Source organism: Eumetopias jubatus, unplaced genomic scaffold (genome assembly GCF_037043125.1).
Source record: "Eumetopias jubatus isolate StellerSeaLion01/CBP00866 unplaced genomic scaffold, mEumJub1_p1.0 scaffold_4, whole genome shotgun sequence".
Lineage (NCBI taxonomy): Eukaryota > Metazoa > Chordata > Mammalia > Carnivora > Otariidae > Eumetopias > Eumetopias jubatus.
The window spans coordinates 107,471,480-107,612,604 of NW_028274810.1; the positions used below are offsets into that span (position 1 = coordinate 107,471,480).

General features: G+C 45.9%; 6 protein-coding genes across 15 annotated transcripts in view; 4 read left to right on the forward strand and 2 right to left on the reverse strand.

The window, feature by feature from the left end:
* Positions 1–19,354: 19,354 nt before the first annotated feature.
* On the forward strand, positions 19,355–30,386 carry LOC114201095 (uncharacterized). The gene is made up of 5 exons (XM_088022681.1): positions 19,355–19,500; positions 21,473–21,547; positions 21,902–22,028; positions 22,708–22,821; positions 26,073–30,386. The coding sequence occupies exons 2-5, from the start codon at positions 21,509–21,511 to the stop codon at positions 28,430–28,432; spliced, it is 2,640 nt and encodes an 879-aa protein (XP_087878807.1). The 5' UTR covers positions 19,355–19,500; positions 21,473–21,508; the 3' UTR covers positions 28,433–30,386.
* Positions 30,387–48,552: 18,166 nt separating this feature from the next.
* On the forward strand, positions 48,553–66,391 carry ZNF16 (zinc finger protein 16). Its single transcript, XM_028093602.2, has 3 exons — positions 48,553–48,879; positions 51,663–51,867; positions 64,229–66,391. The coding sequence occupies exons 2-3, from the start codon at positions 51,672–51,674 to the stop codon at positions 66,073–66,075; spliced, it is 2,043 nt and encodes a 680-aa protein (XP_027949403.1). The 5' UTR covers positions 48,553–48,879; positions 51,663–51,671; the 3' UTR covers positions 66,076–66,391.
* Positions 66,392–79,725: 13,334 nt separating this feature from the next.
* On the forward strand, positions 79,726–103,058 carry ZNF250 (zinc finger protein 250). 5 transcript variants are annotated; one of them, XR_003607581.2, is made up of 7 exons: positions 80,247–84,294; positions 87,159–87,253; positions 87,491–87,632; positions 87,836–87,949; positions 88,136–88,198; positions 99,276–100,833; positions 101,657–103,058. XR_003607581.2 is itself a non-coding variant. In XM_028093605.1 (6 exons), the coding sequence occupies exons 2-6, from the start codon at positions 87,212–87,214 to the stop codon at positions 100,598–100,600; spliced, it is 1,686 nt and encodes a 561-aa protein (XP_027949406.1). In that variant the 5' UTR covers positions 79,726–79,792; positions 87,159–87,211; the 3' UTR covers positions 100,601–100,904. The 5 variants fall into 5 exon arrangements, 4 of the variants coding, with proteins under 4 accessions (XP_027949406.1, XP_027949408.1, XP_027949404.1 ...); XM_028093605.1 differs by lacking the exons at positions 80,247–84,294; positions 101,657–103,058 and adding an exon at positions 79,726–79,792 and having other exon boundaries at positions 99,276–100,904; XM_028093607.1 differs by lacking the exons at positions 80,247–84,294; positions 101,657–103,058 and adding an exon at positions 79,728–79,803 and having other exon boundaries at positions 99,276–100,904.
* An 11,059-nt stretch (positions 103,059–114,117) lies between these two features.
* ZNF34 (zinc finger protein 34) lies at positions 114,118–124,983 on the reverse strand. 6 transcript variants are annotated; one of them, XM_028093608.1, is made up of 8 exons: positions 124,912–124,983; positions 124,375–124,554; positions 120,541–120,580; positions 118,939–118,990; positions 118,421–118,507; positions 117,987–118,113; positions 117,439–117,558; positions 114,118–115,628 (listed from the first exon to the last, which is right to left on the reverse strand). In XM_028093608.1, exons 5-8 carry the CDS (start codon positions 118,451–118,453, stop codon positions 114,265–114,267), a joined length of 1,644 nt encoding a protein of 547 aa, XP_027949409.1. In that variant the 5' UTR covers positions 118,454–118,507; positions 118,939–118,990; positions 120,541–120,580; positions 124,375–124,554; positions 124,912–124,983; the 3' UTR covers positions 114,118–114,264. The 6 variants fall into 6 exon arrangements, with proteins under 6 accessions (XP_027949409.1, XP_027949410.1, XP_027949412.1 ...); XM_028093609.2 differs by lacking the exon at positions 124,375–124,554 and having other exon boundaries at positions 124,912–124,961; XM_028093611.1 differs by lacking the exon at positions 124,912–124,983 and having other exon boundaries at positions 117,987–118,162; positions 124,375–124,899.
* A 1,543-nt stretch (positions 124,984–126,526) lies between these two features.
* Positions 126,527–129,511, reverse strand: RPL8 (ribosomal protein L8). The gene is made up of 6 exons (XM_028093617.1): positions 129,430–129,511; positions 129,055–129,198; positions 128,830–128,971; positions 128,399–128,617; positions 126,946–127,061; positions 126,527–126,721 (listed from the first exon to the last, which is right to left on the reverse strand). Exons 2-6 carry the CDS (start codon positions 129,190–129,192, stop codon positions 126,563–126,565), a joined length of 774 nt encoding a protein of 257 aa, XP_027949418.1. The 5' UTR covers positions 129,193–129,198; positions 129,430–129,511; the 3' UTR covers positions 126,527–126,562.
* A 9,566-nt stretch (positions 129,512–139,077) lies between these two features.
* ZNF517 (zinc finger protein 517) overlaps positions 139,078–141,125 on the forward strand; it is a 4,247-nt gene continuing 2,199 nt past the window's right edge. Inside the window, exons 1-4 of the mRNA XM_028093614.2 lie at positions 139,078–139,166; positions 139,514–139,577; positions 140,274–140,400; positions 140,682–140,795. Of these exons, the coding sequence (XP_027949415.1) occupies positions 139,545–139,577; positions 140,274–140,400; positions 140,682–140,795 (274 nt within the window). The 5' untranslated portion in view covers positions 139,078–139,166; positions 139,514–139,544. The remainder of the gene's footprint in view (positions 139,167–139,513; positions 139,578–140,273; positions 140,401–140,681; positions 140,796–141,125) is intronic.

The following is a 141,125-nucleotide window of genomic DNA, read 5'->3' on the forward strand; positions in this document are numbered from 1 at the left end:
GTAGTTCTATAAAGTAACTGAGAACACTGAATTTGTGAATACTGAACCATCACTCCTAGGGGAAGTACAGTTGGGTTCCTGGGAGCCTCCAGTCACATTTTCATCAACCGATTGATACATCACCTTCTTATATATTTCTATTTAATATATATTAACATATAGATCTAATATATGTTGTTGATTTATTAACATTGACGTCATGGCCAACAGCATGATGACTAGTGCCTGAATGAAGTTTATATAGCACATGTATTTTCTTGTTTTTTTTAAAGATTTTATTTATTTGAGAGAGAGAAAATGAGAGATAGAGAGCACGAGAGGGAAGAGGGTCAGAGGGAGAAGCAGACTCCCCACTGAGCAGGAAGCCCGATGCGGGACTCGATCCCAGGACTCCAGGATCATGACCTGAGCTGAAGGCAGTCGCTTAACCAACTGAGCCACGCAGGTGCCCGCACATGTATTTTCTCCGTAAGGCACAGCATACCTTAGGAACACTATACAACCCCCCAGCACTATGCTCGAGGGCCATTTTAAACAGCAAAATCACCACCAAAAAGCACAAGAATGCAAAAAAGTGTAACATTGAATATACTATGAAAAGGACACTGGTTTACAGTATGAGAGCAGGGTTGCCTGTTCATCCTCAGCTGGGAACATGTAAGTATAGTGACCCAGAATTTTCATTACTCTGTGCATGTCTGTGAATGACTGTGAAAGCACGAGGGGAGGTTTTGGGGGTTACAAGTAAATTTTAGCAACCAGGTGAATTTGCAAATACGGAATCCATAATAATGAAGATTAACTGTATAAATAAATGTATTTGAAGATAAAAATAAAAAATGCATGTAACTACCACCCAGTTGAAGAAACAGAGCATTATCAATGTCTTTCAGGACTTATGTGTGCGTACATAACATAAATATTGGGATGCCTGGGTGACTCAGTTAAGCAGCTGCCTTCATCTCAGGTCATGGTCCCAGGGTGCTGGGATCAAGTCCTGTATCAGGCTCCTTGCTCAGCGGGGAGCCTGTTTCTCCCTCTGCCTGCCACTACCCCTGCTTGTGCTCTCTCTCACTCACTCTCTGACAAATAAATAAAATCTTTTTTAAAAATAACAAATATGTATCTCTAAATAATACTGTTTAGTTTTGCATGTTTTGAACTTTACATACATTAAATCATCCTATATGTGTTCTTAAGCTTGTTTTTCTCAATAAGTTTGTGAGGGTTACACATGTTGCTGTGTACCGTTGTAGTTCACTGTCTTCACTGGTGATAATATTCTACTGTATAAGGAAACCCAACAATAAACATTCGTTTCTTCCACTTTTTTGTTTTTGTTTTTGCTGTTATAAACGTACTAGGCATATTCTTGGATGTCACCGATGTTCAGGTATTTCTCTAAGATCTATCTAGGAGTGGAAAAGCGAAGTTGTAGGGTTCTTTCATTTTCATTATAGTATACTTTGATGAAAAGAGATTCTTATTTTGTTTTTGTTTTTGTTTTTTAAAGATTTTATTTATTTGAGAGAGAGAATGGTAGACAGCACGAGAGGGAAGAGGGTCAGAGGGAGAAGCAGACTCCCCCCCGAGATGCAGGACTCAATCCTGGGACTCCAGGATCATGACCTGAGCCGAAGGCAGTCGCTTAACCAACTGAGCCACCCAGGCGCCCAAGAGATTCTTATTTTGAACATTGTTGAATGTATCAATCTTTTTATCTTCCCCTTTTGTGTCTTAAGAACCTTTTGTTAAGCTGGGATCATTCAAATTTTTTGTCTGGAAGTGATTTTTGTGTCTTTTGTAAAATAGGAGTTTGTTTTATTTTTTAAAATATGGATAATCAACTTTTCTAACTCCATTTGTGGAATTCAAGTCTGCAATGCGCCTCTGTTTGAAGTTCATTTCCACATATGCATGGATGTATTTCAGAGCTCTACACTGTCTTCCATTAGGCCTTTTGTATAGCCTCACAGTAATGCCACTCTGCTTAACTGCCAATCTTTACAATAAGTCTGATATACAGGGATGTCCATTATCACCACTGCTGTTCAACAGAGTACTGGAAGTTCTAGCCTCAGCAATCAGACAACAAAAAGAAATAAAAGGCATTCAAATCAGCAAAGAAATCAAACTCTCACTCTTCACAGATGACATGATTCTCTATGTAGAAAACCCAAAGACTCCACAAAAAAATTACTAGGACTGATACAGGAATTCAGCAAAGTCACAGGATATAAAATCAATGCACAGAAGTCAGTCATATTTCTATACATTAACAATGAGGCAGAAGAAAGAGAAATCCAACAATCAATCCCATTTACAACTGCACCAAAAACCATAAGAGAGCTAGGAATAAACCTAACCAAAGAGGGAAAGGATCTGTACTCTGAAAACTATAGAACACTTATGAAAGAAATCGAGGAAGACACAAAGAAATGGAAAAACATTCCATGCTCATGGATTGGAAGAACAAATATTGTTAAAATGTCTATGCTACCTAGAGCAATCTACACATTCAATGCAATCCCTATCAAAATACCATCAACATTTTTCACAGATCTGGAACAAACAACACTAAAATTTGTATGGAACCAGAAAAGACCCCAAATAGCCAAAGGAATGTTGAAAAAGAAAAACCAAAGTGGGAAGCATCACAATTCTGGACTTCAAACTGTATTACAAAGCTGTAATCATCAAGACAGTATGGTAATGGCACAAAAACAGACACATAGATCAATGGAACAGAATAGAGAACCCAGAAATGGACCCTCAACTCTATGGTCAACTAATCTTCAACAAAGCAGGAAAGAATATCCACTGGAAAAAAGACGGTCTCTTCAACAAATGGAGTTGGGAAAATTGGACAGCCACATGCAGAAGAATGAAACTGGACCACTTTCTTACACCATACTCCAAAATAAATTCAAAATGGATGAAAAACCTCAATGTGAGACAGGAATCCATCAAAATCCTAGAGGAGAACACAGGCAGAACCTTTCTGACCTCAGCTGCGGCAACTTCTTGCTAGACATGTCTCTAAAGGCGAGGGAAACAAAAGCAAAAATGAATTTTTGGGACTTCATCAAGAGAAAAAGCTTTTGCACAGCAAAAAAAACAGCAAAACCAAAAGACAACTGACAGAATGGGAGAAGATATTTGCAAATGACATATCAGATAAAGGGCTAGTATCCAAAATCTATAAAACACTTATCAAACTCAACACCTAAGCAAACAATCCAGTCGAGAAATGGGCAGAAGACATGAAAAGACATTTCTCCAAAGAAGACATACAAATGACAAACAGACACATGAAAAAATGCTCAGTATCACTTGGCCTCAGGGAAATACAAGTCAGAATCACAATAAGATACCACCTCACACGGGTCAGAATGGCTAAAATTAACAACTCAGGAAACAACAGATGTTGGCGAGGATGTGGAGAAAGGGGAACCCTCTTAACACTGATGGGAAAGCAAATTGGTGCAGCCACCCTGGAAGACAGTATGGAGGCTCCTCAAAAAGTTAAAACTAGAGCACCCTACAACCCAGAAATTGCACTGTTAAGTATTTATCCAAAGGATACAAACAGTGATTCGTAGGGCACATGCACCCTAGTGTTTATAGCAACAATGTCCACAATAGCCAAACTATGTAAAGAACCTAAATGTCCATCAACAGAGGAATGGATAAAGAAGATGTGGTCTATATATACAATGGGATACTACTCAGCCATCAAAAAGAATGAAATCTTGACATTTACAATGATGTGGATGGAACTAGAGGGTATGCTGCTAAGCAAAATAAGACAGAGAAAGACAAATATATGATTTCACGCATATGTGGAATTTAAGAAACAAAATAGATGAACATAGGGGAAGGGAAGGAAAAATAAGACGAAAACGGAGACAAACCATAAGAGACTCAACTATAGGAAATAGGTTGGTTGGAGGGGAGATGCGTGGGGGGATGGGGTGACTGGGTGAGGGCATGAAGGAGGGCGCTTGATGGAATGAGCTCTGTGTGTTATATGCAAATGATGAATCACTGAAGTCTACCTCTGAAACTAATAATACACTATATGTTAATTAAATTGAATTTAAATTTTAAAATTAAAAAATATACAATAAGTCTAATACAGATAAAGTAAATCCCCCCACCCTGTTCTTTTACTTCAAGGGCACCTCAACTATGCTTGGACCTTTGTTTTTCCATACACATTTTCAAATTGGCTTGTCAGTTTCCATTAAAAACTGCTTTGGGATTTTGTTGGAATTAATTCTATAAAGGATTTTGTGAGAATTGACTCTCCATATTAAATAATCGTGAATCTAACATGAACCTGGAATACCTCTCATTTATTTACATCTTTTCTATATTTTTCAATAAAGTTTCAAAACTTTGTCCCTAAAGACCTTTCACATTTTTTGTAATTAATCCTGCATATGTTATTGTTTAATTGCTATTAGGATTCAAAGTGGAACACAACTCATCTAAAAAATATGATATAAGAAAAATATTTTATTTTTGTCCCTGGTTCACGGCACAGAGTTCCTAAAACCCTTGGAATTTCCTAAGTGATAAGGATGATAGGAGCATTGTGGCCACATAGATAGCTTCAAGATGAGGGCTGGTCAATAGAAATTCTAAGCCTTGATTAGAAGTTTACACCTTTCAGGGCACCTGAGTGGCTCAGTCGTTAAGCGTCTGCCTTTGGCTTAGGTCATGATCCCATGGTCCTGGGATCGAGCCCTGCATCAGGCTCCCTGTTCCGTGGGAAGCCTGTTTCTCCCTCTCCCACTCCCCCTGCTTGTGTTCCCTCTCTTGCTGTGTCTCTCTCTGTCAAATAAATAAATAAATAAAATCTTAAAAAAAAAAAAAAAGTTTATACCTTTCAGCCCCATCTCCCAACCTCCAGGGAGGGGTTAGGGGCTAGAGATTGAGCTAATCATCAATGAACACAACCATGCCTACATATTGAAACCTCCATGAAAACCCCTAAAGGAGGGGGTTTGGGTAGCTTTGAAGTTAATGAACACATCTATGTGCTGGGAGGTGATGCACCCCAAATCCATAGAGACAGGAGCTTCTGTACTTGGGACCCTATCAGGCTTACCCTACTTACCTCCTCATCTAGCTCTTGATTTGTATCTTTTGTAATAAATTGCAATCATAAGTTAGTATTTTCCTGGGTTCTGTAAAGTCCTTCTAGCAAATTGTTGAGCTTGGGGGCAGGGGTTGTGGGAACCCCTGATTTGATATCTCAGTCACACAAAAGTGAGTATCCTTGGCACTTGATGCTTGCGACCAGTGTCTGAAGTGTGGGCAGTCTTGTGGGTGAGCCCTTAACCTGTGTGGTCTGCTCTACCTCTGGTAGTTAGTGTCAAAATTAAGTTGAATTATAGGACTCTAGCTGGTGTTGGAGAAGACACCACATAGTTGGTGTCAGCTGGGAAAAAGACTCAATCCTTAGATTTTTTTTTTTTTTTTTTTGGTCTGGTCTATCAATTATTGAAAGAGGCATATAACACCCTTCTATAATGGTGAATATGTGTATTACTTTTTTTTAAAAGATTTTATTTATTTATTTGAGAGAGAATGAGAGACAGAGAGCACGAGAGGGAACAGGGTCAAAGGGAGAAGCAGACCCCGCCGCCCCTCCCCACTGAGCAGGGAGCCCAATGTGGGACTCGATCCCGGGACTCCAGGACCATGACATGAGCCGAAGGCAATCGCCCAACCAACCGAGCCACCCAGGCACCCGATGTATATTGCTCTTTATGATTCTATAATTTTGAAGTATTTTGAAACTGTAAATTTGATATATTTTTTTTCTTGGGCGCCTGGGTGGCTCAGTTGGTTAAGCGACTGCCTTCAGCTCGGGTCATGATCCTGGAGTCCCAGGATTGAGTCCGGCATCGGGCTCCCTGCTCAGCAGGGAGTCTGCTTCTCCCTCTGACACACTTCCCTCTCGTGCTCTCTATCTCTCATTCTCTCTCTCTCAAATAAATAAAATCTTTAAATAAATAAAATATTTTTTTCTTCCTGGTTAAATAAACGTTACAGAATTATGTAATGGCATTCTGTTATCTATAGTAATGACCTTGATCTTAAAGTTTATACTTCATCATAGTTATACAGCTTCAATAACTTTCTTTTTTCCATCTTCTTACTTTAAACTTTGTGTCCTCAGGTTTTACATAGGTCTCCATATAGCCTGATTAAAAACAAATCCAGTCTGGCAATCTTTGCCTTATAACAGGAAAACTTAACCTACCGATACTTTTATGACTTGTATCCTGCTTTTTTATCACTTTTTCTCATTTCTCACCTTACTTTGAATTGATTAGGGTTTTTTCTTTCTTTCAGTGTTTCTCTGTCTACAAGCTTGGAAACTACACTATTTCTATGCTCTTATGGTTAATCTTGAAATTTTAACATGCCTTCTTAGTATATATAAGTCTTAGGTTTGTCAATATTTTTACCTTCCTTCTGAATGACATAAAGAACTTTGAATACTCCAGTTCTATTCACCCCTTCCTGACTCATCTGCTATTCCTATCTTGACTTTATTTCTCTTTGGTTTTTAAACCTCCCAAATTAGACATAATTTTTATTTACAGTCAGTGTTTTTGCTAGTAAGCTGAGATGACCAGGTCAGAACATGGGATTCCTTCTCTTGGGAAAGTAAATGATGTATCTTGGGCACACAGAACATACCTGCACCAGTGCCAGTCTCTAGGTTTACAAAGGCATGTTGTTAGAGACAGGGACTTCTAGAGAAGCCATAATTTTAACAGTCCAGGGTACAGGCTCACATAGTGGGTTAAAAGTAATATTTAGGTATAGAGAAATAACAAACTTGTGTCTCCTTTCCTCAGTGGGAAAGCAGAAAAGGAGTATGGTGCAGTGGTCAAGGGCACTACTGTGAAGGTGGGAATGTCTGCATTCAAATCTCAGCTCCAATATTTACTGTGTAACTTTAAAGAAGGTACTTAACCTCTCTGATCATCCAGTTCTTCATCGGTAAAGTGGGGGGAGTAGTTGTACCCACCTTCTTTGGTTTGTTGCAAGAATTAAGTGAGATTATGTGAAGAGCTTGGCACAGTACTTGGATAAAGGTGCCTCACATGGTTGGCATTTGCTGGTTTTTAGCTCTCCAACACCTGCCTCCTTCTTAGTGGCACCCAGGTTCTTTTGGGGGAACTGCCTCAGCCCCACTGTGTGTAATCTTGGAGGAACATTAATTCAAGGTTTCCTCTTGGGCAGCTGAGTCGTAAGCTTCCTCACCCTGTCACAGTCCAGTCAGGGAGAACATATGTGACCTATGTGTGTGAATCAGAGAAAGGCAGAGGGGACATTGGTAGAAATTTCACTTAGCAGAGCAGACAGTTCCAGCTATGTGGAGCCTGCTGCCCCTGTTCTTCCAAAGCATCCTTGTTTCCTACACCATCTCCCTTGATTCTGCAAGTTTCCCAATATTTCCACACAATCAAGAATCCCAGATAAAACAATGGTGATGCTACAAATCAGCTGATACTGGGTGTGGGTTTCATGCTGGACCTTTGAAGGAGTCCTGGAATTGGAGTGTTTAGGCTGGTTATCAGAGGAGCTCAAAGAGGAAGAAAGTGTAAAATCAGGGATCCCAAAAGAAGACAGCCCATTTCAAACTCTCCTTAACAATGGAGAAAAGGAAACAACTTTTTTTTTTTTAATTCACTACAAGGTACTAGGTATTCAACTAGGAACTTAATATACTTGTCTCATTTAATTTAAACAACTCTATAAGGAATTATTCTCTTCTTAATAGAAACAAAGGCTCAGGGGCCCCTGGGTGGCTCAGTCAGTTAGGCGGCTACCTTCGGCTCAGGTCATGATCCCAGGGTCCTGGGATCGAGCCCCACATCAGGCTCCCTGCTCAGCAGGGAAGTCTGCCTCTCCTTCTCCATCTGCCTCTCCCCCTACTCATGCTCTCTCGCTCGCTCACTCTCTCTCAAATAAATAAAATCTTAAAAAAAAAAAAAAAAAAGAAGCCAAGGCTCAGAGAATTTAAATGTCTTGAACAAGATTCTAAGTACAGAACTGACCCCATCCCAGGTCTGACTTCAAATCCATGGTCTTCCCAGTGTGCTAAACTGTCTGAGAGATGAGGCCCTCTCTTGTCTTAAGCCTTGATGGATCCTGAGTCCAAACATCACTCAGCTTCAGAACCCACAGTTATGCTTAGAGAGAATGAAGCTAAGACGCATTTAAGATTTGCAGGGCAGTTTTTACCCTGCAAGACTAGCTTCCTGCAGGTCTCCTGCATTATGTCCCTGTAGAAGCCCCACTGAGCAGGACCTAGAAGGCACCACTCCATCAAGGAGAGGGACACAGTCTTTGAAGTTCATCTCAGCCTGGAGCACAGAGCAAGAGGAAGCAGGTCTGCATCCTTGGAGGGTAAATCAGAGCCAGGTGAGGCAGCACAGAGGCGAGGCACCTGCACTTCCCTCCTCCCACTTCCCTTTCCTACCATTCAGCCTCCTGGTCCCTCTCATCTCGCCTGTCCTCACATGGTCCTGGGCAAAATACTCACCAATACCAACCTCCTTCCAAACTATTCTGAACACTCCCTTTAATTCACTAACTTGCCTAGTTGTTGGAGTCATCTAAGGGCCGCCAGAGAAGAGCCTGGTCCACATGCCAGAAGCCCCTGGGCTTTTCCCAGAGCCTCAGGGACGTTCTGGTTTGTCCCTCCCATCCAGTTAGCAAATTCATGACATAACTGGTGTAGCTGCCCAAAGGTTAGGGTTAGTAATCCACTTTCTTTTGCCCTTTTGTCACACACCACGATATGTACATTGTTAAATGTTTCAGGCTATCCTTAGTTGTTCCTGATCACGGCACTAAAAATGCAGTTCGCACAGAGGGGCAATATAAAGAGACCCTAGACCTTGCAAGTATGACTGCCTCTAAGACTGAAACCAGTTGGAATCAACACCGTGGAGTTTCGTCACCTGTAGATGTAATTCTGAGATTACAACGTGCAGCTGGGGAGGCTGGGAACAATCAAACCAATCGCAATGACTTCGTTAAAACCTGCGGAGATGATCTTTACTGGTGTTAGTTCGACTTTTCTGTCTCCCACCAAAAGCACGAACTAGAAAGCTGACCCAGCAGCCGTCGCGCCAGACTTCCGGCGGAAGGTATTTTGGGCCATGTTTGTTGGGGGCACGGGACGGACAAGGACACACCGCCATGTTTATTGGGGGCAGAGGATGAGAAGGGACGGCGGACAACAGGCCCCTATCTCGGGGCCTTTCTTCTAGCGGGCACGGGACGGAGAGAAACTCCCGGGGCTTTGTTTATCCGGGACTCAGGACGGGCAGGATCCGTGGCTGCTACCTTTGAGGGGACGGTGGAGGATAAACATCCATGGCCGCCCTGTTTACTGGGGGCAATTAAAGAACCAGAGACACAGGAACATAGGAGACTCGGAGGAGACCTGGAGGTGGACAGCGGGCCGAGAAGAGGACCAGTAGCCGAGTTCCCCTCGCCGCCAGAGCGGGTTCAGGCTAGGGTTAGTGTTACCTAGGGGCGGTGCAGGAATCGGGGTGCGGCCAAGTCCCCAGATCGACGCGGGTAGGGCAGGCCCAGGTCTGTTATGGGGCTCCGTAGCTTTGGCCAGAATGGGGCGGGCTTCCAGGGTGGAGACGCGGAGGGCCAGGTCACCTCCGACAGGTCCCGCGAGTCCCAGCCCCAGTACACCGGAGAGAAGGTGGAGGTAAAGCGTGGGGCTGGGGAGCCCGGCCAGGCTCAGGAGCCAGGGAGCCGGGCTGAGTCGGGGAGCCGCGGTAATCTACTTAAGCCCTACCTCGGGGTCTGCCCAGCAAATCTCCCACCATCCAGCAGGTGGGCTAAGTGAAATGAGGAAGGGAAGTGAGAAAGAGCTGCATATTTTCGGATTTCCATGAATGTGTTTCCCCTACAAGTAAAAGTCAACAAGTCAAAAAGAAAGGGCAGTAGTTTCCAAGGGCAGGAATCAGACATTACCCGAATGACCATTTTGGTCAGTTGGTCAGTTCTATGGCAATCATCTTACCTAACCACTCACTCCATTGGACAACTCCCCCCTACTCCCACCCCACTTCTAGAAACCCTCCTGGTAGTTGCTGGAACAGGTGGACTGGACGGAGCAGAGATGGGTTTCAGTGCCCCAACAAGGGACTGGTCTCAGGCAGGGAGGCAGTCAGGGCTGCAGCGGTGGAGGGAGCCTGTGATGCCTTCTGTGTTCGTTGGGAAATAATAATCAGAGTAATTCTGGCTGGGTGAAGAGAATCTTGAAAGGAGCAGAAGAGAAGTGACTCATTGTGTACAAGAGATCCTCAGTAAGATTACCAGCAGATTTCTCATCAGAAACTTTGGAGCCCAGAGGGCAGTGGGCCAATATATTCAAGGTGCTAAAAGAAAAAAAAAATGTCATCTAAGAACCCTATATCTGGCAAACAGTCCAAAAGTGAAGTAAAATTAAAACATTCCCAGATACACAAAAGCTTGAGGGGGTTTGTTACTACTAGACCTGCTCTACAAGAAATGCTGAAGGGAGTCCTGCAGGGTGAAATGAAGGGGCACTAGACAGTAACTTGAAGTCACGAAGAAATAAATATTTCAGTAAAGATAAATACATGGGCAATTATAAAAGCTAGTATTGTAACAATGGTTTGTAACTCTACTTTTTGCTTTCCACGTGATTCAAGAACCTAATTTTTTTTTTTTTTACAAACTCAGGTATTAGTCTCAAAGCTAGTATTGTTCCTTTGGTTTTAAACTCTAAATTTTGTTTTCTGTGTAATTTAAGAGTTCAGTGCATTTAAAATAATTATTAGTTCATGTTTTGAGGCACACAGTGTATGAAGATGTAACTTTGTGATACTGACAACCAAAAGGGATGGGATAGAGCTGTAAAAGAGCAGAGCTTTTCTTTTATTGAGGTTTAACTGGTGTAAATTCAAATTAGAGTGTTATAACTTCAAGATATTAAATGTAATTCCGATGGTAACAACAAATAGCTATAAAATATATGCAATAGGAAGTGAGAAAGGGATTTTACTACAAAAGATAAACACACAAAAGAAGAAGTAATACAGAAAATGAGGGACAAAAAAGCTATAAGGCATAGAAAATAATTAGCAAAATGACAGAAGTCCTTCTTTATCAATAGTTACTTAAATCTGAATGGATTACATTCTCCAATCAAAGGACAAAGATTGGCAGAATGGATAAAAATACATGATCAAACTATATGCTACTTACAAGGGTTCATTTTAGATCCAAAGATACAAATAGATGGAAGTGAAAGGATGGAAAAAGATACTCCATGCAAATAGTAATCAAAAGATAGCAGATGACTATACTAATATCAGACAAAACAGACTAAGTCAAAAAAAGTTTACAAGAGGCATAGAAGGACATTATTAATATATTAACATTAATAAAAGGTTAAATACAGAAACAAGTTATAAGAGTTATAAACATTTATGCACCTAACAACAGACCCATCAAATATATGAAGCAAAAGCTGACAGAATTAAAGGGAGAAATAGACAGTGGTACAATAATAGTTGGAGACTTCAATACCCTACTTTCAATAATGGATAGAACAGAAAGAAGATAAGTAAAGTAGAGGATTTAAAAACAAAAATACCAGCTAGATCTAACAGACATATATAGAACGCTCTACCCAACAAAACTACATGTTCTCAAGTGTACATGGGACATTTTCCAAGATAGACTATATGTTAGAACACAAATTAAATCTCAATAGATTTTAGGGGCGCCTGGGTGGCTCAGTCGTTAAGCGTCTGCCTTCGGCTCAGGTCATGATCCCACGGTCCTGGGATCGAGTCCCGCATCAGGCTCTCTGCTCGGCGGGAAATCTGCTTCTCCCTCTCCCACTCCTCCTGCTTGTGTTCCCTCTCTTGCTGTGTCTCTCTCTGTCAAATAAATAAAATCTTTTAAAAAAATTAAAATCTCAATCGATTTTAAAAGGTAGATATTCAAAGTTATCTTCTCTGACCTCAATAGAATAAAGTTAGAAATCAGTAACAGAAGTAAAACTGGAAAATTAATTAATTTGTGGAAATTAAACAACATACTGTTAAATAACCAATGGATAAAAGAAGAAATCACAAGAGAAATTGGCAAATACTTAAAGATGAATGAATGTAAAAGAATACCAAAACTTATGGGACATAATGAAGGCAGTGTTAAGGGAGAGATTTATAGCTATAAATGCTTACATTAGAAAACAAAGTCTCCAAATTACAAACCAGAAAGAATAAGACAAGAACCAAAACTAAACCCAAAACTAGCTCTGGAGAAGGAAATAATAAAAATTAGAGCAGACAAATGAAACACAGAGTAGAAAAACAATAGAGAAAATTAAACATGTTTCTTTGAAAGATTAACAAGAGAGACAAACCTTTAGGTAGATGGACTAAGGAAAAAGGAGAGAAGACTCAAATTACTAAAATCAGAAATGAAAATTGGGGCATTACTACCAATTCTACATAAAAAATATAGGAGAATACTATGAAAAATTATATACCAACAAATTGGATAACCTAGATGAAATGAAATTTCTGGAAACTCGGAACCTACCAAGGCTAAATAAAAATTTTCTGATCTGAATAGATCTATAACTAATAGGGGCGCCTGGGTGGCTCAGTCGTTAAGCGTCTGCCTTCGGCTCAGGTCATGATCCCAGGGTCCTGGGATCGAGCCCCGCATCGGGCTCCCTGCTCGGCGGGAAGCCTGCTTCTCCCTCTCCCACTCCCCCTGCTTGTGTTCCCTCTCTCGCTGTGTCTCTCTCTGTCAAATAAATAAATAAAATCTTTAAAAAAAAATCTATAACTAATAAATACTGAATCAGAAACAAATATTTTTTTAAAATGAAATATAAAATAAAAATCTCCTGACAAAGAAAGCCCTGGACCTCATGGTGTCACTGGTGAATTCTACCAAACATTTAAAGAAAAACTAATATCAATCCTCCCTCAAGGATCAACTTTTATAAAAAACTGAGGAGGGTACACTTTATAACTCATTCTGAGGCCAGTGTTACCCTGATACCAAAGCCAGAAAAAATACAAGAAAATAAAACTATAGGCCAATATCCTTTATGAACATTCATGCAAAAATCCTCAACAAAATTTTAGCAAACTGAATTCAAAAGCATAATAAAAGGATTATACACAATGATCAATGGGATTTACTCCTGGAATGCAAGTGTGGTTCCACATATGAAAATTGTTCAATGTAAAACACCACATACACAAAATTAAGGGGAAAACCACATAATCATCACAAGGCAGATAAAGCATCTGACAAAATTTAACACATTTTCATGATGAAAACACTCAACAAACTAGGAATAGAAGATAACTACCTCAGATGTCAGTGAATAAGATCTGCCCTCATAATTTGTAGAACGTGTCATGTTACCTGTAAGAGAAAGTTAAATTCTCAACAACTGATAAATTTTTATAATGTTTTCCTGAAAAAAATTATTCCCCTGGACGCCTGGGTGCCGCAGTCGGTTAAGCATCCGACTCTTGGTTTTAGCTCCGGTCATGATCTCAGGGTCGTGAGATCAAGCCCCGCATCAGGCTCCACACTCAGTGTGGAGTCTGCTTAAGACTCTCTCTCCCTACACTTTGCACAGTTTGGCCATGTATGAAAGTGCACTGTACCTTTTGACAAAGAGACTGGATTTCACAGAGGTATGGGTTGGATTCAGTTTTCTTCAGAAGAACTTCAGAATGCACTACAACAAAAAAATCATATTCTTGATGGAGTAAAGCTCCACGTTCAAGCTCAAAGGCCAAAAGTTTTGGAAGGGAATCAAACATCTGAAGAGAAAGATTTTTGAGACTATTACTACCTATTAAAGTAAACAAAATTAAAAAAAAAGACTCTCCCTCTTCCTCTGCCCCTTCCCACCTCAAATAAATAAATACAATCTTAAAAAATATACTCTCCCCTTTTATTTTTTTTTAAGATTTTATTTATTTGAGAGAGAGAGAATGACAGAAAGCACGAGAGGGAAGAGGGTCAGAGGGAGAAGCAGACTCCCCGCTGAGCAGGGAGCCCGATGCGGGACTCGATCCCGGGACTCCAGGATCATGACCTGAGCCGAAGGCAGTCGCTCAACCAACTGAGCCACCCAGGCGCCCTACTCTCCCCTTTTAAAGATACAATATCAGGTCCCCTTTCAAACAGTCTTTTTGAAGCGTGTTAATTTATGTCTACCAAGACGGCTTCCCCCCAACCCCACCCCCGGCCCTGCAAGTCATGTAAGTTCTCCTATTCCTGATCTTACTGTCAGGAAGCCCGCTCCCCTGTTACTTGAGTGATTCCTTTCTCCTTACAAATGTCACAAGACATTACCTCTACTGACCATAAGGCATTCTTCGGAAAGGGGGTTTGTCTTAGATTGTAGCTGTGTGTAAAAGGAACATCATTTTGATGAACAAAGAAACTGAGGTGTGGTGACCTCCCAATGTCTGACTGGGAGCCCATTTCCTTTCTACATGTATACTTTTGGTTAGAAGCACAGTCTAATTCTAAATTCTGAGTCCATGATCTTACTTTCATACCACAGAAGTAAACAAAAAGTATATGGCACTGGAGGGCAAAAGTAAGGGCTGTGAGAACTATCTTGGGAGAGGAAAGGTTTGGAGAGAACTGAAACCCTGGGGTAGTGAGCCCTGGTGGAAGGGGGATGGAGGGAAACTCCCCCATCTCACTGCCTTTGGGAAGATCGCTACCTGTGCCCTCACTACTGTGAAAATATATATTGGCCACCTGGGGCTGCCATAGCAGAGTATCACAAACCATGTGGCTTAAAGCAATAGGTATATATTTTTTTCACAACTCTGGAAGGTAAAAGTACAGATTCAAGCTGTTAACACGGCCATGCTCTCTCTCAAACCTATAAGGAAATCCTTTCTTGCCTCTTCCTAATTTCTGGTGGTTTCTGGCAGTCTTTGGCATTCCTTGGCTTGTATAACTCCAATATCAGCCTTGATCTTCCATGATCTTCTCCCTGTGTCTGTCTTCAGATGGCTATCTTCTTACAAGGACATCAAATTGGAGTCCACCCTACTTCAGTGTGACCTCATCTTAACTATCTGCAATGATCTTATTTCCAAATTAGGTCATATTCTGATGTACTGGGACTAGGACTTCTGGGGTTGGCGAGGGGAGATACAATTCAGCCCAGAGCAGGCTGATACACGCAAACACAATCCTAGCAGCATGCAGTCCAGTGGAGTTATGTTAGGAGTCACCAGAACCTAGTTAACCCTGAGTATTCTATACCACCTTCTTGATGGCCACAGCCCTAACATCAGGTGATTCCAACTATAGGAAATAAGTTCTTTCAAAAGACTAGTGCCGGGGCACCTGGGTGGCTCAGCCAGTTAAGTGTACAACTCTTGATCTCAGCTCAGGTCTTGACCTCAGCATCGTGAGTTCAAGCCCTGTGTTGGGCTCCATGTTGGGTGTGGAGCCTACTTAAAAAAGAAAAAAAATTGAGTGATACAAAGGATGAAAACAAGTATGAAAATGACATGTAAAGGAAAAAAATAAATGGAAGATGGGAATATTTTTAAAGTGACTTGGAATAAAGGATCAGCAACCTCAGACTAAAACAGCTCCTTGAGTGTTAAACATGAAAGAAAGAAAAAACACATGCACTAGACACACTGTAGTGAAATTTAAGAATATAAAAAGAAAAAATGATATCTCAAAAGCTTTTAGGCGGAGATTCTTACAAAAGAAAAATATTTTAATTAACATCAGACTTGTCAATAATGATACTGGAAACAAGAAAACAATAAAATAATATAATCATAATGTTGAAAGAAAATAATTTTGCACCTAGATTTTTATATTTCGGATAAACTTGGGCTATCGTTTTAAGTGATGGTACAGGGATGCCTGGGTGGCTCAGATAGTTGAGTGTACTTGACTTTGGCTCAGGTCATGATCTCAGGTGGTGAGATCCAGCCCTACATTGGGCTTGTGCTGAGTGTGGAGCCTGGTTAAGATTCCCTTTCTCCCTCTCTCTCTCTGCCTCTCCCCCCACCCCATTCACATGCTCTCTCTTCCCCCCTCTCTAAAAAATAGAAAATAAATAAATGTAAAAATTAAAAAATAAAGTGATAGTACAAGATGAATAGTTGAAGCACAGAGGATCTTTTAGGGCAGTGAAACTATTCTGTACTACATTCTAATGGTAGATACATATCATTATACAGTTTCCAAAACCCATAGAATGTACAACAGCACGAGTGAACCCTAATGTAAACTATGGACTTTTGCATGAGAATGATGTGTCAATGTATGTTCATAGATTGTACAAATGTTTGACTCTAGGGGTGCCTGGCTGGCTCTGTTGGTGGAGCATGTGACTCGATCTCGCGGTTGTGAGTTCAAGCCCCACGTTGGGCATGGAGCCTACTTAATCTAAAAATAAATAAATAGGGGCACCTGGGTGACTCAGTCAGTTAAGCAGCTGCCTTTGGCTCAGGTCATGATCCCAGGGTCCTGGGATCAAGCCCCGCATCTGGCTCCCTGATCAGCGGGGAGTCCGCTTCTCCCTCTCCCTCTGCTGCTCCCCATGTTTGTGATCTCTCACTCGCACTCTCTCAAATAAATAAGTAAAATCTTTAAAAAATAATAAAAATAAAAAATAAATGAAAATATTCGACTCTAGTGTGGGAATTTGATAGTAGTAGGGAAGGCTGTTCATATGTGGGAGCAGGGGGTACATGGGAAATCTCCCTACCTTTTGCTTAATTTTGCTGTAAACTTAAAACTAAACAGCGGCGGGGGGTTGTTTGTTTTATTTATTTATTTGGGAGACAGGAGGGGAGAGAGAGAGTGAGAGAATGAGCAGGGGAGGGGAACAGAGGAAGAGGGAGAAGCAGACTCCCCACTGAGCAGAGAGCCCTATTCTGGGCTCAATCCCAGGACCCTGGGATCATGACCTGAGCTGAAGGCAGCCACTTAACCAACTGAGCCACCCAGGTGCCCCTAAAAAGTCTATTTAAAAGAAAGTGATGGGGGGCCCCCTGGGTGGTTCAATTGGTTAAGCATCTGACTCTTGATCTCAGCTCAGGTCTTGATCTCAGGGTCGTGAGTTCAAGCCTGTATTTAAAAAAAAAAAAAGTGATGGTGCAATAAACAAATTCTCAGGCACAGTGAGCCTTTTCTGAAATCATTTATTCTCTTGCAGGAGGAAGTACTATAGTAAGAAAAGATAGAAATCCAGAAAAAACAGATTAGATACATAAAAAGTGAGAGTCCACTGTACATATATCCTGGAATTGAACAATTAAATGGGTGACAGAAGATTAAGAGCCAGATTTCTTACTGTTGAAGTGGGAGATCACAGACAAGCAAGGGAGAAAGACTAGAACGATCCATGCAGCAATGGATTAGAGTTGGAAATGTCAGGTTTAGCTTAATATAAATACAGATATGTATAGAAATATTTATATGTGTGTATATAGATTAGTATACACATATGTAATTCCTTGCTGTGTCAGCTGAGATGACCTAGAAGCAATGACAATTCATTGTCAATGAGCATACTTGGCAAGCAGATCTTGATTTCTAATACCATTCTCCAATAAAAGAAACCAGAGTTCCATGGAAAGATGACTGATGCTATGCCAGAACAAGGAACATACCAGAGCAGCCTGGAGAAGATACTAAATTACAATCTTGTCTCAGCCAGCCCCTCTGATTTTTATTTCAAGGTCACCTTGATTAGAACTTTGAGTCTTCCTAGGTGTTATTAAAAACAAACTAAAGACCTAGTTAGCTCTAAGATCCATTCTGAATTAGTTTTTGTGGAAAGTGTAACGTCTGTCTAAAAATTTTCTTTGATGTGGATGTCCAATTGTTCCAGTACAATATATTGAAAAAGATTATCCTGTCTCCATTAACAGCCTTTTCTCCTTTATCAAAGATCAACTGACCATATTTGTAGGAGTCTATTTCTGGGCTCTCTATTTTGTTCCATTAATCTATTTGTCTCTTCTTTCACCAATACCACACTGTCTTGATTACTGTAGCTTTATAGAGTGTTTTAAAGTTGGGTAGAATCAGTGCTTAGATTTTGCTGTTCTTCAGTATTGTGTTGGCTATTCTGGGTCTTTTGACTTTCCTTACAAACTTTAGAATCTGTTTGTTGATATCCACAAATTTTGATAATTTGGATCTTAACCTCTAAAATATTTTTAAAATTTTCTTGAGACTTTTTTTGACCATGTGTTTTTTACATGTGTATTGTTTAGTCTACAAATATTTTGGGATTATCTAGCTATCTTTCTGTTATTGATGTCTAGCTTAATTTCATTGTGGTTTGAGACCATATTTTGTATGATTTCTATCGTTTTAAATTTGCTAAGATGTGTTCTATGCCTCAGAATGTGGTTTATCTTGGTGACTGTTCCATGTGAGCTTGAGAAGAGTGTGGATTAATATATACCATGTTTGTAACTGTTTTTTATTCATTGCATTTGTTTCTTTAAAAAAAAAAATATTTCCCAGGGTGCCTGGCTGGTTCATTCGGGAGAGCATGTTGACTCTTGATCTCAGGGTGGTGAGTTCAAGCCCACATTGGGCATGAAGTCTACTTAATAAATAAATAAATAAATAAATAAATAAATAAATAAATAAATAAAATCTTTCCCTCTGTTTCTGCCTTCTCTGGTTTAACTGAGCATTTTATTTAATTCCAATTTTTCTCCTATTTAGCATATTATTTATACTTCTTTGATATTTTCATGGTTGCAATATATACTTACAATTAATCTGAGTCCGCTTTCAAGTAACACTATACTGCTTCATAGGTAGCATAGGTACTTATAGCCAAGTATTCCCAGTTCCTCCCTCCCATCCCTTATGACACTGCTGTCATTCATTTTACTCATCCATGTGCTATAATTACCCAATATACTATTGCTGTTATTACTTTGTAAAACAATAATCTTTTAATTAGGAGTAAGAAAAATAAAGTATTTTGTTTCACCTTCATTTATTCCTTCTCTGCCCCTTTTCCTCTCTTTAGGAGTTTCCGACTGATAATAGTTACCACTCTCTCAAGAACTTCTAACATTTCTCACCAGGCACCAGAGTGAGGACCAGGACCCAGGAACTTGCCAGTAGCACAGAATCTTCTGAGCGGCTAGAGCGGCCGCCAGAAACGGGCATCTGATGGGTGGCGAGCTGGAGGGAGCGGCGGAAGTTCAGGGCGGGCACTTCCTGTCCGGGCGCTCGGGCTCCGGCGGTCTGGCGCAGGAGAGCTGCACCTCCGCCCGAGCCCGCGGCGAGTGAGTCGCAACTGTTGTGGTGGGCGCGGAGGCGTCGGAACGGCCCCGGGGAGCGCGGGCAGGGGCCCCGAGAGCGCGCGGAGGCGGCGTGGAGTGTGGAGCGCGGGCGCGTGGGGTGAGAGGCGGGCGGGGGAGCGGCGGAGGCCCCCCGCGCAAAGCTCGCGGGGTGGGGGTCCGGGCGCCCCAGGCCGCGGAGGCGGGGCGGCAGCGCGGATGGGGAAGGTATCAGGCGAGGGGGCGCAGTTGGGGCCTGGTCAGGGGATGAATCAGATCGTGTTTTCCTCGGAAAGGAAAGTGCCCTGCACGCAGCGGGCGCAGAGGAGGGGAAAGGATGGAGTTGTGAACGCTGTCTGGGAAGGGGCCTCGGTTGCTGGGGCTGAAAGCGGACGGGCGGGAGATCACTTTCATTCATTCGGTGGGTGCTCAGGAAGCATTGCCTCAATGGTAGTAATTAAGGTTTACTTAGAGTCTCCTGTTTGTGGTTTGCCAACACTATACAAAGTACCTTATACGTTTTCTTCATTAAATTCTCAAAATAGTCACTTAGGATAAGTCTCATTTTAAGTCCGTGTAGAGACTCAAGTCACTTCCCTGAGGCGTTTGCACCAGCAGGTGGTGTGTTCAAGATTGGGATTCAGCCCACGCTTCCAGCAGCAGTGGTACATGCCTCCCGGTCAGTCTGGAAGCAAAGGCAGAATGCAGGTCCACTTGTGATCCACGTTTCGTTTGCCTGGGGTCGGGGGCTGTGGAGGTGGGAGTTGCCTTTGTATCAGAGGCTGTTTGGGAAGGTTTTCCTGGGAGGGATAGCCCTCATGTCAGTTATCAGCCTAAAGTAAAACCGGATGGGTGGTTCTGAATGTCATAAGTACACTGCTAGTTCCCAATACACCCAGCCAGCTTCTGCCTTTCTCTTGAATTTTGGACCCATATATCCAAAAGCTCTGATTCTCCACTTGTAAATCTAATGGGCATCCTTAATACAGCATGTACAAAAACAGCTTTTAATTTTTACCCTTCAGATGTAAGTCTTATCCTTCAGAGTGAATGGAAGTTTCATCATCTCAGTAGCTTGGCACAAAAATCTTGGTGTCTCATCCCAGACCTAATTCCTTAGCAAATCCTGTTGACTATACCTTTGAAGTGCATCTAGAATCTGATCACTTATCACCTGCTCCCACCACCCTGGTCCAAGATACTGTCATCTCTAGTGGATTATTGCTAGAGCCTTCCAACTGGTTTTCCTGTTGAATCCTGACACTCCCCACTCCCACCCCCAGTCTGTTCTCAAAGCAGCAGCTGGAGAGGCCACATGGCAGGTCATATCACTGCCCAGATCTTTCAGATGCTTCCCAACTCAGAGTAAAAGCCCAAGTCCTATAGCCTATGAGGCACCCCACCCTCCTCTCTCTTGCCCTCCCCTACTCCACCCTCTGACCTCCTTGCCCTTAACTTGAACACACCAAGTGGGCCATCACTTCACAACCTTTGCACTTTTGCATGCCCCTTCCTAGGATGTATCTCCCCTAATATCCACACAGCGTCTGCCCTTACTCCATCTAGACCTCTGCTTTGGTGTTGCTTTATCATAGTTGCCTTCTCTGGACAGCCTGTGTAGAATACCTCCTACCACCAGCTGCTGCCCTCATGCTGTTTGTTCTTCCTGTCCCTTAGCATCACCTGACACAGGCAGTTTGTCTGTCAACGTCCCTACTTGTTTGTGCACCATCTTAGAGTAGGAGCCTGGATTGCTTGTCCTCAGCTGTGTGCCCATTCTCCAGGACCTCCAAGGTGGACCTGAGATGCAGCCTATTGTCTACCCCGGCCAGGTGCACTGCTGGGGCCATCATGTGGTGGCCTTAGGATGCTGTTTGTACCAGGGGCTGCTGGGGAAGCCTCATGGTGGATAAGGGGATATAGTCTCAGAGACCACTGGGTGTTTAGTCCATCTGCCCTTCCCAGGGCTTCCTGGCAGCCCAAAACTTGGTCTCTGTTGCCATAGACCTCTTGAAATCCAGGCACAGAAGTCTCAGTGTTGCTGTGAAAAGCAGGCTGGTCACACTCCATTACAGTCTTCCCTCTCCCTGCAGTTTCGCCCACCTCCTTGGGGCAAGCTAAGAGATCCAATGATGGCTGTCAAGCAGCTCCTTCCTGCTGGGCCCCAGGTGAGTGGTCCTCATGGAGATATCTCTGTAGACTTAGCCTTTTCTTGGCTAGAGGCTCTCCACGGTTCTGTCTATGAGGGGCTGGTCCCAGAGGATAGATGGCTCCCTGTCTTCACCAACGTCCTCTGTCCCTGAGTTCAAGTCCCTGAAATATGCTGCACAATGTCTTCCCAATCCCTGCACTAGGCATAGTAGAGGGCAGGGGTTGGGCAGAGACAAGTCAAAATGGTGCTGGTCTCAAAGAGCCCACTCTTGTGAGGACAACAGGCTGGTACATGCATTCAAAAGGGTTTTGCCCATCATGAGCCACCCTGGGCCTGACCTTGGGGTTGCAACAAGATATTGTCGTTCCAGGTCTTAGTCTCCTTTGAGGACGTGGCTGTGTTCCTCTCCCAGGAGGAGTGGGGCTGTCTGGGCCCTGCTCAGAGGGGCCTCTACAGTAATGTGATGCTGGAGACCTACAGAAACCTGATCTCACTGGGTAAGACTCTTTCTGAAGTTCAGCTCTGGTTTCCTTGCTCATGAACAGGACTAGAGTTAGGCTCAAGGCTCAGAGGCATGTCACCCTCTGGGCCCAAACACAAAGCATTTCTGACCCAGGTCCCAGGAAAGCCTGGTCTGCACAGAGGAGAGGACAGGCAGCACCACAGACTCCCCCAATTTCCTTGTAGGAAATATGGAAGAAGAATATCATTCATTGAACCCTAAGTATATTCACATCCCAAATTAATTGTAATGCATCTTCAAGGTTGGTGTTGGGTTAAATGGTTTATAGTTGAATCTGAGGCTGATAGATACCACTACTTTCTTAAGTTCACACAGGTAGTCAGGAGCAGATCTAAGATTTGAATCCATTTGGTTTCAAGCCCTGCCTTACACCAGAATATGCTGCTTCCCTTTAGTCCTTGTGGACGTCAACACCAAGACTCTGTTATAAGTCTTCTAGTGTGATGTTCAGGCACCAACTCTGTCCCTTATCCTTGGCCCCCAGAAGAGCTGGGTTTAACTTTTCTTCAGCTAGGGAAGAGGCCTGCATCTGTCTCCTTGGTTTACAGACAGGTGGCAGGGGAGGTCATGAACGGGACACAGGTGCTGCCCATGGGGCCATTCTGCCCTGGACTTGGATGAATTGTCAACCTTGCTTCCTTTCTCTGGAGCAGGACTTCAAGATTCCAAACCTGATGTCATCTCCAGGCTGGAGAAGGGGGAAGAGCCATGGGCCCCATACTCATCAAGAATTGAGGAGGGCTGGATCCGGAGTCACAGGAGTGAAAGTGAGTCTCCAGGAATGCTGTTGTGCTCTCCTGCCCATGCTGGCAGGTGCTGCCACTTTACCAGGCCCTTCTCTATGAGTTCTGGACCACATCTCTTATCACTCCAGAGCTTTGCTCTCCCTCTTCTCCATTTCTACCTCTCTTTTCTTTCTGTTAACACCACTATTCTATACCCATAAATGAGTTCATGTTTCCCTTACCCTATAAAATGCTCTTTCAATCCCAGAAAAGAGCTCAGGTATCTCTCTAGGGCAGCTGGCTCCCTGCCCTGGCTGCCTCCCAGTTGCTTCTGTGTCACCCATCCTTCTCAGGCCTTGCTGGCCAGCTCTGCCTTGGCTGCTTAGGAAGACCATCCAGAGACATGCCCTCTGCCCAGACTCACTCCTGCTATTGCTCACTCAGAGTTCCCAGGCTGATTCAGGGCCTTGGGAAAAAACATGAGCTGGGGTTTCTTCCTGTGTAGCAAAGGATATGGGCGTGTAAATAGGAAACAGTAAGTGGAGCAGAGTCCTCAGCTGCCACTGCAGCTAACGATGCCTGGACATTTGTGCTCATTGCATGCCTAGCACTTTGCTGACACGATGAACTTATGCAGTCCTCTAATATCCTCGCAGAGTCGGTACCCAAGAAGCTGTGAGGCACAAAGAGATTCAGTTGCTGGCCTGAGATCACACAACCGGTCAGGAACAGAGCTGGGTTGGACTCTGGCATGCCGGCTCCACACCCCATGTGTTCTTTTTCCCCTCTTAGAAACAGCTTTATTAAGGTATATTAAGTGTATAATATGCCATGCGTATTTAACATATGCAATTTGGTAACATTTCTGCATTATGTATGTATGTGTGAAACTATTCACTACAGTCAAGATAGCAAACATATCCATTACCCCCAAAAGTTTTCTGCTGTCTCTTTGTAATTCCTCCCTCTTACCCCTTCCCATTTCTACCATGAAGCAGTTACTGATCTACCTGCTGTCGATACGAATTACATTTTCTAGAATTTTATATTAATGGAATCATAGAGCATGTACCCTTTTTTTTTTGTCTGATGTCTTTTGACTGCACATAATTCTTTTGATATTCATCTACTTTATCAACTCGTTTTTTCATTTTGGTTAGTATTCTGTTTGTATGGATTTGCCACAATTTGTTTTTCAATTCTGTTGACAGACATTTGGGTTGTTTCCAGTTTGGGTTTAATACAAATAAAGCTGCTATGAACACTTGTGTGTGGATCCTTGTATGACCATGCATTCCTTTTCTCTTGGATAAATACCTAGTAATAGCATGACCGGATTACATGGTAGGTGTATATTTAACTTTTAGGAAACTGCCAGAATGTTTTCCAAACTGGTTGCACAATTTGACATTCCCACCAGCAGTGGGTGAGAGTTCCGTTTTCTCCACATCCTCAACACTTGGTGTGCTCAGTCTTTTTCACTTTAGCTGTTCTGATAAATGTGTAGTGGTGTCTCATTGTGGTTTTACTTTTACTTTTAATTTCTCTAATAGTTAAACATTTTGAGCATGTTGTTTTCCTTCTGTATATTTTCAGTGGTGAAGTGTCTGTTCATATCTTTGCTTATTTTTTAACTCAGTTTTTGTTCTCTTAAGTTTTAAAGAGTTGTTTTCTGAACATAGGAGTGTTCTAGATACAGGCCCTTTATCATATATGCTTTGCATAGATTTTCTCTCACTGTGCCTTGTCATTTTATTTTCTTACCAGTGTCTTTTGAAGAGTAGAAGTTTTATTAAATTTTGATGAAGTCCAGTTCATCAGTTTGTTCTTTTATGGATTGTGCTTTTGGTGTCATATCTAAGAAAACTTTGCTTAATCCAAAAGATTTTCTTCTTACAGAGGAAAATTTTGTAACTTAGAAATTTTAGGTACTTGGTCTGTGATCATATTGAGTTAATTTTTGTGTCTGGTATGAGTTATGGAACCGCGTTAAAATTTTTACAAGTGGATGTCCAGTTGTTCCAGCACCATTTGTTGAAAAAAAATCCTTTCTCCACTTGTATTGCCTTTGTGCCTTTGTCAAAAATAGTAAAAAATAGTAAAGTAAATCCCTTTGAAGTACTGTGAGTAGGTCACTGAAGTCTGTTAAAATGACTTAGCCCAATTTTAGATCTCATCTAAACATTTTCAGCCGTTTCCTTGTCTGGCTAAACAGTCTGAAAATAACAGCCTGTTACAGCTCTAATAGTAAGCAGTTTACAAAAAAGAGGTTCCATTGTGCTTCTATGGCGTCTCACAACAGGGCTCCCCTCTCACTGTTCTGACCTGGTTGTCCTTCCAATAGTCCTTGTGTCCACGTGACTCAGTGGTTTTGTTTGGGGTTTTGTTTCGTTTTGTTTTTGGTAAATTTCCTTTCATTGGATTTCAGAATTCATCTGTATCACAGTTTTTACCAATAGTCAGGTATTTTTATTCATTGGGAATGTGTGGTGTGGATTATTGCACACATTTAGCTTTTCTGTCTTGTGCTGCACCTGCTATTTGGATGAGTAGGTTGCTTCTTTGTATCTATTCTCTATTCATCCTGATTTACTTCTGTGAAGCCAAGTTGTCCAGATCAAATCATTTGTTCCAGTATCCATTAATCTGTATACCCTTTATTCATTATAAGTCATTTACCATTCATTTATTTTTTTTTAAGATTTATTCATTTATTTCAGGGAGTTGGGGCAGAGGCAGAGACAGACTCCCTGCTGAGCATAGAGCTCAATGCAGGGCTTGATCTCATAATCCCAAGATCATGACCTGAGTCGAAATCAAGAGTCAGACATTTAACCGACTGAGCCACCCAAGCGTCCCTCATTCGTTTTTAAACAAATATTTGAATACCTATTATAAGTAAGCTAGAAGAAGATAACCTTGTTTACAAAGTATGAGCAGTGACATGATCAGCAGTCTTCATCATCACCCTCGTCACCTTTCTGAGAGCTCTTTTTCCCTCAAGTCATGCCTCAGTGTTCCTGCCCTGACCGTGCCTAGTTAGCCCAGATATAAGCCTATACCTTGGGCTTCTCTCCTTACTTATGTCCTTCCCACACCAGCCTTCCTTGCTCTGATAGCTTCTCTTCCCCTCTTTCCTCTTCTCATCCTAGTGAGGTTGTTTTTTGGTTTTACATTCTGAAAATTCACTGTTCTCCTAGGAGATAGTTGTTTCATATAAATGTTCCTATTTATTCTCTAATTCTTTCTCCCACAGTAAAATACGAGTAACTAATTTTTCTTCATTCTTTCAGGTTTTGAGTCTCAGACGGGAAAGAAGGGATTGACTCCAAAACAGGAAATTTCCAAAGCAGTGGGATCCCAGAGAGCAAAATCAGAAGAACATGTAAGGAATATTTCCAAAGAACCTGATTTTCAAGAGATAAGTAAAACTGAGGGAAAGTTAAAGAATTGCTGGAGAAAATCTGCGGAGGAAAGACTTAAGAAATCCTTCTCCCAGAAGAACAATTCCAGGCCAGTTACATTGACATGTAGGAAAACCCCTATTGGAGGGGAAGGCCAGAAATCCAGTTCTGTGGAGGTAAACTGCACTGCAGACCCAAACTCTTTTGGATTTCATAGAGCATCTAGAGGGGAGAGTCTCCACCAGAATGTGCCATGTATGGATGACTTTCAACAAAGTCAGGACCTCATTAATCTCCAGTGTTTCCATCTAGGAGAAATAGCCTGTCAGACAGATGTGTTTGTGAAAGTGCCCAGGCAGAGTTCAGTTCTTAGTGAGAATCAGAGGGTTAACAATCCAGAGAAATCCTTTGAGTGTACTGAGTGTGGAATACCTTTCAGCCTGAGTACAGCACTTTCTCAGCATCAGAGAAGTCACGCTGGAGAGAAGCCCTGTGAGTGTAGTAGATGTGGAAAAATTTCCCGCCACTCTGTCCTCAGCCAACATCGGAGGGTTCACTGTGGAGAGAAGCCCCACACTTGTGCTGAGTGTGGCAAATCTTTCAGGGCTCATTCCTATTTCATTCAGCTCCATAACACTTACACTGGAGAAAGACCTTATGAATGCAGTGAATGTGGGAAAGCTTTCAGTGCACGTTCATCTTACAGTCAACATCTTAAAATTCATATGGGGCAGAAATGTCATGAGTGTAATCAGTGTGGGAAAGCCTTTAGTAATAGCTCTAACCTGATTCATCATCAGAGAATTCATATTGGAGAGAAACCATACAAGTGTAAGGAATGTGGGAAGGCTTTCAGTAGACACTCACACCTCTTTCAGCATGAGAGAACTCATTCTGGAGAGAAACCTTATAACTGTACTGAGTGCGGCAAAGCCTTCAGTGCAGGATTATCTCTCATTCAACATCAGAGAACTCACACAGGAGAAAAACCCTATGAATGCAATGAATGTGGGAAATCCTTTAGCCTGAACCGAACACTTACTGTTCATCAGAGAATTCACACTGGAGAGAAACCTTATAGGTGTAATGAATGTGGAAAATCCTTCAGTCAGCACTCCCAAGTCATTCAGCACAAGAGAATTCATACTGGAGAGAAGCCTTACATTTGCAATGAGTGTGGAAAATCATTCAGTGCTCGCCTGTCCCTCATCCAGCATCAGAGAATTCACACCGGAGAAAAACCTTATGGATGCAGTGAGTGTGGGAAAACCTTCAGCCAAAAGGGACATCTGATTCAGCATCAGCGAATTCACACTGGAGAGAAACCCTATGAGTGTAATGAGTGTGGAAAAGCCTTCAGCCAGAGTTTTAATCTTATTCATCATCAAAGGACACACAGTGGTGAGAAGCCCTATGAATGTAATGAGTGTGATAAAGCCTTCAGTGTGCTCTCTTCCCTTGTTCAACATCAGAGAGTCCATAATGGTGAGAAGCCCTATGAGTGTCACAAATGTGGGAAGGCCTTTAGCCAGGGCTCACACCTCATTCAGCATCAGAGGAGCCACACTGGAGAGAAACCCTATGAGTGTAACAAGTGTGGGAAAACCTTTGGGCAGATATCCACCCTAATTAAGCATGAGAGAACACACAATGGAGAGAAACCCTATGAGTGTGGTGACTGTGGGAAAGCCTTCAGCCAGAGCGCACACCTCGTCCGCCATCGAAGGATTCACACTGGAGAGAATCCCTACGAGTGCAGTGACTGTGGGAAGGCCTTCAACGTCCGCTCCTCTCTCGTCCAGCATCACAGAATTCATACGGGGGAGAAGCCTTATGAATGTGAGGAGTGTGGCAAGGCCTTCAGTCAGCATTCACAATTTATTCAGCATCAGAGGATTCACACTGGAGAGAAACCCTACATATGCAATGAATGTGAGAAAGCCTTCAGTGCACGTTTATCCCTTATCCAACACAAGAGAATTCACACAGGAGAGAAACCTTACAAATGCACTGAATGTGGAAAGTCCTTCAGACAAAGCTCTCACCTTATTCGACATCAGAGAGTTCACAGTGGAGAGCGACCTTACGTGTGTAATGAATGTGGGAAAACTTTTAGTCAGAGAATAACTCTTACCAGTCATGAGAAAATTCACACTGGAGAGCAAGCCTATAAGTGTATTAAATGTGGGTCCCTCTTTAGTGCACAGGCAGCATTTATTCAGCACCATAAAGTTCACAGTGGAGAATAACTGCTTTATTCGATAAAGTCTTCACCGTTTTACATCAGGAGCAGTATACTGATGGGAAAGCCGTCGCTTTTACAGCTTTCATTTTGGAGATTCATCTCTAGTGATTTAATAATCTCCCAGTGCACTATTAACTGAGGGCAGGCTGCCAAATTATGTGGTAAAAATTCCAAGGTCACATGCCTTTCCTGATTCAGAGGGTGGCCCTGTACTTAAGTACTTGAACACAATTTAATTACACTTAAGATTGTGTTTTCATAGCCCCAGACCTTAAGGTGCAGTGAGGTATTTCATGCGGCCATTTGCTTTTCCTTCCTCATCATCATCTATTTCAGGTTCAGGGAAAGTAACTGGAACCCTTGCACTTTAAAGCCAAAAAGAGCCAGGTTGAAATTTCCTTGTTGGTTTGTTTGGGCCTCTTCAAAAGGGTTTATTGTGAGGGATGTGGCCCCTTCAACTTCAAAACTGTTCTCCCTTTTCAGCATCAGATAATCCAAACAGGAGCAAAATTTGTTAAGGAATGAGGTGAGGTGTGTGTGTAGATTCAGACTTGAGATCCTGCTAAGTCAGATGACACATGTAAAATGAGTTTTTCTACAAGGTAATTTGGAAAGTCAAACCCCTGTGAATTGGGAGGAAAATAAGCATAAAATCGACACACTGTGGCATGGGATATGACTTACAGGTTTTGCTCTCAAAACCAAGATTGGTGTATTCCCCGTGTTTTTCAGGGAGAGAAGGGGAGCAGTCATAGCTGTTCCCTTTCACTGGGCAGCTGGCACTGAACAGACTGGTGAGGAGTGGCAGGTCCTTCTGCTGCCAGAGGACAGGACTCCAGGTGAGGACTCCTGGTGAGGCAGGGCCATTGAGCAGCTTTTAGTGGATAATCGTGTGGGTTGTTTGTCAACCCATGCACTCTTGTCTTCGTGCTTTAAAGGTGCCTTTTGTCCCCTGGAGTGATGTTGGTCAGCAGTGTCTCGGTGTCCTTTGGTTCATGATGTTTGAGATGAAATATATCCTGGGAGCTCTTTTCCCAAACCCAGTTTTCAGAGTTGCCACCCTTGTCTGTGGTGCTTCCACCCCTGATTCAGTCATGAGTGGCTCACTTCAGTATTCTCTGAACACCATTCTCCAGAAACTTCTTTAGCACTTTCTCCTAATTCTTTGGAGGAAAGATTAGCATCAAAATGAGCTGAAATAGGTTGTACATATGAGAAATTCAGCAACAGCAGTCTGTGAGAGTTCTAGATGCTGAAATCTGACAACTGAAAGTAGTTTAGGTCTTTGATGAACAAGCTGGATATGATATGTACAATCATTTCAGAAGAGATTGGCCAGTTAGTATTTGGGATAAACTATAATGGAGTGATGCTTTGTATATATGAATCAGGGTAAGAAAGAAGAAAAGGTAAGAGTAATGAATTACTTAATAATTGGCCATTTTATTCCTTTATAGTGCCCTTTTCATTAATAAAATTATTCCAGTTTTCCTGTTTATCAAAGGGACTTTCTTAGAATTTGACTGATTTTTTCTCCTTATGTTGACTTGACCTACACTTCAGGTCTTATTTTCCAGGCTGTTGTCCATATAGTAGTGGTAGTGGTCTTGGCTTATCTTAGAATGCTGAAAAGCTGATTGGAAAATCTGCCTCTTCATGATAATCCTCCTAAGCACATTTCACCACAAATAGCTTTGACTTAAAATAATAAAATAAAAACTGGAGTGAATTTACTGTGATAATAATGGTTATATGCTGAACAAAAATTCTGATTAAGTCAATAAACCTTCACTTTTTTTACCTTAGCATATACCAGGCATTGTGATAAAGGCTTTGCCTGGGTTTTCTCATTTAACCTTCACGGCATTTCAGTGAAGTAGGTACTTTTACTTACCCTGTTTCACAGTGGGACTGAGACACAGAGAAGCTGCTCAGTGGCAGTGCTGGCTCTGTGTGGCTCTACTGCCCAGGTTCTTGGTACCTCCTGAGTCCTGCTGCACCCCAGCACCCCAAGAATGAAGGCAGTGCTGGCAGGGAGCTTGCATCCCCTAGGCTGGACCATCTGACTGATTCCAAATCGGAAATGGTACACTTTTCTTTCTTTTCTTTTTTTTTTTTTTTAAAGATTTTACAGGCGCCTGGGTGGTTCAGTTGGTTAAGCAACTGCCTTCGGCTCAGGTCATGATCCTGGAGTCCCGGGATCGAGTCCCGCATCGGGCTCCCTGCTCAGCGAGGAGCCTGCTTCTCCCTCTGACCCTCTTCCCTCTCGTGCTCTCTATCTCTCATTCTCTCTCTCGCAAAAATAAAGATTTTACTCATTTATTTGAGAGAGAGAGCACATGAGAGGGGGGAGGGTCAGAGGGAGAAGCAGACTCCCTGTCGAGCAGGGAGCCCGATGCGGGACTCGATCCCGGGACTCCAGGATCATGACCTGAGCTGAAGGCAGTCGCTTAACCAACTGGGCCACCCAGATGCCCTTGGTACACTTTTCTTAAATGTGGTTTGGTACATGGGTCTTTTAGGTGTTTTACCAATGAAGGAAAATGAGAAAACAGTCCAAAGGTAGGAGTCTCTGGCTTATGACTTCACTAATCATTGCCCAACAGTATGTTCCACATAAAAGAGAGGGAATGTCTGTCTTTTCCTGAGGTGACTAGAAACTTGTTTCCTGGAGTTGTGTGAGAAGCTCCTTACCTGGCTCACCTGGCTTCTCAGGGCGTTGGAGCTTTTTATCCAGTTACAACTTCTGCTAGAGAAGGGACCTTTAAGAAGGAAGGAAAGGAAATTAACTGTTTTTGCTCCAAGGATCTCTGGCGTTCTTTTAGGAGACAGAAGGACTAGGAAGCCATGGCAGTGTCTTCCTCAAGACCACATGCAATCTTAGAATGCCAAATTAGGAAAAAATATTTGGGTTTTTTCCTTTTTAATTCCATCTTTACATACAGGGAAGGTGTTTTTACTTAACTAAGAATCCCAACCTTTATCCTAATCCTCTATTTCAGCTTATGTGGCTAAAACATCCTTCTAATTCCTGTGATGAGTTTTTCATTGTTTTAGTTTTCAATTAAGTACTTCATCCAAATTGTATTCAATTTTATTTCCATAGTTGTTAATGTTCTCCTCGATTCCAGTCATAAGTTTCTCTGTTACCCAATTTCTTCCTTAGCTTGGAGATGACATTAATACTAGTTGGGAGCCAGACTCTCCCCTAATGGTGCAGACCCTCTCTGTGCTACACTTACTGATTAGCACAGAGCAGTCATCCACTTAGCACCCCTAGCTTCTAAACCAAGTAAACTAGTTACAGTTGAGAAGAGAAAGACGTTTCCGTTTCTTCAGTAGATGGAAGGAAGCTTTATGGAAGAGAGATTCATTCTGTAGTGACTGGCAGTGCTGACCGATGCCCTGTTCACCTGCCCCAGCCTACTTTCCCCCACCCGAGGAGGGTCACCCAGGCTTGAGAAGTGCATTGGCAAGGGTGCACCAACCTCCGTGGGAGATGCTCCAGTGGCTACTTTCTATAGGCTAGGAATGGCATTGGGAGGGCTGTCATGCAGATGGGTTCAATAACTCACTGGGGTTGGTTGAATACCAGACAATACTCATAACCCTTTCAAAGACCTGGAAGTGTGTCACCTTAACAGGCCCAGGGCCAGAGCAGTAATCAGCAGAGTTACCCTGGATAACGGTGATGGTGTCTCTGAGACTGAAATAGATAGCCTACTGAAGTCTCTATCAGTGTAAGTGAAAAAAACGTTAAATTTGGTGAAAAGACCTGAATCTCATGAAAGGAGAAAAGGCCAGATTTCCTTGAGGAAAGATGGTGATGCTCTCCCCCAATTTTATACTATATCTTATTTCCTTCCCCAAAGGGAATGTGGCCAATTATGGGGTAACCACGTTGAAAGAAAGGAAATACCCACACCTATAGAGATAAGAAAGTAAAACTTGGCTTGGACTGGGAAAGGAAAAAAATCTATTAAACTATTCACTGGGCTGGAATCACAGACAGGGATAAAACCAGCTTCAAAGTTAATAGGAGACAGTACTTTCCCAAAAAAGATGTGCAGCTGTAAAATGTCATGACATTTTACCTCTGCTTTCTAACTGAGAAACTTTGTTCTCCAGTATCACAGACTGACAGGAATGTGTTATAAATTATCAAGAATGAAATACCCACTCTTCCCTGGCGGATATGTCACTTTGATACAGAGAAGCAGCCTTGATTTACAACTAGAAACATAAGGAGTTTTGGACACCACATTCCACATCTAAATTTTGCAGTTTCCAAGGAAATAGGAACCTGGGTCCACTTCTCAGTCCAGACCTCAGGTTGATCCACTACTCACAGCCCAGCTTTGCTGCCCACCCATCCAAGCACTGCTCCATATAGATTTCACCTAAAATCCACCCTTCCCGGAAGTCTTGTAATAACTCTGCTTTCTTTTGTTTAGTGGGACACCCCACAGATCTCATGGTTGTCACTCTCGTGGTAATGGGTCCATGACCCTGATTGGAGTACAGGCTTGTTCCTGGTAGTCTGAGGCTGATCAGCCTAGGGCAGGAGTTACTGGGCTCTGACTCTGAATTGACGCTGGTTCAAGATACTGCTGTTGTTTACCAGTCAGAGTAGGAGCCTATGGAGTCAAGTGGCAAATGGATTTTTAACTCAGGATCATGTCACAGTAAGATCACTGGGACCCAGAACCCACCCCGTGGATTTACCCAGATTGAGAATGTATACACAAAGTGGACATACTACACTTGGCAGAATCTCCATGTGAGTTCCCAGGGTGTTATAATAGGAATCTTTGGACTAAAGAGGCCTGGAGGTGAGCCCAGCTCCCCACCTGTAGGCTAGATTACTCTGGTCAAACTAACCTCTATGAGTGAGTTTGCTATTATGCATGCCAAATGGGAAAAGAAATACCAATCCATGTGGGGTTATTTGGGGATTAGGTAGAACCAAGTATGCAGAGTGACCAATGCGCTGCCCAGAACACAGTGGGCACACAGCAGGGCCACTCTGGTCAGGGTAGCAAGAACAGAAAGAGCACATTGCCTTTGGAGAGGGATAGCTTGAGTTACAATCTTGGTTTCATCTCACTGGCTTGTTTTTCCTCATAAAAGTGGGCATAGTAGAACTCTTATTGTGGAGAGATTTATGTGTAATAACCCGTATAATGTTGTGATGTAATGTTTTCCCAAATAGCACTCTTCCTTTCTTAAAAGAGATCTAGTGTGTAGTTGATACATGGATTCATTTAATCAACGAATGTATTAGGTAAGTACCTATTCTGGGTATGGTTCTAGATGCTAGGGATAGAGACGTGAATAAAACAAAATCCCTGCCCTCATGGAGCATACACTCCAGCACAGAGAGAAAGATGATAAGCCGAGAAATTATCTGTTGCTGATGAATGCTCTGAAGAAAAACGGAATAAAGTACTTGTTGTGGAACAGAAGTGGGGTATCCTTTCCATCCTGTGGCCAAAGAAAAATATCTAGAAGCTCTTATCTCAGAAGAATTTGGCAAGTAACTGCAGGGCCTGGGTCCCCAAGCCCTGTAGGCTGGGGTGCCTATATGGGAACAATTGTTTTCCCCTCAAAGCTATGGGGCCTGCTTGAGGGTGGGGACTGGTCTTTATCTGCTTCTGTATCCCAAACATTCCAGGTAGAACAGTGGTCATTGCATGTTTCAGACACTGGCTAACCATGGAAACATCTCAAGTCACTCATTTCTCAACCCTTACACCCACCCCATGCCCTTGGGAAGAGGTTAGGGATCAGGTTTCAGGCCACAGCACCAGACTCCAAGGACTGACAACTCATCTGGGTCCCAGCAGCTGAAAGAGGAGAGAGCAGCGGGAGGAAGTGCACGCTGCTCAGAGCCCACCTGCCCTGACTTCCTCACCAACACAGCAGGCTGGCTGGTCCTCATTATGGGCATCCATTATGAGTCAAACTAGAGAGAACTTGACTACAGTAGCCCCAAGACCCAGCCTCGTGGAGTTCCCATTCTCACACTTTCAGATGCTCATGCTATTCCGTTTGCTCCTCCTGAGTCCACTTCCTCTTTTCACCTGCCTGGGCTTCAGGGTCGTCGTTCTAACTGCAGAATGAGAGGAATGAGATCGAGAGAGCTCTCTGTATTATTCACAGTCCCGTTTTTCCAGAAACCTAGAACTAAAGAGGCCTTAAGAAGCCCCCAGCTGTGCTGAGAAACCCTTTTTCTGGGGATGGTGCTTCCCTGCCACATTAAAACATCTATGATGCTGCCCAATTCCCCAATAGTAAGGTCTGTACTGCACCCAAAAACCCTCCCTGCATTTTCAGGGCAGTTTCTCTGATCTTTTTTTCTTTCATGTTTATTGGGGTAAATTAACAAAAATAGTATATATTTAAGGTATACAATGTGATGATTTAATATAACTATACATTGTTAAATGATCACCACAATCAAGCTAATTAACACGTCCATCACCTCACACAGTTTTTCCACACCTTTCTTTGTGTGATAAGAACATTTAAGATCTATTCTCAGAAAATTTCAAGTACAACATGCAGTATTATTAAGTATAATTACCATGCTGTACATTAGATCCCCAGAACTGACTCATCTTGTAACTATAAGGTTATACCCTTTGACCAAGATCTCTCCATTTCCCCCAGCAGTTTCTCTGGTCCTGATCATCTGTTCCAAATTTCTTCATCAGAACACACACACAGGGGCGTCTGGGTGGCTCAGTCGGTTAAGCACCTGCCTTCGGCTCAGGTCATGATCTCAGGGTCCTGGGATCGAGTCCCACGTCGGGCTCCTTGCTCAGTGGAGAGCCTGCTCATGTGCATGCTCTCTCTCTCTGACAAATAAATAAAATCTTTTTTAAAAAATTTAAAGAACACATACACAAAGACTTCCTGCAAACCACCAAAATGAAGGAAACACCACTCAAGTAGACAAACTATGTAGCTAAAAACAACCTCCCACTCCTCTGAGAACCCAGCCCTCCCTCTGCACCCACATGGGAATTTACAGCTCCCCTTCCCTTATTTTTCAAAGTAAATACCATCTGTGGCTGTTGGAGCAGTAATGTCACCTCCCCTCTCCTCCATCCCTAAGTAAAGAGTAAGAGAGGGAGGGAGGACCAAGTCTCAGTGGGCCTGGGGCATTGGCCAGCAGTGAGGAGTAAGGGAGAGAAAGGGGCCAGGACAGTCATGACCACAGGTGAGTGTAGGCACAGGGACAGTTCTCGTGCTGGGTGCAGAGTCCCAGGCAAGCAGAGGCTGAGGCTGAGGCTCCCAACCATGCAGGACCCTGTGGACCAGGGTTGGGCACCAGTTATTAAAAAAGGGGGGGCGCTGAAAGCTTTGAGAGTATTTAATCCTAAAAAAAAAAAAAAAAAAAAAAAGGAGGGTGCAGAGGGAAGTGAGCCGAGAAAAGTCCATGGGAATGCATGAGCTCACAAAGCTCAGGCTCTGCGGTCTGATAGGTCAAGTGCATACATCTGCAGTATCATGTCAGGGTGTTGGACAGATAACTAATTTTATGGAATTGTTTTAATCAGCCAAGATTAGAAGCAGGGAAGTGGCTGTTGCAGCCTAGTGGTGGGGAAAAGAATGAGGAGGTTGTAGGGATGATCCACATAAGGTATATGGGATTTAACTGGTGGAAGGGAAATGGAAAAAGAGAATGTGTCAATTCGGGTGAAGGTGATACAGAACTGAACCTATGGTAGAGAAATGGATAAGCAAGGTGAAAGGATAATGCCAGATAGATTTGCTTAAGACTGAAAGGAATTATCCAGGACAAAGGTGATAAGGAACTGAATTCGTGATAAGCATGAAAGAGAAGGAACAAATACCAGAAATGTTTAAGAGGTAAAATTGGAAGGACTAGGTGCTCACAGATTTAGACAGGAAGAAATAAGATGAAAGATGACCCCTCATTTCTTATTTAAGTGTCCGAGTACATCAACCAAGGTAAAGTTGGTGTTTTCTTGTATGGGGATAGATGTGAAAGAAGGTGAGGAAGTGATGGTGCTCTGGGCCATGTTGGGGTCTCTAGATTGGCAGAAATTTGGGGTGAAAAGGTAGGGGCTGGGGCCTGGGCAAAAGCATCATTGAGGGCAGAGAGAGGAAATGGAGTCCATCAATGAGAAATGGAACTCATTAGTGGAATCAAACTAAAATTAGGATCCTGGTAACATTGAAGCAAAACAGAAATTTGAAGGCTGGGGTGATAACTGTACCAAATACTACAGAAATCCTTTATAATAAAGACTAAAAGTGTCCCAGGATTTGACACCTAGGATATCCATTGGAACTGCATGCAAAGCCCTGTGGGGAGTGGGATAGGGGCAGGAGCCGGGCTGCGCTGGGCAGGATCACATATGGGGGCAGACAGGCTTCTATGAACACCCTGAGCTGAAAGGGTTAGGGCCAATTTCGAAGAAAGGTTATGTAAGGGTCAAGAGGAAGAGTGCAGGAGCACCTGGGTGGCTCAGTCAGTTAAGGGTCTGCCTTCGACTCAGGTCATGATCTCAGGGTCCTGGAATGGAGCCCCGCATCGGGCTCCTGCTCAGCAGGGAGTCTGCTTCTCGCTCTCCCTCTGCCCCTCCCCGCCCCCCCCCCCGCTCATGAATGCTTGCTTGCTCTCTCAAATAAATAAATAAAATCCTAAAAAAAAAAAAAAAAAAAAAAAAAGAGGGAGGGTGCAGAAGGAAGTGAGCTGAGAAAAGTCCATGGGAAGGCATGAGCTCACAAAGCTCAGGCTCTGCGGTCTGATAGGTACAGTGCATACACCTGCAGTGAAGTTTTGGAGGCACAGTGGGGACATTGGGGTGATGGAGTCTAATCCTCAAAAGGAGGAACTGCTTGAGGAGAGCATGATGTTGCAACTAGGAACACTGAAGGCCCCACACCAAGAATGGGGTGCTCTTGAGAGGGGCTGTGGTGATACAACTGGCACTATGAGGGAGCCAAACTCTGGTGCCAAAAGGCAAGGGGCTCCCCAAAATGGAGCCATGAGGAGTGCGCAGTGACCCCACCCAATAGACCTTCCTTTAAAAAAAAAAAGAATTTATTTGTCAGAGAGAGAGAGGGAGAGGGAACACAAGCAGGGGGAGTGGGAGAGAGAAGCAGGCTCCCCACCGAGCACGGAGCCCAATGCGGGGCTCGATCCCAGGACCCTGGGATCATAACCTGAGCCAAAGGCAGACGCTTAACTGACTGAGCCACCCAGGCGCCCCCCCAACAGACCTTCCCACCTTCTGACCCTCAAAGTGGCACATGCACAGTTGCCCGTAAGAGACAAGAGACGAGAAGAGCATCCTGGAGAGTAGGGGGCAGACAGGCCCGACAGCGCTGGCAAGTATCCCATTTCCCCACATCCCTGATTTCTGATAGTCCTTCTATCCCTCACCTCGTGGCTCCTGGCACCTCCCTTTCCCTGTGCTTCTCTCTCCCAGGTCAACCACATGCTGCACAGGCCCTGGAAATCCATGGGGAAGCTAGGGAGAGGAGCCCCAGAATAACAGAGGGCACAAATGACTCTTCTGAGGTGGAAGCCTGTCCGCTGCCACTTTAGGACCTCTCAGGTGAGCCTTACAGCTGGGAAATAAAAGAACAGTTTGTAGTGTTGAAGGGAGGAGCAACAGGACCCTGTGGGAGCCTGAGCAGAATGTCTTCTTTACTTGAAAATTCAACCCTGAGTGCCCCTGGGAATTAGTGTTCAAGGTCAAAGGGTCAATGGCCACAACAGTAAGGCTTAGTCTGTGACTGCTGGGTCATGGGACAGGTCCTTCCACACACATATCCCAAGTGGTCATGTGGGGCTAAGTGCCCTCTCAAAGGAGGAGTCTGAAAAATTAGGGACCTGAACAACTTGTCCAAAGCCAGGACCCCCAAATTTTGCTTCTGAAACATCCAAGAATTCTTCCACTATGTGTCACTGTCCCTAGAGGGTAAGACCCCTTCCCAGCTCCATCACTGTGTTATTCCCACAGAGGGCAGGGCAGAGCAAGCTGAGTGCCAAGTCTCTCTTTCCCTGATGAGCTCCTCAGGGAGCTCTGATTTCTGAGAAGGACTGGCTCTAGGAACTAGCATCCTCCATTTTGAGGGACCTGGGCCTGGTGGAGAGGGAGATGAAGGTCAGACCTGGGGGAGCCCAGGGTTGGCCAGCAGAGTCTCAACTTTAAAAGCCCCCACTCATTTCTTCCTGCCTCGGTGTTCCTGCTGAAAGACCAAAAAAAAAAAAAAGACAAAAAGAGGGTTTGGAGCCTGTTTCTTGCTGTCCTTATTCTAATCAAGCAGCAATCATAAGATTGTCTACATTAACTTAGTTGAGATCTCTGTTGTTTCCATGTTACTCATTTTAAAGGTGATGAAAACTCTTTCTACTGATCCTTTCCTGTCCAACCCAGGTAAGGGAGCATTTTTTTGCATTGGTCCTCACTTGACGTTTCCATGTCCCCTACTGAAAAGGGGCCCAGATGTCAGATCTGGGGCAACATACGAGCTGCATTCTATGGATTCTGCTCCCTGGGGACAGATGGAGTCATTTGTGGCCAGTCTTTCAGGTTCAGTGCTGGCCTCCAGGTAGCCCTGACCCCAGGAGAAGGTTGGCCCACAGACACCTGAAATAGCAAGGTGAACCAGTGTGAAGCCTGTCCACTAGGTGTCCTGAACTCTCTTAAGGAGTCCATCCACAGTTCAGATTTTACCCTGGACCTCTCCATCACACTAAGAATATGGGCTCTGAGTTTTGGATAGAAGCCCTAGGCTACATCTGACCCTGTGCCCTGACCAACCCTTTCTCATATGTTGATAATGTTCCCATTTCATCAGAGAATCCCTGATGGGAATGGTCCTCTGCACCAGCAATTGCTTTAGAAAAGTGGGAATGGAGGGTGCATGGGTGGCTCAGTTAGTTAAGCACCTGACTCTTGATCTCAGCTCAGACAGCTTGATCTTGGAGTTGTGAGTTCAAGCCCTATGAGGGGCTCCATGCTGGGTGTGGAGGCTGCTTAAAGAAGGAAAGGGAAGGGAAGAGAAGGGAAGGGAAGGGAGGGGAAGAAGGAGGGAAGGAAGGAAAGGAAGGAAAGGAAGGAAGGAAGAAGGAAGGAAGGAAGGAAGGAAGGAAAAGAGAAAGAAAGGGACAAAGACAAGAGTCTATCTCAAACTAAGGTTGGGCCTTAGTTTCCATTCCCTGAGTGATGTTTGTGTTTTTTTAGCTCAGTTTTAGGTTCACTGAAAAATTGAGGTGAAGGTACAGAGAGTTCCCATATATCCTCAAACTCCCACACATCACAGCCTCACCCAGTACCAACATCCCCCACAGACTGGAACATTTGTTACAATTGATGGACCTATAAGAACACATCATACTCACTCAAAGGCCATAGTTTACATTTCAATTCACTCTTGCTGTTGTACATTCTTTGGATATGGACAACTGTATAATGACATATATCCATCATTATGGTATCATATAGAGAATTTAACTGCCCTAAAAATCTGTGCTCCACCTATTTACCCCTCCCCCTTCTATCCCTGGAAACCACTGATCTTTTTACTGTTTACATAGTTTTGCCTTTTTCAAAATGTCCTATAGTTGGAATCATGCTATATGTAGTCTTTCCAGATTGGCTAGGTTGGTATCATGGAATAAGTTAAGATGTGGTTCCTCCTCTTCAGTGTACTGGGAGGTTTAAGAAGAATTGGTGTCAATGCTTCTTTGAATGTTTGGCAGCATTCACCAGTAAAGCCATCAAGTCCAGAGCTTTTTTTTTTTTTTTTTTTGTTAGTGTTTCCATCTCCTATTTTATGTCTATTCACATTTTCTATTTCTTTGTGATTCAGCCTTAGTAGATTGTGTGTTTCTAGGAATTTTTCCATTTCATCTAGGTTATCCAGTTTGTTGACATAAAATTGTTCACAGCACTCTCTCATAATCCTTTTTGTTTCTGTCAAATTGGAAGTAATATCCCCATTTCTGTTTCTAATTTTAATCGTTTGAGTCTTTTCTTTTTTTTCTGTGTCAGTATAGCTAAAGGTTTATCAATTTTGATGTTCATTTCCATACATATTCATCATTTTATTGGCTCTCCCAACTCAAGAAGGCTGACTTATCTTTTATATGGAAAATTCAGGACTGATGAACTCAGGTGTGGTGACTCCTCTGCCATATGAAATTCTCTAGTCTGTGAAAGATAGTTAAATGTGGCAAACCTATAAGACCCAGATTTGAAGCAAATTTGACTAGTGTCTTAGTCAGGTTGGGTGACTTACAATAGACACTTATTTCTCACAGTTTTAGAGGCTGGAAAGTCCAAGATCAGGGTGCCATCACGATCAGGTTCTTGATGAGGGCCCTTTTCCTGACTTGAAGATGGCTAACTTGTCACCATGTCCTCACATGACAGAGAGAGAGAGAAGGGATGGAGAGACAGAGTGAGAGAGGGAGCAGAGCATACTCTTCTTCTTCCTATAAGAATACTAGTCCTATCGTGGGAATCCCATTCTCATGACCTCATGTAACCAAATCATCTTCCAAAGTTCTCACTTCCAGATACTATCACATAAGGGGTCAGAGCTTCAACATATGAATTTGGGGCACACAAACATTCAGTCCTTAGCATTCCCTCCATGGCCCTCCATGGCCCACAAAAATTCTTGTCCTTTTTGCATACAAAATACATTCATTCCATCCCTACAGTCCCTAAAGTCTTAATTCATTCAAGCATCAACTCTGAAGACTAATTCCAAAATCTCATCTAAATATCTGTGTCAGGTATAGGTGAGAACTGAGGTATGACTTATTCTGAGGCAAAATTCCTCTCCAGCTGAGAACATATGTAACCAGATAAGCTATGTGCTTCCAAAAGACAATGGTGGGACAGGCATAGAATAGGCATTCCCATTCCAAAAGGGGGAATTGGAAGGAAGAAAGGGATGATGAGTTCCAAGCAAACTGAAAACCTAGCAGGAAAAATATCATTAGATCTAAGGCACAAGAATAATCCTTATGGGTTCAGGCCTCTGCCCTCTAGATCCACCAGGACAGCAGTCTCCCCTCTGTGGCTCTGCCAGGCAGAGTGGCATCCTGAAGGCTCCAGAAAGCTCTGCAGAGGGCTCCCCAAGGCTCCGGGCAGCCAGTTAGGCCTGCTGAAACCGAGGCAATGGGCGTTCCCTTTGAAACTGAGAAGGCAGCCATAATGACCTCCGTATCACCTTTAGGGTCATTCTTCCCTTGTCTTGCAGAATGGTGCACATTTGTAACCTAGTAGCTCTGTGGTTCAGTCCTGTAGGATCTTAGAAGTCTGACAGCCTTCCTTCATTTTGTCCAATCTCTGTCCCATTCAATGCAAATTGGCAGTGTTTTTGCTCATGTCCCATAATCTCTTTATCAAGTAATAATCCAGCCACATTCCTGGTGTTCTCTTCTGAACACACTTTCTCATTTTTTGCAGTATGGACAGGCTGGGAATTTTCCAATTTTTTAATGTTCTGGTTCTTTTTTGCTTAACAATGCCTCCTTCAATTCATCTCTCTCTTTTTGCATTTTATTATAAGAAGTCGGGAGAACCAAGCCACTCTTTCAACACTTTGCTTAGAAATCTCCTCAGCTAAATATCCAATTTAATTCCTCACAAATCCATCTTCCACAAAAGACTAGAACATGAACACAATTCAACCAAGTTCTTTGCCACTTTATAACCAGAATCACCCTTCTTCCAGTTTCCAATAACATGTCCCTTGTTTCCATATGAGGCCTCATCAGGATGGCCTCTACTATTCATATTGCTACCATCATTCTACTCATGATTATTTATGTATTCTCCAAGAAGATGGAAGCTTTCTCTACATCTCTCCCATTTTCTTCCTGAGTTCTCACCAGAATCCCCCTCAACATCCACATCTCTAGCCAACTCTTCCCACTGCCAAGTGCCAAATCCAATTCCACATTTTTAGGTATTTGTTATTCATCACTCCACTCTTTGGTACCAAAATCTTTTTTAGTCAGCTTGGGTTGCCATAACTTGACACCATTGACTGACTGGCTTAAAAGACAGAATTTATTTCTCACAGTTCTGGATGCTAGGAAGTTCAAGGTCAAGGTGCTGGCCAATTTGGTTCCCCAGTGAGGGCTTTCTTCCTGGCTTTCAGTCTGACAGCTTTTCATTGTCTTCACCTGGGTGGCAGGAAGGGAGGGGGAGAGGGGAGAAGTGGGGGAAAGAGAGGGGAAGAGGGAGAGAGAAAGAGAAAGAGAGAGAGAACACGCTCTGGTCTCTCTTCCTCTTCTTACAAGGGCACTAATCCCATCATAGGGGCCCATCCTCATGACCTCATCTAACCCTAATCACCTTCCAAAGGTCCCACCTCCAAATACTATCACATTGGAGTTTAGGGCTTCAACATATGAATCTAGGGGGCGGGGACACAAACATTCAGTCCATAACAAGTTTTTGCTATACTCTCCTCAATTTCTTCCTCATTTTTTGCTTTTATCTGGTTTTATGGCTTTTTGTTTTTGTTGTCACAATCAACCACTAACAGAAATTTTCAGGCTTCAGGGGTGCCTGGGTGGCTCAATTCGTTAAGCATCTGCCTTCGGCTCAGGTCATGGTCCCAGGGTCCTGGGATCGAGCCCCGCATCAGGCTCCTTGCTCAGTGGGGAGTCTGCTTCTCCCTCTCCCCTGCCAATCCCCTGCCTGTGCTTTCTCTCACTATCTCTCTGTCTCTCTCTCAAATAAATAAATAAAATCTTTAAAAAAAGAAAAAGAAAGGGTGCCTGGGTGGCTCAGTTGGTTAAGCGACTGCCTTTGGCTCAGGTCATGATCCTGGAGTCCCGGGATTGAGTGCCGCATTGGGCTCCCTGCTCAGTGGGGAGTCTGCTTCTCCCTCTGACCCTCCCCCCTCTCATGCTCTCTCTATCTCATTCTTTCTCTCTCAAATAAATAAATAAAATCTTTAAAAAAAAAGAAAAAGAAAATTTCAGGCTTCAGTATGTAGTTTGTCATGTGAAATGCACTTCACAGCAGTTGTTATGGTCCATTCTCAGTTTCAGTTTTTTCCCCTTTCTTTTCTTTCTAAATTTATTAGATAACTTATTCTCAATAAATTTATTAGAGGTCTGCCTATTATGTATTATAGTAAATGACACTGTCTCATGAATTGGTCTAGAATGAAATAGTTTTATTGCAAGTTTGATGAAAAACATAATTTTTCAATCTGAACTGTCACACACACACAAAAAAACCCACAAAGATAAATGTGTTGTCACTATAAAAGATGGTCAGCTGCTGAACTGAGAAACTCCCAATGACCATGAGATAGTGACTTCCTAACCACCAACCTATACCTCCAACTCCCAACAAGAACTTGAGGCCCATTCGAGAAGAAAACTGGGCAGAGCATGGGACCAGTGATCTCTCATATTCTATACAAATGTTCTTTCCCCTGGACACATTATGGTGGGTTTTTACTGTGTTTTCATAAGACCTTGTGTTGGGCATCTTTATCAGTTTTTCCCTCTAGTGTTTTCTGATGTTGCTTCCTGGTTTAGTATTTACTGTGTTATTTTCTCTCATAGTAGATGCACAGAGCCTGCTGGTTTTCCCTTAGTGTCCCTTCTCTCTGTCCCTTATAGAGATGGAAATTTAGCTGAGCACTTGCCCATCCAAGCAAAAAATGATGTTTCTGAGCTGTGCTGCAGTGAGGTGTGACATGTGGGCCATATGCAGAAGGAATGTGCACATCTTCTTGGTGTGTCCTCAAAAACACCTTTTCCCACTGGCTGAAATGAGACATGGTAATGCATCATTTTTAGCCATGAAGATGCCTTGAGGAGGGTAGAATCCTCAGGTAGAAGGGGCCTGTGCCCTTCCAGCTTTAGGAGGACAGCCACCACACCCACATGGACTATCACAGGAGACAGAAACAGCCCTGTGCCTGCTGAAGCCAATGTTGGTTTTGAGCCTCTTTACATCAACTAAGCTTTGTTCTAACTAATTCAGAACTTGATACCTGGGAGCAGGCTGGTACCAAAATAGAACCTAATACATGTGGAGTTGGCTTAATGATCAGCCAGTCAGGACAGAGATTTTACAGGTGGAAAGCTGGTGACCCTTGCTATGCATGAAAAAGCGTTTGGTATGACTCTTGCTTGTGGTGTATGAGGAGTAGATTGCATGTGACTAAAACTATAGCCCTAGAGGAAATGGTTAAAAATAGTTCAGAATGTTGGCGAGTGTTGGTTACTTCTTGCCACTTTCAGCAAAGCTCACCTAGAGAGACTTAGGCTAGAGGAAGGCAGATGGAGGAGAGGACAGCTGGACAAGGGGGTTTCCCTCTGCCTGTGGCCTGCGATCTGTGAGTCTGTTAAGAAGGCCCCACAAGGCTGAAAATGCCGTCCTCTTCTGAACCCCACATGAAGCTTTGAGAAAGCAAGGCTCTTAAGAGGCAGCCAAGTCTGTGCCCCACATTCCTCTCAAATACTCTTAGCCATATGACAGGGGTCAGTCCAGCATTAAACCAAGTGCTAGCCCTTCTAAGCACAGAACCCTTGTGACCTCACAGATCCAAAGGACATGAAGACAGCCCAGCCCATAGAGAGTAGGCCTGTGTCTCATTTGTGGAAGGTCATTCTATAAATATTTGAGGGATATATGGCGGTGCAAGTGGACTCAAGGTAGTCACCTTGAGCTGGAGAGAGAGAAAGGAGAATGGTGAGCACATAGAGGCCAACCAATAAAAAAGCATCCTCAGACTTAAACCCATGACTAGATGGGGCCTTTCCATATGGAGCTGAATGGAAGTGTGTATGTAAGAAACTGACCCAGGGACACAGCTATCAATCAGGAAGCCCCTGCAAAGCCAGGCAGCTGCAGCTAGGGTAGCCTCTCACATTCCTTTGCAGTTGGGCATGCATATTATGGACAAGGACACACACACACACACACACACACACACACACACACACACACACACACACACACCACCGCCTCAGAGAGCCAAGTCAGACCTGATGTGGCCCAGGGCCAAGGGAGCTCCTGCCAGATCTGTGTCTGGGTACCAGGTTGCTATCCCAGAGCTCCCTTCCCCGGAAGGGACAGGGTCTCCAGCATTCATGCAGAGATGCCCATGGGAGGATTCTGCAGACCCTGCACAGAGATGACTGCAAAGCTTGCTTACAAGTGTGTGAAAACTTTTCATTCAAATACCACACCGTTTTATTTAAATAACCACATGTCAGACTTACCTTTGGGCCCTGCCAAGCAGAGTTTGAATGCTGCTGTATGTTTCCCATTCTCCTTCTCCAACCTCTAGGTTGGGTGTGTGTGGGCACATGACCTGCCCTCCAGTGACAGGACCTGATGGAGAGTCTGCACCTTGTCCAGAGGGACTCGACTGAGCTGCATTCAGGACTGGACAGGACTTTGGCTTGTTCCTCCTGACCAGGGGCTGCATCCTGGTGCAGCAGGTGACCATATAGAAAGACTGGGCAAACAGAGCTCATTATTCCTATTACTTATTCTCTTCTTCTCCTTCAAGGCAGCTGATGGACATCCTCAGTTGGGGAGGATTTGGGTCCCCAGTCACTGCCTAGGGAACCTGCCATACAAATTTGTGATTTTACATGAGAGAAAAATATTTGAATCTCAAGTGCTAATACTAGTGATATCCAGGCTTCTAACTTCTCCGGCCCAGTAGTGTGAAGTATTAGCTCACTGACATTTAATTTGCCTTTCTCTGATCGTTAATCAGCAGAGCATCTCTTTCACCCCAGGGTCTCAACAATATTTCCTGTGTATTTTTCCTGCTAACCTCATTTCTGTTCCTATCAGGTCTTTGGTTCATTTAGAGACTACCATTGTGTGTGTTAAGTAGAGATCTGGTTCTGTTTTTCTCTTTGAGTGAGCTCACTTTCTCAATACTTCTACCAAAGAATCTACTCTTTTGCCATTGGTTGTTGTGCCACGTTTATCATCTGTTGAATTTCTGCCTCCACAAAAGTCTGACACTGATCTCTCTGCTGTCCCGCTTCGCTGTCAGTCGATTCTTCTGTCAAGAGTAATAGCATACCCTCCCTTTCCCTTTTTAGGTTGGTTTGGCTATTCAACGACTTTTCTTTTTCCACACACATTTTGAGTTTCCTCCTAACCAAGTAGAACTTTGACTAGATTGCAGTGAATTTATAGGTTATATTGGGGGGAAATTTACATCTTTGATATATTAAGTTGCCTAATCCAAAAGCAAGAGATATCTCTCCATTTACTAAGATCATCTTCTGCGTCCTTTACTAGAGCTTCAGAGTGCTCCACAGAGGTCTTGAGTGCTCTTTCTTAATTACCCAGCATTTTGTAGTTTTTGTTGCTATCATGGAGTACATTTCATTTTTTGTTACATTATCTTGTTGGTTATTGCTTGTGCAGAGAAATGTATTTTTTTTCCTGACTTCTGAATATACACCCTTTTGTCTTCTTTAATAATGAAAAAGTATTTAAGGCAATATATTTATACTGTTGATGCAATATTAACAAAACTGATAGAGTCTCTTAAAGAGAGTTTATTTGAGCCCAAGTTAGGACAGCTTCCCCCATACAGAATATCCATAAAGAAGAGAATGCTTTGTCCCACATCTGGTGGAAACTACTTAAAGCAACAACAGAAACAACAAAGAAGAGAGTGGGGAGGAGGAGGAACATTGGTTGCAGGGTTATATACTTTTCTTTACGTAAGAAGTTACTAATCACTAGAAGACATTTCAGAAAGTTACAGCGGTTTCCTTGAGTTTTGAGTACATGCAGAGCTGTAGGACCTTAATCTCATGGGAACCAGGGAGGTTTTTGTTTTTGTTTTACTCTTCTCTTTATGTATGGAATGCTCCCTTTTAGGTTATTTATAAATGAAGCAGGTGTTACAGGGTTGCAGAATTCTTGTCTCAAGGAGTTGAAGAATGAATCTTGCACAAAAGGGTGAAGTCATAGCTTTTTAGTGAAGGTGAGAACAGAAAGAAAGCTCTCTAGAGAGGTCCCCAACGGGTTGCCACTGAGGGCTTTTATGGTCTTTTATAGAAAACTGACCAAGGAACTTGAATCTTCTTGATGTCACCACTGATAGCACCATGATTACTTCTCCTTTGAGTATCTCCTCTCTGGTGTTTAAGACAAACCAGATGGTCTAGTCACGTTCCCTTACCTCTGGTTTCTTTATGCCTCAGCATTTCTGGAATTTTTGGTAAGCCTGATCACAGAGCCCCCTACCTATCTCTCCCTACCTAGCCCCGCCTGTCCCTTACTGACAGATATGTAGTGTGCTCCGAGTAGAAACTGAACCCATGCTCTTACGTTTTGATGACTCTGATAAATGTTACAGTATAGCTTCCCCGAGAGCCCATGCAGGGCCCACAAACATTAGAAGTTGAAATTTTCCTTTATTTTATGAATACATTATATATTTTTCTCTGAAAAACATTCAGTGAATTTTATATATTTTACTTTATTCTGGGTTCCATAGGTGTGAGAATGCTTTCGATTGCTTTATAGTCTGTAATTTTCCACCTACTATCATGTTGATTAAAAGGTTATGTAGACAGTGTTTCGTAAATTCCAATACTTAAGGGGTTTTTGTCAACTTTTTATTATATATTTCTAATTTGGATAATCTTCCTGTCAAATGCATCTTAAAACATTCGCATTCTTTATATCTAAGTGTATAATCAGTTTCGGTAAATGTTCCATGAGCAATCCCACGAAATGTGTATTTCCTATTTAAGGAATTTGAGTTTTTCCATCCGTCTGCCGAATCATTCACTGATGGAGGGATTCAGTTCTCCCACGTGAGCCCTCACGTTTCCATCAAGCTGCAGTCCGTTCCGATTCCAGGAACTGTGTACACAAGTCCCACTACAGCGGCATTTCTCGTTCTCCTGCATTTCTAACCCCGGCCTTTTCACATCTAGTCACCAGCGCGCTCCGGCCTCGCTTAGGTCCGCGGAGCTCCGGCTCCGCGCCCCCAGGAGCGGGGAACCCCAAGTCGCCGGGCCTCCGCCGCCTAGAGCGGCGACGCTGGCCCGGAAGTCGGGGGAGGGTCGGGGGAGGGATTTCCGGGGCCCGTCTCTGGGCAGAGCCGCGGGAGTCCTGCGGCGTCGCGCGGCGGCCGGAGCGACCCCCGGCAGGGAAGGAGAACGCGCAGGTGAAGCCTCCGCGTTGTGGAGCGCGCTCCCGCGTGACTCCGAAGACCCCGCGGTGGGTGCCGGCCTCCAGGGGTCTAGGCAGGGCGTCGTGGTCAGAGGCGCTGGGGCTGCTCGGCCTGGGCGGGGTTGGGGGCCTCGGAGGGCGCCTCCGGGAGCGGGCGCAGGGGCATCACCCGGAGAGCGCCCGGGCCGGCGGATCCTGACTCGCCCTGGAGCCTGGCCGCGGGACCGCGTGGCGACGGGGCAGGTGTGCGGTGAGTGGTGTCTGGCGCGTGGGGGTCGGCGTGGAGGAGGGGCCTCAGGACTTGGGTGCGAACCTCAGAGCTGTACTGAGCTGTGTGAGAAGTGAGGTGGTCGTTCCGCGCCGGGTGTCCTGCCTGGACGCCCCGGCTGGTGCAGCCACCCTCCAGGTGGCGAAGAGGCTCTGGGGACAGGGAGGAGTTTATTCTCCCCCGTGTGAGTGGAGCTGAGGGGTGAGCCATGCCCACCCCGTGGATGCCTGCGGTGGGCTGGTGTCTCTGCTTAGCACCCTGTTGAGCTCCTAGCCAAGAGAATCTGCTTCCAGGCTCGTTGGCAGAATCGAATTCCTTGAGGTTATTGTACTGAAGTGTGTTTCTTTGCTGACTGTCCTTAGTTCCTGAGGCCCCAATCCTTGCACAGGGACCTTGCACCCCAGAGCCAGCAAGGGTTCATGTAATTAGATTGGGTCCACCAAGGTAATCCCCTCTGCACGGCCACCTTTGCCGTGTAGTATACCATATCCACGGGTTCCAGGGTTTGGGATGTGCACATGGGTGCTGAGGGGCATTCTGTTTATCACAGATTCGGTCTGTGTCCTCCAGGGCAAGATCCCACATACACTGAGGTGAGAAAAACAAGATGTAAAACGAGCATGGAATATTCTGGAAGGGTACATTAGCAACTGGGAAGGGGAGCAGAGTAGCTGGCTGGCTGGGAGTGTTTCACCGTAAGTCCTTTTTTGCCTTTGAATTTTGAGCCATGTGACGGTGCCCCCATTCAGTGACAGTGATAATTAAAGAATTTTAAAATAAAGTGAATGAATATTGCAAATGACTGTCCCTTTGGGAGAGGGAAAGTGACGGACATCCCCCCCCCGACCATGGAAGCAACATGTGCTTTGTTCTGCTGACAGACACCTTAAGTCAGTGCTCTCCCTGCTTTGAATCTTCTCTGCACCGTTCCTCTGAGCATCCGTGTCAGGTTAGTTCTGTCTGTCCTAATATAGAAACGTGGCCGGTGCCTCACTGTCAGGAAGCCATGGCCTCTGATAGTCTGTACCCCAGTGACCCTGTCTCTGAGCTCTCTCCACACCTTTGCCCCTTGTTCTACCTTTCTAACCAGGCATTGCCTAAGCCCCCTTCCCTGGGCCTGGTTTAAATGCCTGCCTGCCCCAGGGCTCTGCTCCTTTCTTGCTGCCTCTGTTTCGTGCTGGTCTCAGCCTGTCAAAAACCAATGATTTGGTTGGACCAACCCATGTGGTTCTTACTATGATTGCAAATTGCCCTTCAGCAACAAGGAAATTTTCAAAAAATGAAGATTTATTACTTACAGGCCCTGCAAATTAGCACACCTGGGGCCACACAGTGAGGTTTCCAGTAAGGAGAGAGAGGTGCACTGGCCTGGATTTCTGCTTTTATTGAGGTCGAGGGTAGAGACCTAGGGTTTCATGGGCTCACTCTTTATTGGTGAATTTAAAACATAAGAGTGGAGGGGAGGGGTGCCTGGCAGTTGGTTAAGTATCTGACTTCAGACCCAGGTCATGATCTCGGGGTCCTGGAATTGAGCCCTGAGTCAGGCTCCCCGCTCATCAGAGAGTCTGCTTCTCCCTCTCCCTCTGCCCCTCCGCCACACTGGTTCACGTGCGTGTTCTCTCTCTCAAATGAACAAATAAAATCTTCTTAATAAAATAAAACATAAGAGTGGGAATTTAAAGCACAGGAAGAGAAAAATAACAAGTGGTCCAAATGGCCAGTAATCAGAATCAAACAAGATTTCCAAAACAAAGGAGGCTGTCAGGGGAGGTGGCCTGGCTCTTTATCTAGTCCAGTGGCTGGCATTTATTCCATCTTTGAAATGGATGCCTGTTTGCAGTGGATGCTTCAGCATCAAAGCTTAATTCAGGCACTTGCTTTACAAAAAAAACAAAACAACTGTCAGGGCTTATACTACATACTACCCAGTAGGCAGGCAGTGTCCACTGTGCACTTCTGTCAGTAGTGCAGTGTGAATAAGGGGCCAAAGGGAATTGCCACAGTGTGGGTGGGCCACTGAGCAGGGCATGGTGCATTTGCAGAGACAGGGTAGTAGGGGTAGTAGGTGGGGTGGGGGAATCACTAATTTGGTCCTTATGGGGAACCCATCATGTATCAGTGGGAGTATTGTATCTCCTCGGAAGGAGCATTTAGAGCTGGAAATGACCCCAAGCTTGGGAATCTTCACAGGATAAGGGTGTTGACGCCTTCTTTAACCAAGGAAGTTGGTGTAGGTTCAAAAGTGAACCCTGAGGTACCAACATGAAGAGGGAGATAAGGAGCCTAGGAGGGAGCCCCTGGTGCAGTGGGGAGACGGCTCAGGATGGTGGAGACCTCAGTGTGGATGCTGCTGGGGGAGGGGAGGGGAGGACCCACAACTCAGACACCATGATGACCATGTGCACCTCTGAGGCACAGGCTGCCCCTAGCTGCCCAACTGCCGGAGTTGCTACTCCACTGTGAATGGATCTGATGTTCCACCTTCAGGACATTGTGTCAGGAATGAGGGGTGGGCCCACCATGGGTGCAGGCTCTGTGGGGCTGTTCTCCTATCATGGCAGCCCTGGGCCCTTCTAGGGGTGCCCATGGGACACCATGTGCTCACCTTGCCCTGAGGTCAGCATCTTACCCCTTCCCTGAGACCTAGCACCAGGTCTACATCAGGTCTCAGGCTGTAGGGGTGGAAGAGACCCCTGCCTGGTGGGAGTATGGATCTCTGGAGCTAGCTCCTCTGTACACTCACCTGTATCCTTGCTGGTCTCCAGGTCCCAGCCATGCCCAGCCTCAGAGCTCGCTCTGAAGAGGCAGAAATGGAGCCCTCAGTTCCTGGACCATCCCCTTGGATCCCTGCAGCCCAGGCCTGTGTGAATGATGCTTCTGTTGTGACCCACGCTGGATCTGCACTCCATGATCCCCACTGCTGTGGCTACACTGAGCCAGGAACCACCCCCTCTCACCATCAGCAGCCAGGTACTGGGAGCAAGTTCCCCACTGGTTGCCCTCATTCTGGAGGGACTTTGTGCATGTCACCCTGTGCTTACCCCCAGGAGGCATCCATGTCATCATTAGGGATGGGGTGCCCCATGGACTTGAGGACCAAGGCTAGAGATCAGAGAGGAATTTGGCCTGGCCCCAGGGTGTCTGGGTGCCTGAGCAGGACACTGTGTTTCCCCACCTGACATAGAGGGGTGTGATATGATGGCTGCTAGCTGAGCCCTGCATCCCAACTACCAGGCTGGTGTTAGTCCCCTGCATTTAGGGTACAGCCCTAATTCAGGCCGTGATCTACTCCCTTCTGTCTGCATTCACACTGCCTAGCCATTCCCATCCACTTCGGAACTCTACTAGAGAGTCCTTTCCTGAAGAGCCCTCTACTAGCTTGCCTTTTCTGTGGACCCCTCAGCAGTGATTAGGATGGTTACTCAGTGTTAGTTTTCCTTACTGCGATTTGATGGTGGCTGTTTTACAAGAGGACACTCTTGGGCAGAGTACCCTAGTCAGACTTTGTGGCCAGAGAAGTTTGGGCTAATGGCAGTGTTTGTTCGCATACCTCACGAACTTCCCAGGTATAACTTAAACTGGCCTCTGTACATGGAGGGGAGAGTCTGAAGAACAAGGCCTGCCACCCAGGTTGGTAGGTGACAGTTTAATAATCAAGGGAACTTATTTAAGAGGCTTGTCTTGGGTGGCTGCAATACGAGTAGACCCTAGTGTCCACCCGCCAAATCTTAAAAGTTGATATAGTGGCCCTAACTGGATTTAGTTACATACACTGTCTCGATGGTCACAGCAGCACATCACTGTCTCAGCGCTGTGTCCTTGGGGCAGCTTCTGGGAGCAGGGAAGGCAAGCAGAATGTACGTTCAAGGACAGGGAAAAGGATGGGGAGCCTCCAGTCACCTGGATCCAGCTCACGAACCAACCAGCGGTCACATCCTCTTGATGACCTCCCCCAACAGGCAGAGGTAGTACAAGGCCGTCCTGGGTATGTTGGAGCAGGAGAGTGTTAGGAGATAGAGACGTGATGAGGTCCCAAGAAGTCGCCCTGAGAGACAGGCCTGCTGACTACCCCCAGGCAGAGGCAGAATGTGAACCAAATGGTTAATGGTATGCTGGGCAGAGAATGGTGTGGGAGGACAGGCTCTATTCCGTTAAAAAGAAAGGAAAGAAAAAACTAGATTAATGGTAATGTTTAAAAAGCCACTGTGGAACAAAATGGTGGAGTACATAGTTCCAAATACCCAGTCCTCCCCACCCCCCTCAAAAAAAAAAAAGCAAGCAGAAAGTGCCAGGACCAACTTTGTCAAGAATCTAAATCTAGAAAACAGGTTTACAACAACCAGGTAAATGCTAAATCAAGAAAAAGGCCACTTAAAAATGGTAGGAAAGCTTTGTGGTGTTTTTACTTGCTCTTGCCCCCAAACACTCCCCCTGGCTCAGTGGCAGTTTTAAAGTGAGCGGCTTGTGTTCCCAGTGTGGGATCGTGGTCCCTAATTCCAAAGGGAGCAGAGAATATATTACTCAGAACTTATGTTTGTCCTAACCTGTGTGGGACTGGATAAAGGACTGATGCAAAATGTTTGTCTCTGTTTTGCCATACTCAGAACTTAGGGCACAAAAGCCCTGGGTTCAGAAACATTGTAGGGGAGCTAAAACCCCACAGCCACCTGGGACAGCAGTTAACAGTACAGTCAGCCACCTAAAGCCTAGGAGGGAAAGCTGGGGAAACGAGGGCATTCAAAAGCACCTTGTATATCGGAGAGTTCAGAAAACCGCATACATGCCCAGGACAGGGTGTATGCTCAGAAAAGACCTCTGAAGATCACAGCTTCACCTCTGGCTCATATCTAAGGCAATAAAAGCCGGAAGCTAAGATAGTTATATGTAGTGTTAAAGTAGCACCCTAGCACAAAGGCTGGGAGAGGTGTATTACTTTTCATTTACTGTTAGTGTTCAAGGAAATCTCTGTCAAAACACTAGCTGAACACAAGCTAAAGAAAGAGACCTCAGTGACCACGCATGACAGACTAGTTTTAGTTTGCAAAACTTATTCAGAAAGTCACTAAATGAACAATTGACTGTAACCTTCAACAATCAGTAACAGCAAAGCCTGGAGGAGGGAGAGACTGATTTACAGAGTTACCACGATAAATATTCAAATGTCCAGTTTTTAACAAAAAAAATAACCAAGAATACAAAGAAAAAGGAAAATAAGGCCGGCCCATTCAAAGGGAAAAAGTTATTTGGCAGAAAGTGTCCCTGAAAAAGCACAGATGGTTGACAGACTGTAAACCAACTGTCTTAAATGTGCTTAAAGAGCTAAAAGAAACCAGGAAAACAATGTACAAACAAAATGAGAATATCAAGAGATTTTAAATTTATACAATTATAAGTATACAATTTATATAATTATAGAAAGGAACTAGAACAGGGGCGCCTGGGTGACTCAGTTGGTTAAGCGTCTGCCTTCAGCTCAGGCCATGATCTTGGAGTCCTGGAATCGAGCCCCGCATCAGGCTCTCTGCTCAGTGGGGAGTCTGCTTCTCCCTCTCCCTCCCCGCCCCGACTTGTGCGCTCTCTCTCTCTCTCTCTCTCTCTCAAATAAATAAATCTTTTTTTTTAAGAACTAGAACAGAAATTCTAGATTTGAAAGTTACAATAACTGAAATGAATTCACTAGAGGGATTCAACAGCAGATTTGAGCAGGCGTATTTGAAGATAGGACAATTGAAATTATTCAGTCTTGAGAAGCAGGAAGAATAAAGGTTAAAGAAAAGTGAAGAGGGTTTAACAGACCTGTAGGATAGCATCACTCAAACCAACATACACATTATAGAAGAGAGAGAGAAAGGGGCAAAAAGAATATTTGAAGAAACAATGGCCTAAACATCTCAAATTTGATGAAAGACATGAATCTATACATTCAGCAAGCTCAACAAACTCCGACTAGGATAAATTCAAAGAGATTCACATCAAGACTCATTATAATCAAACTGTCAAAGGCAGAATCTTGAAAACAAAAGAGGCAGCCCATCTCATATAAGGGATCCTGAATTACATTAGCAGCCACTTTCTAATCAGAACCCATGGAGGCCAGAAGGCAGTGGGATGACATTTAAAGTGCTGAGAGAGAAAAAACTGTCAACCAAGAATTCCATATGTGGCAAAATGACCCTTCAAAATGATATTCCCAGATATTTCCAGATAAATAAAAGCTGAGGACTTTTTTTTAAGATTTTATTTATTTATTTGGGAGAGAGAGCGTGCACGTGCACAAGCAGGGGTGTTTTTGGTTTATTACTCCACTTTTTATTTCCTAAATGATTTAAAAGACAAATTAATAAAAATAATTATAAGTCTGTATTAAACATAACATGCGAAGATACATTTGTGACAACATGACGGTGGGGAGCAGAGGTGTATAAGAGTAGGGTTTTTGGGGGCGCCTGGGTGGCTCAGTTGGTTAAGCGACTGCCTTCGGCCCAGGTCATGATCCAGGAGTCCCTGGATCGAGTCCCGCACTGGGCTCCCTGCTCAGTGGAGAGTCTGCTTCTCCCTCTGACCCTCCCCCCTCTCATGTGCTCACTCTCTCTCATTCTCTCTGTCTCAAATAAATAAATCTTAAAAAAAAAAAAAGTAGGGTTTTTGTATGCTGTTGTGGCTAAGTTGTTATCAGTTCAAACTTGATGGTTTTATTCTGGGGTTCTAATGTACATCATGGCGACTACAGTTATACTGTATTATATATTTGAAAATGGCTAAGAAAGTAGACCTTACAAATTCTTAACACACAAAAAAGGAGGTACCTGGCTGATTGAGTTGGTAGAGCATACCGCTCTTGATCTTGGGTCATGGGTTTGAGCTCCATGTTGGGTGTAGAGATTACTTAAAAAAAATAATAATAATAACTATATAAGGTGGTGGATGTGTTAACTAACCTTACGATGGTAATCATTTCACAGTGTACATGTATCGGTGTACAAATCATTACATTGTACACCTTAAACTTACACGATGATGTATGTCAGTTATATTTCAGTAAAGCTTAGGGAATAAAAACTAAAATAGCTGTGATGGGGGGACAAACTACATTGTTTTAGGGTGTTAGGATGTTAATTGTAATTCCCATTATGCCATTAAAAAAAAAAATCTTTAAAGTATCCATAAAAGGAAAAAGAAGAAAATTAAGATGGTAAACTACAAAAAATAACACAAAAGAAGACAGTAATAGAGGAGATGAGGGACATAAAGAGGTAAAAGATAACAAAAACTAATAGCAAAATGAAGTAAATCCTTCCTTATCAATAATTAATTATAAATGGTTTAAACCCTCCAAAGGCAGATATTAGCACAGTGGATGAAAAAGCATGATCCAACTACATACTGTCTACAAGAGGCTTACTTTAGATCCAAAGACACAAATAAGTGTAAAGTAAAAGGTGAAAAAAGATACTACATGCAAATAAATAGTAACCAAAAGAGCTGGGGTGACTATACTATAACACCAGAAAAAATAAACTAGGTAAAAAACTGTAACAGGAGAAAAGAAGTACATTATGTGTGAGTAAAAGAATCAATTCAACAAGAGGATATAAGTTACAAAAGAGAACCCCAAAATAAATGAAACACATATACATTTGAAGGGAGAAATAGTTGTATAATAATAGTTGGAGACTTCAGTACCTCACTTCCAAAAATGGATAGAACATCAGACAGAAGATCAGTAATGAAATAGGGAACTTGAACAACACTATAAATCAATTAGACCTAATAGACATGTACATACATACACTGCACCCAAAGGAGCACATATTCTTCTCAAGTGTACGTGGACATTCTCCAACATAGACCTTATGTTAGGCCACAAAACAAATCTCAATAATAAAAACAGTTGAAATCATGTAATGTATTATCTCTACTCAATAACGGCAGGAAAATTGAAAAATTTACAAATATGTATAAATAAAACAACATACTCCTAACCCATGGGTCAAGAAAAAAAATCACAAGGGAAATTAAAAAAACCTGCAGACAAATGAAAACAAACAAAAACTTACAATATGCAAGGAGAGCAGTGCCAGAAGGTAAATTTATAGCAGTAAGTAAATACATTAAAAAGGAAGAAAGATCGGGGCACCTGGGTGGCTCAGTCGTTAAGCATCTGCCTTCGGCTTCGGGTCGTGATCCCGGGGTCCTGGGATCGAGCCCCATGTCGGGCTCCCTGCTCGGCGGGAAGCCTGCTTCTCCCTCTCCCCTCTGCCTGCTTATGTTCCCTCTCTCACTGTGTCTCTCTCTATCAAATAAATAAATAAAAAATCTTAAAAAAAAAGGAAGAAAGATCTTAAATCAGTAACCTCACTTTACATCTTAAGGAACTGTGAAAATAAGAATGAACTGAACCCAAGGCTAACAGAAGGAAGGAAATAATAAACATTACAGGAGAGATAAATAAAATAGAAAGTAGAAAACGGGCGCCAGGGTGGCTCAGTTGGTTGAGCGGCTGCCTTTGGCTCAGGTCATGATCCCAGGGTCCTGGGATTGAGCCCTGCATCCGGCTCCCTGCTCGGTGGGAGGCCTGCTTCTCCCTCTCCCTCTCCCGTTCCCACTGCTTGTGTTTTCCTGCCCTCTCTCTGTCAAATAAATAAATAAAATCTTAAAAAAAATAGGAAACATTAGAGAATCAAAATCAAAAGTTAGTTTGTTGAAAAGATTAAAATTAACAAACCTTTGAAGACACAAATAACAAAAATCAGAAATGGACATTACTACCTATCTTACAAAAGTAAACAGGAGTATAAGAGAAGACTGTTAACAGTTGTGCACTGACAAATTAGATAATCTAGATGAAAGAGAGAAATTCCTAAAGACAAAAAAATTACCTAAGTGACTCAAGAATAAAGTATTATACCCCATGGATATAACCCAGGAATACAAAGGTAGTTCAACATAATAAAACCAATGTCATTTACCACAGTAAGAGAATGAAGGAGAAAAACCATAACCATCTCAACTGATGCAGAAAAAGTATTTGACAAAATCAAACACCCTTTGTGATTAAAAGAAAGAAAGAAGGGGTGCCTGGGTGGCTCAGTTGGTTAAGCGACTGCCTTCGGCTCAGGTCATGATCCGGGGGCCTGGGATCGAGCCCCGCATCAGGCTCCCTGCTCGGCTGGAAGCCTGCTTCTCCCTCTCCCACTCCCCCTGCTTGTGTTCCCTCTCACGCTGTCTCTCTCTCTCTCTCTCTCTCTCTCTTTCTCTCTCTCTCTCTTTCTCTCTCTCTGTCAATTAAATAAATAAAATCTTTAAAAAAGAAAAGAAAAACACTGGGAAAACTCAATATAAGGGAACCTCCTTAACATGATAAAGGGCATTCATGAAGAACCCACAGCTAGCATTATACACAATAGTGAAAGATTAAAATCTTTTCCCCTAGTGATCAGGAAAGTATGCCTGTCTTACCACTGCTATTCGACATTGTACTGGAAGTTCTAACCCAGAGCAATCAGGAAAGAAAAAGAAATAAGACATTCAGATTGAGAAGGAAGATGGAAAACTATATCTGTCTGCAGAAGACATGATCCTATATATAGAATATCCCACAGAATCCATTAAAAAGCTGTAAGAGCTAATGAATGAATTCAGCCAAGTTTCAGGGTACGAGTCAACACACAAAATCAATTGTTTCTATATACCAGAAATGACCAATCTGAAAAGGAAATTAAGAAAACTTCATTTAAGAGGCATCAAAAGAAAAAATAGGGGCACCTGGGTGGTTCAGTCGGTTAGGCATCTGCCTTCGGCTCAGGTCATGATCTCAGGGTCCTGGGATCAAGCCCTAAGGCTTCCTTGTCAGCGGGTAGTCTGCTTCTCCCTTTCCTTCTGCCCCTACCCCTTCTCCCCTCTCGTTCTCTCTCAAATTAAGTAAAAGCTTTAAAAAAAGAAAAAAGAACCTACAAATAAATTTAACCGAGGAAGTGAAAGACTTGTTTGCTGAGAATTACAAAGCCTTGACAAAAGAAATTAACAAATAAATAATTGGAAAGACATCAAGTCCATAGATTGAACTTAATTGTGTTACAGTGCCTGTGCTATCAAGAGCAATCTACAAACTCAATACAAACCATATCAAAATTACAACAGCTTTTTTTGCAGAAATTGTGAAGTTGAGCCCTCAGATTCATATAGAATTACAAAAGGCCCCAAACAGTCAAAACAAGCTTGACAAGGAAAAACAGAGGACTCATACTCACCAGTTTCAAAAATTACTACAAAGCTTTAATAATCAAAACAATTTGGTGCTGACATAAAGCTATACATACAGATCAATGGAATAGAATTGAGAGTCTAGCAGGAAACCAAGACATCTGTGACAAATTGATTTGCAATATGGATGTCAAGACTGTTCAGTGAGAAAAGATAATTCTTCAACAAATAATGCTGGGACACGTGGAAATCCACATGCAGAAGAATACACTGGCACCCCTACTTCACACCATATACAGAAACTAATTCAAAATGGCCCAACAACCTAAGTAAAGAACTAAAATCATAAAACTCTTACAAGAAAACAGGTATACATTTTCATAACCTTGGGTTTGGCAGTGGATTCTTAGATATGACACCAAAAGCATGAGCAACAGAGAAAAAGATAGGTATGTTGGACTTTATCACAATTAAAAACTTTTGGGTATCAAAGGACATTGTCAAGAAAGTTAAAAGACACTCTATAGAATGGGAGAAAATCTTTGCAAATTGTATTTCTGATAAGAGTCTAGTATTTAGGGCGCCTGGGTGGCTCAGTTGGTTAAGCGACTGCCTTCGGCTCAGGTCATGATCCTGGAGTCCCGGGATCGAGTCCCGCATTGGGCTCCCCGCTCAGCAGGGAGTCTGCTTCTCCCTCTGACCCTCTTCCTTCTCGTGCTCTGTATCTCTCATTCTCTCTCTCTCAAATAAATAAAATAAAAAATCTTAAAAAAAAGTCTAGTATTTAGAATATATAAAGAACTCAAACTTAACAAGACAAACAACCCAATTTTATGATGGGCAAAGGACTGGAATAAATGCTTTTCAAAAGAAAATATGCAAATTTTCATGGCCAACAAGCACATGAAAAGATGCTTAAATTCCTTAGTCATTTGAGAAATGCAAATCAAAACCACAATGAGATAACCACTTCACACCCACTAGAGTGGTTGTAATACTTAAATATGTAACAAGTGTTTTCAAGGCTGTAGAGAACTTGAAACGCTCATACATTGCTGGTGGGAATGGAATGTGGTACAGCCACTATGGAATAAAATTTGGCAGTTCTTCAAGCGTTCAAACATAGCATTGCCATAGGACCCAGCAATGCTAGATAAATATGCAAAGAGTTAAAAACAGGTACTCAAACATGTACACGTACATCATGTTCATAGAAGCACTGTCACAATGGCCAAAAGAAAACAGCCTAGATGTCCATCAATGGAAAATATAGTATATCCAAACAGTGGAATATTATTCAGACAAAAAAAAAGGAATGAAGCAGTGATACGTGCCACAATGTGGATGAACTTGGAAAAACATTAAGTGAAAGAATCCACGCATAAAAAGTCACATGTGATATGATTCCATTTATATGAGATATCCAATGCTTACAGACAAAATGCAGATTGAAGGTTGCTAAGAGTTGGGGAGCAGAGATAAAACTAATGGTTTAATAAGAGGCTCTACTTTGGAGTGATGAAACTGTTTTGGAACTAGATAGAGGTGATGATTGCACAACATTGTAAATGTGCACAACAGGCACAACTAAATGCCACTTAAATGTTCATTTTAAACAATTTTATTTTTGTAAATTTCACCTCAATAAATTAAGTAAATGAAAAGCTGCTCAGGAAATAGACTAGTGGAGCCCCCACCTGAGTATGTGGCTTTGACTTGGGTACTTACCTAAGCTGTTTTCACAAACCTGGAAGCCACTAATCATAAAGGTCTTTAATGAGTGCTTTCTCTCAGGAAATACTAATAGGTTTGTTGTGTTCTAGAAGGGCTTAGAATCCTCACTCTTTTCTCCAGGGGGGATCAGTCATGGGGGCAGCAAGGACAGTGCAAGCAACTCTGTTTGTTTTCAGATCTTTTTCTTTGCCCTTAAACCCAACTTTTTTTGTTTTTAAGATTTTATTTTTAAGTAATCTCTACACCCAGCATGGGGCTTGAACCTACAACCCTGAGCCAGCCAGGTGTGCCTCCCCTTAAACCCAACTTTTATTGTGTGTGTGCGTCATAAGGGAAACCACATTTCCAACTTTACATTTCCTTTCAAAAGAGAAACTTTAATCATTGTTTCCAACAGTTCTTAAGTTGCAGAGAAGAATTACATCAGATTTAATAAATCCGAAGTGACCTCTCACCATCCTCAGGACTCAGTTTTCTCTCCTGTCTCAATAAAAGGCTTCCAGGCCAACAGTGGCTTGGGGCTGAAAACTAATTATTGCCACCATCTCCTGAGCCATACTAGTGACCTTATCTTAGGGTCAACAGACTGTGGCCCACAGGCCAGATCCAGCTAGCCAGGGATTTGTTGGGGTTTTTTGGGGTTTTTTTTTTTTAAGATTTTATTTATTTATTTATTTATTTATTTATTTATTAGAGAGCGAGCAAGAGAGAAACAGCATGAGAGGGGAGAGGGTCGGAGGGAGAAGCAGGCTCCCAGCAGAGCTGGGAGCCCAATGTGGGACTCTATCCCAGGACCTCGGGATCATGACTTGAGCCAAAGGCAGTCGCTTAACCAGCTGAGCCACCCAGGCGCCCCTTGTTGGGGGTTTTTGTTGGTTTTTGTTTTAATGGCCTGCAAGCAAAGAATGGTTTTGAGGTTTTTCCAGGGTTGTAACACAGCAGACTATATGACCAAGACCATACAGCCACAAAACCTAAAAAGGGTACCCTGTGACCATTTATGGGAAAGCTCCATTGACTCCTGTGTGTCATCCCCTTCTGGTCCCTACTTCGTATGCAGCCAGAGGAGGGTGGGAGGCTCCCTGGGTCAGTTGCTGGGGGCAGTGCGGGGCATAGTGAGCTTTGGGGCAACCTGTGCAGACTCTTGTTTCCCATAGCAGCCTCCCTGTCCCTGCAGTCCTCAGTGAGCCCTCCCCCCATTACTCCTAGGTGCCCAGCCTCATGTGGACATTTCCTAGACACCCTCAGGTCTAGGGCTCCTGACCTGGGGAGCTTTGAGGCTCACAGAAGAACATGGTCAGCCCATGTGCAGCATGTGATGATGGGTCTGCCTGAGGGTCAGCAGAAGGGTAAAGCATGGCACCCATGTGTTGTGCCAGCCACATGGCTGAGTTCCATAGGAGAGTCTGGCGCAAACTTCATGCAAGGGGCAAGGAGTGTGCAGGGGCTTCCACATGTGTGGGCATGGCAGGCAGACAGGCTGAGTGTGTGGCCAGGCCAGGTCTGCATTGAGATCACTCTGGTGGCTCCAGAGGGAACAGAAGTGTCCAGATGAGGCAGGGACACAGAGTGCTGTTTTGTTAGATCCTAGAACTTCCAGATGGGGAGAAGCGGTGTCAGCCTGAACTGAGGGGCAGGTCAGAGGGCAATGAGCCCAAGGTAGCATGGGGAGGGGTGTCCACCCACCTACTCAGCACCACTGACTGACCAGATGAGGGGTCATGCCAGTCCCAGGATATGGAGTCCTGTCAGGAAGCAATCAGGGCTGTACAGGAGACAGCAAGAAAGGACAATGTTCAGAAAAGTTCTCTCCGGTGAAGTGTGCTTGAGCAGACACCAGGCAGAAGTGAAGGAAGAAGGCACCTGTGTGTTGCAATTGGTTAAACATCTGACTCTTGATTTCGGCTCAGTTTATGATCTTCGGGTCATGAGATCAAGTCCCATGTCTGGCTCCGTGGAGAGTCTGCTTAAGTTTCTCTCTCCCTCTCCCCCTCCTCATGCTCATTTTCACTCTTTCTCTCTAAAATAAATCTCTTTTTTTTTAAGATTTTATTTATTTGTTTGACAGAGACAGTGAGAGAGGGAACACAAGCAGGGAAGTGTGAGGGAGAAGCAGGCTTTCCTTCCAAGCAGGGAGCCTGATGCGGGGCTCGATCCTGGGACTCTGAGATCATAACCTGAGCCGAAGGCAGACGCTTAACGACTGAGCCACCCAGGCGCCCCTAAAATAAATAAATCTTTAAAAAAAAAAAGAAGTGAGGAAGCATGAGGACCATCTGGGAAGAGTGTTCCAAGCAGAGCAGATCCTGAGGTGAGTGTATCCATCCTGCTCAGGGAACAGGAGGAGAGGTGAGGGTGAGCTCAGAAAGGGCCTGGGAGCATGTTGAAGTGCTCTGATGTCACTAGGCTGTCTGGGCAGGAGGGGAAGGTGGTAGGCCAGGTAAGCTACTCAACATCCAGGTGGAAAAAGGTGGCAACAGAGTGGTCTGGGTGTTTGAATGAGACAGAGACTTAAGATCTGCGTTCAACTGCGAGATCCAGGGGAGTGACAATTTCCTCGTTCCTTCAGATGTGAAGAGAGAAGAGGGGGAGGTGACAGAGCCCTTCTGATGTGATGAGGAACCCTGTGCACATTTCTGCCTTCAGAATGATAGACACAGCAGCTTTAACATTGTACCAGGGCACAAAGTTGTCCAGTTAACACCAGTCCGAATTGCGGGTTTTAGGGGGTAAGGGTTGCTTTGGTAGGACAGGGCACAGTTTCTGAAGCCTCCTCTGTTGAATGGGACAGAATCTGATGTTTTAGGCAATCCCCACTGCAGTTCTCAGCCTGCCATGCAATCAGAAGCACCTTGCTTCTCTGAAGGGAACAGTCCCCTCTGCACCTGCCAGCAGAGAGCTGACCTCTCCATACTGATGACTCCTGAGGCAGGGCCTGAATGCCATTAGTTGGTACTAAGAAAAATACTGGCCCAAGAAACATTGTGGGAAAGACAGAAGGGTACAATGAATAACAGTATAGCATGAGGTGTATAATGTTTTACTTGTACAGGTGAGAGCATTAAGTACCTGGATTTGAGGCACTCCAGGGTAGAGCCATCAAGACTTGCTGATGACCTGCAGTGGGAGAGGGGAGGAGCAGTTGAGGGGCACCTGGATTTTGACTTGAACCAGTAGGGAGACTGCAGGTGATTTCCTGAGATGTGCGTCAGGGGGGTGAGGGTCAGTCATGTAGGTTGAGGGCCCTGCTGCCTTGTTCCTTCAGAGCTCTCCCAGCCCCCTCTCTCATCCCCTTGAGAGATTTGGGACTACCGCCCCCAGTGGGTCACACATTCCCAGATGTGTCATCTGTATTTTCCTGTTTCCTTCCAAGTGACTTTGTTTATCATTTCAGATTGGGACACCAGGACTAAGGGCAAGGAATTTCTTCAGAAGAAAGAAGTTTCTGAGGATTTGGAATCACAAGCAGAAATATCAGAAAACTATACCAGTGATTTTTCTCAGGCACCTGAGCTTGGAGAACTCTGTGATGATGTACTGGAGAGAGATTGGGGAACGCCTGACAGTGAGAGACGGGTGCAGTCAATCTACCAGGAGGGGGGCTTTACACCAGTGGCCGTGCTCCTTAGGAGCCCCTTAGAGAAAGAGCTGGGCTGTGATGACTTTGTAAGAAGCATCGGTCTGAGCCCAAACCCAACAGCATCTCAGGGAATTCCTACAGAAGAGAGGCCACATCTGTATGACATGTGTGGCCACAGCTTCCAACACAGTATGGACTTAAGTAGCCACGAGGGGCTTCACGTAGCCGAAAGCCCACTCATATGTAATGATTGTGGGAAAACCTTCAGAGGAAACCCTGATCTTATTCAGCATCAGATAATCCATACTAGACAGAAGTCCTTCATATGCAATGAATGTGGAAAATCCTTCAGCCAGAACTCATTTCTTAAAAATCATCAGAGATCTCATGTGAGTGAAAAACCCTACCAGTGCAGTGAGTGCAGGAAAACCTTCAGTGTGCACTCAAACCTCATTAGGCATCAGATTAACCACAGCGGAGAGAAGCCTTATGTATGCAATGAATGTGGAAAAGCCTTTAGCCAGAACTCAAGCCTTAAAAAGCACCAGAAGTCTCACATGAGTGAGAAGCCCTATGAATGCAGTGAATGTGGGAAGGCCTTTAGGCGGAGCTCAAACCTCATCCAACATCAAAGAATTCATTCTGGAGAGAAGCCGTATGTGTGCAACGAATGTGGGAAGGCCTTTAGGCGGAGCTCAAATCTCATTAAACACCACAGGATTCACACAGGTGAGAAACCTTTTCAATGTAATGAGTGTGGGAAAGCATTCAGCCAGAGCTCACACCTGAGGAAGCATCAGAGGGTTCACACTGGAGAGAGACCTTACGAGTGTAATGAGTGTGGCAAACCATTCAGCCGGGTCTCCAACCTCATTAAGCATCACAGGGTTCACACTGGAGAGAAACCTTATAAGTGCAGTGACTGTGGGAAGGCCTTCAGTCAGAGTTCAAGCCTCATTCAACATCGGAGAATTCACACTGGAGAAAAGCCTCATGTATGTAATGTGTGTGGAAAAGCCTTTAGTTACAGCTCCGTGCTCAGAAAGCACCAGATAATCCACACGGGAGAGAAACCGTATGAATGTAGCATCTGTGGGAAGGCCTTCAGCCACAGCTCAGCCCTCATTCAGCATCAGGGTGTGCACACGGGTGACAAGCCCTATGAGTGTCGAGAATGTGGAAAAACATTTGGTCGGAGCTCCAACCTTATTCTTCACCAGCGAGTTCACACTGGAGAGAAACCCTACGAATGTACCGAATGTGGAAAAACCTTCAGCCAGAGTTCAACTCTCATTCAGCATCAGAGAATCCATAATGGATTGAAACCCCATGAATGTAACCAGTGTGGTAAAGCCTTCAACCGAAGCTCAAACCTCATTCACCACCAGAAAGTTCACACTGGAGAGAAGCCGTACACGTGTGTCGAATGTGGTAAGGGCTTCAGCCAGAGTTCACACCTTATTCAACATCAGATAATCCACACTGGTGAAAGGCCGTATAAGTGCAGTGAGTGTGGGAAGGCCTTCAGTCAGCGTTCAGTCCTCATCCAGCACCAGAGGATACATACCGGTGTGAAGCCCTATGACTGCTCTGCTTGTGGGAAAGCCTTCAGCCAGCGCTCCAAGTTGGTCAAACACCAGCTGATCCACTCCAGGGAATGAAACAGAGTACAGCTCCATTCCTGACTCCTCTGGCCATGTCCCAGCTTCACCCACCTCCCAGACTTGAAGCCAGGTTCACTTGCTGCCCTCTACCCCCACATCCCACTGTCCACAAAGCCCAGACCCTCCTTCCCCTGCCATCACTCCTGCTTCCTGTGACCTCTTGTTTCTTGTTTGTTTTGCTTGTACATTTTGTTATCAGACTGCCACAATTGTTAGGAGGGAAAAGATGATAGAAGCTGCATATTCATGAATAGATTTTATTACTATAATCAAACAGAACCAAAAAAGTAAACTGACATTTGGTTCGAAATAACCACAGGAATTCTTTTCTTTGGTAATTAGTCATAGAGTGAACTCTTTGTGTATGGTTATAATTAATATTCTGCTTACATAAAATCAGGTCAAGAGTTTTTCAGGTCTGATGGCAGTCATCCTCTCTCAGAAGTGGTGTGTACTCATTACCACCAGTTTATCACCCTTTCTTGTCCCTCCCATGCAGTCACTAGATGCAGGATTCCTTCTGCCTTTCCTTTGTGCCTGAGTCTGAGGTCTTCGGGGCTGCTGCACAATTACACAAGCAGCTGTTTCCCACCCTCTGCCTCTGTGCCTTATGCTCCTGGCTCTTGCCCCACAGAGGCCTGCCCTCTCCATACCCCTCCTGTTCTCCTCACAAGCTCCCAGACTCAGTTTTCTCCCACACCCATTCATCTCCAGACACTCCTGGAGCACCTGTGAGTGCTCCTACTAGGTGGGGACTGGCCCCTCCTCAGTTTCCCAGAGCTGTGCCCTTCTCCATGAGCAGTGGGAGTTGTCCTAGAAGCAACACATCTGCCACCAGAGAGGACCCTCATAGCCAGCCAGCCAGCCCATCTCAACTTGGGGATGTCCTAGGATAGGTGGACAGAGAGGCACCTCCTGTGTTTTTCCAGGAGGAAAGGCATTGATGGGCAGATGTAGTCAGGTTTGCAGTTAGGGTAGGAAGGGAGGGGCTTGGCTTCTGTGCTTTCAAGGAAGTAGAGGCAAAGCCATCAATTGCAAATGAGGGAGAGGTTTGAAGACGGAAGTATGGGAGAGTTGGCTCAAGGGTGCACAGGTCAGGCTTGGGCTACAGAGGGCTGCCTACCCTTCTCTCAGAGGCCATCAGAGTAGCCCATCACTGCTTACCCCCTCCCCTCCACTTCAGCCCCACCTTCCCAAGGAAACACCCTAGACAAGAAGCTGCCACATTTGTAGTTTTGCTGATAGCATTGCTAGGCTGACCCTCCAACTTACTTGTTCATCTTTCCACTGCATGGAGACATCCATCTCTTCACTCTCATGCTTTCTCACTGTCAGGCAACCCTCTCTGGCTTCACTTTCCCCCTTTCCCAGCCTGGATTCCATCGTTTTTTCCAGTAAATACTTGTGGAACGCTTACTACATACCATTTGCTGGGGACACAGGAAACCGGACAGAAAAACGCCTGCCCTTGACGACTTTACATTCCAGTGGGTGGAGAAAATGCCCTAACGGTTATGATTGTCATGAGGCAAAAGGAAAGTAGGAAATACAGTCTGGGTGTCTTGAGGGGTTCTGCTTTAAATAGGGGCTGTCAGAGAAGGCCTCACCCAGATGTCATTTGAGTGACAACTTGAAAATGACCAGTGAAGATGGGGGGTAGAGTGTGACAGCAAGAGTAGCTGGTTGGGAAGCCAGAGCTGGGTAATAAATTAGGATTTCGCAGATTATGACCTGCTGGAGGAGGAGGCACGAGCCACCCACACAGGTCACCAGGTAGCTCCCTCTTTGGGAAAGTGAAAACCCTGGGGTTTTTTTCATTGAAGGCACAGTTTCAGTGCAGTCACACAAAGGAATTAAATTCACGAGATTTACCACACACAGATCCCAGAAGCAAGGGGGCACAATGACCCAGGAGAAGGGCATTCCGCCATCACAGGTCATGAGTGAGCAGGAAATTGAGAGCATGGTAGCACATACTACTCAGGAGGTGCTTAGGGTGGAGGTCACTAACTAAACTCAAGTTGTGATCTCAATGTCCACACACTGGGTGTGTGTAGGGTTATCATACGGTAAAATGCCTGGGCAGTAACTGGGGAAAACAAAAATTTTTCCATCATGCCAGTACAGAGGTCCTGAGCAGAAACAGGCCTAGAGTGTTAAAGAATCATCACAGGTCAGTATGGCTAGGAGTTGAGTGAGCAGAGGGAGAAGCAGGTAGGGTGGGAGGTAATGGGCCATATCACAAAAGGCCTTATGGCCATGACAAGGACTTTGGCTTTTATGCTGGGTGAAATGGGAGATGCTGGAGGCTTTTGATGACTTACATTTTAAGACGGTCATTGCTGTGTGGAGAGGCTGTAGTGGCAAGCATGTCCTCTGTGTTACTCCCTTCTCAACTCCTTTTGCCCTTCTCCTGGCCTCCACACCGTTGGCAGACCCCCTGGGTCTGAAGCATAGCTGTGGGAGGCCAGAGTTTAGACACAGGAAGGAGGAGTGAGTGTCAAGCTTCACTGGGCCCTTGTCCCTACACAGTGTCTGGCAGAATTGACCAAATTCAGGGGCCTGCTGTCTGCAGCCTGAGGAATATTAATTTTGGAACATCATGTTTCCAAAGAGAAAGTTTGGAAAGCAAATTGTCAACTACAATTTCTTTTGGCTTTCATGATGTCCTTGGAAATGTTTCTTGGAAAACAATGGCTCAGAAGCCTGGGTGCCCCCTCCTTGATACCAACAGATTTCAAACCATTCAAACCCTCCTGGACAGGAAGTGTGAGGTGTGTGCTGTAGTCTCAACCTCAGCCAGAGCAAATACCCAGGCCAGTGCCCTTCCATTGCCCCTCAAGGCATTTTCACCTGCCCTGGTATCCCTGCCCTGCTGACCTCAGTTATTCAAGTAATAAACCTCATGCCCTTGTGGTGTGTGGCATTGTCAGTCTTGACCTCTGAACCAAATTGGGTGGCGGGGGGGGGAGGCATCCACCCTGAAGGTAATGGTAAGAACTGGAGTTGGCACTGTGAGCAGGATGGCTAGACGATGGCACCATGGGGTTCTACCTGTTCATGCAGCCACTGTCTGCAAGCCAGCATGTACTCAGCCATGCCACACGTGCTGCATTGTTGAGTCCAGCAGAGCCTTTGTTAGAGATGTAGCTGTCCTAAATCACCTGATAATTACTTGGTGTTTAGGGTTAGCAGAGTATGGTATTGGAGCCCTCCTTCAAGTGGCCCTGAGTTGTGTGTCTGATCCCAGACCTATCTGTATAGTTGAGGCCAAGGCTGCAGCTGCATCTAGCTCAGGGGAGAGACCATACCCTATGTGAGATCTGTGTGCATTAGGTGGCCACTCAGGAGAACATTTGCAAGGAGGCATTAGGTGGCATGCCGAGTGAGGCCCACACTCCAGAGAGCAGATGCTCACTAGAACCCTTGAATACTACCACCATCACAGCAAAGATCCTGATCCTCCGGGTTCTAGGGAAGAACACCCCCAGCGCAGCCAAGAGATTAATTCAAACCCAAATTAAACCTATAAAGCAACCATTGCTGTTGGAAGGCTTCCAACTGCTGTTGGAAGCCAAACCTTGGCCCTCTGGCATATTCCACTTGCAGAAGGGGCAGCCTCCCCTGTCCTCAGTCCCTGCCAGATGCCAGGGTGTTGGAGGGCAGCCTTCCTCAGACCCTTTGACTACCTGGGGAGCCTCTTGGGATGAACTAAGTGAAAAGCTGGGAATTCACAAGCAGCGCTGCCAACCATCATAGATGATGGAGCTCAGTGGGGAACTGCCATTCCTCATTTCTTAACCACGACATCCCTAATAAAGAACCAGATCCAGACATCAGCACAATTGGCTAAATTCCAGGCAATTGTCTTAGCACTGGATGGCCTGGCTAATGAATGGCCCCATCTGCACATTTTTACAAACTCTTGTGCCAGTGCCTAAGAGTTGCCCATTTAGGGCAAAGAACTCTCAGAATCTCTTGCCTCACAGATGTCTGTACCCATACACAGGCCACAGTACAGGATCTCACCAGGACACCCTCATCCCCTCTGTAGTAGCTGAGGCACTCTTGTCACGTCTCAGAATACACAATGCTGAACTCTTGAAGGATTCAGTGACATTTTCTTCTCCCTCACTGACCTCAGGCTGCAGGTTGCAAGAGTGCTGTATAGCTTATTTAAACAAGCACTAATGCAATTAAATATGGTGTGTTTCAGTCATCAGATAACAGAGGCAAAATATAATGAGTGGTCTGGTTCCATTTCCTGGTGTTTGCTGATAGCTTTGGACCCTCATCCCCCTTATTCTCCATGCCCACATCTGGAGGAGCTGATAAGAAAGCTGTGCTCTCTCCTTTGACACCAGCAGAAGATTCAAACCACACAGGCTTCACCTATGCTTGGCAATCCCAGCCACCATACCCACTGACCACAATAAAGACCCTAAGTCAGTAACCCTTTCTTGGCTCTCCTCTCAAGCCATTTCAGACCAGTTTGAGGGGCCTTCCCTACTCTCCCCAGATACCTCCTTTCCATGCCTTCAAAAAAAAAAAAAAATAGAAGCACTAAGCACTCTTCGGCCCCATACCTTCCACTCTGTTCCTTGGTTTATGGACATCAACAAATTCTTCTGTGTTGTGACTTCTCTGAAAGTTCCCTTCAACTTCCTGGTTTCTTTTTTTTTTTTTAAGATTTTATTCATTTATTTGAGAGAGATCATGAGCAGGGGGAGAGGCAGAGGAAGAGCAAGAAGCAGACTCCCCGCTGATCAGGGAGTCTGATGTGGGACTCCATCCCAGGACCCTAGGATCATGACCTGAGCTGAAGGCAAATGCCTAACCAACTGAGCCACCCAAGCATTCCTCAACTTCCTGTTCTAACTAAAACCTGGTTGTCTCCCGATCACACAGGTCGCCTGAAGCCTTCTCCCTCCCCCATGTACCACTGGAACTGGAGATTGGGAGGGTGTTCTCCTTGCTCTTTACTTCCACTCCCAGACATTATTCCCACCTTCAACCAACAACCCCAATTCCGTTAAGAACAACAAACAAGCGGCTCTAACAGCTGTACCTGGCCTGGTACAAACTGCCAAAAGATTCATGTGCTTGGTAGAGTCCTGGGAGATCTCCCTCATATAACCCCACAGTTCATGCCCCACAAGTGGGTCCTGAAACTTCTGGGGTCAAAGACTGATGAAGGGGAAGAAAGAGTTTCCCCCAATGTCCACAGGCACCCCTCCACATGAGGTGAAGCTGGGAAACTCTGGAGCATGGTATGTGTAGAGCAGGGCCAGGTTATATGCCAATCCTGAAGCCTCCATGGCTTGAAGAGAACTCCTGAGTCTGAGGGGAGAACAGGGCCCTGATGACTGCAAACAATTCAGGCCATGCCAGGACAGCTGTGAGAGCAGAGTCTTAGCTGGACCATTCTCCTGGGGCTTGGCAGGCAAGATCCAGACAGTCATCACTGGCTATGGGGCTTTCCTGGAAGTAACATGAAGGCATGAGAGCAGCCTGGCTCCCTGGTACCCCATGTGGCTTATTCTGCATGTCTTCTGTGCCCGTGGGCAAGGCTCTGAGCCTTTCCACGTTACAACATCAGCTGAGAAGACCACTCCCATATGGAAATTTGATATAAGAAAAGGGTGGCATCTCCAATCTTCTTATCAAGACTATGGGGGAGGGCACCTGGGTGGCTCAGTTGGTTAAGTGACTGCCTTCGGCTCAGGTCATGATCCTGGAGTCCCGAGATCGAGTCCCGCATCGGGCTCCCTGCTCAGCGGGGAGTCTGCTTCTCCCTCTGACCCTCCCCACTCTCATGCTCTCTCTATCTCATTCTCTCTCTCAAATAAATAAATAAAATCTTTAAAAAAAAAAAAGACTACGGGGGAAAGGATAAACTTCAAAGTATGTAGTGTCGGGATAATCAGATAACCATTTGGAAAAAAAAATAGAGCTATTCTTCACATCATATATCAAAATAAATTCTAAATGGAAAACTTTTAAATGTAAAGAAACAAAGCCAAACAAGTAGTAGATGAAAACATGAATTCCTGTAGAACCTGGAAGTTAGGGAAATTGTACTAGCACTCAAAATCAAGAAACAATAAGAGAAAACAGCGATAAATTTGACTACACAGAAATCAATATTTGCCTGATTAAAAACAATATAATCAAAGTAAAAAGACAAATGACAAACTGGGGAAAATATTTACAATTCATATTACAGATAGCTTGTATAAAATTAATGTATAAAAGATTGTTTTAAAATAGGGCCTTATTTTCAACAAACAGTACTTGGACTATTATTAAATAACCTCATACCAACAAAATGAACCTCAACCCTTACACCACACCATATACAAAAATTAAAAGGTATCATCAACCAACTAATAAAAGGGGGAGCGGGGAGGACTAAAATATATATATCATCAAAATGCAAAGTAGAAACTTCTAGAAGAATATAGTAAAAACCTTAGTGACCTTGACTTTGGCAAATATTTATTAAATAGGATACAAAAGAGCATGACATTTCAAGGAGGGAAATCAGTGAATAGGACTTCATCAAAATTTTAAACTTTTGTTCCCCAAAATGAAATAATATGAAAAGGCAAAGCACTATCTGCGAGAAAATATTTGCAAAACATATATCCAACAAATAACCTGTAGCCCATCCTACAAAGAAGTCCTACAACGCAATTAGAAGACAAATGACCCAATAAAAACTGGGCTTAAGATATGAATGGACACTTTACCAAAGAATATATGGCAAATAAGCACAAGAAATGACACTCAATATCATTAAGCATTAGAAAAATGTGGGGCATGTGGGTGGCTCAGTCAGTTGAGTGACTGACTCTTGGTTTCAGCTCAGGTCGTGATCTCATGGGTCATGGAATCAAGCCCCATGCCCAGCTCCACACTTAGTGGAAGTCTACCTGGATAGTCTTTCCCTCTGCCCCTCCCTGACTTGTGTGCGTGTGTGCTCTTTCTATCTCTCTCTCTCTCTCAAATAAATAAATAAATCTTTACAAAAAGGAGGGGGGAGGGACAGAGGGAGAGGGAGAAGTAGACTCCCCACTGAGCAGAGAGCCCAACACAGGGCTCGATCCCAGAACCCTGGATCATGACCGAGCGAAAGGCAGACACTTAACCAACTGAGCCACCCAGACGCTCTAAGTCTATTCTTTGTAACTATTTCTCTGTTATCAAATTGCTTATTACAACTTGTACGGTTGCATCAAAAAAGATTATACAGGGCTTATTTAAAATTTTTTAAATCTTAAACAATTGATAAATTGGTGCATTAAAAATATCTGCAGCTTGGAGCACCTGGGTGGCTCAACAGTCAGTTGAGCATCTGACTCTTGGTTTCAGCTCAGGTCATGATCTTAGGGTGGTAGAATTGAGCCCCATGCCAGGCTCTGTGCTCAGCACAGAATCTGCCTGAGACTCCCTCTCCCTCTCACTCTGCCCCTCCCACTCGTGCTCTCTCTTTCCAAAATAAATAAATCTTTTAAAAAATGTATCTACAACTTATGTCACAATGGGTTAACATAATAGCACTTCTAAAACCAGAGGGAAGAGACCACCAACTAGGAAAAGAAGCAAGTCACAGACAAATAAGCGAAAACAATGCTTAAATATATGAAAAGATGCTTGACTTCACCCACAAAGATGCAAAAGGAAACCACATTGAGATGCCATTTCTTCTCAGATTGGCAAAATTCCAAATATTTAACAAAATATTTGTTTATGAGGCTGTGAGGAAACATCACCAGTGGGAATGCAAGATGGTGCAACCTATGGAAGGGAACTAGGCAACACACAGCAAAAACGAATTACAAATGCCCACTGAAGGGGCACCTGGGTGGCTCAGTCAGTTAAGCACCTGCCTTTGGCTCAGGTCATGATCTCAGGGTCCTGGGATCGAGCCCCATGTCAGACTCCCTGCTCAGTGGGGAGTCTACTTCTCCCTCTCCCTCTGTCCCTCCCCCTGCTTGTGTGTGCTGTCTCTCTTTAAATAAAATCTTTATGACAAAACAAATGCCCACTGACCAATTTGTAGGAATCTGTCTCAAAATTAAACTGGCAAAACTATACAGAGACCTGCACAAAAACTATTCATTGTAGCACAATTTTTTTAAGATTTATTTATTTATTTATTTGAGAGAGAACACTTGAGGGGGGAGGGTCAGAAGGAAAAGCAGGCTCCCTGCTGAGCAGAGAGCCCAATGCAGGACTCGATCCTGGGACTCCAAGACCATGACCTGAGCCAAAGGCAGACGCTTAACTGACTGAGTCACATAGGTGCTCTGTAACACTATTTTTAATAGCAAAAGATGGGAAACAACCCACATGTCCAGTAATTGCAGACTAGTTGAATACACTATGGTACATTCACACAAGAAGGGGAGTATACTGCTGCAAAAAGGAATAAGGAATATTCCTAGACGCTGCTAATGAGAGGTCTGCAGCACACTGTTAAGTGAAAAAACCCAAATTCAGAACAGTAGGTACAGGATGCTACTGTTCACTGAAATTTACTCAGATTTTAAATAAATGGTTACCAATAGGGAGAGGAAGGTAACAGGTTGGTGGGGACAGGGAGAGAAGCCAGACTTCTCTGAATGTACTTTGTTTTGTAGACTTGACTTTGGAACCATATAAATGTTTTACATAATCATAAAACAAAATTACATGAAAACCTGAAAAATTTGGGGCACCTGGCTGGCTCAATCAGTGGATCATGCAATCTCAGAGTTGTGTGTTCGAGCCCCACGTTGGGTGTAGAGATTGCTTAAAAATAAAATCTTTTTTTTTTAAAGATTTTATTTATTTATTTGACAGAGAGAGAGACAGCGAGAGCAGGAACACAAGCAGAGGGAGTGGGAGAGGGAGAAGCAGGCTTCCCGTGGAGCAAGGAGCCCGATGCGGGACTGGATCCCAGGACCCTGGGATCATGACCTGAGCCGAAGGCAGACGCTTAACGACTGAGCCACCCAGGTGCCCCTAAAAATAAAATCTTAAAAAAAAAAAACAACAACCTGAAAAACTTAACCCTAAAGAGCATAAGCAAAATGAAACAAATGAACCAGTATATATTGTTAGAGTCTTAACCCCACAGAAACAAATTATTTTATTTATTTTATTTTTTTTAAGATTTTATTTATTTATTTGAGAAAGAGAGAATGAGAGATTGAGAGCACGAGAGGGAAGAGGGTCAGAGGGAGAAGCAGACTCCCTGCCGAGCAGGGAGCCCGATGTGGGACTCGATCCCAGGACTCTAGGATCATGACCTGAGCCGAAGGCAGTCGCTTAACCAACTGAGCCACCCAGGCGCCCCAGAAACAAATTATTTTAATTTACTTTAAAGCAGAGTAATATCCTAAATGACATATATCCCGACAACAGAAAGAACTACAAAAGAATGTTAGACTGTTTTCGATAATCATACTGTTAGTAATAATGGCATTGTTATTCTGACACAATTATATATAAATAATAAAGTTAATAATTGTGTTAAGATAATCAGGATCCAAGATTTTTATTTTTATTAAACATTTTTATTTAAATTAACATATAATGTTTTATTGGTTTCAGAGGTACAGGCCTGTGATTCATCAGTCTTACACAATACCCAGTGCTCATTACAACACATGCCCTCCTTAATGTCCATCACCCAGTTACCCCATCCCTCTACCCCCTTCCCTTCCAGCAACTCTCAGTTTGTTTCCTATGATTAAGAGTCTCTAACGGTTTGTCTCCTTCTCTGGTTTCATCAGGATCCAAGATGTTTAATACAAGAGAAAAAGAGGTACAAATATAAAGAAGTTAATAACCACCTAGCCCTAAATTTGAATTTGAAGTATCAGTGTGAACTCCTGAGGTATTTTTACATTAAAAATTTTTTCCCTAGCTTTTGTCCTCTGAAGACAGGCATAATAACCAACCTGGTGGCAACAAGCACTCCTAGAGCCCCAGTTGGGTGCTCCAAATGCCATTTCCCACTGGGATGGACTAGGGTTTCTTGAAAAAAATATGCGACTCTAGGGATCCAGGTATTATGGGAGATGAGCTTGGAATAGCTTGTCTTATCAGAAATCAAGTAAGTGATCAATGATCACAGGGCTTGCACCAAAAAGACTCAGGGTGAACTTAAAGAGGCTTCCACTGGCCAAAGATGGAATGATTATTAATTTTAAAAACTGTAATGGATTAAAATCCATCAAATATGTTAAAGTCTTTGAGTTCAAATGATAATAGAAAGAAAGAAACATACCTAATTGGTCACCTCTGAAGAATGACATTAAACCAGAAGACAGAATTCCTTAGCTTACTCAGTCCTCATCAGGATAATTGTATGCTTAATCCCCTTCACCTATTTCACCAACGCCCCCCACCACCACCAGTTTGTTCTCTGTAGTCAAGTCAGCCTTTTGATTTGGCTTTTCTTTTTTTTTTCTTTGTTTTGTTTCTTAAATTTCACATGACTGAAATCACATGGTATTTGTCCTTCTCTGATTGACCTATCCCACTCAGCGTTATACTGTCCAGCTCCATCCATGTTGTTGCAAATGGCAAGATTTCATTCCAAGATATTCCAAGCTCATCTCCCATTATTCTGAAAGCTCATAAATAAAGGCAATAATTAAGCATTTAACTTTCCTGTCCTGTATGGATGCCAAACAAATGATAGGGGAAAGTTTGTCTTTCTGGAACTGTTTCCACAAAGGCAAAAGGGATACCAATACCAATGCAAACTCCTAATGAAACACAGCTAGGTGGTGACTGTTACTGGAAATACAGAATGCCCACTTATGAAGTATTCTTGGGTGCCACAGCAAAATCTAATTACTCTCCCCCTCTAAATTTACAGGAACTTCTAGTGACAAAAAGACACCACAAGAATGCAAATGCCAAAACCCCAAATATGAGAAATTCCACAGGGTGCATGACCAGACTTTGATAAATTTCAAAGAGGTGGAAAAAAAAAGTGGGAGGAAACTATAGATCAGGATATTTAACCCTTACGCTCATTGCAGCACTATTTACAAATAGCCAAAATATGGAAGCCGCCCAAGTGTCCACCTACTGATGAACTAAGAAGATGCAGTGTATATAATATATACAATGGAATACTACTCAACCATAAAAAAGAATGAAATCTTGCCATTTGCAACAACATGGATGGAGCTGGACAGTATAACGCTGAGTGGGATAGGTCAATCAGAGAAGGACAAATACCATGTGATCTCACTCCCGTGAAATTTAAGAAACAAAACAAAGGGAAAAAAAGAAAAAGAAAAGCCAAATCAAAAGGCTGACTTGACTACAGAGAACAAACTGGTGGGTGGGGGGTTGATGAAATAGGTGAAGGGGATTAAGAGTACAATTTTCTTTTTTTTTTTTTAAAGATTTTATTAATTTGACAGAGACACAGCGAGAGAGGGAACACAAGCAGGGGGAGTAGGAGAGGGAGAAGCAGGCTTACCCTGGAGCAGGGAGCCCGATGCGGGGCTCGATCCCAGGACCCTGGGATCATGACCTGAGCTGAAGGCAGATGCTCAACGACTGAGCCACCCAGGCGCCCCAAGAGTACAATTTTCTTTCTTTTTTTTTTAAGATTTTATTTATTTATTTATTAGCGAGCAAGCGAGAGAGAAACAGCACGAGAGGGGAGGTCAGAGGGAGAAGCAGACTCCCCGCCGAGCAGAGAGCCCGAGCAGTCCTCGATCTGAGGACTCCGGGATCATGACCTGAGCCGAAGGCAGTCACTTAACCAACTGAGCCACCCAGGCGCCCAAAAGTACAATTTTCTTGATGAGGATTGAGTAAGGCAAGGAATTACTGACTCACTCTACTGTACACCTGAAACTAATATAACATTGCATGCTAACTCTACTGGATTTAAAATTTTTAAATAAGATTCTAGTTTTTTAAAAAAGATAAAACGTAAGTCTGTAGACCAAATGCACTGTGCGTTCCTAGTTTTGATGGGGTTTTTGGAATATAGGTGAAGTTCGGTGGGGTGAAGTCTGGAGCCCATGGCCAAGAAAGAATACTTGAGACATCTCTGGTGCAAAAGGTGGTTTTATTAAAGCATGGGGACAGAACTCATGGGCAGAAAAAGCAGCCCCGGGTTTGTGAGGCGTGGCTCATTACATACTTCGGAATTGGGGGAGGTATGGAAAAGGGAGGTTTCGAAAGGATTATCGTATGTTAATGAAGACTCACAGGATACCAGAGCCTTGCCATTGTCAAGCTAAATTTGTTTTTCCTTCTAGTAAGGCATTAACAGTAAGATAGTTGGGAGCTTCCCAGAGGAACAGTACTTTCCCCGCCTCAAGTATCTGTCCAGGGGCTGCAGATTATAAGGACAATTAATTGTATCTACATTTCCTTCTGGAAGCTAGGTTGATAGAAATGCTTTGTTCTTGTAGATTGCTAAAACATTTATAAACTGAGGGAGACTCGTGTCTCGCAGGATTGTAATCTCTATAGATGATTTGTTTTTCCTTTAAGGGCAGCCAGGAGTGCCTGAAGAATGTCACATACAACTCACGGCGGGGGGAGGGCGTGTTGTGGGGTGTCAGCTTCTGCTTTGTCCTCAGTTTGCCTTCTGCTCCCTCATCAGTTTGAATCACGATTCACACAAACCGATTAAGAATAAAAACAGTAGGAGACAGAGGGAAGACTCTCAACACTGGCTATTTGATGATAATAAAGGATAATGGTTTTGTAATTACCCTTTTAAGGGCCCTTATGGGATTGGGGAAGGAAGTAACTAGACAGGGAGATAGGTGAAGAGACTCGCTATGGGTAACTGTTTTAGGTGTTTGACGGACAAACTACTTTCTCTGCCTTTGTATAGCGCTGAAAGTTCCCATCGTAAGAAGCTAAAATGTGAAAAGTAAAGAGCGAGAGGGCCGTCCCCGCCCCCCCAGCCCGCTTCATTTTTCTTCCCATCCCAGCACGCTTGCTGCCTGAGGGGTCACTGGAACTCCCGATCCAGGGGTTCGCGTTTGAGGAGAGGCGAGGTGGCCAATTCTTCCTCCCGACCGTTCTCCTCGGGCATCCTAGTGCTGGCTGCCTGAGCCTCCTCTCCCGGGGGTGCTCCGGCTGAACGGCTCACCGCCCTCCCGGGCGTAGGCTTCGACACCCCCCACAAAGCCCGTGAACACCAGTGCCGCTGGTCGAAGAGGCACTGTCACACGGGACGACCACCGCCCGGCCCTTGCCGGGTCCTGGGGCGCAGCAACAAGAAGGCACGTTCGGGGCGGTCGGGGGGGCGTGACACCGGCTTGAAGCGGCAGAGGGACCAGTGGGACAGAAGTGGGAACCGCAGTTCAACCGCGACGCAGTCCCGACGCTGGGGAGCCGCGCTACGAACTCCCGCAGGACCGCCGGAAGTGCAGTTCGTGCAAGGCCGGAGCACGGTGTGGCCTCTCTAGGCGCGCCGGAGGTCTCGCCTCTCGGTGGCTCTGGAGCGCGCCGCAGAGCTGTCACTCAGGAAAATGGCGCAGGCGGGGAAGGCGGGCCCGACGGCCGCACTGGGGGATGTCGCACGCTAGGACTGGTGGCCCGGAATGTGGGCGGGGACTGGGGAGGCGGGGCCCCCCGGGATTGGCGGATGCGTAGTCGAGGCGGGGCGCCCCCTTTGTCTGAGTGCGTTGCGGGCGTCAGTCTCTTCGCGCGTGAGCCTGCGGCGTGGAAGGTGAGTTGGAGGTGCGTGTGGGCACTGGCCGCCGGGGACCCCCTGCCCGCACGGAAGCCGGAGCCGGGTCGTTTTCCTCACGGACAAGGCACTTCCCCGCGGGCACGCTCTGCCCCCGCCCCTGGCGCCGGTTCCCTTTTGCGGACGTGCAGTGGCGTCCTCTCCCTGCGCGGACCCCTCTCTCAGCCCCCAGCCTCCCGCCTTCCGCCACACCCCAGTCCCCTGGCTGCTCCTCGCTTCCGGGCCTCTCCCGACCCCCACCCCTCGGGCCCTGCCACGCCCCGGGCCCCCCTCCCCTTACCCGTGACACGCCCAGGCCCCCCGCGACCGGGACCCGGGGCCCTCACCCCACCGCCCCTGCCACGCCCCGGTTCCCTCCCCCCCAGGCCGCGGGACAGCCCAGACCCCCCCACACCGGTCCCCATCTCCCGGGCGCCTCCCCCGCGGACTGCGAGCCCTGGCCGGAGTTGCGGGGATGCCGCGGGGCCTCGGCCGAGAGGATCCGGCGCGACTGCGCAGGGGAGGGCGGCCAGGGACCCGCGTGTCCCGGGCTCGCTCTCGAGGGCTCCCCAGAAAACAGAGCCGGAGGCTGAGGAGCCCACCGGACCCCGCGGCGGCCGCAACGCCTCCGCGGTTCGCAGTCGGCCGTCCCCGCGTCCGAGCGGCGTCGGTGTCTCTTCGGCCAAAAGTACTTCTAATTTTACATTCTTCCTCCCTGGTTGTATTCATGCTGTCTTTTCCCTGTTACTTTGTAAGAGCCCTTTCTTAATGAATGAGACCAATCTTTCCTCACATGGCTTGCAAATATTTCCCTAGTTTCTTGTTTTTTCACATTTCAGTAGAAAATAATATGCATTTCTTAAAATGTAAACATGTGAGAGAAATATAAAAAGTGAGCGTGGTCGTCGGGAGCAGCCTGCCAGGGTGCGCAGAGGAGGCTCTGGCTGATTGGCTTTGTACCCTTTTCCGGATTTTGGGTGCGCTTCTTTCCGCTTCTAGCCTGAAAGGGAAGCTCGGGGGCAGAGGGGTGGCCGTGCTCTACTGGCCGATACTTGTAGATTTTTCACGTAAAAACTGTCTTCGTGGCCGTGCGTTCCATCGGCTTTGCACACCCGCTGTCTCCGTAGGGTGCGCCCGGAGGTGGAGTGAGGGGAGGCTGGGGCCCCAAGATCGCCCTCCCCGCATTGTTGTCACATGAAGGTTTTAATTTCCGTTCCCCGGTGGTTGGTGAGGTTGAAACTCTTCGTGTGCCTTTGTGCTGCCCCCCGTTTTTTCGCCTTTGTATTTCCTTTGTGATCTACCAGTTCATACTCTTTTCCGTATATGTTGAAAATATTCTTCACAGACTGACATTTGACTCCAGTTACGGTGTTTTGTTCTGGTTTGGGGATTTTTGAAGAGATTTCAAGTTTTTAATGGTAAAATATTTACTCCTAAGGCTTTTGAGCTTTGTTACGTTTTAAAGGGCTTTCCCCTTGCCAAGATTATTTTTAAAAATAAACCCTTGTTTTTCTCTGGTACTTGTGCAATGTTGGATCCATCTGGAATTTATTTTGGTGTGGGGTGAGGGGACTCCAGCTTCGTTTTTTTTCACGATGCTGTTTCTAACATCACCTATTGAATAATTCATCTTTCCATTGATTTGGAAAACCACCTTTGTCATGCATTAAATTCTTACATGATTTTGGGTCCATTCTGGATTTTGGCGGCTTTGATGTGCATACGGTCTTAATTTTCATGCAGCAGATCTGGAAGTCTCTGCCCCCATGTTTCTGCTTTTGGTATTTTGCTTAGAAAGGCCCTTCCCACCTGAAATAATAAAAACTTACCTATTTGCATCAAGTTCTTTTTATAAAATGTACTTTAAAATTTCAACTCTTATTCATTCATTAGACTTGTAGTATTTGATATGATCTAATTTTTTTCTGGGCCTTTTTTTTTTTCTAATCTTTTTGCTCTACTTTCTGGGAGATGTGTTGAACTTTATGTACAGGCCTAATTTTACTTTTTCTAAAGCATTTAACTGGTCCTAGCCCCATTTACTGAATCATCTTTCCTCAGCAATTTGAATTGCCTCCTCTGTTCTCCATTTGTTTATATAGACTTGGCCCTGCTCTGCCCCATTCCTGTGTCACCCCTTTTCGTCCAGGCCCACTTGGCTCTAGGCACCTTGATTTTGTGGATACAGTGAGAATTTACATGTCATTTCTAAAGTTTGTTTTAAGCTTGTTTCTTGTGTCATTTGTGAACAGCATCTTTTTCCCTGTATATTTTCTGACTAGGTGTTGCTGGTGTATAGGAAAGCTATTGGTTTGGATGCGCAGTCATTCACTATGGAAGATTGCAGGGTTGTTGGGGAGCCTGGGTGGCTCAGTCGTTAAGCGTCTGCCTTCGGCTCGGGTCATGATCCCGGGGTCCTGGGATCAAGCCCCACAGGCTCCCTGCTTGGTGAGAAGTCGGCTTCTCCCTCTCCCACTCCCCCTGCTTGTGTTCCTTCTCGCTATATCTCTGTCAAATAAATAAATAAAATCTTAAAAAAAAAAGAAAAGAAAAGATTGCAGGGTTATGCTTTGTGTTCACAAGTGTCTCGGAGGTGCCTCTTCTGAAGATGCTTCCACCATGGAGGGCAGAGTATTCCAGCAAGAAAACTGATAGGTGAGGATGGTGAGGACAGAGGGAGGAAGATCCTGGGAGCCACCCACCCCAGACCAGGGACTCGGAGTGCCTGTCCTAGCTTGTCCCTGTGGGCAAGGTCTTTGGAGGATAGGCTTGCTAGCTCTTTTACATCCAGCCCATGAGGAATTCAACCAGGGCGTTAAGTTCCTAAAACTTAGCTTACAAAACAAAATAATAATAAATGTTAAATTCTAAGCTCTTTGTGTCTCTGCAGTCCCTTCTTTAGTTCCTGTCTGTTGCTGGCTGCTCAGTCATCACGAGAGCCAAAGCCTGCTTGGCACAGAATGTCTCACTGCAGTGTGGCTTCTTTCCCGTTAAGCATCCAGTGCTGCTGAGAACATTGATCTATTCTGGTTTTGTTTGGGTTATTCCCTGAGGAGATTTCCAAAAATGAAATTCCTGCATCTGAAGAATGACTGTGGCTGATGGATGGGTGGGCACTGGTGCAGGCACCCCCAGGGCGGGTGCGGTTTGTATTTGGCCATGTGTTGGGGGTGGCATAGCCCTGCTCTGATACTCAGTGATGGTGATTCTGGCTCTGGGGTTATCTGAACAGGACTGGGCATGCCCACCTATTCTCCCTTCCTGTCGAAACTCCTGGTTTGGGTTAAGTGTCTAACTCTTGATTTTTGGCTCAGGTCATGATCTCAGGGTTGTGAGATCGAGGCTCGCATTGGGCTCTGTGCTGAGTGTGGAGCCTGCTTAAGATTTTCTCCCCCTCGGGGCGCCTGGGTGGCTGAGTTGGTTAAGCGCCTGCCTTCGGCTCAGGTCATGATCCTGGAGTCCCAGGATCGAGTCCCGCATCGGGCTCCCTGCTCAGCGGGGAGTCTGCTTCTCCCTCTGACCCTCTTCCCTTGTGCTCTCTGGCTCTCATTCTCTCTCTCTCAAATAAATAAATAAAATGTTTAAAAAAAAAAAAAGATTTTCTCCCCCTCTCTCTGCTCCTCCCTCCCCTTATTTAAAAAGCAAACAAACAAAAACAGCTCCTGTGTTTTTCTCACAGAGCAAAGGCTGGAGGTGGGCATCAGAATCATGGGGGTCAGGGTGGAGGAGAGGGTATCTTACCAAAAGCCGATTTTGGTGCCCTGGATGGCTCTTTTTACCTGCCTGACAGTTGTCAGGTTTGAGGGCCACAGTTTTAGCACATCTTTGCATGCGGTCACAGACTTGTTCAAAACTAGTTAGTACCACTTTTTGTATTTGTTTTGTTCATTTTTTTTTTTTTAATCAGAATACAGGTGTCTTAGTTCCTTTGGGCTGCTATGGTAAAATACTGTAGACTAGGTAGCCTGTAAAACAACAGACATTTCTCACAGTTCTGGAGGCTGGAAGTCTGAGATCAGGGAGGACCTTTTCGGGTTGCAGACTTCTTGCTGTGTCCTCACGTGGTAGGAGTGAGGAAGCTCTGTCAGGTCTCTTAAAAGGGTATTGATCCCATTGTGAGGACTCCAGCATCATGACCTAAGCATTTCCCAATGGCCTCACCTCCTAACACTATCCCACTGGGCATTAGGATTTCCCCATATGAATATTGGAAGGACACAACCCTTCTGACCCTAGTAACAAGCATCCTGGTATGCTTTTACTTGGTAATGTGTGAGGGTCCTTCTAGGTAGAGAGCCTTGGTTTCCGTGCTTTTCTAGGACTCCCCCCCGCCCCCCATCCCCAGGAATCTTCCCCTTTGCCCTCTCCACCCACCTCCATGCCTCACTCATACTGACAGCCTGGTTTTTTGAGTTAATCTAATTGAGCACCGCAGCATTTGACTCTGCCTCTTGCTGTCCTCTGGATGCCCGAAGAGGAGGGATGTGATCTCCGTTTTATAGGTGAGGAGAAAGCACATACACACACTTCTTGGCCCTGGGGGCATTGTTTCTGAAAAAGGATGTTATGGACATGCTCTTTGCGTTCCATCATTTCACTTACCCATTGGCTGTCTCGCACAGCTTAGATCTTTCGGGGTGCATGGCCTGTCTGGAAGGACTATGGATTGGCAGTGGCACCATCCTTGAGTCCGTCCATTCCAGGGGAGCACCCACTGTTGAATGGTATATCTGCTTCATCTGCATACTGCCAGGTTGCTTTCCGGAGAAAGAGTGTGAAGTATGGTCTCATAGCTCTTTAATTTCATTCACTTCCTCAGCAAACCTTGGGCTGCTGGCTGCTCTGCTGGGACGCGGAGGGAGAAAGAGACTGGACGACACAGAGGCCCTCAAGATTGGGGTTCAGGAAGGGCCTCAGCGAGAGGGTGAAATGGCCAAGCACCAGCCAAAGGGCAGGAGCCTCCCTAGCAGAAGGGAAGCCCAGAAAGGGTTCTGAGCAGCCTTGGAGCAGCCGTGGAGGGGCCAAGAAGGGTTTAAAGCCAAGGACAATCGTTGTTCCCACCACTGGGGGGAGGGGTAGGTGCACAACCCTGTTGCAACAGGGCCGGGTTCTGGGTGTATTTGGAGGGTGGATTAGGAGTGAAAGAGTGAGGAGGAGGGGTGGCTGGGTGGCCCAGTCTGTTGAGCATCTGACTCTTGGTTTTGATTCAGGTCATGATCTCTGCGTCATGAGATCAGGCCTTGTGTTAGGCTCCACTCTAAGTGGAGTCTGCTTGAAGATTCTTTTGCTCTGCCCTTCCCCCTGCCTGTGCACACTTGCGTGCACTCTCTCTCAAATAAATAAATCTTTTTTTTTTCTTTTTTTAGATTTTTATTTATTTATTTGACAGAGGGAGAGAGACAGTGAGAGAGGGAACACAAGCAGGGGCAGAGGCAGAGGGAGAAGCAGGCTTCCTGCGGGGCTCAATCCCAGGACCCCAGGATCATGACCTGAGCCGAAGGCAGGTGCTTAACTACTGAGCCACCCAGGCACCCCTCAAATACATAAATCTTAAAAAAAAAAAAAAAAAAACAAATTCCTCCTGGGGTCAGCCGTACCCGTCTCCAGCACCCACTGGGGAGATCCTGAATGGAGTTCCTAATCCTGGCCCAGTTGCAGTGGGGCCATAGTGCAGATGACTGCCTACTTGCACCAGGTCCCCAGGGGACCAGGGCTGGATTATCCATGAAGGTCAAATTCTCATGCAGATGAGGATTGATGGAGGCCCTGGCTGAGGGCACAATGTCCAGGAGACCTAGTGGGGACTGAGTTGCAGGAGGACAGGGTGACCAACTGTCACCACTGCCAACAGTGGACAAGGATCTGGCCACACAGAGGTCATAGAAGACCTGGACCAGGGGCGCTTTGGGGTAGGTGGGGAGGGTGGAGACCACACAGGGGAAGCAGCTGGACAATGCCACGGGGAAGATGACTGACTACGAGAGATGGCAGGTCTGTGGGCTGCTTGAGAGGGTGTGGGTGTCCGGTACACCATCAGTAGGGCAGGAGGCAGAGCAGGTGGTGGCAGTGACTTTCTCATCGTTGTTCTGGGACCTGGTGAGGCAGCCCCCCCCCCAATTCTTTCAAATCTTATTCTTACCTGTTTTCCAGCATCTATTCATATGAATGTTAAGGTAGTTTTACTCTTTTAAGACTCCTATTAGAATCCCAGTTCTAATCTAATTAGAATTAGATTTCTGTTGCATTGACACAACCACACACAGATATGGCAGGAATGGGCATTCTTGGTGAACAGAGGGATGGAGAGAGGCCAGCCTCTCTCTACCCGAGTCTACTATCATGTTCCTCAGAGGCAGCTGCAGTTAGGAGTTCCATGTGTATATTCCCAAAAGCTCTCTATGTAAACATATGCATACATCTGATGTTCTACAAAGAAAATGGGGTTGTAGTGCTTCCTGACTTCCTGGCCCCAAGCCTTCCCTTTAGGCAGTCCACGGTGAGGCATCCTGTTTGTCAAGGTGATCTTGTACCATTTTTCCTAGCGTGATCTGCCTGCTAGGTTTCTGTGTCCCTGTTGCAGACCCCCTGTGACACTCCAAAAGATGTGAGCCCCGTTCCCCCATTAGGAGAGGTCTTAATGCCCCCCCCCGTTTTTTCCAGTAATTTGAATATGACAGACACCTCAGCTTAATTTGTCTTGATATGTCTCCAGAACCTGCCCACCCCCAGGCCTCCCCATAGTGCTCAGACCAAATCCCTGGATGACTCTGGACTTAATCTACCAGAATCAACCATGTCATGCCTCCGTTGCCAATCCCTGGTGGAGCTACCACCAGGTTGATGGCCCCAGCCTCACTAGAGCACGATGGCAACCAGGGGAGACTGAGGCATCAGCAGACCCATAGGAGTTACGGTCAAGTGAAATATGAAGGGCCTGGAGTGTGGACCTCAAGCAAAACCATCCATTCTCAGCCTGTCTTCCCTGGAGATTATCTCTGGAGGCAGCCTGGCCTGGCACGCACACTGGACCTGATGACGGCTTGGCCTCTTTGTGAATACTCTGGCACCAGCCCTTGTGCGTGGACTGTGAGCCTGAGCAGATGGCTCCGAGTCCTTGTTAGCTCCCAGCTGACCATGAGGACCCCAGGGTCTGGAGAACAAAACCTTGTGGCTGGAGCCTTGGGGTACACAGGTGTCCCCAGACATCTCAAAGGGGATGTTCCTGGCCTCATGGTTAGAGTCCAGGGACCATGGTTCCTGAACTGTGGGGTAAGAGTTGCGGGGGTGGGGAGGCTGCTGGACTCCCAGAACTCAGGATCTGTGAGGGCAAGGCTGGGCCCCTCATGTGCTCCCACCTCTTCCTCAGCCCCACAGGCTCCTCTGAGTTCCATCTTCCTCAGAAACCTCAGAGGATCAGGGATGGCAGCGGCCAGGCTCCTGCCACCACCAGCAGGACCCCAGGTGAGCTGCCCCCGAGGCCTCTCCATTTCCTCATAGCCCTCCCATGCCCGGGGCTCCAGGTGGTAGCCTGAGTGTCACTGCATCTATTAGATTCTGTGGCCTCTTCCTATTACTGCCTCCCACCCCCATCAAGCTGTTCACATGTGCTTCCCCTACCCTCTAACCAAGGGCATCTCCACTCCCCCCACCCCACACTGCTCCATCTCAGATGTGGAGACTTAGTCCAACCTGCAGCAGCCCCTGTCATTCCAGGCCAAGGTGACCTTTGAGGATGTGGCCGTGCTTCTCTCCCAGGAGGAATGGGACCGCCTGGGCCCTGCTCAGCGGGGCCTCTACCGACACGTGATGATGGAGACCTATGGGAACGTGGTATCACTGGGTATGGCCCCTCAGCAGCCCTCTTCTGTGTCTATGTGCTTGGCCAGGGGTGGGGGCCCTGTGCTGGGGCTTTTGGGGTCACCTCCAGGTATTCAGCTCTAGAGGAATGTTAGTCCTGTCTGTCTCATGCCTGCAGGTCACTCAGGCGGGGTGGGGATGTTCACAGATACTGTAGTGACAAAAGGCCTTCCCTCCCGTGAGCAGGACTTCCAGGATCAAAGCCCAATGTGATCTCTCAGCTGGAGCGAGGAGAAGAGCCATGGGTCCTGGATGGGCAAGGGGCTGAGGAGTCTAGGGGCCTGGGGAGTGGCCATTCAGGTGAGTGAAAGGAGCTGGCCCTCTTTGACTTGGGGTTAATCAGTTCCGGGTGGCTGTGGGCACTGACAGGTGATAGCAGGAGAAGCTTCCACCTGGGGCCTCTTCTGGCAGAGGCTTAACTCAGTGAATTGCACTACTCTCCGAGAAGTGTTTTGTTGTCTCTTCAACTCTCTTTTCCTTTTGCAGACAACTACACACATGACCACATGACAGCTCGTATGCGACAAGACAGTTCACCCTGTCCGTGGGGTAGGTGTATGTCTCATCTTTTTAATCCATACAATCCCTGCAGGTGTTAATGCTCATGATTCACCAGATTGTAAAGAAATTTCCTGGGGTGCTCTGATGCAGAAAATGTTCTTGTTACACAACACATACAATCTCTACAAAACTGTTGGGAGGGGTTTTCTAAATTAAAAATTTGTTTCAGCGGAATTGTTTTTCTCCCTTTGTCTTGTCACATGTAAAACATTCTTCCCTAGTCTGTCCTTGAAACAACTGAAGCCATGATTCTGAAAGTGAGGGCTCTGCTTAGGCCATCTCCTGCACCACGCAGGCACAGGATGGCCTGGCGCTGGCACTGACAGCAACTTGAGTCTGTCTGTGAACATGAAAGTTTGATCATGCGTTGATTTGATGCCATGGATGATTGAGTGAGTAACCTCCTGTACAGTTAGTTTTTAACTTATTAAGTCATCTTGCTCATCTTGTTACTTTGGCATCAGGGAAGAAACTACCTATTCAGGAAACTTCAAACAGTAGAAATGATATTTTTCAGTGCAAATGGGTAATTATTTCTTTGGCTTTGATTTACTAGCTTTATTCTATGACAATGAGGCTTTATAAGTCAAAAAACAAACTATTTCCCAGTTTAAAAAAAATAAGATGTATAAAATAATTTAATATGTTATATATTATATAATATATAATTATTAATAATTATATAATTGATTATACAATATTATATATATTATATATAATATATAATATTAATATATTATAAATAATATAATTTAAAATATACATCTTTTAAAAATAAGATGTATAAAAATTCTACTAAATAGATGAAAGTAAACCCAAATTTTTTATTATTTTTTAACTTTTTTTAGATTTTATTTATTTATTCATAAGAGAGAGAGAGAGAGAGAGAGGCAGAGGGAGAAGCAGGCTCCCCGCGGAGCAGGGAGCCCGATGCGGGACCCGACCCCAGGACCCTGGGTCATGACCTGAGCCGAAGGCAGACGCTTAACCATCTGAGCCACCCGGGCGCCCTAAACCCAGATTTTTTTAATGAAGAACCTATCAGTGTTACCATTTTTGAAATAGTATACACTTAATAATTGTTCTGAAGAGAAAAAAATAAACAAATATCCAATAGGAAAAATGGGCACAAAACTTGAACAAGTTCTGACGGAGGAGGAAAACCAAAGGACCAATAAATGTGAGAACATGCTTGGCCTCATTATTCATCAGTAAAATGGAAATCAAAACCATAATGATTTACCATGTTAACACCTTCAGAATGAAGGAAACAATGGAAGGATCTGGCTATCAAGAGTGAACGAGGATGTAAATATGCACACTCACCTTAGAAACCAGTTTGGCATTATCTAACGAAGTTGAAAATACAGGTCCCTATGTCAAATGTTCCACTCTTTTGTATATAGTAAGGGTGTTTGTTTGTAAGCACCAAGAAACATACACAAGAATCTTAGTAGAAGCATGCTTCATGGGGCGCCTGGGTGGCTCAGATGGTTAAGCGTCTGCCTTCAGCTCAGGTCATGATCCCGGGGTCCTGGGGTCGGGTCCCGCATCGGGCTCCCTGCTCCGCGGGGAGCCTGCTTCTCCCTCTGCCTCTCTCTCTCTTTCTTATGAATAAATAAATAAAATCTTTAAAAAAAAAAAAAAAGCATGCTTCATGATAGAAAAAATTGGGAATGACCCAATGTCCATCAGCAGTAGAATAGACAGAATAAACTGGTGTTTTAATAGGAAAGAACGTGTTGTAGTGAAAATGGTTTAATAACTGCTAAGGAACGATATGATGAATCAGAAACACAGTGTTGAGAGAGGAAAGCAAATTGAAGAAGACCAGGTACCATGAAATTATAAAAATGTTGGAAATATGCCTAATTAAGTTATTGGTTAAAGATACAAATTTCTGAGATAAAACTATTGAAAAAACAACGTAAAAACGACAAGATACATGAAAACACAGCTCTCAAGGTGTTGGGCATCATTCTCTCAGTGGAAATCAATCAGTGAAGGAAATTAATCCCCGAGAGACAGGAAACAAAGGGGTGATCTCTACAGTTGCCCCAGCTCACAGCTTGAAGATTACAGTGCAGGGAGGGGAACTCTGGCAGAGCACAGTGGTCTCCCAGACTTGAGGACACATAGCCAGGAGTCCAGAGACACCAGGGAGGCTAGAAGTCCCACAGAAGAGTCCATTTGACAAAGAGAACTCTGGAGATCTGCAGGGAGAGCCCTTGAGTATTAGCACTTGCAAGGAAACAGTCAAATGCCAGGAAAGAGCCCCCTCTTTAGAAGGAGTGGAGCTACAGTAGCCAGGATTTAAGATGGTCTTCATAATAGAATGAATGTTTGTGCCCCTCTCCCATTTATCTGAGGAAGCCCTAAACCCCAATGTGAATGTATTGGTGATGGAGCCTTTATGGAAGTAATTAAGGTTAAGTGAGGTAATAAGAGTAGGGCCTTGATTTGCTAGGATTAGTGTCTTTTTTTTTTTTTAAAGATTTTATTTATTCGACAGAGAAAGTGAGAGAGGGAACGCAAGCGGGGGGATTGGGGGAGGGAGAAGCAGGCTTCCCGCTGAGCAGGGAGCCTGATGTGGGGCTGGATCCCCGGACCTTGGGATCATGACCTGAGCCGAAGGCAGACACTTAACGACTGAGCCACTCAGGCACCCCAGATTAGTGTCTTTTTAAGAAGAGGAAGAGAGAGGCGCCTGGGTGGCTCAGTTGGTTAAGCGACTGCCTTTGGCTCAGGTCATGATCCTGGAGTCCCGGGATCGAGTCCCACATCGGGCTCCCTGCTCAGCGAGGAGCCTGCTTCTCCCTCTACCCCTCCCCCCTCTCATGTACTCTCTCTCTCTCTCATTCTTGTTCTCTCAAATAAATAAATAAATAAATCTTAAAAAAAAAAAAAGAAGAAGAGAGACCAGAGCTCTCTTTCTTGGCACACACAACCTCCCAGACCACTGCCCCATGATGTACGTGCCCTACTGCATAATCCCCAGGATTGTGAATATGGGTTTTACTCTTATGATTATGTTATGTTAAGCTTTTGCTTTTAAGGGATGGAGAACCCTCTAAATATGGGTCTGGAGGTCAGAGACAGAAGTCAGAATGGGAAGGATTTGATGCACCATTGCTGCCTTGAAGGGGATGGGGCCACATGGCAAGGAATGCAGGTAGCAATTAGGAGCTGAGAGTGGCAAGGAAACAGGCACCTTAGTCCCATAGCTACAAGGGGCTAAATTTTGACAACAGTAAGAAAGAGCTTTGAAGTACATTAATTGCCTGATCCTCCACACAAGAATTCAGACTAACACGTTATTTCAGCCTTGTGATAGATTGAGGAGAGAACTCACTTGTGCCATATAGCTACAGAACTATGGGCTAGTAAATACAGTGTCCAGTGCTCACAGAGGCCGGGAATGCTGTCTGCTCCCAACAGCAAGAGTGGGAAACCTGTAACTCACAGGATCATCAATTAGAGAGCTAACTAGGGGGGGAAAAGAGCCCTAACCACTACTCTGGTCTGATCTGACAAAGTTGAAAGGCAAGAACCATACATGCTACTTCAAAGTAACTTAACCAAGAATACTTAAGCTGTAGAATATTTCTTCTTTTTTTTTTTAAGATTTATTTATTTTTGAGAGAGAGAAAGAGCAGGGGGAGGAACAGGGAGAGAGAAACTAAAGCAGACTCTGCACTGAGCTAGGAGCCTAACACAGATCTCAGTCTCACAACCCTGAGATCACAGCCTGAGCTAAAACCAAGTCGGACATTTAACCAGCAGTGCCACCCAGGCACCCCAAGCTCAAGAATATTTCTAAAATAAAAAATACCCAGCATCAAACAAGGTAAAATTCATAACATCTGACATCAAATAAAAAGTTACCAGACATCCAAAGAAGTAAGAAAATACAACCATAATTAAAAGAAAAAACAGTCCTGGGCGCCTGGGTGGCTCAGATGGTTAAGCGTCTGCCTTCGGCTCAGGTCATGATCCCAGGGTCCTGGGATCGAGTCCCGCATCGGGCTCCCTGCTCCGTGGGAGCCTGCTTCTCCCTCTGCTTCTCTCTCTCTCTCTCTCTCCCCCCCTCTATCTCTCTCATGAATGAATAAATAAAATCTTAAAAAGAAAAAAAGAAAAAAGAAAAAAAAAAAAAAGAAAAGAAAAAACAGTCCTGTTAAACTGACCAGAAATGACATCAGTGATAGAATTGGGAGACAAGGATATTAAAATAAATTTATTCCGTATGTTCAAGGACTAGAGGGAATACTGAGCATATTAAGTAGAAGCATGGAAGATATGTGAAAGACCCAGATCTGATTTTTTTTTCTCTATTGATAGATACACAGTGAGAGAAGGAACACAAGCAGGGGGAGTGGGAGAGGGAGAAGCAGGCTTCCCGTGGAGCAAGGAGCCCAATGCGGGGCTCGATCCCAGGACCCTGAGATGACCTGAGCCGAAGGTAGACGCCTAAGGACTGAGCCACCTAGGCGCCCCCCCGGTTCTGATTTCTAGAGATGAAAACAACAATGTCTGAGGTGAAGAGTTCAGTGCGTAAAATTAGTGGCAGAGTAGATATTGCATAAGAAAAGATTAGTGAAAACAGATTCATTTTGAAACTACTGAAAAGGAAGCAGAAGGAAAAAAAAGACTACAGGAAATCAGGGAACTGTGGGACAATCTGAAATAGCCTAATACATGTAGCTGAAGCCAACAAAGGAGGGATGGGAGGGTCAGAAAAAATATTCTAAGAAATGATGGTTGAAAATTTTCCAAATTTGTTGAAAAGTATAAAAACTTCACAGATCTAAGAAACTCAAGGAACCCTCTACCTAATAAATGAATAAAATTACACTAAACTACATCATAATCAAAAGAAGTGTTATAACTAAGAAGCCAACAAAGGAGATAAAAGAGAATCATGAAAAGTAACTTGATTTTTTTTTTAAAGGAGAAAGAGAAGAGGAAACAAACCACGGATGTTTAGTGACTGCTCTAGGGTTTACAATACACATCTCTCACCATCGTTTACCTTCCAAAAACGTCAACACCATTTCATAGGTAGCATAAGACTTAGAACAGTAGGCTTCTGTATTAGTCCGCTCAGGCTGCCATAACAAAAGGCCATTGATGGAGTGACTTAAACATCAAAAATTTTGTTCTCACAGTTCTGGAGGCTAGAAGTCCAAGACAAAAGTGCAGTGGAGTTTGTGGTGAGGGCTTTCTTCCTTGCTTGCAGACAGCCACGTTCTGGTGCTCACATGGCCTCTTTGTGAGCCTGTGAGTGTGGGGTGGGGGGAGGTGGGAAGCGAGTAAGCTCGCTGGTGTCTCTTCTTACCGGGCACTAATCCCATCGTGGCAGCCTTACCCTAGTGACCTTGTCTAACCCCAATCACCTCCCAAAGGCCCCACCACCAAATATTACATGAGGGGTTAGGGCTTCAACGTGTACATTTGGGGGAGGGGGAACGCAAAGACACAACAAACATTTTTACAGCCCTGTTCCTCTGTCCCAGATTCTGTGATCATGTCGTCATAAGTTCTCCTGCATATGTTAGAAACCCACAGTGCATAACTATTTTTTTAAGTTTATTTATTTAAGTGATCTCTACACACAACATGGGGCTTGAACTCACCACCCCAAGATCAAGAGTTGTTCCCCAGCACATAACTATTTTTGCTTTGGACAGTTCTCTTTTAGAGTGATTTAGAAAACCTTTTTTACATAGTCTTGTATATTTACTTTCATTTTAACCATTTCCAAAAGCCTTTATTTCCTTGTGTAAATCCGACTTTCTGTCAGGTATATTTCTGCAGCCTGAAGAATTCCCTTTAACATTAGTTTGGATTTGATTGTTGGGTGTTTTCTCCAGTGGTGTTTGTAAATTGACAAGTTTTTTCTTTTCTGCACTTTAAGGATGTCAGTCCATTGTCTTTGGCTTGTTTCTGATGATGAGTCCACTATAACTCTTTACATTCGTTCCTCTGTGTCCTGTGTGTTTTTCTTCAAACTGCCTCTAAGATTTTCTCTTTGGTTTTTAGCAGTTTGAATATGATGTATCTGAGTGGTATTTTAAAATAACATGTTTGTGATTCTGATATCTTGGATCTTTTGATGTCTTCCATTATTTTTAGAAAAATCTCAGCCATTATCTTTTCAGATATTTTTGCTTCCTGTTCTCTTTCTCTTCTGCAATTCCAACTACTTGCAGGTTAGGCCATTTGATATTGACCCATACTGGTTTTATTTTTTGTTTCATACATTTCTGTCTCTCTTTCTTTCTTTCTTTTCTTTTTTTCTTTTTTAAAGATTTACTTATTTATTTGAGAGAGAGCAAGCACAAGCCGGGGGAGCAGCAGGCAGAGGGAGAAGCAGACTCCCCACTGAGCAGGGAGCCCAACATGGGGCTTGATCCCAGGACCCTGGGATCATGACCTGAGCCAAAGGCAGATGCTTAACCATCTGAGCCACCCTGTCGTTGTGGGTTTTTTTGGGTAATTTCTGTTGACCTGTTTTTAAGCTCACTGGTCTTAGCTGGGTTGGGTCCACTGATGAGCACATTAGAGGCATTCTTGTGTTGCTGTGTTTTTTACATCTAGCATTTCCATTTGGACTCTTACAGTATCTCTCTGCTTAAATTCCCCATCTGATCATTCACATTGTTCCAACATATGGGTCATCTCTAATTCTAGTTCTGTTGATCACTTAGGCTCTTGACTATATGTGTGTGTACATGTACACACACACACGCAGTCTTCTTTCTCTTGGGTGTCTCATAATTTTTTATTGAATGTCAGCTATCATTAATTGGGACAGTAGAGATAGAGGTAGATAGTATATCTGTCTGGAAATGTAACCTGTCCTAATAGGCTGATAGTATGAAAGCCTGAGTCAATCTAGTCAGGAGATGGGCTGGGCTCTGTTGTTCCCAGAATTGCCTTCAGTGCACCACTAGGTCCACATTCCTGTGGCACTTCCTTGTGCGTAGGGTGAGGACTTTCAGTCTTCCAGGTGTGCCTACAGGAGAGGGTTTTCTTCTATACTCTTGACCCCACCCAAGCAGTAGTAGGCAGTTGCTGGTTACTCAGGGCTTGCTGGCCTTTGGGGCAGGGGCAGGGAGAAATGAGAGAATGTTCCACTGTCCTCGTCCATCCTCAGTTTTAGGCAGGTTTGTATTCCTGGGTCAAAGCCCTTCCCCTGGGTGAAGCAGACTTCTCACTGCTGGGCTTATGATCATTTCCTGCCTCTCCCTCAGGAGTAGAAGATAGTTTTCTTTTCCCTTCCCAGCCATTGGAATTTTTATCTGTGCCTTAGAATGAGAAGTTTGCTTTCCCTTGCACAGTGACTTGCAGCTTTTGTTCTGTAGAGAAGGGTTCATGTGGGTGCTTTTGTTCTCCTCTTGTAGGCCCAAGCCACCAAAAGAGGCTTCTTCTGGACCTGCTCCCAGGGGGACATGAGCCCCTGTGTCTGGACCTCCCGGGGTTCTTTGGAAATTCATTAATGTTTTAGCCAGGTGCTTCTTCCTTGCTTGGGTGGTAGCCTGTCTTCCATCTTCCTCTTATCTCCCTCCCTTCCATCATCAGTGCGGTTGTCTCCCCAGGACACACCTGTTTCTCCTTAGGGTTCAGGTCGTTTGGTTGCCACCATGACCTTGGCTCTATGATAGATTCAAGAAAGTTACAATTTTATAAATAATTTTTTTATTTATTTGACAGAGACACAGCGAGAGAGGGAACACAAGCAGGGGGAGTGGGAGAGGGAGAAGCAGGCTTCCCGTGGAGCAGGGAGCCTGATGCGGGGCTCGATCCCAGGACCCCGGGACCATGACCTGAGCCAAAGGCAGACGCTTAATGACTGAGCCACCCAGGTGCCCCGAAAGTTACAATTTTATAGATTACCTGACTTTTTCTCGCTGTTAGGGTGGAAGTGATATTCTTTCCAGCTTTCTCCCTCCTGGGGGAATTCAGTTAATACATAATTAATAATAAGTAGTATAATAATATAGATTGTTTTACATAATGTATAATAATGGTGATATTAACAGTAAAAGGGACATGGAATGGGTCAGTGTATTCCCCCCGACTTTGTATGTCAGACTGGGGTTTATGTGCTTCTGTTGGTCATAGTGAGGAGCTCTCCAGTGCCATGATGAGCAGGCAGTGCTGGGGCAGAGGGTTACGGGACAGTACGCTGTCCCAGGGCACCTGGGTGGCGCAGTCGGTTAAGCATCTGACTCTTGGTTTCAGCTCAGGTCACAATCTCATGAGTCTTGGGATCGAGCCCCACATCAGGCTCTACACTCAGCACGGGGTCTGCTTATGACTCTCTGCCCCTCGGCCTCTCTCTCTCTCCCTCTTTCTCTCAAAAATAAATAAATCTTTAAAAAAATTTTTTTAAAACGGTAAGCTGTCACATGGTAGTCTGATAGGAACAAGGGCTTGGACACTGGTGGGGAAAGAGGACAATAAGGGATCAAAAAAGAGACGTGGATCCTGAAGGCCCACCAGCCACAAGAGGTAGGGGCTTATTCTAGGAGGAAGGAAGAGCCAAGTTCTCTTTCGGACTCTTGACGTGGATGTGCTGGTGGGCCATCTAGATGGCAAGGTCTGGCAGCAAGCAGAGCACCCACCTGAGCCTGGAGAGCACTGGGAGATGGAGGAGTCAGAGTGTCTGTGTCTGGAGGTGCAGCTGAATCTCAGGGTGGGTGTGAAGAGCCAGTTCAAGCCTGGAGCAGGACTCCCCCTCTACAAGGAGGCCCCTCACTCAGGGGAGTCTCCCACTTCCCACTCCTGCCGCTTCTCGGATGATCAGCTGTTGAGGGTTTCCTTCCATCTGGCTGCCACCAACTTCTGCAAGAAGTATGAGCATTTGGTATGTCTTTGCCCCTCCAAGGTACCTAGCTGTCAAAAGGCAACACAGATCAAAACAAGCATATTTTATTTATTGACCACCTTGGCCCAAATCTTTCTCCGAACGCCAGTCAGAAGTCCCATCTTAGAAGGTCCCTTGGCTTTGTGGAGGGACTACTTGGCTTTTTTTTTTTTTTTTAAGATTTTATTTATTTGACAGAGACACAGTGAGAGAGGGAACACAAGCAGGGAGAGTGGGAGAGGGAGAAGCAGGCTCCTGCCGAGCAGGGAGCCTGATATGTGGCTCGATCCCAGGACCCTGGGATCATGACCTGAGCTGAAGGCAGACGCTTAACGACTGAGCCACCCAGGGCCCCGGGACTACTTGGCTTCTGAATCTTATTTTTCAAGGGTCCATGTTGGGGGTTCCAGGTGGCCCATTATATCGCATCTGTCTCCCCAGACCAAGTTAGGAACTAATTAAAGAGTGAAGCTTATCCCTCAATAATGCTGTTACCAGCAAGGTGTGGGGGATTTGACAGTATCCTTATTCTAGATAGAACACAGTTGGAAAATGACTGGGTGCTATTCAGCATGCTTTCTAATAACCGCAGAATGAGACCTACTTGCCACCTGATTGAGGCAGTGAAGGACCACCACAGGTGGACTGCCTCTGAACGTGAAGGAGTAGAGCAGAATATGGTTCCCTGAGCTGAGAATGCCCAATTCTTACGCACATGAACCAATGAAATAAGTTACTCCACCTACCCTGGAGAGAAGGGGGAGCAAAGAAGCAGTCAACACATATGCGCACATGCACATTTGGATGCCATCCTAGCTCCTGATCTCAATATTGCTGGATCAGCATTTGTAAATTTCCCCTTGGGCTGCTGACCCCTCACTACCTGTCATAGACCTTGAGTGTGTCTGTGAGAATTCTCTCAGATCTTCCTCTGCCTAGAAGGCTTTGAATTCTGGAATATCAAAGTGCAACAGTTTTTAATGCTGTTCCTGGCAGAGGTCTTTGGGAAGCTGGGGGTGGCAGCAAGGTGTTTGGAGTTGGCCTCCTAAGCTGCAGCGCTGAGATTGGGCACTTGAGAGTTCACGAGGAGGCCTGGCTGCTGTCATGCAGTCATCCTCTTGCTTCTGGCCCTGATATGGCATCCGCTCCACCTGTTGGGTGACAGTGATAAAGATCACTCCATGAGAATAGCCCGTCCTCTCACAACGTCCCTGATGAAGCCCCTCGAGAAGTCTTGGTCTTCTGACCGGCATCTTGTCATCTCAATGTCTTGAACTCCTAAACACTTGTTCTTTGGAGAGCCTGAATGGCTCAGATGGTAGAGCATGCAGCTTTTGATCTCAGGGTCATGAGTTCAAGTCCCACATTGGCCGTAGAGCTCTCCAAAAAAAAAGTAATCAACACACCCCGTCCTCCCGCACTCACAGCCCAGAGAGTCCCCAACCTGATACTAAAAACATCTACCCCAGCCTTCTCTGCAATACTTCCTGCTGCCCTGCAGGCCACATTCCAGCCTAGATGTGGCAAGACTCCCTTTGTGTCTCTCCTCTTCCCAGTGCATTCTCCACAAAGAGGAGGTCACACTCCCCCACATACAAGTCTTCTCTTCCTGTGTCTGTTGGATATGCACACAAGAGCTCACACTTCTACCAGCTCCACACTAGGTGTTGCTGTCAGCCCAACAAGGCTCTCTGCAGCCCTGGGTGGGTTTAGGGTTAGATGATGGCCTCTGGAAGCCCTGTACATAAAGATTCCAGGGAGGAGCGCCTGGGTGACTCAGTCAGTGAAGCATCTGCCCTCAGGTCAGGTCATGATCTCAGGGTCCTGGGATCGAGCCCCACATTGGGCTCCCTGCTCAGTGGGGAGTCTGCCTCTCCCTCTCCCCGCTTGTTCTCTCAAATAAATAAAATTTTAAAAAACAAAGACTCCAGGGAGAGTGGGACTTGGGCAGTAATGGGCTGCCACCAGCTGCTGTGTGCCTTATGTCCGTTGACACCTGCCTCTCAAACTGCCCTGTCCGCCTGGGCACGTTTCTAGTTACTGGACACAGATGTGAGTTTTCTGCTCCTCTGCAGCTCACACAACCAGGTGCATTCAGGGACCACAGCCCTGCTGGCCACCTCTGGTTACACTTGCTTTGCTGTTTTGAGTGGGTTAGCAGTTAACATTTTTACTTTGGATTTGTTGTTTCAGAATATGAAAACAAGGGAGAGAACCAAAATAGGGATTTGAGTCTGAAGCCATTTATTTCAGAGGAAGTATCAGTGATTCTGGGGGAAACATCCACAGGATGGATTGATCAAAGACGTTATGAACGTGATCAGAGCTTCTGTGTGAGTCCAAGTCCCGTCGGCGGGCCTGAAGCCCAGGTCTTGAGCCAGAGTGTGCCTCTCCCTCAGCATCAGGCTGTTCCCAGTGGTGAGAGACCCTACAGGTGCACCGAGTGTGGGAAATGCTTTGGCCGGAGCTCCCATTTGCTGCAGCATCAGAGAACCCACACCGGAGAGAAGCCCTACGTGTGCGGCGTTTGTGGGAAGGCCTTCAGCCAGAGCTCCGTCCTCAGCAAACACAGGAGAATCCACACGGGCGAGAAGCCCTACGAGTGTAACGAATGCGGAAAGGCCTTTCGGGTGAGCTCGGATCTCGCTCAGCATCATAAGATCCACACGGGGGAGAAGCCCCACGAGTGTCTGGAGTGCCGGAAGGCGTTCACGCAGCTCTCGCACCTCATCCAGCACCAACGGATCCACACCGGCGAGCGGCCGTACGTGTGCCCGCTGTGCGGGAAGGCCTTCAACCACAGCACGGTTCTGCGCAGCCACCAGCGCGTGCACACCGGGGAGAAGCCGCACGAGTGCACGCAGTGCGGCCGCGCCTTCAGCGTCAAGAGGACGCTCCTGCAGCACCAGCGCGTGCACACGGGAGAGAAGCCCTACACGTGCAGCGAGTGCGGCCGCGCCTTCAGCGACCGCTCGGTGCTCATCCAGCACCACAACGTGCACACCGGCGAGAAGCCGTACGAGTGCGGCGAGTGCGGCAAGGCCTTCAGCCACCGCTCGACGCTCATGAACCACGAGCGCATCCACACGGAGGAGAAGCCGTATGGCTGCTACGCGTGCGGAAAGGCCTTCGTGCAGCACTCGCACCTGACGCAGCACCAGCGCGTGCACACCGGGGAGAAGCCCTACGTGTGCGGCGAGTGCGGGCACGCCTTCAGCGCCCGCCGGTCCCTGGTGCAGCACGAGAGGATCCACACCGGCGAGAGGCCGTTCCGCTGTGCGCAGTGTGGCAAGGCCTTCAGCCTGAAGGCGACCCTGATCGTGCACCTGCGGACCCACACCGGCGAGCGGCCCTACGAGTGCAGCCGCTGCGGCAAGGCCTTCAGCCAGTACTCGGTGCTCATCCAGCACCAGAGGATCCACACGGGCGAGCGGCCCTACGAGTGTGGCGAGTGCGGCCGCGCCTTCAATCAGCACGGGCACCTGATCCAGCACCAGAAGGTGCACAGGAAGCTGTGACCCCTGCTGGCCCCCGGGAGCCCCCACCCAGGAGAAGCTTCTGGCAACTCTGCCAGGTGCCGTTCTCTGGCAATTCAGTGTCCCAAGCACATGTTCCTGTGGAAAAACCAGAGGATGCCTGTTTTGTTTACCCCCACATCCTGAAGTTCTGTTGCACAGTAATCACACAATTGTAGTGAATTTTGGTAAAGACAGCCATCATTCATTCCTTAACGTGAGACCATCTATTTGAAGTAAGAAACTGAAGGAAGTTAAGACTTAAGGATTTCTTACATTCTAAATAAAGTTTTTTCTTAGAACATGACATGCCTTTCCTAAAAACAGTTATGCTAATTATTGCACATAAATTTGAATTGGATTATTTGCAGTATTCTGTTAGACCACTAAAGTGTTGTGTGGATAAAATGATATAAAAAAAGATTGTCATCAAGTAATATGGCTAGAAATCCTAAGTGTGTGGAGCCACTTGTTTTGTGTGAACAAAGGAAAAGTCTAAGGATTAATTAGTGAGAAATGATGTAAACTTAGAAAACACTTCATCTGGTGTTTGAACTTCATTCAGGATCAGAAGGGATGTCCTAACTCTTTCAGTGAAAATTCGACTCAAAAATGGGTCTTTGCCTCAAAACCCACCCTTATGACTTAGAGACCTTGTGCCCCAGAAATCATGGGATGCCTTGGGCCTCCAGACCCCATGTGGGTTGGAGGGGCGCTCTGCATGCAGAGCCCAGACCTCATAGCTGCTGTATTACTCAAAAGACAGTTCTTTGGTACATAGTCTTAAAACCTAAAATTCTCAAATTCAAATAGCTTTTTTATTATTTAAAATTCCCATTTCTGTTTGAGGTTTTTATTTTTTACTCCTGATTGCAAGAGTGTCTAGTATCCCTTTTCATGTACTGTAATGAATCTGGTTTATTCATAATTTTTAAGAGGTTTTTTCCTCTCAAAAACATCAGCTTCTTGGGAGAAATGAAGGACTGTAGTGTTGACCTGTAAGTCCACAGCAATACACTGATGCAGATAAAAGCTTGTTTTCCCCTCTCTGTGATACAGGTGAGCGGAGCCAGCATCACAGGTGAAACTCTGGAAGCTGAGGTAGCAGGTGTACTGCACAGAGGAGATGGGCTCCTGAAAGGAACTGACATCACTGATGTGTACTGCAGAGCAGCTGGGACAACAGGAGCTAAGGCAATTGAAGGAAAAACAGGACTTGGGATCACTAAGGTAGATGCTAGAGAGGAGGTGAACTCGCTGAGGTATTACTTCAGAGATGGCTGAAACCTCTGAGGAGATGCTGTAGAAGCCAAGCTCATGGTGCGATTCAGAGGAGCTGAAATCCCTCCGGTGTTACTGCAGACAGTAGCTGAAATCACTAGAGCCAAACTGCAGATCAATAGAAGTGTTACTGCAGAGAGCAGCTGGCACCGGCGAGGTGCTAGCTCGAAAATCCCCACAGAGGGAAGCCAACAGCCCTTGCTGGCTGAGTCTATAGCTGGCGTCTGACTCAGTGACTGCCCTTCAGAGCTCACCACTGTTGAGGGCACAATTCCTAATCCTGTGAAAGAGCTAGAATAAGAAATAGTCACGTTCCAGTTGAGACGAGAATAAGAGTTCAGTTAAATACAATATACAGAAATACTTGTTTGGAAAGACACTATATCACAGGACAATGTAAGTGATACAGTACAAGTCATTCTGGATTGATAAATCCACCAAATCTAGGGTTTTTGGGGAAATCTGCAAAATGTATAGTTCACTTTTCAACCTTCTTAAATGAAGTGTACTTAATATCATTCTGCCTTTTCTTCCTATCAGCTGCCATTGACCCATTGGTGTGTGTACAGGCTCAGGTATCCATGGAGCTGAAAGGTGAGCTTCAGTGCCCTTCTCCCTGGGGAGGCTCCCTGGGCCATGCATTTTTGTCACCTACCTCTCCAGAGACCAGGAGGTAGCACAGAACCTGCTGGAACATATGGGCAGTCTATGTTTTTGGGAAGTGGCATCAGGCACCAAAATGACCTTTGGGGTCCCTTCACCCTGTTAATAGCCTTCTCAGCCATTAACTGTCCATCTCTGACTGATCAGCAACATATACCACACTTATTTTGGATTTTTTAATTTTTATTTAGACGTTTTTACATTTTATGCATTTAAATCTTTATCCTATTTTTCCTTACTGCTACCAAGAATTTGACACTTAGTTCTCAAATTTTCTATAATTTAGAAAACATCCAGAATTTTATTTCTGTGTACTATGTATAATCTGACATTTCCCAATAAAAAAAGGAATGACTGGAACACCTTTTTGTGGGTGAAGGGAGATGAATGATTTTGCTATAAGGACCTACAACAAATCAGCGACCAGAGGACATGAGCTGACAGTTCCCAATAAAGGGAAGTACAATGAGGAGAGCCTGGAAAAGGCTAAATGTGCCAGTTTCAAATAAAAACATACCACCTCCTGATCAATTAGTAAAGGGTATCCTGTAACACACAGAGCTCTGAAGGTGTAGGGGCATGGGTGCTTTCATGCCTTGCTGGTGGTATCAGTACAATCCACCTGTGTCAAGTATAGGGCATGTCAGGACCCGTCACTTCTCTGGCGAAAGATACCTGCACAGCAGGACCCAGCTTGGCAGGTGCCATGCAGTCCAGAGATGGCCCTGAGGGAGACAGGAGCACTCCTAGGGGACAGGCTGGGGAAGCTCTGGCCACCAAAAGCCACTCTGTGCAGAGGGTTTGGTGGTGAAGGCCCAGGAGGATCTTTCGTGGGAGACGGGCTTGCTCCAGGGCTGAGGAAAATCCCGGGTTGGGGGTGGGACAGCACTATTCTGCCCCATCTGGGTGTTTGAAGAATAAAAGTTCCTGAGCTGAGAAATGCAGGTCAAGTATAAGGGTTCCCAAGACTGCCCTCCCCTCTGACACCAGTCACAAATTTGGGAACTCCCAAGATCACCCTTAAGTTCAGTAATTTGCTACAAGGACTCAGAACTCGCCTTGAAACCTGATACATGGTTACAGTATATTACAGGGAACAGACAGATAAAATCAGACAAGGGATTGCTTTGGGGGCAGAATCCAGAAAAGTACCAAATGCGGGGTCTCTGTAAAGTCATGGACATTACTTCCCTGGCTCTGATGTGTGACAGTGTGATTGGAGTATTGCCCACAAGGGAAGCTCGCCCAAGCTTCAGTATCCAGAATTTTTTGAGGCTTGATGACACTGATACAGATGGCCACCTGCATGACACCTGAGTCTGCAGCCTCTCCAGAGGTTGAGTAGGTGTCACATGGCCAAAGCCCCTCCCGTACACCACACTGTTCCTGTAGAGTCCCTGGCTCTGGCTCTGAGTAAACAAAGACTCTCAGGCAGGACACTCCAGCCACCCAGAAGTAGGACAAAGGCCATCCCTCCCCTGGGGTCAGGTTAATCCTTTCTGCACAAGTGGTTAAAAGTGGGTCAGATCCCAGGCCCACCTCCAACTGCTCCGTGACCTCAGTCCAATCACCTCCCTTAGCCTCAGCTTCTGATCTGTAGATGAAAATATCACCATTCACATCACAGGGCTGCCATGAAAATGAAATGAAATCTACAAGAAGACCAGCCCAGCGCTCAGTTCTGTGTAGTCTGTGTGTTGGGAGTTAGTACAACAGAACAGGTGCAGCTATCATGGGAGGCCGGGGGCCAGGCAGAGCAACAGGCCAGGGGAGCTGCTCACCTGCCGCAAGAAGACAGAAATGCTCCCCACCCCCAAGGGATCTTGGAGAAGTTCAGCCCACAGTCACATAACCCATGCAGGAAGCAGGCTGGGCAGGGCAGGGTACAGCTGGTGCTGAGCAAGGACTCACTCCCTCCTCAGCATGAAAGGCCACACAGCCCCTCCAGCAGGGACTCCAGGACAGCCTAGAGGACACTAACCCCAGGGAGCACCTGAAGACTGACCCAGCCCTTGAGGACAGCGGTGGGAGGACCCAGATCCAGCTCTGACCTCTGGCTCAGATCTGATGCTCTGCCTGGGTCCCTCTGCTTCAGGGTGTGTATCGGGCCAGCCACAAAGATGTGGGCATGGGTACCACACATACACACTGTGAGCATGACCTTTACCTTTGGGGTAAACTGTTCTCTATTTTACCTGGAGGTGCTGACTCAAGCCTCCCCTAACAGGCCAGAGTCCTCAGCTGTCTGATCCTCTGACACCAGCAGTTCATCTCCTGACTGGTAACTGCCCACAGCTATTAACAATTATTAACAGTCAGCCTGTGGTCTGAGATGACATTGCTCCCAAAGACCCTCTGTCATCAGCAGGCTGACAACTCAGGTTTTTGATCCTGTAAGCTGAGGAGGGAAGAGGACAGTTAACCCACCAGACACCCAGACTGTCCAATTGAGAAGCAACAAGTCCCTTTAATGCTCTCCCTCCCATCCTTAGATGAGCTTGACACTTGGCTCCTGTGAGTGTGTCACCAATGGATGGTGCCAGCCCTCTTCAGCCAAAACCAAACAGCCAAGAAAACTTGTCAAACCGTATGTTCTCTAGTTTTGCACAATGAAAACTACCAGCATATTTTTCCCCAGGTATTTCCATTAAATATGCTTCTTCAGACTGCACTGCCCCAGCACACCTCCCCACCACCCCCTAGCCCTCCCACCCAGGGCTTCAGGGCTCTCTTCAAGGCCACAATCTCTTGGTGGTGCCCTGGCTGAAGGGACATCCATGGAGGAGGAAGGGACCCCCAGAGCACGGGTTCTTAACAAGCAAACCCAATGAGAAAGTATTGGGGCCATTAGCAGTGATAGGGCAGAGGATGTGAGAGATGGTTTTCGTTAAAACCAACACAGAGAAATACAAATTTCCTGAGTAATCAGACAGTCAAATGCAATACCAGCCACAGTCGTGCCTATTTAATTAGCAAGCAGAGGTGAAAATTACAGTATGTGGGACAGGGAGGTTGTGTGGAACTCAGACCGTGCTCTACTCAACTTTGCATCCTGACACGGAAGGTAAATGTTTTCCAATGATTCAGTGTGGCGACATTACGTATTGGTTACAACCACCTTGGAAAGCATTTGCTTATATACATCAGTGTCCTTTAAAATGTTTATCCTGTTGGGGCGCCTGAGTGGCTCAGTCATTAACTGTCTGCCTTCGGCTCAGGTCATGATCCCAGGGTCCTGGGATCGAGTCCCACACCGGGCTCCCTGCTCCGCGGGAAGCCGGCTTCTCCCTCTCCCACTCTCTCTGCTTGTGTTCCTGCTCTCGCTGTGTCTCTCTGTCAAATAAATAAATAAAATCTTAAAAAAAAAAAAAAGTTTATCCTTCTCCTGGGCACCTGGGTGGCTCAGATGGTTGAGCATCTGCCTTCAGCTCAGGTCATGATCTCCAGGTCCTGGGATCAAGACCCATGTCGGGCTTCCAGCTCAACAGGGAGCCTGCTTCTCCCTTCTCCCTCTGCCCCTCCCCCTCCCCTGCTTGTACTCTCACTCTCTCTCTCTCAAATGAATAAAATCTTTAAAAAAAAAAAAGATTATATTCTATAAAAAGAATAAGACCTAAAAAAATAAATAAATAAGGCCTGAAATTTAGTGACTGGGGAGTAACATGTCCAAATACATTTTATAAACTAAAGTATGTCAATTAGATAGAATTTTGTTGCTATTATAAAGGCAGTTACCATGGAGTAATGTCATGCAGGAATCCATCCCTCCAGCTAGACAGCTATTTGGCTGGCAGGAACTGTCTGAAGTAACTATTCTGGAACTGTAAAGTTTAGTCAAACACTTACTTGCAACTTCCAGGAGTGAGCTTGATGAAGAAGGTAGTAAATATCAGCAAATTTCAGTGAACCTCCATGTCTAGCACAGCACCTACCATGCTCATCCCTTACCCCATGGCATGCAGCCATGTGGATAGCAGCCTTCATTCCTGGTACGGCTTGCTGGAGCCAGGTTACATAAGGACGTTGTCCTCCAAGTACCAGGGTTGTGTGTTTTGATGGTTTATTGCCACTTTTGATCACTGTGAAGCTAGCACAGGTTTATCTGCCATCGTTTTAACTACTGAAACAGTTTCTGGGGTGGGGTAGAGGGATTAAAGACATAATACTTGTTTCTTCCCTTTTTGGGAGACAATGAAATCTCCTTCAGGATGCTTGATGACCACACAGTGGAATAGAAACTTCAGGGACCACACACATTGAAGAATAAACACTTTACGAAACTGAAAAAGTTATAGGTGGCTCCAGCCATCAACAAGTAAGATTCAGCAATCTCTGAGAAGTGGGAGACTTAGAATTCCAGAATCACCACACATAACGCTCAAAACATCTGGTTCTCAACAAAAAATACTACAAAAATACAAAGAAACTGGAAAGTATGCCCCATTCAGAGGGTAAAAATAACTTGACAGAAACCATTCCTGGAGGGGCGCCTGGGTGGCTCAGGTCATGATCCTGGGGTCCTGGGATCAAGTCCCACATCAGGCTCCCTGCTCAATGGGGAGTGTGCTTCTCCCTCTCCCTCTCCTGCTCCCCCTGCTTGTGCTCTCTCTCTCTCTGTCAAATTAATGAATAAAATCTTTAAAAAAAAGAAAAAGAAACCATTCCTGGAGGAGTCCAGACACTGAAATTATTAGTCAAAGATGTTAAATTAATGGCCTTAAATATGTTGAATGACTAAAAGGAAGCCATGGACAAAAAACTAAGGGAAATCAAGAAAATGATATATAAACAAAATGAGAATATTAATAAAGAGACAAAACTTATAAAAAAGGAACCAAACAAATTCTGGAGCTGGAAGTACAGTAATTGAAATGAAAAAAAACTCACTGGAGCAGTTCAACAGATTTGAACAGGCAGAAGAAAGGATTAATGAACTTGAAGATAGGACAACTGAAATTATCCAGTATGAGGAGCAGGGGAAAAAAATAACGAAAAACAATGAACAGATCCAAAAAACCTATGGAACACCATCAAAAGTACTAACGTATACATTATACAATTACAAGAACGAAATGAAAGAAAGGAGCAAAAAAGATATTTGAAGAAATAATGGCTAGGAACTTATGAAATCTGAGGAGACATGAATATGCCTGTCCAAGAAAGTCAATGAACTCCAAACAGGATAAACTAAAAGAGATCAACACTGAGACACATTGTAGTCAAATTGTCAAAACCCAAAGACAATGAAAATGTTGAAAGCAGCAACAGAGAAACAATTCCACATGCACAAATGAGCCTCAGCAGGATTAATAGCTGATTTCTCTTCACAAACTATGGAAGCCAGAAGGTAGTGGGATGGTGTATTAAATAAGTTTGAAAGGAAAAAGTTGTCAACCAAGAACTCAATATCCAGCAAAACTATCCTTCAAGAATGAAAGTGAAATTAAGACATTTCAGATCAAGAAAAGCTGACAGAGGGGCGCCTGGGTGGCTCGGTCAGTTAAACATCCGCCTTCAGCAAAGGTCATGGTCTCAGGGTCCTGGGACAGAGCCCCACGTCAGGGTTCCCGGCTCAATGGGGAGTCTGCCTCTCCCTCTCCCACTCATGCTCTCACTCTCAAATAAATAAAATATTTTAAAAAAGAGAGACACTTAACCAACTGAGCCACCCAGGTGCCCTTGTAATACATATTTTTTAATGTTTTATTTATTTATTCATGAGAGTCAGAGAGAGAGAGAGGCAGAGGGAGAAGCAGGCTCCCCGCAGAGCAGGGAGCCTGATGCGGGACTCGATCCCAGGACTCTGGGATCACGACCTGAGCCGAAGGCAGACGCTTAACTATCTGAGCCACCCAGGCGCCCCCTTGTAATATATTTTTAAAAATTAAAATCATAAATTATACTTTTCAATCACAATAGAATAAAATTAGAAATCAATTACAGAAGAAAAACTGGAAAATTAAGCCAAACTCTTAAACAACAAATGGGCCAAAGAAGAAATTACAAGGGAATGTAGAAAATACCCAGTGACAAATGAAAGCAAAAACACAACACACCAAAGCTTATAGGATGTTGTGAAAAAAGTGCAGAGAAGGAAATCTATAGCTTTATTTTTTTTTAAGATTTTATTTATTTGACAAAGAGAGACAGCAAGAGCAGGATCACAAGCAGAGGGAGTGGCAGAGGGAGAAGCAGGCTTCCCACTGAGCAGGGAGCCCGATGTGGGGCTCGATCCCAGGACCCTGGGATCATGACCTGAGCCGAAGGCAGACGCTTAACAACTGAGTCACTCAGGCGCCTCAGGAAATCTACAGCTTTAAAAGCATAGGGATGCCTGGGTGGCTCAGTTAGTTAAGCATCTGCCTTCGACTCACGTCCTAGGATCAAGTCCCACTTTGGGCTCTCTGATCAGCGACGAGTCTGCTTCTCCCTCTTCCTCTCCATCTGTGAACTCTCTCGCTCTTGCTCGCTCTCAAATAAATAAATAAAATCTTTAAAAAATAATAAATAAAAGCATACATTAAAAAAAAAAGTTCTCAGGGCACCTGGGTGGCTCAGTCAGCTAAGTGTCCAACTCTTGATCTCAGCTCAGGTCTTGATCTCAGGGTTCTGAGTTCAAGCTCCCGCACTTGGCTCCATGCTGGATGGGGAGCCTATTTAAAAAAAAATAATAATTGGGGCGCCTGGGTGGCTCAGATGGTTAAGCGTCTGCCTTCGGCTCAGGTCATGATCCCAGGGTCCTGGGATTGAGCCCCACATCGGGCTCCTGGCTCAGCAGGGAGCTTGCTTGTCCCTCTGCCTCTGCCTCTCTCCCTGCTCATGATCTCTCTCTGTGTCTCAAATGAATAAATAAAATCTTTTAAAAAAATTAATTAATCTTTAAAAGTTCTTAATAACCTTCTTAAAAAAAATTAATTAATCTTTAAAAGTTCTCAATCAATAACCTAACTGTATACTTTAAAGAAAAGAGTGCCTGAGTGGCTCAGTTGGTTAAGCATCTAACTCTTGATTTTGGCTCAGGTCAGGTCATGATCTCAGGGTTGTAAGATCAAGCCCCATGTTGGGCTCCACACTGAGTGTGGAGTCTGCTTAAGATTCCTCTCTCCCTCTCCCTCTGTCCCTCTCCACCAACACACACACACACGATCACTCTCTCAAAAAAAAAAAAGGAAAAAAGAGAGAGAAAGAAAAACTAAACCAGGAAAAAAAAGCAATCTAAATACAAGATAATAGAAAAAAGATTAATAGTAAAGATCAGAGTTGAAATAATGAGCTAGAAAATATAAAGAAAATCAACAAAACTTCAAGTTAGCTCACTGAAAAGATCAACAATATTGACAAACTTTTAGTTAAATAAGACAAACTTAGCTAAATAAGTAGAGAAAATTCAAATTATTAAAAACCAGAAATGAATGTGGGGCCACTGTGACCAGCCTTACAGAAATAAAAAGGATTATATGAGAATACTATGAATTGTATGCCAACAAATTAGATAACCTTGATGAAATGGACAAATTCCTAGAAACACACAATCTACCACTGACTCGTTAAGGAGAAAATCTGAATAGATTAATAACTAGTAAGAAGACTATAGCAATTATCAAAAACCTCCCAACAAAGAATGAAGAAAAAAACCCATTTGATCTTTTCAAGTGATACAAAAAAAGCTTTTGACAAAACTTCGGTTTCTTAGGACACCTGGATGGCTCAGTTGGTGAAGCGTCTGCCTTGGGGTCAGGTCATGATCCCAAGGTTCTAGGATTGAGTCCTGCATCGGGCTCCTTGCTCAGCAGGGAGGCTGCTTCTCCCTCTGCCTGTTGCTCCACCTGCTTGTGCTCTTTTTCTCTAACAAATAAAAAAATCTTTTAAGACAAAGCAAAACAAAACAACTTCACGGTTTCTTGATAAAAGCACCCAATAAACTAGAAATAAAAGGAAACTTCCTCAGCATAATGAAAATTATATAGAGAAACCTAATGTAATACATAATGGTAAAGACTGGGCTTTAAGATCAGGAACAAGTAAAGGATGCTCACTTTTGCTATGTCTATTCAACAAAGTACTAGAAATTCTAGCCAGAGCAATTAGGCAAGGAAAATAAATACAAGGCACCCAAGTTGGAAAAGAAGTAAAACTATCTCTGTTCACAGATGACATGATCTTATATGAGGAAACCCTAAAGAGTGCACACACCAAAAAACAAAACAAAAGCAAGCAAAACAAAAGCGTAGGAACAAACTAACTCAGCAAACTAGCAGTATACAAAATCAAGACATAAGAATTAGTTGCATTTCTATGCATTAAAAATAAACAATCCAAAAAAAAAAAAAAGAAATTAAGAAAACAATTGCACTCACAATAGCATTACAGTAAATAAAATACTTAGGAATAAATTTAACCAAGGAGGCAAAGAACTTGTACACTGAAAACCAGAAATGATCACTATCAAAGAACATATAAACAAATGAACATACATCCCATACTCATGAAGACCTGATAGGATTAATATGACAATACCACCCTGATTCATAGATCCAACGCAATCCCTATCAAAAGCTGTGATTTTGCAAAAACAGAAAACCCCAACCTAAAATTCATATGGAATCCCAGATAGGGATCCCAAATAGCCAAAATAATCTTGAATAAGTATAGAGTTGAAGGACTCCCTTCCTGATTTCTGAACTCCCTATAAAACTACAGTGACAGTATGGTGGTGACATAAGGATAGGCATATATATGAATAGAATAGAACCCAAAAAGAAACCCCTACATATATGGTCAATTGATTTTAGGCAAGGGTGCCAAGACCATTTATGAACTGTTTATAGTCCCCCCCCGCCCCCCCCCCACACCCCACCATTCATTATGTTGAAGCTCTAACCCAATGTGACTGTACTGGAGATAGGGCCTGTAAACTGTTGATAAAGGTTAAATGAGATCGTAAAGGTGGGGCCCTAATCTGATAGGGCTAGTGCCCTTATAAAAGGAAGAGACATCTGAGATCTTCTACTCTACCATGTGAAGACTCAGTGAGAAGGCAGCTGTATTTAAGCCACGAAGAGAACCCTCATTTAGGCTGAATCAGCCTACATCTTGATCTTGAACTTAGTTTCCAGAACTATGAGAGATTTGTTTCTTTTGTGTTTTTTTTTTAAAGATTTTGTTTATTTGAGAGAGAGAGAGAGCACATGAGAGGGGGGAGGGTCAGAGGGAGAAGCAGACTCCCTGCTGAGCAGGGAGCCCGATGCGGGACTCGATCCTGGGACTCCAGGATCATGACCTGAGCTGAAGGCAGTCGCTTAACCAACTGAGCCACTCAGGCGCCCCAAGATTTGTTTCTTTTGATAAATTTGTTTTTTAAGCCACCAGGTCTGTGGTATTTTTTTGGCAGCCTGAGCCAATACAGGCATACCTCGTTTTATTGTGCTTTGCTTTATTGTGTTTCTTACATATTGAAAATGTGTGGTAATCCTATGGTGAGCAAGTCTATTGGCATTATTTTTCCAACAGCTTTTAGTCACTTTGTGTCTGTCACATTTTGGTAATTCTCTCAATACTTCAAATTTTTTCATTATTATATTTGTTATGGGAATCTGTGATCAGTGATTATGACTTGCTGAAAGCTCAGATGACAGCATTTTTTAGAAAAAAAGTGTTTAAATTAAGGTTTATACAGTTTTCTTAGACATAATGCTATTGCACACTTAGTACACCATAATGTAAACATAACTTCGCTTTACTGAGACATCTGCTTTATCACAGTGGGTCTGAAACTGAACACAGAGTATCTCTGAGGTGTGCCTATACTATTCAATGGGGAGAACAGTCTTTTCAAAAAATGTTGTAGGGAAAACTGGATGCAAAAGAAGTTGGACCCTTACCTTATACAATATATAAAAATTAGCTTAAAATGGATCAAAGACCAAAACCTAAGACCTAAAGCTATAAAACTCAGAAAAAAACACAGGCACAAATCTTCCTAAGCTTGGATTTAGCAATGATTTCTTGGTTATGATACCCAAAGCACAGGCAACAAAAGAAAAGATAAACTCAACTTCATAAAAATTAAAAATTTTTGTGCATCAAAGGACATGAACGAGAGAGTAGAAGGAATTCACGGAATGAGAGCAAATATTTGCAAATCGTGTATCTGATAGGAGATTACTATGCAAAATATACAAAGAACTCCTATACCTCAACACTTTAAAAAAAAAAAAACCACACAAAGAACCCAATTCAAAAATGGGCAAAGGACTTGGACAGACATTTCTCTGAAGAAGACATACAGATGGTCAATAAGTGCCTGAAACATCAGGCACTTCAACATCATTGGTCATCAGGGAAATGCAAACCAAAACCACAATGAGATACCACTTCACACCCATTAAAATGGACATTATTTTTTTTTAAATGGGAAATAACAAGTGTTGGCAAGAAAATTAGAACCCTCTATTCATTGCTGATGGGGATGTAAAATGGTACAGCCACTGTGCAGAAGTTTGGCTGTTCCTCAAAAAGTTAAACATAGAGTTACCATATGACCCAGCAATTTCACTCCCAGAAGTATACCCAGAAGTATTGAAAGTAAGGATCCACAGGACGCTTGGGTGGCTCAGTTAAACATCCAACTGTTGATTTCAGCTCAGATCATGATCTTGGGGTCATGAGATCGAGCCCCACGTTGGACTCTGTGCTGGATGTGGAGCCTGCTTAAGATTCTCTCTCCCGCTCCCTCTGCCACTAGGTCCCCAACCACTGCTCATGCACTCTCCCACCACCCCAAAAAAGGATCCAAAAAGATACTTGTACACCCACTCACAGCAGCAGTATGCACAACAGCCAAAAAGCAGAAACACCAAGTGTCCATCAACAGATGAGTGGATAAACAAAACATGGTATCTACAAACAAGGTCATTTCTTTCAGCCATAAAAAAGAATAACATTCTGATACAGGCTACAAAATGGATGAACCTTGAGAACATTATGCAAAGTGAAATAAGTCAGCTATAAAGGGCAAATATTGTATTATTCCACTTATGAGAAAACTAGAATAGGCAAATTCAGAGACAGAAAATAGAACAGAGATTGTCAGCAGATGTGAGACAAAGGGGAAAAGGACAGTTATTTTTAATGGGTACAGATTTTCTGTTTCAGATAATAAAACAGTGGTGATGGTTATACAACACTGTAAATGTATTTAATGCCACTGAACTATACACCTAAAAATAGTTAAAATAGTAAATTTTGTTATGTATATTTTACCACAATAAAAATGGCAATTATCAACTCTATTATACACACAGAAAAGTATGACTGTTAATTTTTTAAATTTACAACATGTAAAGATATGTAAATATGTAGAATTCTTTCCAGTGTTTTCTAGGATTGAGGAAATAGCAAAGGCGAAAGATCCTATGTCCTGCAATGACAAGCACACAGTACTTTTTTTAAAATGCTCTTAACTATGTGTGAAAGGAAGCGTATATTAAATCAACAGTGATGGATTCTTTTTCTAAGTGGGGGAGAACTACTTTTTGCTTACCTGTCTCAATTTCTCCAAAATGAACATGCACTACTTTTGGTTTAAGAAAAGAGTTTTGTTTGTTTGTTTTTAATTAGAAATGCCCTTCATCTGTAACAACACTGTGTGGACAATAAATAAAGGGGTGGGGTGGGTCATAAGGAGGAATTGCACAGTGGAACTCATGGGCCCTTCTCCACGGTCACCTCGAGAAGTCTTCCCGGAGGTGAATCCTCTGATGCTGGCACATGTTGGAACTGTGCCGGAAGGCCTTCCCACACTTGCTACACTTGTAGGGCTTCTCTCCAGTGTGGATCCTCCGGTGCTGGATGAGGTAAGTACCCTGGCTAAAGGCTTTCTTGCAATCACTGCATTTGTACGGCTTCTCTCCATGGTGCGACCTTTGGTGGTGGATGAGTCTGGAACTGTTGTGGAAGGCTTTCCCACACTCACTACACTTGTACGGCTTCTCTCCTGTGTGGATCCTCTGATGCTGGATAAGGTGTGTGCTCTGGCTGAAGACTTTGCCACAGTCATTACATTCATAGGGCTTCTCTCCAGTGTGGCTTCTCTGATGTTCAACAAGTTTGGTTTTTTGGATGAAGGCCTTCTCACATTCATTACATTTATAGGGTTTCTCCCCAGTGTGAATTCTTTGATGTTGGATAAGGTTAGAACTTTGGGTAAAGCCTTTGCCACATTCTTTACACTCAAATGGCTTCTCCCCAGTGTGGGTCCGACGATGTCGGATAAGGATTGAGCCGTCACTGAAGGCTTTCCCACAGTCGTTGCACTTATAGGGTTTCTCTCCAGTGTGGATTCTCTGGTGATAAATAAGGGACGAATAGGCGCTGAAGTGTTTCCCACAATCACCACACTTATACGGCTTCTCCCCGGTGTGAATCCTCTGATGTTTCATGAGGTTGGGCCTCTGGTTGAATGTCTTCCCGCACTCACCGCATCGGTAGGGGATCTCCCCTGAGTGCATCCTTCGGTGATTGATGAACTCGCAGCTCTGGCTGAAGGCTTTCCCACACTCGTCACACTTGTAGGGCTTCTCTTCACTATGAAGCCGCTGGTGTTTGACAAGGTTAGCACTGTACCTGAAGGCTTTCCCACAGTAACCACAATAATGCAATTTTTTCCCAAGAGGAATTTTCTGATCATCTTTAACAACTAAATTTGCAGGGAAGAATTCCCCAGAATCATGGACTGTATTTGTCTTTTTTGACCTGTGTACTCGCTTATGGTTATTAAGGTATGATCTCTGTTCAAAACTTTGTTCACATATATCGCATTTGTGAGGTCTCTGATCAGAGATAGGGCTTGACCGAAACTTGAGGCTTCCCCCAGACCCCTGGACACTATCCTCATTGGTCAATGTGACTGGCCTCAGGCCTCTCTGCTCCACAAGCTTGTCCAGGCTCTCCTCTGGCTCCCAGACACATGCATGGGTCTCTCCAGGATCAGGTCCCTGGGGAACAGCCCTCTGGAGTTGATCCAGTTCTTCCTCATCAAGCATCTCCCCTGAAGACAACTCCTTGTACTCAGTCCTGGTCCCATGACCTGGAACAATGAACACAACATCTTAGGACCACCTGTTCTGACCTGAGAAGGAATATGTGGAGATGCTGCTGACTACCTGTACAGTACCAATTCCATCATCTCCAAAGTCACAACGCCTTACAGAGATGAGAGCCTGCAGCTCAGAGGCTTAAAGACCTCACCCAAGGCTGCAATCTTGCAGCAGTGCAAGTATTTCAACCCAGGCCTGACCAATTCTTCCTGCCTGCCTTCTGCCTAAGTGGGACTGAGGGATTCCAGTCCTCACTAGAAAAGGAAAGAAGACAGAAGTTTTGTACCACCAGAGGGGCCCTGAAAGTCACGGAGGACATCTGACAGACAAAAAAGTGAACCTAAGGCTACCTAACAACAGCTAATCCACCCTAAAATCCATGGTAGGAAAATCAGTTGCCTCCCCAGAACAGCAGAGGGCCAACGTTGTGCCAACCATGGACAGAAGGGCACACCATGACCCTGAGCTCTCCCTAGCAAGCTGAACCCATTCTTTGGGCTTTTCTCAGAGGCCTGAGAGGCAACCCAGTTAGCCACCAGCCCCTTAAACTCAAGATGCCATACAGAATGCCTCCTGATACCCTCAAGTCTCCATTCCTTACTTCTTGCCTAGACATTCACACATCAACTCCACTTGCAGAAACACACCACCAGAAATGCATTCTCTGTGAGGAAGAGAAACAGTCACAATAATCCCAAAATGGGGACAACCAAATATTAACAAAAATGGAAAATAATTTGTGGTATATTCATATGATAAAACACCGTATGGCAATGGAATAGAACATACTTTGTACAACACGGCAGCCCTCACAACATTCAGATGCCCCAAATGAGACCAGACACAGAGCTAAGAGGCAGAGTGGCCTCCAGAAGTCAGAGAGAAGGACCCTGTGAGGAGCAGTGGGAAATGACAGAGGAGGCCTAGTGGGTTCCCAGGGAACTAGAAATGTTCTGCATTTTGATTTGGAAGATGGTTTTTATAAAAATTCACTGAGTTATAAACTTAGGATTTGGTTTATTTTATTCCAATTGGTTTATTTATACCAATACTAAGTATTGGTATCTGAATAAACAAATTTACAAAAGAGAAATTCAAGTCCTTTAGCCAGTAGATGCTTCTTAGGACATTAAGACGTGCAAAATAATACTTATCAGAGTTGTCCACAGCAATGAAACTAGACAGCACCCTTCCCACTGGCACTTCCAGCAAAAGTGGCGACTGAGACTCACGTGTATAAAAATGGACACTCACTGAGTGAAAAAAGACATGAGATGACAGCAGTACACATAGGATCGCTGCATTCCTGTCAAGAAGTGACCTTCGTATATGGGTGTAGAACAGAGAGCACTAGAAAGGGGATAGCAGGCACACGACAGAACACACTGGTATGTGGGTGATGAGATATTCTTTCTTGTAACGGTCTGTAATTGTCAAGTGGGTAATTTAGAAAAGGAGAATGAAGCAATGGTCTCTATCACCATGGCCCCATCTGACCCTCCTCACAGGGCATGAGCTCTGAAGGGCAGGGCTCCATGGGGTCCTGGGGGTCCAGCCTTCCCTCCTCTCCTCTGCCAACAACGCCCCCTCTTAGCCTCCTAGAAGATTCAGCTCAAAAATCACCACACTGAGGCACCTAGGCTGATGGAGGTGACCTGGACTTCAGCACAGGCTACTCCCAGGGTTGTCATGCTGCCCCTGATACACCTTGTTCTAAATGCCTGAGTCATTAACTGCACATCTTGGACCCTAACAAATGCTTATTCAGCAACTGTTAGGGAAGTGGCCCCCCTCACGCACCTGAGATACTGACTCTCAGTCGCTCTTTCCCCTTGGCGCCCTGTGCATCCAGGACCCACGGCTCATCCCCTCGCTCCAACTGTGTGATCACCCCAGGCTTGGGACCTGCAGGTCCAGCTCCTGGGAAGAAAACGGGGCCTAGGGTTGGTCCCAAGGATGCAGGGCTGCGCTGAGTGGATTCTCATCTGGAACTGTGGCGGGAAGCAGAACCACAGGCAAAGTGGGGTGATGCAAAGTCTGGACACTCTGGAGGGTTGGGGATGGTCGTGAAGATGAGACCTGAGCACAGGGAACAAGAGAGCCCCCAGGGGGCTCTCTCCACCTGGAGGTATGCAATCCCTCCTGAGAGGGGTCTGTCTTGGGCCTGGGGCAGGGAGGCCATCTTATCTGGGAGCTCAGAGATAGAGAATCACTGACCCAGCCCCACTTGGCCCCTCCTCTGTATAGACCAGGACTGCCTAGGACCAGAGGGTGAAGCCCCCAGCCCAGCCCCTGCTGAACCATCAGTCCCGAGGGCTCCTGACCAGCATCCTAGTGAGGGGCCTTACCCAGGGAGACCAGATTCCTGTAGGTCTCCAGCATCACGTCCCTGTAGAGGCCCCTCTGAGCAGGGCCCAGACGGCCCCACTCCTCCCGGGAGAATAGCACGGCCACGTCCTCAAAGGTCACCTCAGCCTGGAATGACAGGGGCTGCTGCAGGCCCAGGTGTGGCTCAGGGTGGGCCCTGGGGGTGGGAGCAGAAGCATACCAGAAGTAGTAGCACAGGGGTGACTAAAGGCATGATCCCCCAGTACGGCCCAGGGGAGTGGCCTGAGCCCCTGGTCACTAAACCAGTAACTCCAGAAGGCTGGGGGAGTCCCAGGGTCAACCATCCTCTGCTCAATACCCCAGACCAAGATGCCTGACAGTGTCTACTAAGGCAGAGCAGGCAGGGAAGCCCTATGTGGAGATTTCAGACCTCTCAGGGAAAATGGATGCTCACCTGGGGCAGGGCAGACAGGTGCAAAGCCGCCATCACCTGGTACCCTGGACTTCCCAGGGGAGGAGTCAGCAGTGAGTCACACTGGTGCTGAGGGAAGAGAAAGGAACACATGGAGGCCCAACCTGGCCCCTCCTGAGGGCAACTTCAGAGCCACACTCATCCCCATCGGGGCACAGCTGGTCTCCCGGGCAGATTCCGCTCCTGCCTGGGGCTGTCCTGCCCTACCCTGCCCCCACTGCAGGTACAGGTGCCCAACTCTTCAGGTCATCTGTTCCCCTCAACCTGACACACCAAGCTGTCTCATTCAGGAGGAAGATGGCGATACTCACTCACTTTATATGAAAGAATAAAGACAACTTGTTAAGTGTTGAGGAGAAAAAGAAGTAAAAAAAAAAAAACAAACAAAAAAACAATAGAAGGTACAGAACAAAGTCAAAGTATAGATGGTAAAATATACAACACTATAGAAACAAGCTCAGCAGCTGAGTAATGGTAAGAAATAAAAGGATTAAACTCACCTACTAGAAGCACAAGATTCTCTGACAGATACACAAAATGCACCTGCATAACCTAAAATAAAGTAACACAGAAAGGCTGAATATAAGCTAGACCACACAAACGCTAATTAAAATAAAAAGTAGCTATATACCTTTTCTTTTCTTTTTTTTAAAGATTTGATTTATTCATTTAAGAGACAGAGAGAGAGACTACATGCATGCACGAGCCGGGGGAGGGGCAGAGGGAGAGAGAAGCAGACTCCCCACTGAGCAGGGAGCCAGATGTGGGGCTCAATCTCAGGACCCCAGGATCATGACTTGAGCTGAAGGCAGAGGCTTAACCAACTGAGCCACCCAGGCGCCCCTACATTTTCTTTACCTTTAACGCTCTTTATTGAAATATGACATTTATGCAGAAGAGTCGACAAATCCTGACCACACAGATCAAGGGGCAGTCACAAAGGGCCTGCACCCACAGAACCAGCACCCACGTCAGCCCTCCTGCCCCTGCAGGCTCTACTTCCTTCCTCAACTCCCAAAAGTGAGCCTGCATCCTGACTTCCACCAGCTGTGCTTCTGGTGAACTTTATCAAAGCAAATATGCTGTCTATACTCCTCTGGCTTTTTCCCTTCATCGTGATGCTTCTGAGCTTAAATATGCATTGCTATGTGTGGTTTAGCAGTATTTATACCAATCAAAACAGAACAGAAAGTAAAAATCATTAATAGGAACAAAAATGAATAATACATATTAATAAAAGGAAAATCCACCCAGAAGCTGTAATTACAGACAAGTGTGTATCTACCAAGAAACTCAAAATGTAGAAAGCCAATGCTAACTGAAGTAGCAAAGAGCAACTGGCAAACCTCCCCTGGAATGAGAGATTTCAACACACTTCCCTCAGAAACAAGTGGAACAAGTAGAGAACAGTTACTCGAAACATAGAGAATACACATTTTTCCAGATATATATTCAAAACTATTAAGAAAATACCACAAATGACGCAACAATGAAAGTTTCAACAAATTCCAAAGACTGATACCATTTAGCAAAATATTCTCTCACCACTGCTGTTATTCTGGAAATATATGATAAAAAAGTACCACCTCAGGGGAGCCTGGGTGGCTCAGTCGGTGAAGCGTCTGCCTTTGGCTCAGGTCATGATCTCAGGGTCCTGGAATGGAGCCCCAAGTCAGGCTCCTTGCTCAGCGAGGATTCTGCTTCTCCCTCTCCCTCTGCCCTTCCCCCCACTCATGCATGCTCTCTCAAATAAATATATAAAATCTTAAGAAAAAAATAATACAAAGTACCCCCTCCAAGAAAAACACAGAAATGGAAACAGAGGCTACCTAAGGAAAAATGTGCCTTCTTAGTGCCCTTATTTTAGCACAAGAGAGACTGAAATAAATGATCTAAACATTCAATAAGAAATTAGACACAAAGAAAAGTGATTCAAGAAAAGATGGAGGAAAATAAAGAATACTTGATTTAAAGAAACAGAACATAATCTCAACACTGCTAATAAAACACACGAACATCTGGCAAGTCCAATTGGGGGGTGGGCAGAAAAGAGATGGAAAAAGAAATACTAAGAACAAAAAAGGGGACATAATTCTACATACCATACATGCAGCAACAGTTATCAGAGTGCAGTCCAAGACCCTGGGGACAAAATGATAAAACTTTATTGAAGGACATCAAGAAGACTTATGGAGAAACAGTGTTCATAAATAGGAGAACTCAGTATCATAAAAATGTCAATTCTCGGGACACCTGGGTGGCTCAGTCGTTAAGCATCTGCCCTCGGCTCAGGTCATGATCCCAGGGTCCTGGGATCCAGTCCCGCATCCAGCTTCTTGCTCGGCGAGGTGCCTGCTTCTCCCTCTGCCTACTGCTCCCCCTGCTTGTGCACTCAATCTCTCTCTCTCTCTCTCTCTCTCTCTCTCACTTGCAAATAAATAATAAAATCTTAAAAAAAAAAGTCAATTCTCCCCAAATAAATCTATTAATTCTGTACAATCAAAATTACAACAGGACATAACATGAAATCTGACCAAAATGACTCAATATCATAATAATGATCCAAGATTAACTAAGGCAATGCCAAAAAAGAAATAAGGTAGGCAGAGGCATGCCCTACCACATATCAAGATTTACCGTAAGGCTATGGTAATAAAAGTGAGGTTTAAGCACAGTAAAGAAAATAAGGAACAGATCCATGTATATGTTAATGACATAATGGCATGCTATTCAAAATGGTACCAACACAACTGATTTTCCATAGGAAAGTAAAATTCAATCGCTGCCTTCTATGGCACACAAAAATATATTTTAAGCACATTGAAGACCTAAGTGTTTAAAATTTACAGCTGTTATAAGAAAATAGTATGCAAAATATAGTACATGAAGGAAAAATTGTTTAATTTTACTCCAAAAATTTCTGTACAAGACACCACAATATTAAAAGACAAGATGCAGAGTGAACGATATTTGCAAACATACTTAATACATAAAAAATATATATAAAATATCTTTCAGAGTGCACCAAAAAAGACCATTTATTTAAAAAAATGAACACAGGATGACTTGGGAAATCAGATAATGAAATCAAAGAGGGGCGCCTGGGTGGCTCAGTCAGTTAAGCATCTGCCTTTGGCTCAGGTCATGATCTCAGGGTCCTGAGACTGAGTCCTGCATCGGGCTCCCTGCTCAGCGAGGAGTCTGCTTCTCCCTCTGGCCGCCCCCCTCGTGCTCTCTCTCTCAAATAAGTAAAATCTTTTTGAAAAATCTGAAAAGATCTTCAATGTCATTAAGAATTAAGGAAATGCAAATTCAAGACTTCTCTCTCCCCACAGACTGGGGAAAACATAAAATGCTTCACAATAGCAAATGTTGAAGACATAAGGAAAAATAGAGATTCTCAGAGTCCTATAGGAAACTAGTATAGTCACTCTGGAAACCCATCTGGCACCACCTGGCAGAGCTTTAACCCTGCAAATTCAGTCAGGACACCTAATTCTAGGTATGTGCCCAAAAGAAACTCTTGCTAATGAACACAAGAAAATACACCAGAATGTTACCACGTGCCTGTGTATAAGAAAAAAAGGGAAACAACCTCAATATCCATCATCAGGGAACAGTCAAGGTCACAGTGGTCGGAAGAAATGAACCACATCGATGTCAGAGGCCGCGAAAGCTTTAAGGCTGAGTGAAACAGTTAAGTGTAAAATATCAATAGTATATTATGTATGTAGATTTTAAAACACTAGTAGGTGTGTAGAGGTGTAAGAAAATGTGCTGACAGCAAAATAAGAGAGTGAAAAAGCAACTGAGGAATGGGAGAAAATATGTGCAAACCATGTATCTGATTAGAAATTCAGATCTAAAATATATAAAGACCTCACACAGCTCAAGAGAAAAAAAAAACGAAAACCCAAAACCCAATGGGTTTAAAATGGGCAAAGAACCTAAATTTCTCCATAAAACACATACAAATGACCAACAGGTACGTGAAAAGGTGCTCAACCTAATTAGAGAACTGCAAATAAAAACCACAATGAGCTATCACCTCACGCCTGTCAGAACGAGAATTATCAAAAAGCAAAAGATAAGTGTTGGCGAGGATGTGGAGAAAAGGGCACTGTTGGTGGGAATGCACTGTGGAAAACAGTGTGGAGGTGCCTCAAAAAGTTGAAAACAGAACTACGACATGATCCAGTAATCCCACTTCTGGTTATACTATCCACAGGAAATGAAATCACTGCCTCAAAGACAAACCAGCACTCCTATGCTCATTGCAGCATTATTCACAATAGACAAGATATGGAAACAACCTAAGTGTCCAACGATAGATAAATGGATACAGAATGTGGTATATACACACAATGGAATACTACTCAGCCATAAAGAACGAGATCTTGCCATTTGCTACAACATGGATGAACCTGGAGGACATCGTGCTAAGTGAAATAAACCAGACACAGAAAGACAAATACTACATGATTTCACTGATATGTGGTATCCAAGAGAGTCCAAATCATAGAAGCAGAGAGTGGAATGGTTGGCTGCCAAGGTTTGAGGGTTGGGGAAAATGGAGAGAGGTCGGTCAGAGTACAAACTTTCCGCTATGCAAGGTGAGTAAGTTGTGGAGATCTAATGTATAGCACTGAGACTACAGTCAAATTACTGTATTGTAACTTTGAAATTTCCTAAGAGGGTAGATCTTAAATATCCTCACCACAAAGAAAACAAAAAAAGAAAATGGTACCTATGTGAGATGAGGAACATGCCAATTAGATTGAATGTGATTATTTTACAATGAACGCATATACCGTAAGTGCACACCTAAAATTTATAGAATTTCTGTTTATCAATTACACCTCAATAAAAATAAACAAACAAAAATGCTGTTGTTCAAAATAAGGGTTGCTTAGGGAAGCAAATGGGACTGGTGAGCCTGCATCTAAGAGCAATTCTGCTTCAACAGCTTTCTTTAAAAAAGTTGAGGGGGGTGCCTGGCTGGTTCAGTCAGTAGAGCATGTGAGTCTTCATCTCAGAGTGGTGAGTTCAAGCCCCACGTTGGCCACAGAGATTATATATATGTTTTTGTTTTGTTTTTTTAATGATTTTATTTATTTATTTGAGAGACAGAGAGAGCTAGAGAGGACAAGCAGGGTAGAAGCCCAGCGCAGGGCTCAATCCCGGGACTCAGGGATCATGACCTGAAGCAAAGGCAGATGCCCAACCGACTGAGCCACCCAGGCGCCCCTGTTTTTGTTTTGTTTCTAACTACAATCCTTTCTTTCTTCACGGTTTTATTTATTTAGAGAGAGAGCACGCAGGAGCAGGGTGAAGGGGCAGAGGGAGAGGGAGAAGCAGGCTCCCAGCTGAGCAGGGAGCCCGACCTAGGAAGCGATCTCAGGAAGCTGAGATCATGACCTGAGCCCAAGGCAGACGCTCAACCAGTTGAGCCACCCAGGCGCGCCTTAACTACAATCTTTAAATACATGTGGCGAACCCAGTCACTAGTGTTTGGCAATCCATTCTCTGTACTTTAAAGTTTTCTCTAAAAGCTTTTTTTTTTTTTAACATATTTTCAAAACAAAGACACGGTGCATTTTTTATTTAAAAAGTCTTCAGTGTCAGACCTTGAATAAAGGCTCTAAAGAAAAACAAAAATCTGGCTACTGGGAGAAAGGCCTTGGAGCATCAGAAGCAAAAAAGGGTGGGAAGGCAGGAAGGTACATGCAGTGGGACAGGCATTTTGGGAATTACTGAAGGCACGAGGAAGCACAGAAACTGCAGGGGGCACGGGATGGGGGCAGGTAAATGGGGAAGACGATTAATGTAAGAGCGGACAAGAAAGTGTGTTTAGGCGTTAACTGCTCCAAGCTAGAGACCAGGTGAGGAGGGAAATGGGGCGGGGGGGAGGGCTGGGGGAGAGCGGGGAGTACAACCTGGACCCAGAAGCGAGGGAAAGGCCCGGCTCATGCTGGGGGCTGCGGTCGCGGGCTGAGTTCGGAGAGCTGGTGACCGTCTGCCGGGCGGAGAGGCGCCGGGAAGGGAAAGGGCCTCGAGTCACCAGGCCTTGAGGGGCCCGGGCACCCCGGGACGCAGAAGCAGCCCCTTGGGACGACCTGGGAAGAGAATCCGGTGGGGAGACCCCGGGGTTCCCCGAGTCCTCAGACTCTCGGGCGGGGCCGGGGCCCGGCAAGGAAGAACCCCGGGCCGGAGCAGGCGGACAGCGGACGCCGGGCTGGGGAGGGCGCCAGTCGGGGCTTGGGGCCCATCGGAAACCACGAAGCGGGGACAGGGCTTCTCGAGGGGGCTCCGAGAGTGGAAACGGGGCCCGCCCGACGGACGCCTGGGCCAGAGATATTGTGGACCGCGGGGCGGGCCCCGGACGGAGCATCTCGGCGGTTACAGGGAAGGGCCGGTGCCCCGCGCCCGGGAGACCTCACGGTCACCACTTCCCCCGCCCGGCCCACACTCACCTCAGCGCCGCAGAGGAGCCGCCGCTGGGTCAGGCCCCGCTAGCCCCACCCGCCGCGCCAATCGAAACCGACCGGAAGTGACGCCCTCACCCCGCATCCTAACCGGAGGCACCCTCGGGCCGCTCTAGGAAAGGACTTCATGTCTCGGTAGCCAGCCTCCTTGAAGAATGGGACAGGCAGTCGCAAGTCGGGTGCGCTACCACTAGGTGGCAGTCTGGAACCACAACCCCGAAGCTACAGACCCGAGGCTGGGTGAGCGGCTGATTTTCAGTGGGAAGCTCGCTCTAGTGAGCCGCTAAAGGCACTGCAGCCAAAAAAGTACCAGTCCCTTTCCTTTAGTTGGGTAGAGAAGCCATGTGATGACCAGGAAAAGAGGTCGCTTACTGGTCACTTTGTTTTAGCACACTGAACCCAGCCCCAGCTGGAGCTGGGTTCACTCTAGGGGGTTGGGCTTCCTTGGATGCCTACTTACTGGAGCACACCCTCCCTGATGGCCACCTCTTGGCCAAGGTCCCAGACCACTTCATCCAGGAGAGTGAAAAAATGGCAGGTCATCTTCATCCAGGGAACCAAGCCCAGCCCCTCCTATTTTCTCCACCACACCTAGGCTGTGGTGGGTGGTCAAGTGGAAACCAGAACGGCAAGGTTCATACTAGAGACAAGTGTGGACCCTGACAGCAAAGAGCTACGTGGCAGCCACAGAAAATCCTTCTCAGGTAGATGGGTCTCCAGGAACTCTGGGTCCACTGCCTTTCCACCTGCAGTCTGAACAAGGGGCATTCTACCTCTGCCAGCCACTTAACCCTGTTATCCCGCAACTTTTTTTTTGTCAGAGACAGAGCAAGCACAAGCAGGGGGAGCGGCAAGCAGAGGAAGCCGACTCCCTGCATAGCAAGGAGCCCGATGCTGGACTTGATCCCAGTACGCTGGGATCATGAACTGAGCCCAAGGCAGCCACTTAACCAACGGAGCCACTCAGGCATCCCGGGTCCCCCAACCTTCTTGTCTCTGTGATTAGTTTGGCACAGTGGCCTGCAGCCCCTACTTTCGCACTGGCTCATGAGGGGAACCACTGGGGCAGGGGAATCTGGGTGGCCTCTGGGAAGCAAAGTGTCCTGGTCCTGAGGCACTAATGAACCTCCACTACCATCTCTATGCCTCATTGGCTCAGCAGCATCTGCCCTGGTTTTACTAGTTTTGATGAGGCCAAGTTTGGGACAAGGTACCATGGACAAAAACAGGAAGCCCATTTGTTGAGAAACTAGTTTGACTCCGTCCTGGTCCTTCCACCACAAAACAGCTTCCTGGCTCTCCAACCTGTGGCTTCAGGAGCACCACTCTCACCCTGAAGCACCCACACCCTCACCCAGATCCTCCAAGTGCTCAAGTTAATGCAGATGTGAGACGAGATCCTCTGTTCCCTGTGCTGGTATCTGGGGAGGGGAAGGTGTTCCAGGAATTAGGGTGTGAAGATACCTAGCACCCCCCCCTTCTCTCCAGAGCTTTCACTATTCACTGGCACATCCAACTTCATCTTTCTCCTTCCTACGCCAAAAGCTCCATGGCAGTCCTCCCCGCAAGGATCCTTCCCTCTGAAACCATGGGCAAGCACAGCTTAGTGAAAGGACAGACTTTATTGAGACCCTCAGCCCTAGTTCTCCTTCTCCTGCACAGTCTTGGTTCCCCGGAGACGCCCGGTCCGGCGGGCAGCAATAAGACCCACTTTGCGGCCAGCAGGGGCATCTCTGCGGATAGTAGAAGGTTTGCCGATGTGCTGGTGGTTGCCACCTCCGAAAGGATGCTCCACAGGCTGCAGACAGAACAAGGTGGCATTAATATAGGAGCGTGGACCCACCCACCTCAGGACCTGGGTAAGAACAGAATCAACTGACCTGTGCCAACAAACCATAACCCAGAGCCTTATACTACAGACCTTCTGTCATAGAAGGGAGACACTCCAGGAAAGGACTGGTCCATCTAGCCTCCCAGTCCCCAATCCCTGAACACCCAACTGCCCACTTCTGGGCTACTTACGTTCATGGCCACACCCCGCACACGTGGCCAGCAATTCCTCTTTGCCTTATACTTGTGGTAGGCACGGCCAGCCTTCAGAATGGGCTTGTCAATGCGGCCACCTCCAGCCACCACACCTGTTGGGAAGATCAGGCACCTCAGCAAAGTGCACCATACCTTCCCTGAACTTCAGGACCCTATCAGGCAGAGCATCCTTACCAGTGCCCCACCCCCATACTGATCACCCTCTCACTTTACTCACACACGATCATATGGTGTCCAAAATCTCACTAACATCTTCCCAACTACCACCAAGCAGTAAATGCCTTTACAGTCTAGCAGATGACATCAAGTTTCTTCAAGATTGCTGGGGCAGCCAAGCCAGGCCTTTGCCCACACCATCTGCAATGGCTATCTCGACCTATGGTTCTCTCCAGGGAAGCCCCACTTTATTTACCCTGTCTCACCAAGCAGGTCACTCAATCTAACCTCCAAATGCCAACAAAAAGGCTGACTCAGTCTGTCACACACATCTCAACCAGTGTTGCTTCAACATACACCCAAGAACGTTCCTTGGCTGGGGCACCTGGGTTGCTCAGTCTGTTAAGGATCCAGCTCTTGGCTCTGGTTGTGACCTCATGGGTCATAGGTTCTAGCGGGAAGTCTACTTGAATACTCTCCCTCTACCCCTCTCATGCATGCACTTTCTCAAATAAATCTTTTTTTTTTAAGATTTGAGAGAGTGAGCATTGCGGGGGTGCAGAGGGAGAGAGCAGACTCCCCACTGAGCAGGCAGTCTGCGGCTGGGCTTGACCCCAGGACCTTGGGATCATGACCTGAGGCAAAGGCAGACTTGGCCACCCAGGTGCCCCTCAAAAATACAACTCTTTTAAAAAATGAAAGAAAGAGGGGCGCCTGGGTGGCTCAGTCGTTAAGCGTCTGCCTTTGGCTCAGGTCATGATCCCAGGGTCCTGGGATGGAGCCCCGCATCAGGCTCCCTGCTCCGTGGGAAGCCTGCTTCTCCCTCTCCCACTCCCCCTTGCTTGTGTTCCCTCTCTCACTGTGTCTTTGTCAAATAAATAAATAAAATCTTAAAAAAAAAAAACGAAAGAGAGGGAGAGAGAGGAAGGAAAAAAGAACAAACATTCCTTGGGTCTGCCACAATTCAAAGGTGTTGTCGTAACACCAAATGAACAAATCAGGTTTCAAATCCTTCTTAAGGCACTTACTAGGTAGCTTAAGGTCACATATCCCTGAAAAGACTGACTACTAATCCCTGTGGATGTGGGAGTATGAATCGTGGAAGTCCGTATCATGCTTGACTACAGACAAGTCTGCCTAACAAGTCCCAGTCCCAGACTCACTCAACTCCCAACTAGTGATGCCCACTTCACAGATACTAGCCGGGGTCCAGCTGTTGATTTTTCACAAGCAACGCATCGCCCAGAGCATCCCACGGCTGCTGGCCACTCACCGACCACAGCTCTGTTGGCTGAAGAAATGACCTTCTTTGAGCCTGAGGGCAGCTTCACTCGGGTCTTCTTGGTCTCTGGGTTGTGGGAGATGACAGTGGCATAGTTTCCGGAAGCTCGGGCCAACTTGCCCCGGTCACCAGGCTTCTCTTCCAGACAGCACACGATAGTGCCCTCGGGCATAGTGCCCACCGGGAGCACATTGCCTATGTTGAGCTGGGCTGCGAGGAGAAGCACTGCAGGTCAGGAAAGCCCGGCTACGCAGAAAGACCGGCACAGCACTCCGCGTCCGGCAGCCTCCTACAGCGGTCTGGGCGCCCCGGCCGGTACGTTAAGCCAAACCGGCCGCACTACGTGAGACTTCCGCCTGGACGGGCCTCCTCAAGCAAGCACCCGTTCCCTCTCCGCCCCGACCTTCCAACACGAAGCTCACCCTTCTTGCCGCAGTACACGAACTGGCCGGTGTGGATGCCCTCGGCGGCGATGAACAGCTCCGTTCGCTTCTTAAACCGGTACGGATCCCGGAAGACGACCTTGGCGAGGGGTGCACCGCGGCCCGGGTCGTGGATGATGTCCTGCGGGCCGAGGGCGCATGAGCGGCGGGTCCCCGTGGGGCTCCCCGAACCCCCACCCGCCCGGCGAGGGGGGCTCCCCGCACCTTCACAATGCCCTTGATGTAGCCGTGCCGCTCGGCGAAGTCCACGGCGCGCAGACGCGCGGCGCCCTTGCGGTGCTTCACGTGCGCGCGGAATACCGAGCCGGCGCCCTTTCTCTGCCCACGGATGACACGGCCCATGGCGGTCTGGAGGTGGCTCACGGTCAGCGCCCAAACGGCCCAGGCACCCCCGCCACCCCGGCGTCAGGGTCCAAGCTCCCCAGCATCCTCCCTCCAGGTCACGACCCCACCGCGCCCCCATCCCTGGCCGTGCGCCCCAGCTCTCTCTCCGGAGTCCCGCCGGAGTCCCTAGCGGGCCCCAGGGCGGCCGATGGCGGCGGATGGCGCCAGGGCCACCATACCACACACACACCCTACCTGCTGCCGAGCGCGGCCGGAAGAGGAGACGCGGCAGGCCAGAGCCGCCTTATCTTCCGGGGCGGGGCCGAGAGCCGCTTGACCTTCCGGCTCGGCGTGTGCCCGGTGCACGCCGGGATTCGTACTCTTCCGGCCGGAGCCGTGCGGCCCGGGGGCCTCTGCGCAGGCGCGTTGGGATGACGGGTCCAGCGGAGTCCAGCTGTCCGGACGTCTGGCGGATATCTGGCCGGAGACCCGCTCTCCCGCCGCGTGGTTAGCGTGTGGGCGGCGCGCCCGGGAGGGAGGTTGGAGGGCAGTCGGGACCTCACAGTAGTCTCCCGGCGGGCGACCCTCGCCCGCTGAGCAGCCGAGGAGGCCCGGAGAGCTAGAGCGACCTTCCAGAGCGACTCGCTCCGGGCGTGGGGTCGCAGGGCTCCCCTCTTGGCCTGGTGAAGGCCCCCTTCTATGACTAGAGACTCCTTGCCAGATAATGGGCTCTCTGGTAGGGCGAGGGCCCCTTTCTAGAGTGAGGCGCTTCCTCGTAGGGTGAGGGCCCCCTTTTAAGGAAACGGGTGGACCGTTTGGGAGAACGTGACGGTTCACAGAAAACGGGGGTCTGGACGACAGCAAATGCCCGACTACCGCCAGTGCGGCCGCTCCGGGGACGCTGGGACTTTGTGCCCTGCTGGGTTTTCGGAAAGATCAAAGAGGCCGTCCCTGGATGTGAGTGTTGGGGAGACAGGGACATCCCGGTTGCTTGGAGAACTTGGGCGCGGCATGGGACCTCTGTGGGGGTGGAGATGGTTGCCGTGGAGAGACTGGGCGACGGGCGAGGTGCGGGAATCTCTGTTGGGATGGTGGGCCCCTCCCAGGCTGGTGGAGGAGGGGAAGCCAGCCCAGGAAATAGAGCAAAACTGGGGGTTGGGAGGGGGGAGAAGAAGGGGGTGAGCAAAGGGAGACTGGATAAGTGACCCTGGGGTGAGGGAACGCGATGACCCTGCCCAGAACCCTGTGGGGAGGGGTGGATGGGGTTGGAGCGGAGAACGGGAACGAGAGCCCTGGGGGTGTGAACTGGAGGTAAAGCGCAGGTCTGCCAGGGCGGGGTTGGGTTTGCGGGCTTAAGCCGCTGAGTGAGGGCTTCCGGGAGTTACACGGAGGAGTGGGAGGGGCCTTCAGGAGAGGGTGCCTGGAGGTGGGGTCCCTGAAAGAACTGCCCACAGGCAGGTCAAGGTAGAGCTTGACCAGGGACGTGGGTGTGCAGGTGAGGCCAGTAGGGGAGAGACAGTGGGAGGGGAGTGAAGGCAGAGGTCCCAGGGGACAGAGGCTTGCACTCAGGACTTTGGGGTCGGGTGTTTGTTAGCACCAGGGTGGTCAGGGGGGCCTTGGAGGGGTGGCGGCAAGAATGACATGGTGGGAAGGTAAGGCAGTGAGGAAGGGGGGCCACGTGGCCACATGCCGAACCTACAGAGGAGCAGCGTCGACTGGTGAGGCCCCAAGAGAGGCAACAGGTGGGTTGGCAGGGATGGGGGATCAGGCGCAGCCCAGGCAGGGCCGGGGGCTGAGGGGCACCTGGGCCTCCTTGGGGTAGAATTGGGGGTTTTGAGGTCAGCCTGGGATAGGAGCAGAGGACCAGAAAGGCAGAGAGAGAGAGTGGAATGGAGGTGGGGACAGTACTTGGACACTCAGACTGCAGGGTCCAGAAGAAGGTCCCATGGGTCTCCGCGATGGGATATGGTAGGGGAGAGGCCCTCTACTCTCCCTTTCCTGGAGCTGGACGCAGCCAGGTGACTAACCAGGCCCACTGCAGGACGAGTGTTCAGAGCCTTACCATTGGTAGATGGTCAGTTATGTGAGAAACAAAGGCAGAAGAAAAATCATTAAATTTCCTTACTACCTACAGCCCATTGACAAGTCTTCAAAACAGGCAGAGTGATAGTCCTCTAGGAGCTCAGCTGCCTCAATGGTAATACCTTGCTAAAGACAAAAGGCAATCTTAGCCTGACCCCCGGGATCTTGTAAGTCTACTTGAACATATAAAAATGTCTTTGGAGGGGTGCCTGAGTGCCTCAGTCAAGTGTCTGCCTTTGGCTCAGGTCATGATTTTGGGGTCCTGGGATCAAGCCCCATGTCCTGCACCCTGCTCAGCAGGGAGCCTGCTTCTCCCTCTCCTGCTACTCCCCCTGCTTGTGCTCTCCCTCTCTGGTTGTCTCTCAAATAAATAAATAAAATCTTAAAAAAAAAAAAAGCCTTTGGAAACTTCCTTTATCTCTACCCACCAAGATACATGTTGGCAATCACCCCCCCCCCCGCAAGCATATGACCCACCAATATACATCTGAAGGGTCTCATGACTGAGGTTTTATGAAACAGTAATAAATGACCTTTTCCCAACAATAGCTACCCCCCTCGAGGTCCTGGAAACCTTGCTTCCGAAATTCCTTAGAGACTTAGGCTATCTCTAACCCCCTCCCAACTTGATAGTATATAGGGGGCCACTCCTGCCTCCAGTGCAGCTCTTTCTGCCCACGGATCCTGTCCCTGTGCTTTGATAAAACCCACCTTTTTGCACCAAAGATGTCTCAAGAATTCTTTCTTGGTCTTCAGCTTCGAACCCTATCTTTCCTACATCAGTCAGTGCCACAGTCTGCGGTGAAATGGTCTGCAATGCCAGCCCGAGTTCCAAAGCTGGGACCAGGGAACCCTCAAGAAGTGCTGCTCCAGGGGGCTTGTATGCTTGGGCTCCTCCTGAAGGCCTACCTGGAGATGGCAGGCATGGACTTAAGGGAGGGCAGCCAGTACTGGGGCTCTTGGAGGTGCCCTGCCTCATGGTCAGTGCATCTGTCCTTGCAGAGATGGGGTTCCTGGCTGGTGGCCCCCCCTTCAAAATCCAGAGACCTCTGCTTGGCTCCATCTCACTAGCCTGAATGTCAACCTCAATGTGAGAGGCCAGCAAGCTTGGCACACAGCAGAGACTCCATAAATCTGAGTCACCTGATGTTGGGGGCCTCTCTAGGGACAGCCACACTGGGCATGGGGTTCTCAGGCCTCCAAGAGGGGCCCACTTGCCTCTACCATCAGATGGGACCCTCCCCACAAGGTACCTTTGCTCCTGCTGGTGAGCCCACCACCCTTTTCTAACCATCAAAGGTCACCTCTTCCCAGCGATTCAAACTTTATTCGTTGAAATTCTTTATTTCCAGGGCACCTGGGTGGCTCAGTCAGTTAAGTGTTCAACTCTTGATTTCAGCTCAGGTCATGATCTCAGGGTCATGAGATCAAGCTGTGCATCTGGCTCTGCACTCAGCATGGAGTCGGCTTGAGATTCTCTCCTCCTTCTGCCCCTCCCACTCATGCTTTCTCTCTGAAAGAAAGGAAAGAAAGAAAGAAGAAGGAAGGAAGGAAGGTAGGAAGGAAGGAAGGAAGGAAGAAAGGAGGGAAAGAAAGAAAAAGAAATTCTTTATTTCCTTTTAAAGTTGTTTTTTAAAAAAGAGGGGTCGGTGCCTGGCTGGCTCAGAGGGTAGAGCATGCAACTCTGAATCTCAGGGTCATGAGTTCAAGCCCCAAATTGGGCATGGAGGCTATTTAAAAAGAAAATGTTTCTTGCTACATACACAGAAGAATAATTTGGTATAAACATGTGTGCCCATGACCCTCTCCTGTCTTGTTCCACTTGACTCCCCATGCCCAGCATCAGTTGCCCTTAGCAGAACACTATTTGTCATCTTTTATATGAGAACAATAATGCTATCTTTCATAGGGTTATTGTGAGTTAAATCAGTGAATATACACAAAGGACATAAAGTGCGCCTACAAAAATCATCAGGGCTAAGGAAGTCAGAGTGGCTACACTTGGGCACCAACCAGGAAAGGTCATCTGGGGGCGCCTGGGTGGCTCAGTCGTTAAGCATCTGCCTTCGGCTCAGGTCATGGTCCCAGGGTCCTGGGATCAAGCCCTGCATCGGGCTCCCTACTCGGCGGAAGCCTGCTTCTCCCTCTCCCACTCCCCCTGCTTGTGTTCCCTCTCTTGCTGTGTCTCTCTCTGTCAAATAAATAAATAAAATCTTTAAAAAAAAAAAAAAGGAAAGGTCATCTGAGTGTGACCAGAAGAGAGCCCCACAAGGCTTTGAGGTCTCCAGGCAAAATCAGCTTGTTGAAATGGGTGCTAGTTTCATAGGGTACTTTGTGAAAAATCATCGTGCACTATGCTGAAGGTATTTGTAATTCCTTTCTATGTATCTACTTTTAAAAATGATGTTTTTTTTTAAAAAATGTGCATGAAAACCGGTAAAAATTCCTGGGATGTCCAAAAGCTATGGGAGGGGTGGTATCCAAGCCTGTATCTCTATGCAGAAAAGGGGAGCCCAGCTAATACCTGGGGTAAAGTTGGAGTAAAAGGAAATTCTTACATATAAATATACAAAGCAAAACAAAAAATGAAGGAAAATATACATGTTGAGACAAACGTAACAAAATTTAAGTGAAAAAAGATAAATCACTTCTTCATGCATGCTTTTAGTAGCTGAATATATATGCTGGAAGGTTATATATGTATGTAAACAGGCATAGCTTGTTTTATTGTGCTTTGCAGATACTGTGTTTTTTATAAATTAAAGGTTTGTGGCAACCCTGAGTTGAGCAAGTCTATTGGTGCCCTATTTCCAATAGCATTCGCTCATTTGCATCTGTCACATTTTGATAATTCTTTTTTTTTAAAGATTTTTAAAAATTTATTTGAGAGTGAGAGCACAAGAGCAGGGGGAGGGGCGGAGGGAGAGGGAGAAGCAGACTCCCCGCTGAGCAGGGAGCCCGATGCAGGACTCAGACCCAGGACCCTGAGATCATGACCTGAGCCGAAGGCAGATGCTTAACTGACTGAGCCACCCAGGCGCCCCTACATTTTGATAATTCTTAAAAAAAATTTTTTAAAGATTTTATTTATTTATCTATTTATTTCTTTGACAGGAGAAGGAGAAGCAGGCTCCCCGCTGAGCAGGGAGCCCAATTCGGGGGGGCCCTCGACCCCATGACCCCCAGGATCGAAGGCAGACGCTTAATGACTGAGCCACCCAAGTGTCCCAATTCTTAAAATATTTTAAACTTTTTCATTATTATTGTATTTGTTATGGTGATCTGTGACCAGTAATTGAACTCGCTGAAAGCTCAGATAATGATTTGCCTTTTTTAGCAATAAGATATTTTTTAAAGATTTTATTTATTTGTCAGAGAGAGAGAGCTCAAGCAGGGTAAGTAGCAGGCAGAGCGAGGGGATCATGACCCACGTGGAAGGCAGACACTCAACTAACTAAGCCTCCCTGGTGTCCCAGCAATAAAATATTTTAAAATTAAAGTGTGTATGTTGGGGCACCTGGGTGGCTGAGTCCTTAAGCGTCTGCCTTCGGCTCAGGTCATGATCCCGGGGTCCTGGGATCGAGCCCCACATTGGGCTCCCTGCTCAGTGGGAGCCTGCTTCCTCCTCTCCCACTCCCCCTGCTTGTGTTCCCTGTCTCGCTGTGTATCTCTCTGTCAAATAAATAAATAAATAAATCTTAAAAAAAAATAAAGTGTGTATGTTGCTTTTTTAGATATAATGCTATTGCACACTTAATAGGGTACCGCATAAACATAACTTTTTAAAAAAGATTATTTTTTTGAGAAAGAGAGAGTGCATGTGGGGGGGGGGGATCAAAGGAGAGAGAGTCTCAAGCCCACTCCACGCAGAGGGGGCTCGATCCCACAACCCAGGGCTCATGTTCTGAGCCAAAGCCAAGAGTTGGATACTCAACCAACTGCACCACCCAAGCTCCCCAAAGGATCTTTTTGTTTTGAGAAAGAGAGAGCACTAGAAGGGGCAGGGTGCAAAGGGAGAGGGGGATAATTTTTTTTTAATATTTTCTTTATTTTAGAGAGAGAGAGCAAGAGCAGGGTGAGGAGCAGAGGGAGAGGGAGATAATCTCCAGCAGACTGTGTTGAGGGCAGAGCCTAACGTGGGGCTCAAACCCGGGACCATGAGATCATGACCTGAGCCAAAATCAAGAGCTGTATGCTAGGGGCGTCTGGGTGGCTCAGTTGGTTAAGCGACTGCCTTCGGCTCAGGTCATGATCCTGGAGTCCCGGGATCGAGTCCAGCATCGGGCTCCCTGCTCAGCGGGGAGTCTGCTTCTCGTGCTCTCTGTCTCTCATTCTCTCGCAAATAAACAAAAATCTTAAAAAAAGAGAGAGAAAGTTGTACCCTCAACCAACTGAGCCACCCATGTGCTCAGAAAGGGAGAGAATCTTAAGCAGCCCCATACAGGACTGGATCTTGGAACCCTGAGATCATGACGTGAGCCAAAATCAAGAGTGTAAGCTTAACCGACCACGCTACCCAGGGCCCTCTAAACATAACCTTTATATGCACTGGGCAACCAAAACATTCATTTGATTTGTTTTATTGCCATATTCACTTTATTGCAGTGATCTGGAACCGAACTTGTAATATCTCCAAGGTATGCCTGTATACTTATATTAACATATACAGAAGCACACACACACACATATATATAATGTATACATGCAAGCACATATATATAATATATACATACTAATTTTTCTAAGTATCCTGCAAAGTGTTTTCATTCTCTTTCAATTCCAGGTCTGTTACAGAGCCCTTTATGATTTTCTCTTTCTCCCAGAGCTATTTAGTAGGTTGCTATTTAGTTTCCAAACATATTTGTTTAAACTATTTAACCACATCTAAATTTAATGTCCGATTTTCAGATGATGTAGTTTGTATGATGCCTCCTTCGCAGCCTCATAGATTTCCGCTATTGTGCTAACGTCCCTCCCTCTTCAAAAAGGGTTAGTCTTGGCTTCTGCACTTTCAAAGGAAAACATTTGAGATATCATGAGTAAATAGCTTTGTTAAAGTTTTTAAAAATTACTATGTGTAAGCATTTATCCATAAACATGGATTTAATGCGTGTGACGGGTCACACTATAAAGCATTTTTATTTATTTTTAAGATTTTACTTATTTATTTATGAGAGAGAGGGAGACAGAGAGAAGCAGAGGGAGAAGCAGGCTTCCCGCCGAGCCGGGAGCCCGATGCGGGGCTCGATCCCAGGACCCTGGGATCACGACCCGAGCCGAAGGCAGACGCTCAACGACTGAGCCACCCGGGCGCCCTGTGAGGCATTTTTATCTAACTGTGAGTCTCAGAAAAGCTTGAAAGACACGGTCGTGGAGGAGCTTTTTCAAAATGTGGGGAAGAGGGTGAAGGATACACGGGACCTCCCTATACTGCCTTTGCAACTGGCTGTCATGTTATAATTATTTAAACATAAAAAGTTAAAAGGGAGGGGGTTGGCCTCAGAACCCGGTTGCCTGGAATGATGTTCGACTTCTTCTCTGGCCTTTCTCGAGGTCCGCGTGAATGAGTCGGTTCTCAGGTTTGGGAGTCCTTCGCCGGACCCCTGACTCCAGCAGCGGGCTCGACCCTCCGACCTGGGGGTTCCCACGGGATCCGCTCCAGAGTAGCACCCCACTCTCAGCAGCCCTCCCCATTACTTGCCTCCCGCCCCAGAAGCCAGAGGGCGCCCATCGAGGCGCGCGGTCCTCCAAGCCTCCTAGAGCGGCGCTGCGGCCCGTTTCCGGGGGCGGGCCGGAAGCGGACTGCCTGCGCCCCGGCGCCGGTCCCCACGCGGTCCCGGCTGGAGGCCCGGGATGAGTAGGCTCTGGCCGTGGGGCGGGGAGCGGAGTAAGGTGAGTGCGGTTCTCCGATCCCGGCCTGGCAGAGGCTGTGGTCCGCAGAGAGGCCGCGCCGAGCACCGCAGGGGGTGCTGACCCGCAGCCGGCGCTTTTCCTTCGGTTCTGGGCCTTAGGGAGGGGCCGGATTCCCGTTCCCCCCAGAGTGGGGCGGGGGGCGTGCAGGCGGGTCCCGAGCCTTGCGTCCCCGGAGCCTGGGTGACTGCGCAAAGCTGAGGCTGCAGGGGTGGGACGCCCGGGCGGACCACTTCTGTCCGGGTTGCGCCCCCCTCGTCCTCACGCCTGCGGTTGCCGGAGCGCGCCCGGTCGGGAGCAGCAGGTGCTGGCTGGCTATGGCCCAGTGCGCGGGCTCTCCCCGGGGATTGCGTCGTTGATTGGACCGCAGGCATTCCGTAGGCAGCATGGAGTACTTACCGTGTCCAGAGGACTCTGCTCGTGCTGGCGATCCCGCCGTGGACGGGCAGCGTCCCTGGCTTCAGGGAGCTTGTAGTGTAATAGAAGTGAGGCATTCATGTAAGAGGGGCAACAAACAAGTAAGCAAGTAGTTTTTATCATTGCAAGGACCCTGAAGAAGATGAGCCAAGAGGATAGGCTTGTGGGAGATGAAGTCTCTTCCAGAAGTTACCGTATGAACTGAAACCTGGTGGCTGAGAAGCCTTGCTAATCCCTCGTAGGCGAAGGAAAGTGCACGGGAATGGCCTTGGCTAGTTTGAGTAACAGAGAGAACACCAGTCTGGCTGCAATGTAGTAAGCAAGGGGGTGGGTGGAGGAGTGGGGCGCGGTGCCCCAGGCCCCTGAGAAACAGAGGTTTTATTCTAAATCGGAGGGAATGGCATCTGCTGGTCCTCCAGGCCCCAATTAAGTGCAATCCCTCCAGGAAGGCTTCCCTGATCCCCCATCTATGTTAGCACTCCCCTCCCCTTGATATTTTCTCTCAGGACTCTGAGCGGAAAGCTGTCTGTTGGTTATTATATCCCCCCCTGCCCCACTTTTTTCAACTCTGCACTGTTTTTCTCTGATGAAAGACTTACTCCCTCTTTCCAAAGTTAGGACCAAACTTAGGGTTTGTTTTTTTTTTTTCCCCTCTAACCAGAGGGCCCTTCCCTGAGGACATGCATTCCCCAGATATGAGCAAACAAAGACCAGCATGGTAACTTCCCCTCCTAACTGTGAAGTTGAGGGCCAGGTCTTCTCCTGAGCTGCTCATCCTCTCTAGGGGCTCTGGTTGCCTCGTTGGGGTGAGGAGGACAGTAGCTCTGTCAGCAGGGGCAGCAGCAATAGTCCCCACAGGTCCTGCCCACAGACTGCCCTGAACAGACAGCCCAGTGGGTGGTGGTGTGGCGCTGATCTTTGCATTTGCAGTTAATGCTGTGCAGGCACAGGTGACCCACCAAGCCTCTCAGATTGTCGTGTGTAGCCTGTTATACTCACATGTTTAAAGGGCTCTCCTGCTAACTGTGACATAGCATCATAACTACAGGATTCTGTTAACTGATGCCTCCTTTACAAAGTGGCAGCTATTTAGGAGGCTCAAGCCCCACAGAAAAGGGTACTGCAGAGACCTCTACCCAACCACAAGAGCTCAAGTATCCATTGAGGAAGGGACATGGAGACCAGGGCCTACTCTGAACAGAATTGTATTTATTGGTTTTTAAATAACTTTTCTTCAACTGCAACACACATTTGTAAATAAGCAGTAAGTCTTGGAGAAATCAGAAAAATGGAAAGAAGGAAAATAAGAATCACCCAGAAAGGAACTAAGGTTAGGGTGCTGGGATGTGTGCTGTGTATAGTCTGCTTGTTTCACATAGTAATGCAGCAAGAACGTTTTCTGATGTTCCACAACGTGATCTCACTGGTTGCAGAATCCTCCACTGTCATGGAACCAGTCGTTCATTCCACAGACCCTTGCTGAGCACATGCTGTGTGTCAGGCCCTCCCCCAGGCTCTGGGGTTACAGCATGAATAACCAGACTGCAGGTCTTATCTCATGGGGGAAGGCGGAGAAGAAGCAAGTAAGTTGACTGCATTATGTCAGATAACAGAGGTGCTATGAAGAAAAATACAACAGGGAGTGAGGGTAGGGAAGGGATTCTGGGGTGGGGGTGGCATTTTATGTAGGTTGGTCCGAGAAGACACCCCTGGGAAAAGCAGGAGTGAGGGGTGGAGCCGTGTGGGTGAGCAGGTCTCAGCGTGTGGCTTCTTGGGATGTGAGGGCATCGTCTGGGTTGACCAGGTGTGTTTGCCCCATGTCTCACCCTTTCCTGTCTCTTCTCTATCTGGGTGGTCCTTCCGGGGAGACGGACAAGGGTGGATGGTACTTGGGCCTGGGCTCCTTCCACTCACCACTCACTGTCCCCAGCGCCTGCTCTGCCCCTGACGGGGACCCTGGAATGGCGGGGCCACTTGTGACGCCCACACTCCAGGTGAGTGCCCTCTTTGGGCCTTTTGGCTGCCTTCATCCCCAGCCCTCAGCTTTTTGGCCCTGAGCACCTTCCCAGGGGTCCCTAGGCCCACTCATGTAGCTCCCATTCCTGCAGGTGAGTCACAGGATGGATTCTGTAAGCCAAAGGTCTGCCCCCTCCCTGTGAGACTTCACAGTGCTCTGTCAACTCCTTCCTGAGGCTTTGGGTGGAAGCGGGCTGCCCAGGATCTGCAGCCCTTGAGCTTCCAGTGTCAGCCAGCAAGGTCAGGTTCCCTGTCCCTCCCCAGCACCTGCCTCCATCCTGGTGTGAATGTTCAGCCCTTCTTCATGCACACAGCCTTTGGCTTCTCTCCTCAGATCAGAGAAGCAGAGGACAGAAACACTCCCCGCCTGTTTAGAGGCTCGACCACCAACATCTCAAGGGTACCCCCCTCCCCAGATCCCTGTTAGCCTATGGAGAGGTACGAGGCCAAGGTTGAGACCCCCACACCTCCCACGGCTTTGGGGCAATAGGACTGCTCCACTTCCCTTGGGGAGTGTTGAGGTGTCCCCTCTGTGCCAGGCCTTGGGGATACACCAGTGACCACGTAGACAGAGGCCTTGACTCCCAGAGCTGAACAGGTGCCCTGAATATCCCTGACACAGTCTCTGCATCTCCTGCCCAGATAGCCCCAGACAGCAGGGTTTGTGGTTGCAGGAGGCCATTGTGTTTGAGGACGTGGCCGTGTACTTCACAAGGATAGAATGGAGTTGCCTGGCCCCCGACCAGCGGGCGCTGTACAGGGATGTGATGCTGGAGAACTACGGGCACATGGCCTCGCTGGGTGAGGCTTCCCCATCCATCCCAGGGCTGGGCTCAAGGGCAACCCTGCCTCTTCCATGGCCTCTTGGAGGAGTTGGTTCCTTTCCAGATTCAAAGTCCAACGTGTTTGGTGGGGAAGCTGGGGGGTCACCCCCATCTCTCCGTGGCCACCCCACTGCCCCACTCCTGGGAAAGTAGGGTTCCCAATCCATTCCAAGCACCTTGTGTCCCCTGAGGCCTCCAGCCCCACAGCTGGGCACCCTTCTGCTCCCTGACACGTGATGCTCTCCTCCCTGCTTGTAGGCTTTCTTGTTGCTAAACCAGCACTGATCTCTCTCCTGGAGCAAGGGGAGGAGCCAGGGGCTTTGATTCTGCAGGGGACTGAGGAGCAAGGGTCCACAGCCAGCCTATGCCCAGGTAAGTGCAAGGCACAGCAAGGCCTGGCCGTCACACAACTTTCTGTAGCCCCCTGGTGCTTGGGCAGTGGGAAGGCTGTACATTTAGCTCCTCACAGAGGGCCAGATTTCCTGCTAAACGCCTTGGTTGTCATCCAAGGTCACCCAGGACTAACTCGTGCAAGGAACCCAAGTGCATGAATGTCCTTCCCAGTCCTCTGAGATGTCGGGCCAGATCTGTGGGGGCAGTGGGTGTGTGAGGAGGACCCAGCAGGGAAGACCCTTGCGCTACTTTGGTTCTCCCAGCTCCCCATGGCTCACAAACCAGGGCCTGAGCTTGGGACTGTAGAGG

What these genes read in the sequence shown, in the direction of transcription:
- LOC114201095 (XM_088022681.1), top strand. Translation starts at nt 21,509, where the DNA reads ATGATGGCTGTCAAGCAGCTCCTTCCTGCTGGGCCCCAG. An exon ending in CAGAAACCTGATCTCACTGG is followed by an intron (nt 22,029 to 22,707) that starts GTAAGACTCTTT and finishes TCTCTGGAGCAG; the next exon opens with GACTTCAAGATTCCAAACCT. An exon ending in CCGGAGTCACAGGAGTGAAA is followed by an intron (nt 22,822 to 26,072) that starts GTGAGTCTCCAG and finishes TCATTCTTTCAG; the next exon opens with GTTTTGAGTCTCAGACGGGA.
- ZNF16 (XM_028093602.2), top strand. Translation starts at nt 51,672, where the DNA reads ATGCCCAGCCTCAGAGCTCGCTCTGAAGAGGCAGAAATGGAGCCCTCA. An exon ending in CTCTCACCATCAGCAGCCAG is followed by an intron (nt 51,868 to 64,228) that starts GTACTGGGAGCA and finishes TTATCATTTCAG; the next exon opens with ATTGGGACACCAGGACTAAG.
- ZNF250 (XM_028093603.2), top strand. Translation starts at nt 84,258, where the DNA reads ATGCCCGAAGAGGAGGGATGTGATCTCCGTTTTATAG. An exon ending in CACCACCAGCAGGACCCCAG is followed by an intron (nt 87,254 to 87,490) that starts GTGAGCTGCCCC and finishes AACCTGCAGCAG; the next exon opens with CCCCTGTCATTCCAGGCCAA. An exon ending in CAGTTCACCCTGTCCGTGGG is followed by an intron (nt 88,199 to 99,275) that starts GTAGGTGTATGT and finishes TTGTTGTTTCAG; the next exon opens with AATATGAAAACAAGGGAGAG.
- ZNF34 (XM_028093608.1), bottom strand. Translation starts at nt 118,453, where the DNA reads ATGGCGGCTTTGCACCTGTCTGCCCTGCCCCAG. An exon ending in ACCTGTCTGCCCTGCCCCAG is followed by an intron (nt 118,114 to 118,420) that starts GTGAGCATCCAT and finishes CTGTCATTCCAG; the next exon opens with GCTGAGGTGACCTTTGAGGA. An exon ending in CAGGAATCTGGTCTCCCTGG is followed by an intron (nt 117,559 to 117,986) that starts GTAAGGCCCCTC and finishes TTTTCTTCCCAG; the next exon opens with GAGCTGGACCTGCAGGTCCC.
- RPL8 (XM_028093617.1), bottom strand. Translation starts at nt 129,192, where the DNA reads ATGGGCCGTGTCATCCGTGGGCAGAGAAAGGGCGCCGGCTCGGTATTC. An exon ending in ACATCAAGGGCATTGTGAAG is followed by an intron (nt 128,972 to 129,054) that starts GTGCGGGGAGCC and finishes CTCGGCCCGCAG; the next exon opens with GACATCATCCACGACCCGGG. An exon ending in TGCGGGGTGTGGCCATGAAC is followed by an intron (nt 126,722 to 126,945) that starts GTAAGTAGCCCA and finishes TTCTGTCTGCAG; the next exon opens with CCTGTGGAGCATCCTTTCGG.